Consider the following 143536-nt stretch of genomic DNA (forward strand, 5'->3'; position numbering starts at 1 on the left):
CCTTACCCATTAGCTCTCCAACTGCAGAGCTCTAAGCTTGTTCAAAACAGTTAATCAGCAGCTTGCACCATCCATCCTGTCACAAGGATCCCACACAGGGACCTCCATACCCCACCGCATAAAAAGAGAGGAAGAGACTACTCTGCTGAAACCTTGAAATTTTGTCTCTCGCACTGCTGTTTCTTTCTACCTCAGTTTCTCTTCATTTAAAAATAAAAATAAATAAATAGCTAGATAAATATAGAAATAACCAGAGCCTTTTAGCAGCACAAGTACTTTGAAACTAAAGATGATATTCCTTCTATTTGAGGGATGGATCCAATCAATAGGAATCTCATTATAGAGTTAAATCACTGCTAATTTAAGCCCATTTTTGGAAATGAGGAACAGAAAAACCATGAGGTGTGGTGAGGTGAAAGCACGGTGTTCAAGCCTTTTTCAGCTGCTCTGCCAGATGGGCTGTTCTCAGTACCAACAGCTAATGGAGGTAACACCCGCTAGGCCAGGAGTTATCAAGCTCATTTCCTTTGCTGCCACTACACAGATGCACTGAGGAAGAGTCAGCTGAGAGGAGGAAGGGCCTGATGTTTCCCCATCACACTGCAGCTGTGCAATACAAGAGGTGTGATTTTCTTCATAAAAGTAACCTAATGAAACTTTGAGTTGATTAAAGGCAACAGCAGAAAAAGAACTAGTTATAAGTCACTGCATACCTTCCAGTCCGGCAACAGATTCTTAAACAAACTACTTCATGCAGTGGTTGCTGTTAAAGGGATGTATTCATCTTGCATTATTGATTTTGTTTATTCATACAGGTCTTCACAATAGCCACCAATGTCATGGCAAAAGCAGCAATAATGGATTTCCATACCTTGAAATAGCCTATGTCTTTCTTAAAGCAGGGTATGTCTCCGCCACATTTCTGTAATGCCTAGGACATTGATATTGCACCTATTAGATCTCATAGTAAAAGAAGTAATTACTTTATAATCTTTATAGAAACAATATAACTCAATAAAATATTTCCTTCTCTCAACTTCTATATCTAGACAATGCAACAGCGTCCAGCTCTGTAGCTCTTTCGTAAAACAGGTCTGTTTGTGGTAAAGGGAAATAACTTATTCGGGGAAACTTTTATTTTTCCTATCTGTCACCAAATCTGAATCAGTCTCTCTGTCAAGACCACTAGCAACCCAGAATATTGCTGCTCTCAGTAGAGCGTGCTTTCCTCCGCACTGCAGGCCTGCCTTTGTATGGGATAAAGAACCAGCTGAGCCAGCGGACACTTGTTGAATTCTGAGCATTCTCCATCACCCACCACAAGCGGTGAGGGCAGCTCGGCTGCTGGCTGCAGCAGCAGCAACACAGAAGGCATATTGACAAAATGGACCAAAAGGCATCTTATCAGGTTACACAAACACACACACATAAGTACGCACGCCCTAACACACAAGTACACACATGCACACACACAGAAATAATAATGGCCCGAGAGAGATAAAAGCGATTTATAAGGTTTCCACCTTGCAGTGCCACAGCAAGCTAGGAGATAGACAACTCCCTAAAATGTGGCAAATGGCCATAACTGGAAGTCTCACTATTTGCAGTTTGTTCCTCTCCTAAATTTGGATTAAGGGGGGAATCACAAAATCTGTTGTTGGAAAGAGCAGAATCCCGTGTAGAGCCACTAACACTCTCAGAGCAGGTTGAGGCTCGTGGTGAATTGATGCAGCTCATGCAACATCAGGCAATATGAGATGCCATTTAAAAAAAACACAAATGAATATTTGGCAGATAACTTTGGGTCTGTTGGCTGAAGCAGAAAAAGCAATCAATACATGTTGGCAATATTTACCCACTTACAGTGCTGCCAAATGTGAATTTGCAGGAATATATTGGCTGTTTTGAACTGATCTTTGACTTTGTCTCTTCATAGACAAATGTGGACTGAAACTAGAATAATACATATTACAGAGAAAGAGATATGGCAGGAATGCACAGGGTCACCCCTATTATTTGTTCTTGCCGTAAGAGTCACTGCTGAAAAAAATTAGGTCAGATACAATTTCCAAAGGGATTAAGCGAGGTAAATCAGATTGATAACAGAATATGAGTCTGAAAAAACTCACCATGTCAGACTAGATCACCCTTCTACCTGGAATAAAACCTACTTTAAAAAAAAAAAATGGAACAAAAATTTCAGATTTTAAAAGAACAAGCCCACATCTGGTACAGTATCTGTTTCTAGCTCACTCACTCTCCTTCCTCTCTCCCTTCAGGCAGTGGCTTTTCGATGCACCCCCTCAGAAATACAGACTGAAACACCAGTAGTTATGACGTGCTGCAAGCGGACAGCAAAGAAGAACACCTACAAGATAGAAACATACCCTATGGCAATGAAAACTAGGACAAACATGACTTCTCCTTATTTAATTTGATTCATTATTGCTGTTACAATCCAAGTGAAAATTTCACTGAAAAGCAATAGTAATTTCAAATATCAGGCCCTAATTAAGAACAGCAGCAATGTCCCACTAAGTCCAACTAATGATCCATCTCATCCAGTATTCTATCTTCAATGTGGGCAGTGGAAGATGTCCATGGAGAGCACGTGAGTCTGGACCCATCCTGAAGCCCATTCTTCTCCATCTCCCAACAAGCATAATTGCTTGTTTGAGGACTGTTAGGTGGTGCGTTGCTGCCTCGTGCTGTTAGCACAACTTCTTATCTGCAAATTTGACTCATCTCTTTTTGTCCTGCTGATACCATCTGCCTCTCCAACCTCCCCTATCGCTTGTGTAACACAACACAGCCTTTCTAGTCTCCATCCTTGTCTTCACAAGGAAGGCCCAGCTGACTCAGAGAGACAGACCTTGGGCCACAAATTGCAACATGTGGGTCCCTTCCTGGAACAACATTTCCCTTCTCATTCTGCGGGGGCCAAGAAATAGTTTGAAACTGAAGAGCTGTTTTCTGTGGGAGAGCAAAGGCAGGAGAGTTAGCCATTTGCAAGCTGCCAACAGAAACAAGGCTCTCCTTGGTCATACAGAATTAAAAAAAAATAAAAATAAACAACAAGCCTGAGACATGGAATAAATCAAAGGGAAAACTAACTATTGTTCTAGGGCTTTTGCTAGTAGTTCTAATTGCGGAAAGAAACGAGAAAACTGTCAAGTGGAATCTCCTTGGTACAACTGCATTAAAGAATAATTTCCAATCCCCAGATGCATGAAAAGTGTGTCCTGAAGGACAGAATTCGGCCTTATGTGAGTCTAACGAACCCAACATCTTTAGCAGGCTTCTCAAATACTCCTTTGTTCTGCGAAGTGCTTCACTGTACTGTTTACATGAAAGAAGCTGTACAAAAAAATGAGTCAGATTAAATGCTCTAGGGACAGATTTCATCCGACCTTCCCATGATACCCTAGTAAAAAATTAAAGGAAGGTCTTGTATAGGGAGTATTTCTTTTTGCTGCATGAAGCAGCAGGTCTGCTCCTTCACTGGGAAGAAAACAAGGGCACAGGTCTAACTTCCCTCTGCTCTGGAGGAGATGATACTGAAAAGTTTAGACCACCTGCATATTTCCCCCATGTAGCCAAGCTAGGGAAGAATTGTGCCCAAGCTGTAGCCTTACCTTTCAATAATATCTAGCTCAAAAAGTGATTGTGGCTTTCCCTAAAACTGTGTCTGCAGGGTGGAGTCTGCTTGCAGACTGTGAGGTTGAAAGGTGTATAGGGAAGGTTAATATAACTGTACAAAGTTGGAAAAAAAAAAGTCAAAATAAAATGAAGCTTTAAATGAATCACAAAGCTATACTGTCTAAAGCATTAATGAATTCTGAATAACTAAGAGCTTAATTTCTCATACAATGCAGATGTATTTATTTTTAAAAACTCCTGCAGTTATGCTGATACTACCTTATACTCCATCTACTTCTTAATGACAAATCTGCTTTGGTCCCCGGAGAACTAAGTTCAAGACGAACAGAACAGCAGGCACCAGGCCTAGCAGGACCTATAATTGACATATAGCACTCTGGAAGAGCTGCTGCTAGGTATGAGCTCTGTTCAAGAGCAGTGAAAACAGACTGGGAGAATGACAATAAGACAGACTTTAAACATGCTGTATGATCCCTGCAGAATGAAAAGCATTTTGGAGGCATTTTTAATTTATTGGCAGAGCTCTTTAAATGTGCATGGTAAAGAAGGAAATAGATTTTCTGTGGCTCGGTTAATAAACTGAGGTTCTGATTTACATGGATATTCATGACGATGGACTGTTAACCTGTAGAGATGGCCAGCCTCTACTTAGTGGCAAATTTGACGGGGACTGAAGTTAGAGCGCTGTGGCCCCCACTCCTCACGATCACTAAGCCAGCTTTAAAGCAGCTTTAAAACTACTTTCTATATCTCAGCAGCAGAGCAGCACAACCACAAGGCCAGGCAGAAGGACATGCTGTTGCACAGCACACTGTGTAGCTGCTGGCTCTGATCTGGTTGGGCTACCCCAGCTGGCTCACGCCTTTGAACCTGGCTTTGGGGGCCCAGCCCAGAAAACCCACCTGCTGTGCCTTGCACTTCCCTGGGCACTGAGGAAGGCAACCAGATGCATCTCCATGGCCTCGTGGCTCTCACTGCAATGTCTCTGGACACACATCCCACACATTGCCCTGGTCCTCCCTGCAGAGGTCCTGGTGTGATCTCTAGCAGGGCAGCAGGGACGAGGCTCTCACCAGCCTGGTCTCATCGTGAGCACAATTAGTCTACAAGTGAGGGATGAATGTGTGGCACTAAATTCAGGGACCATTTCAGGCACCTGATCTGGTGCCTCCTTACTTGGGCACTGAGACTTACTAACATTTAAAGGTCCAAAAGAGACCACAGTGTCAGATGGGGATCAGTAGATTGCCTCAAAATATTGGCTTTGCCTCTCCCCATAACTCTGTATCTTATGTGGTGTTTCTACTGACAACTGTGACAGAAAAGCAAGCACCTATCTTAACTCTCCATGCCACCATGGTTTGTTCACAAAAGCTTTCCCATGCCTTTCAGTGGAGAAACCACATGAGAAGCTACATATGATACACAGTTTAAACACAAAGGGCCACAGATTTATTTTCTGGGATCTACTCTGGAAAATTTTTGTGAAATAAATGCAGTATAACTCAATGAGCTAGATGACACTAAGCTGTTTGCTTTACAAGATGGATATGCGGTATGAAATGAAACATGAGTTCAAGAACTGGAAAAGAAAAGAAAAGAAAGAGTGAAAATCTAATATGCAAAAAACACTCAGGAATTGGAAAGAAATAAATATGTACAAAGAGGTAGATTTGGAATCTTGCAGGAACCAAACAGCAACAGTAATATAATGAAGTGCTACAAATAAGAGATGGAACTAAGTAATTTAAAGGGAAAATACATAGTCCAAGAAGCAAGAGAGAGAAATTGATTTCTTTGTCTTTTCCTATGACTTGTCTTCATGCTGATAAAACTGCAATTACTTAGTGCACAGCCTTAGTGGTAAACCTTACTCTGAGCTTTCAAGTGTTTTCAGACATGTAGTCAGATGTCAGCTGAACAACAGTTGAACAATTTCCAACACATGCACAGACAACAGGCCCGTAAATGAGTATCAAAAGCACTAGGTACAGTATACACCCAGTACAACCGTTCTGGATGCTGGGGGTATACACAGGGAATGGACCACAGAGGGTGTCAGAACACCCTTGCTCTTCTACTTGTATGATGTGTCAGAGGCAGAATACAGGACGAGACAGATGGATGGTCTGAGCCCATTGGGCCTTTCTTATCTGCTTGTGCTCTTAAATCCTTTCAGAAAATGTTTTATTAGATGACAGAGTAAACTTAAATTTAAGCTCACAACCCCACTCTCTCTGCTGTAGTGCCCTAAGCTATAAAAGTACTGAGGGCATTCAGGAAAGCTTCTGTCATGCTTGGATGAAAGATTGGCAAGATGGCCACAATGGGACACATTGCCAAGTTGTCTTCTGGTCCAGAGGAATCCTTTCAGCAGATCGACATCTTAGACTGATCACGGGGGAAAACCTCATGGACACAATACAGAACACATGGACTGGAGAAACCCAGAAGAAATATTAGATTATTGTGACAGGGCAAGAAAAAGGGGTAAAGTTTTTATTACTTGAAATTCAATAGCCGGGTCCTTGCACCCCTTTTGGCTATCAGTAACAATCTGAAAATTCCTGCTCTGCTTAGAATAACTGCTGGTTAATATACATGCAGTTTTCATATAGGGCTTTTTCCTTAGAATTGCTGAGTATCTTTGATTCTCATGTTAATACTTTATCAGCCAGTAGGAAAGGAGCGACCATTTTATGCTTGGCCCACAAGTTCCAGTGTGAGTAACGAGTACTCATCATCTCTTACCATTGCACCCAGTAATTATCTTCAGGATAATTAGCATATGTATCCTGGAGATCTCCATCAAGACTCTTCTTTCTATTGTGGACTATAACTATTAGGTTGTATTTCTGACTGGTATAAACTGGCATAGCACCCTTAATTAATATCTTTTCCTCTCCCTCTGAGCTGGGAGGAAGCCTTAGGAATAGATGTTGTTAAGGGATATTCAAGGCAGCTGTGAGCTGAAGATTTGAGTCTCTTAAAATCTGATTATGCATTCCTTGTGCACTTAGAGTTCTGAAAGTTTTAGCTTGGTTGTAAATATGAGAGCAGACCCTTGACTTGTTTCAGTGGAGGAATATGTGTTGAACAGAATGCAGGTATTGTTAAACTGCTAAACTTTACACTGGTAGAAACATTTTTAAAAGACTGAACAAATGATTTTCAGACCTTAAAACCTCACAGCCAATATCTGTGATGCAAAAGTGCTTGGTGTGCCATTCTTGTTTTAATCAGTATAAATATAATGGTTCCTTCGTATCATTTAAACAAGTGCACATATCATCATCTTGCAACCAAAATACCATACAGGGATCTACCTCAGCTTGAGAACAGCTGAGATTTTTCTTATTATTCCTCTTTCTCTGTTGGTTGTAGCTATGGCCTGTTTCGTGTTTGCTGCTGAAACAGGACCACAGGCTATTGTGGCAGCGGATCTCTGCACAACCTGGGGAGCCGGCAGTGGGAACAGGGAAGCCGCGTCCCCACTTCCTTTCAGTGATAAAAGCCTCAGGATAAAATGTCTGTAAAGCCGAGTGCTTCTGAATGAGCCGTTCAGAGGAGTGGGAGCAAGCTGGGCTTGAAATCTAGCTATTTATCTCTTCCTACCACAGACTGGTGAGTGTTCGCTCTGGAAAGATGAGAGGCTTCAGAAGCCGCCAGTGTTCACAAACCACAATGTTAGAGAAGCGTTAACGCCTTTCTGTGGCAAAGCATTGTCTTTGTAAAGTACAGTAACTTCTGCCTGCAGATGAATGCTCTCAAAATGCATATCTCAACTTGTGGGGAATCTCTTACTAATAACAATGGGGTTTCTGTACCTCATAACATTTCTCTGGATTAAAGTAAGGCATGAATTTTAATTATAGCAACAGTTCCAGGACAGCTAATTTTTCAGGCACGTGTAATCTGCTACAGTTATTTTGGTTATTTTTTTCTCTGCAAACATGTACCACTAGTAATAGCCAGCATGCTGTTACAATCCTCTTACAATATTTCTCATCACATACTTTTATACACAATTATAATTATTATCATTACATAGTCCTATATAATCACTATATGTGCTATAAGTATGTGCAAGTATATGTGTTATGTCATTAAGATAACGTGTGTTGCATGAATAAATGTATAAATATATTAGTGTATATGTATGTGCTTGGATACGTAATGCACAAGTGAGTCACGGATACTTTGACACAGGGTATCATATTTTGAGTCACATACAAATAAAAAATCGAGAAATTTTAAAAAAAGGAACTATGTTAGTTCAAACTAAATTCCCTGGAGAGAAAACAAGAGAAAAGGTCTAAATGAAAGTACTGTATAAAACATAGGCTAGACGTACATTCTCATGGCAAGTCAGTGCTATAGGTATTCTATCAGTATCCAAATTATTAACGATAAACTATTTTAAACTATTTTTGAGGACAGATTAACACAAAACTACCAAAGAAGTAAAAAAAAAAAAAAAAAGTAAACAATCAAACTATATTTTAACTACATTTTCTTTTCTTTCCCTTATAGAATGACTTTGATTTTTACTGTATTCAAATAGATGCCAACACCCAGGAGCTGCCACCAGACCATTTGTTATTCATGGGGACACAGAACAGAATGGAACTTGTAATTTAGTAAATGAAAGAGGAACATCTGATATTGCCAGTATAATATCAGCACTTTCTATTTCATTTGGATTTAATTTATCTGGAAATACGGTAAGGTCCCAGGAAACCAATCTTTCCCTAGTTTTATGCAGCAGAAATAGATGTCATTTACTGGAACAGTGGCCTCACATGTGTGGGACAGACTTTCTAGTTGGAGTTTCCAAGAAAACCAACACATCTCCTTTGCCAAGCTTCCTATAGGTTATATATGTACATTTTCTGTGCTGGCAGTCAGATGAGCTGTGAACTCTGGGCGTCATGACATGGGGCACACAGCCTCTGCACTTGAGCAGAAGGGAAACTGCACAACACTTACACACAGATTTGGGTGGCATATGCAGGAGGGCAAAATGGTGCATGTGCAAAAAAAAATAGCAAACACACACGGAAGACATGAAGCTGAGAGGCAAAGAGGGTCATCTTCAAAATGCCCCTTGTCAACAACACACAGAGAGGACAATTGCAAGGTCTCCAGCTCCAGTGGAGTTATTGGCCAATTTTGAATCTGTGTGGTGGCCCTGTGAGGCTTGGAAGCTCCTCACTCCCTAGATCTGTAATGACTGCAAGCACTAGCAGCTTGTTCAAAAAGGTGCTTAATTGGGGAATGAAGATACCTACAAGGATGCCACTGTTGAGCGCTGCATCTTCCCAGCACCACCCTGAGCTGCTGGCAGCTGTTGCTGGCACGACCCAACACCCAGGCATAAATAAATGACCTTTACTGTCTCTGCATGCAGTATTCAAACACAAAGGAAGGCAGGTAACCCCCTAGCCTATAAAACCGCTATGAATATATTGACATTTAATTGTGACTTAATCAAGATTTGTAAATACGTTAGGATGAGTAAGTGATACACTCAGTGTCAATTAAAACATGAGGATGACACAGCACTGAGTTGATACCAGCCAAAGATATTTCTTGATGATCTAGAAACCGCACCTATCTACTGCTGATGCTTGCGGCAAATTATTTCTGTAGGCTCAAACAATTAGAGATACCCTTCTGAATGATGTTTATCTAACACTGCTTTCTTCACAGTAAAGACTGTTAATGCAGCAGTTGAGCAACTCCAGGAAGGCACAGTTATCCTGAGATAATCAGGAGCCTGAGGGCTCAGAGGCAGTCATCTGTGTTCTCTGCCCCAATTTCATCGGTATATTAAATTAAAAAAAAAAAAAAATCTGTATGTTAATACATCATGAAGGTCAAACATCTCTTTGCAAAGAAGTATGGAAATTCAAAAATTGCTCTGATTCCCAGAGCAACCCTAACTGCATGTTTATGTGTATATAGGTACAGTGCATTTTCCCAAATATTATTTACTTCTGTCACTCACTCAGCTCAATGTGGACAAATTATTAGGAAACTGATGTCTCAAAGATTGCTTACATGTTTATTTGCCTCCATGTATGTTTATGAAATGCATGGGTAACCAAATCACCAATTAAATCAATTTCGCTTTGGACACGTATTTAACAATATTATTTGATTAATTTTGTAATTTGTTTCTGTATTATAAGATTGCATATATAGGAGGATGGAATTAAGTTTGATCTGTCCATCTTACAGATTCCATGTAAATACATGGAATCTACTGTATGTGATACTGATACCAAAACCACAGGACACTGGATATATGACATGGTTTTAACTGTCGTTTAGAGAAATGATCATTTCCATATAGGTTCAGCTAGCAAGCTTTTCACCACTGTTATACTCTGAAAGAAAATGGGGTTGAGATTTATTAGTGGTGTTTAGGATTCCTAATTATGGGCCAAGGCACGTTGGAAATACACTAACAAACCTGAAATAAGCTGTAATGAGCTGATGGGCATCTATATGACAGAGTGGTTCATCACTCTGTTGTGAATAGGTAGCTTATGACAGAGCACTTAAAACATACATCTCCAGAGTGTAACCTGGACAAGTATACGCACAGCTTACCAACATGGGTGTCATGAATAGATCAGCATGGCAAGGAGTCATGACTGACTGTTCTCCCCGCAGTCTGAGAGAGACGTCTAATCACACTCTGGGCAGATGAGCAGGAATCCTGAGTGTGGAAAATGCTGAGAATTACTGACCCAGTGAAATGATGATACTTGGTGTTCTCTGTACATTAAATAATATGGGCAGCTCTGTTCACTTTCTGGAGTCCATGTGCCCATATATTGCAATCCCCACACATGCAGCCTTCACGAACAGCCTAAACCATGCACGGAATGTTCCTGGGAACTAAAATATGATGTAATGCCTGGAACAGGGCAGATGCAGGGAGAGCGGGACATGGGGCAACCTGGGAAAGCCCGAAGCACCTCATAACTTCTTCTATAAAAGGAAAGATTCCATCCTGATGGCTTTTCCTCCATTACTGAATGCTCAAAGACAGACAAAACAATTCACTTAAATGATAAAATGCTATTTGCCCAAACTGGCTATAAAATGACTGTTATCTCCAAGGTGCTGCTCTTCCACTGAATCCATTGTTATGTACCAAAATTGTTAAATAACATGGTGCTAATCTAAGGGTGTTTTCATGGAAAAAAAAAACATGCTACAGTCTTCTCTTCTTATGTATTGAAGCAGCATAGAGAAATAAAGTAAATCCTGATCTCTGAGCATAAATTTCAGTATTTTAATGGATGAAAGGAAATGTAAAGACTATCTTGAAGTTGATTGTATCACATAACCCCGCCCCATAACTAACTTGCAATCTTTAAACTGCTGTGTTAAAGCAAAAAGGGAGACAAGATAAAAGATAAAGAGAAGGAGAAGGGGGGAGGGGAAAAGTTGCTGTTTTGTAAAATAATCGAATGATATATATTAAAGCTTAGTTGAAATTGTGTGAGTTAGAGAAAGACAGCAAGGAATCCATTACTGCAATTCACTGCGTCCTCACTGGTATCTGAAATTCTCATAATTTTTTTCAATTTTAAGGAAAAGGAAAAATGTGGAAAACAAGAGCTAGGAAAAAGCAGGGAACAAAACTGACAACACAAGCAGCAATGCCATTTAAAAATAAACAAAAAAACAAAACACGAAAAAACCTCAAACACCTAGAATTTTTATTTTATGTTATGTCATTAAAATCATGGCCCTGTGTCTTCTTTCACTTGAACCAAACTGGGCAATGCCTCATGGCACACACAAACAGGCTGCACAACCAGCACAGCCAGTGGAGTATCACCTTAGCATGTGAAACACAGCACCAGGGCAACGGGAGTATCACCTTCATGCGAGGAAATGCAACACCAGGGCAACAGCTTCCATGCCGTCCCTAGCTCCTCCTCACTCAGACTTCCTCTGAATGTTAAAATCTTGTCTAGAGCTCAAATTAGAATACATTTTATGCTGCACAAAGTTGTAATAGAAGATTCTGTGTACTGCAGAGGCAGTTAAAAGGTTTGGGACCTTGAAGCAGTTCTGAATTCATAAGAAAGGTTTGAAGAGGACAGCATTTTCATTATAAATGCATATTTTTATTGATAAAAATTGAATATAACAACACAGACATCTCATGCGAATAGGATATTATGAAATCTTGAATTTGAAGTTCAGCAGAACTGCATAGTATAGCAGCAGTAAAATGAAAGGGTTCATGAGATAAATCTGTTACACAAATAATCTACTCGGAACCCCAGGCCAGTTAAGGAACAAGAACGGATTTGATCCCTGAGTCCCTCTGAATGTGACAGCAGAGAGCGGCAAATAGGTTGCAGGTCCTACCAGCTGATAAACCACCCTGAAACATGGGCTAGAACAAACCAAGCGAGTGCAAAGAGTGTGGCGAGAGGGGGCAAGAGGAGGCAGAGCGGGGCATCAGCACATCTCTGCACAGCTCCGATGCCATTATCAGAGCACCCATACGACACAAAAAAACGTCAAAACTTTTCCGGATCAGACTGTGAGCCACAGCCTGTGGCAGATGTAGCAACTTATTCAGAGGTGGTTTGAATATATGCACTCAACCAAAATCTGCATGCTTGTCAACATTTTCCTGTTTTTCACATTGGTTATTTAGGGGATACAAAGTTTCACTAAAATATTACCTGCCAGCTAAAATATAGAGTCAGATTAGTGATAAACACTTTAATTAAATGGCTCTTTTAGCAGTTTGCCACTTACGGACTTGTTAAGAGAAGCAAAACAAAGACATTTTTATCAGCTAAAAAACCCAGGATACACTCTTTTTGGGGGAAAATAAAATAATGGAAAAAACCTACCCTGCTTTTTTGGCTAGTTTTAAAAGGCAAGGAATATATGTATTCCTTGGTGTAGACTTTAACAATCCTCATTAAGACCTCTCTTCTGATTGTATTGTCAGCAACAGCTTCCATGGCCAGAGGAAAGATATGGCAGAACAAGGGCATATCTACTAAGAAAGCTAAGGAGAAAATTATCTAATAACATTATGAAGTAAATTCTACTTTCTGTGCTGTACATTTTGTTCTTCTAACCAAACTGAGTACCAAAACTAATGAATTGCTAATGTAACTAATGATTTCCCTATAAATGCTTTTGGCCCATTGTGTTAATTAAGGCTTGATTCTGAAGTGGACAAAAATGAAAGGAAGCAAAGAAAAATCATGTCTATATTTCAGTGTAAATTGCTATGTTAATTGGGATATAATTCTGCTGCTGGGGGAAGCAGGATAAAAAACACCAAGTATTTTTAGACCTGTCATCATTACATATACTTGGTCCTGTTTTAATATTGACATAAACCAGAAGTGAATATAGATGTTAAATGCAAGTACTGCTAAATGTTGCACATCCCTCAAGGGTTGAATTTACGTCCCAGTATAAAGCTCATTAAAATTAACAGTAACTTTTCCTCTGTCTCCAGCGGTGTCTGAATCTGGATATAAATGAGTATCCTTATAAAAAAGAGTAACAATGAAAAAGGAAAAAAATCAAAGAACCAAAGAAAGGTGATAGTTAAAATGTTGGTACTGACATTCAGTTACAAACACTCTTTTCCCAAGTTAAAATTCTGTACTCTCATGTTCTGGTAGAGCGGAGTCAGAAGTACCCACTTCCCATGTGCTTGATTGGAACTGCCACCAAGGTCCCACTGCTGTCTGTGCTCAGGCCATTCAGTTCTATTCAATGCGTTATTCTAAAATATTTGGTAAGAGGGTGAAGAAGGACGTTCTCAGGAACAGTGCAAAATGAGAAATGAGGGAAAATAAGTGTTAGTTTAGAACTTTCTACTGCCGTGGTATCTACCTTGTGAATGTGCCAGTCATCACCAGTTAACTGCCCTGCATCCAGTCCTTTCATGGATGACTTTGAAGAACCACCCAGGTATCACCAGGGCTGGTGATTCAGAAGGTACTAACCTTCTTTTTACATCACATGCCGTTAGAAGTGGAAAAGAAGGGAAATAAGTCTTCTGAAGCTTTGAAATTGTTAAAATGTGTGACTTTTTTTTCAAGAGAAGCATTTGCCCATATCCTGGACAGATTCTGCTCCAGGTAATTACATTCCTTCTCTAGTTCTGATTGGATACATTATTCTTCACTTACTCTTAAAACACTTAAGTTATTGTGGCAGTCTTGCTCCTTATCTGATCAGCTAGTTGTTCAATGCAATTTGAAAGGTATTTTCAACACAGGATAAAATAAAGTAGCCTTTTCCTTTTACCAAATTAATCCTTGTTTTTAAGACTGTACATTCTAGAGGGCAGGGCATTTTCTTGAATCTTTCTGCAATTCAGATTACAGTGCTTTCACAACAGTCATGTTGTGAAACAGCTATTCCTTGCTTTATCTGAAGTAACTGCAGTAATATAAAAAGGAGAAAATAGATTAAAAAAATAAGACCCCTGCAAGTAAATATTGACACTTACAATTCAGATTGCAGTAGTGTCCATTGCCTGTTCTTCCCCAGCTTAGAAAAACAAAGGCAAATTTTGTTCCTCAAAGAAGTTATCATGCGGTGGGGAAGGAGAAAAATCACAAGATAAAGGGAAGGCTATACTTCATGAACAAATAGTAGGATTTGGGCCAATGGGAGGGAAAATGCTTAGCCCAGTAAAAGATATTGGCAGATAAATTGGAAGAGTCATGGAACATCCCTAAGAGATAGGAAAAAGCATTAATTCAAGATAGTTTGTAGGAGGAAGAAAAGCAGAGAAGTGACTGAGGATTTTCCTCAACAGTGAGGTAAACATGGAAAGTGAAAAAGACTTGGGGAAAAAAAATCTCTCAGTCAAGCTTGTGATTAAACCCCTGTTTAAACAACTTTGATTAGTAAATGGCAACACATCAAGAAGATGCAATAAAGAGAGTTTAAGATATAGAACTGCATAATGGAAGCTATGTCAGAAATGAAGATGATGAACTGGTAGTACTGATAATTATCAGTGTAAAAATCTCAGGCTGAAGCCGTATCAGCAGATATGAAGACACAGAGAAACTGCATCGAACTGCAGGGAAAGACACATCTCTGAAACATCTCAAGGAGCTACTCAGGTAGGCAGGTATTCCCACTCTACGTGACTAAATCTTCTGAGTATTGAGAAATATCAAACGAAAATCATGCTGAAGGATAAAGAATGATAAAGATATCTCATGCATCTTTGTCTCAAAAATAACAGACATTTTTCTTAAGTGTCGGAGATGTTTCCTCCTTATTGCTCTCATGATCCAAAGCACATTCTGATCTAGTAAACACTCTGTTGCTGGAACAACCAAGTCTCTGAGCTAAGGAGCAACCCCTTTCAGTCCATTCACCAGAAAATATGAGAACTTTGCTTCCTCTCTGAAAACAAAGCACCCTCCTAGATGAACCAAATGACATTTCTTTTCCCTTCAGGACAAATTTCTAGAAAAGTTCACAGCCAGTTGGCATGCAGCCAGCACAACATTCCCTGGCACCACAGGCCCATTAAACTTCTGAGTTTGCTGGCACAAGCCAGCTCTGCATTCTGTCCCAGAGATGGCTGTATTTCAGCAGTAATGAAACTGCAATACACATAGAGCCACATTCTTCGCTCCAACACCCATGCAGCCCCAGTGAAAACAATGCAGGCAAAGTTAGAAAAATTACATGGAGGTGACCAAAGGCCACCCTGTCAAGCTTTTATTAAAACATCATTTTAAAAAATATTCCTTTGTTTCCTCCAAATAATCTATCAACTCCCCACCCCTCCACCCCCCCACCCAATAATTCCACAGAACTTTCTAACAAGTACTGTCAGTATTTTCCTCCATCCACCAGACAGGATCTTCTACGTCCCTTTGTAAGCTGTTCCTCACAACAGCCATGACTTTATCAGACAGCTCCCTGTGATAGCAATGAGCAGGCCGAATTAGCTCCAGCTAAGCATTAGTCATTGAAATAAGAGGTTTTTGAAGTACAGGCAGGCAACTGGTAAATCAGGATACAGAAGTTACAACTCAAAGGACAAGTGGTACTGTGCCTTGGAAAGGTATACTTGTCATTAAAGTTTATGGGCATAAGCAGGTCTCTTCTGGTTTTTTGTTTGGTGAGCAGGCGGCTGGGTATTTGACCTCCTTCTTTAAGAACTCCAGAGCGACGCTGAGCACAGGCAGGCCTGCTAAGAAACGCTGATGCATCTGTGTTGCTCCTATTAAATACAACAGCTCTTCATCCCTATCTCCCCCATTTCTTCCATATTCTCAGTTCTCTGAGGAGTTGCTCTGTCAAAGGGGCACCTCCGCACTGGCACAGTTGCTTGAGTGACCATCAGCGAGTGGCTCAGGCGCATGTGCGACACATAACGAGCTGAGCAGAACGAGCCGCGTGGAGAACCGGGTAAGTACACTTAACAAGCACACCGATTTCTATTCGCCAGTCACACTGATATGAGTAAAGCCGGTTTAAGAATTGTGTTGAGGATTAGCTAGATGATTCATAGGAAAATCCAAACTTAAAGGCCCGATTTACAGTCAAAGTATGTGGTTAAGACAGTTGAAAAGGCAACAGTCTGTCTCTTGCTCAGAATGGATCCTAATTGCCTATTTCTTCTAGTTACAGTGATCAATCTCCAAGCATGTCTATATTAAGTAAACCATATGTGTGTGTATGTGTATACATACTTCTTTTAAAATACTGAGTTTCATATTCCCCTGTATGAACCTCAAAGCACGAAGGTCTGGTCACGGGAGATTCACTCAGACTCCCAAAGGCCCCTTCCTGTTTCTTGTCGTTTACCAAAGAGCAGTATTTACCCCACTGCCTATAAAACACAGGGCAGTTAAAGGCACACTGTAAAATAGTACTACAGTAATGACACACATCTGTTCCCAGAACACTGTTTGTTATTTGTGATTAATCTAGTTCACTGAAGAAAGTTGGGAGGGGAGAGGACATATCTTTCTGTTTGTTCTTTTCCTCTGTACAATGAAAATTCCTGGGGGCTGATGACAATATCTACTGACAGAAAAGACTAAAGAAATGAGCCTTTTTTAATATGGTGAGTAAACACACTATACAGCTAATAATTGCATGAGATACTCTTGTGATTTTTACTTGAGAGACTGTATTTTCTTGATTTTGACATCTCTCATTATTTTTGCCCCACATAGAACACCCTACTGAGAAAGGACTGGTTTCTATGTACTTGATTTTTCACGACCTGAGCTCTCTTGCATTATCCATCATTTACAGGGATTCATTATCAAAGGACTGCACAAGGGTTTAAGCTGTAAAACACCAAGAGATGTGTCTGGACTTCAGAAGAGATTTTATATGACATTTGGGAGCAACACTCTAGAAGAAAAATGTGTTTTAAACACAGCATTTTCTGGATGCCTTGAATCTAGATGAAGCTTCTTTTACCAAGGGCAGTTCATTTCGCTGGTCATTCTTTGAGCTCTAGCATCTCCCACATATTCATTTGAAGCTGTATGGTCTCCCAACATTTCTAGCAAGGAACTCTCCATCATACAATGTAATATATATTTTTTTTAATTCCTTTTCTATCTCTGTGCTACAAACAGAAAGCCTGTGCTTCCTCCACACCCACTCTCCTTGCCAAAAGCCTCACTGCAACTTCCTGTCAGTTTTACACACTGCTGTGCACTTCCTCCCAGAAAAACTTTTATCTGAACGTACCATATTAACTATTTGCTTACTAAGTGTTTCCTAGAAACATAAACGCTCATTTAATTTTAACCTTCATCAGTTAAACGCTTTGTAACTGGAAAATATTTGTGACACTCAGAAAAACAAAAAAAAAAAAAAGAAAAAAGTTACTTATATTATTTCAGACTAAAATAACAGAAAGAGATATCCTAATTATTTACAGGCAACGCGTACCCTGCTCTATACCAGCAGGGCTAATAATAGGCTGTTTGCATCCAGAGCTGTAATAATCCACGTAAGAACAGTGGTGCGTTGCATTTCTAAAACACTGTTCACCGATGGATCTCAAAACCCTTTTAGAAATTTGAGAGATACTGCCCTGGCATTTATGTCTCCAGCTCTTGATGTTCTAAATTAACTTAAAGCAACCATGATGGGCTTTTGACATGCTTTTGAGGTCTAACTAGCCCATGGCTTCTACTTGGGGTTTACAAGATCTTGGGGAGAGATGGACCATGTTATCCCACAGAGAACCTGGGGAAAGGAGAATGGCATTATCCCAATGGACACAGCTGTGGAGAACAGGGCATCTTGGGGACTGTCTGGCAGGGCTGGTGCTTGGATACAGATCAAAGACCTGGCACCGCAAGGCAACTCTGGGCTCTGGTCCCCAGCTTTAACACACTTCTCCAGTCCCTGGCTGCTGGAACAGCACATTTTGCTCATACTCCATGCCCACCCCAAGTCCAAGAGCAGCAGCGTGAAGACAACAACGCGTCCTGCCCGTCAGTACCCAACAGCCACACCCGCGGGCCCCGGGCAGGCCTCCCTCCCTCGCTCGCTGCCCCCACGGGCGGTGGCGAGAGCCCGCGGAGGCCGCAGAGCCGCACAGCAGGCGGCCCGGCCCGCCCCAGCGGGGTTTCCAGTCGGGGCAGCGCCGCCAGAACGTGGGGACCCCTTCCTATCCGCCCTCCCCTCCGCACCGGGGGTGTGTGCGCGGGGGACGGTGTCAGCTCCCCGCGGAGACCAGGCCGCCCCAGGCCGCCCCGCCATGGGGCCCTGCGGGCAGGCGGGGAGAGGTTGGGGGAGGGGCGGCCTCGCGGCGCCGGGCGCCTGCGCAGAGAGAGCGGAGCGGCGAGGTCACCCCTCCCCTCCGCGCCGCCCCCGCCGCGCCAGAGCGAGGCTGGGCGTGCGGCGTCACGGCGACGGCCCCAAGCCGCGCCCCGGCACAGGCAGCGAGAGGGAGAGGAGCGGGCGGCGGGCGGAGCGCAGCGGGCTCGGCCGGCGAGGCGGCGGTCGGCGGGGAGCGGAGGCGCTGTCCGGTAGGTCGCGGCGGGGAGCGCGGGCCGGGCAGCCGCGGCGGTGGGGTGGGGAGCGGCGTGTCTGGTACAGGTGGCGCGGCGGGGCGGGGACGGGCCGGTGGGGGCGGCGGCGGCGGCGGGGGAGGGAGCGGCGACGGGAGCGGCGCTCTGTGAGGGAAGGGGCACGAGCCTGAAACATGGCGGAGGAGGAACTGGGAGCCGCCGCCTCGTCCGGCCTCAGGCGCGGGGGGACACGGCGGGGGGGTGAGGGAGAGAGCGGGGCGCTGAGGGGCAGCCGCTGCCAGCCGGGCCGAGGGCTCGGCCCTGCCCTTCGCCGCCACCTCCCTCCCGCTGGTCCCCGGAGCAGAAGTTGGAGCGGAAGCGGAAAGTTGTAACCCCGCGGCTCCGGGCCGCGACGTGGGGCCCGGCCGGGTGCGGGGAGGGGCGGGTGACGCCCGGCTCGGCCCCGCTGCGGGCGGGGAAGGGGACGGTCCCCGGCTGCCGTCGTCGTCGTTGTCAGCGGGAAGTCCGAGCCGGAGCCCCACCTAGTCCGGTCGTCGGAGAGAAGCTGCTCGCTCTTTCCGGCCGGTGTGTGGGGGCGAGGCGGGAGGGGCAGGTCGGGTGCGGCCGGCGGATCGCCCGGCCGGTCTGCAGCGGCAACACCCCGAGAGCGGGCGGGCAGCCCGCCCGCCGCCGGGGCTGGTGCCTGGGGTGGCCACGGAGTGGGACAAGCAGGCAGCGCCGTGGCCAGCGAGTTCCTCTCCTGCTTGTCACAAAATAAAAAGGAAAAGGGGTTGACAGGGATGTTCATCTCGCCTAAACAACCCCCACAGCCGTGTCAAAGCAAATGGAAGAATTTGACTGACGCTTCCTGCGCCAGACCGGTCTAATAACCCTGAGATACCTCATGTCCTTCTGTATGTGTTGGTGAAGAAGCGGTGGAAGGAAGGCGAAGTTTGCAAAGGGTTGAATAAAACCATATCTGAGTGTTTTTGCGTTAGCCTCAGATTACAAAAAAAAGGATAAAAAACCAAGGTTTCCTGCAGGAAAGACAAGTCTGCTTTTACCCCCTTTTCCATCTTAAAGAGATGGGTTACCTTTTTCAGGGTTTATAGAAAAAACAGTTTTTTCTATACTCCTTTGGGGTGTGATAGTAAGGTAGTACAGCTCCAAGACAGAGGGTATTTCAGAGGTGCTCAGCTTGAAAATTGCCCAGCTCCTGTATGTGTTCTTGCATTTAGATGTTTTGATTAGTTTAATGTTATTTCCAGCATATAACAGCTACATCTTACCACAATGTGAAATGTGTAGACAGTGTATGACAAGACTTTTCAGTACTCTTTCATGGTAGAATATACATTGAAATTACTCTTAAAAAAAGACAGGAAACTCTCTTCTTTGTCATAAATTACAATTAAAAGGCAAAGAAGTAATCACATTGTCTTGTATAGTGTATTTCCTTTTGAAAAGAGTTTATTTTATTTTCTATGGAAAACTTGCAAAATGAATCAAATTAGTATCTTTTGGATGTCTTGCCTCTGTGTTGAAATCACAAGCTTTTTTGAGAGAGGTGGGGGGGAAATCCACACAAAGAAAACAACTTGCTCCAGTCAAGTGTTTTCACTTTTTTTATTCATTGCATCTTTTTTTTTGCTTTTGCTTGAAGTCTACCCTGTAGACTTCATTCTAGCTAAAAATGAGCAATGTGAATAGTGGAGGTTACCCTAGCTGTTCACATCAAAAGCTTTGCAAATAAACTTTCTAACTAATTAGATGTAGAGTGGTATCTGCATATTTTCAGGGATGCTGCTTCTATGGTATGAACTACTTCAACTTGCAGCTGTAGGGTAAGGCTTTATGGCTATCTGTAGCTAAATAACTGAGTTTTGAGTTGTGCTGTATAGTATAAATGTCATGTACCTTTTTTGCAGCAAAGCTGATCATACTTGGAGCACCTGTCTGCCTGGGGGTGAAATAATATGCAAAACAGAGTTGAAAGACTATAAGTGTAAAAACAGAACTTGTATTTGGGGAAAAAAAACCCCAATAGTCTTTTTACTGTCTGTAACTATGTGTCTTGCTTGTATTACTACATACATGAACCAGCTAAGTTTCCTGAGTGGAATTAAAATTGTGCTGTTTTGTTCTGAACCTTTGCTGTAGGACAGTTCATAAAAAATAAATCTGAAGTGAACCATGACAGTTATCTTCGTGCTGTGCCAGTTTTGCAGAGTAAAACTGACTGTCTTTGTAATTGAGAGCCTTTCTGGAGCAGAGGCAAACAGATGGGAATCTAGGTGAGGGCCTACAAAAAGAGAAAGAAATAACTTGTATGGCTGAGGAAGGAAATGTGCTGAAGACTACACTCTAGCTTGTGATCTAACAGTAAATGTGACTGGGAACTAAAATAAACAGTTGTCCACCTATCATCTGGGATGTGGGAAGTGCAAGAGTCACAGAAGTACTTGAGTACTTGATGCTTAGTGCTATAGTGCCAATCCTGTCATCTGCGGAGCTCTGCTAGCTGCTTGGAGTTAGGTATGGAGAGGTGCTTTTAAGTGTAAGAATATCTTGCAGATAAAAACAAGCACTCTGTTGTCCTTGAGTGTATAGTAGGAGGGTAGGTGGGTCCTTTATGAATTGACCAGTCTGAGTAACACTTGGATGAGTTTCAGATACTTAACTGATGTTTGAAAATGTCCTTCAGGGTAAGCTTCAGTTGTTGAGTTTGAATCAAAACTGCTCTCTTAGTAAACAGATCACTAAGCATATCTTGTGCAAGAGAAGTTCATGTTTAGCTTGTAGCTGCCAGTGCTGCCACTCTTTTACCACAGAACAAACACAAACTGAAGTGCACTGTGTATGTCAGTGCGTAGAATCCCTGCTGAGTTGGGGCAGGCTTCTGCTGTGCTCTGTTGCATCTAGGTCAGGTAGAGGGATATTTTAGACAGCCTCCTTCTTCGGAGAAATTGAAGTAGTGTCTACAGTAACTGCACCTTCATATTTGAAGGCAAACTTTGTTTTATCGCTCAGATGTGGCTTAGATCGTCTGTTTCTGTGCTTCTTGTATAAAACGGGAATAGAAATGTTTTCTGTTACTGGAATGCCATTAATGGGGACCTGTTTTCAAGTCAATTGAATTATCAAAGTTGTTCAGCAGTTGGCTGCAGCAGAGCTTTAGCATTTTACTTAAAGCATCTAAAGTATTGCTCTCTCCTTAGGGCCTGTCAACCACGAGAAAACGGTGGGACAGGCATGTAGAAGCAATATTCTGATGAAGCTCTGACAGTTTGCTTGTAGTAGACAAGCACTATTTGGAGAAAGTCAAAGACCTTGGCTGCTGGCACAAACTGTTTCTTCATGGAACAGTTGAATGAGGCTACTTTCAAAAGCAACAGTAGGTTCTGGCTTGAAGCTCTCATCTCTCAAGCTCTAGAAAGCCTATAGAAACATTGGACAACTGAAAATGAAAAGGTTTTATTATTGTGTTTGCCTGTTTATTTATGTTGTTGTGAGCTCCTAACATACTATGTGTTCCTGTCCTCTAGCAGCAAGGAAAGGGAGGAGGGCTCTAAACACCAGGTTGGAAATTTGCCTGTTAGGCAACTTTTGAAATATAAAGTGATTTGCAGGCCCTCTAGCTATTCAGGATGCTCTTGTTTTCAAGAGCAGTGTTTTAGTAGTATTTTTTACTACTGAAGCAGTAAATGAAAGTTACTATAAGAACACACAGAAATATGTGTAGATGAGTTAAAGGAACATTTTTAGAGTTGAACCAGGAAGAAGAGGAGGTGTTCAATAATATCTTGTACACTGTCCCCCTCAGTTTTCTAGTTGTTAATCTAAGGACTTGATGTTAGTTGGAGTAAATCCCTGCTATGCAACTGTGATAAGAGACTGACAATTACAGTACACATGGTTTGTTCATTCCTGGCCAAGGGAGGAAGGCCAGACCATCATGCAGGAGTGGAACAGCCCAGCTCTAATGGACTGGTGTTTGCATCCTGTGGTGGAGAAGCAGCATCTCAGGTTTCTCTCCAGCCTGAGATTCTCTTCAGGGAACCCCTAGATTCTTAGATCACTTCATATCATTCCTGCAGCTGTTGCAACACAGGAAGGTGTCCTAACTCTGAATGACTTGACCAGGTCTTCTGCAAAAACGATATTGTGTGCCACTGTTACTCATTTGTGAAATAATTTTCAATATGACTCTAATTTATTTGCATAACTGAAGAAGAACTTAAAGCAAGGATCTGTGGTTATAATTTTTGCCTTTTTTTCGTAGAAACTCTGAGAATGTGCTCTTTGCATCAAAATTTGTTGACACTGAGGTACACGTTACTCATACTTGCTTTAATTAGAACAGTTTCAAAGTCTTGATTTCAGTAGGTAAAATGGATTAAAGAAAAATATGTAGTTTAACAATATTTCCTTTAGTGTGGCTTAATTGATAGCTTTATGTGAAACTAGATTTGCTCTCTATATCTCTGTCTCTATATGTGGTTAGTAGATCGAGAGAGGTCCTCCTTCCCCTCTACTCCACCCTGGTGAGACCACATCTGGAATATTGTGTCCAGTTCTGGGCCCCTCAGTTCAAGAAGGACAGGGAACTGCTGGAGAGGGTCCAGCGTAGGGCAACGAAGATGATTAAGGGAGTGGAGCACCTCCCTTATGAAGAAAGGCTGAGGGAGCTGGGTCTCTTTAGTTTGGAGAAGAGGAGACTAAGGGGGGACCTTATTAATGTTTATAAATATATAAAGGGTGAGTGCCATGAGGATGGAGCCAGGCTCTTCTCGGTGGCAAACAATGATAGGACAAGGGGTAATGGGATCAAGCTGGAACACAAGAGGTTCCACTTAAATTTGAGAAGAAACTTCTTCTCAGTAAGGGTGACAGAGCACTGGAACAGGCTGCCCAGGGAAGTTGTGGAGTCTCCTTCTCTGGAGACATTCAAAACCCGCCTGGACATGTTCCTGTGCGACCTCACCTAGGTGTTCCTGCTCCAGCAGGGGGATTGGACTAGATGATCTTTTGAGGTCCCTTCCAATCCCAAACATACTGTGATACTGTGATACTGTCTGTTAGGCAGCCCCCTCTTCAGTTAATCTAAAATACCTTGTGAACACAGATTGTCCCTGCAACTGTTTCCCTTTGTTTCTCTGTATTAGTTGTCTTTGCTTTTGAAGTCTTGTCCTATTTTTTCTGCTCATAGTCTCCGTTTCTGCAACCTAACCAGTTGTGCCTTCTTTTTTTGTGTGTTTTTCCAGTGAGGGGAAATTTCTTAAAAGCATTCTTCATATATCAAGAGGAAGCAAAAATAACACTACCACACCTCTGTTAAAGGTGAACTGCAGATATGTGTGAGTTACCTGTGTGGAGCTGGAGAGGGGAGGTAGAAGAGATGGGAGGAGGATCCGTCTGTTGCTGGTGTGGCGCTTCAGCACTACTGAAGTCAAAGTGCTTTTGGTAGTTGTAGGGCCAGACCAGCTACTTGTGTTTTTTTCTAAAGGTTTGATGTGTGGTCCATTTAAGATGAAGCTAATACGCTGTACAGTGCTTGAGCTGCATCAGAACCCAGACAATAATGATAGTTAAGTTGTACAGTTGTACAATCCTTGCTTGCAGTTAATCAAACTTCTATAACATCTCATCTGATACTTCCCATGAAAGTAATTCATTAGAAAGTTGCAATGTATTTTCTTTTTTCTGGATGTGGAGAAGAGTAAACTGGAATGTGGAATAGAAGTAATTATAAAATTGAAGTTATCTAAGAATCTTATTCTCTGTAATACAGTATTTAGGACTAGATCATTGGTTTATAATGTGACATTTACAGTTGAGACTGAGCTGTACATGGCTGTGTGTTGTGGCTTACGTTGTTAGTTAAGTGTGGGGGCAGCCCAGCAACATACAGTGCAGGAGCCTCTTTTATTAGTCTTGGAAATGTGAAGTGGTTGAGATGAATTGTCAGATATTGTAAGATGCAGTCAGTAACTCTCCTCTGATCTTTCATTGTGAAGCTACTGGCAAGATAACATTCTGAAAGCTTGATATACAAGATGACCCATAAGCATAGCCTACTTGGCTTTGTGTGATTGCTTTTTGCTCACAATATTGTTGAAAGATTTTCTTGGGGTTGGGAAAGTGTATAAATTGATACTGCATGCAGAATCTTGACTCTTAAGCTTCTGGAGTTATATAGTTAGTATGTATAAGTATATATCTTGCTGTCTTTCTGTGACCTTTCTAACTTGTATAAAAAGGAGAATTGATGGGCAATAGGCATGCTGTGAGTGTGGTGGTTTTATTGCCATTCAAGGAACAGTCCTCTTTTTATTTACTGCCTATTGTTTATATTGGTGCAAGTGTACAAAAGATGCTGGGTGCTTTCATGGATTTCATGATGAGCTGCATCAGAAATGAGTTCTTGGCAAGTGTGACTTCACCTTCAGAGTTTTTGCACAGATTATGTCAGTCCATAGATGAATTTCCAAGGTAGTTTTATATCCACAGTATTCAATGAATATAGGTTTACAATTCAAGATGCCTTGGACCTGGGTTCTTAGTGTGCTGCAAAATGCTGTGCTCCAAATCCAACTTCTGCTGACATTGGTTATTTGAGAATATGCCATGCTTCTAGAAATGGATGTCACATGGTCATTTTAGCACTTGGTGGAACATAAGAGACTTTGTAGTAGTCCTGTGGTGTCAGGGAGCACTGGAAGATGCAAGAGTAGCTGACTGTCATGCTGGAGGATTACTCTTCCATTTTTCTGATTTTTTATATATTTTTTTTTTCTTCTTCTTCTTCCTTTAGTAGCAGATTTGGTGTAGTCTCACCAAAGTAGAGACACCCTGTTACTTGATATAGATCATCCTGTGCATTGAGTAAGTTTGGAGGCAAACAGAGAGATGTCTGCGATACTATAATAAGCAGGCATTCATAACTCATTTTTTAACTGGATGCTTGGACTTCAAATGTTCTTACTTTTGGTTTACAATTTTCTGCTTGCTTTTTATATTTGAATACTAGAGAGAAACAAGCATTTCTGAATTATACCTATTTCTGCTCATTGTATGTTCTTACAGTGTGTTACCTTTTCACCTTTATGCTCAAGCAAGTCCATTTTCTTCAATGACACCTTTTTATTTTTTTTTCTCCTGATCTCCCTAAGCCTTTTATTTCAGGAAACACCACAAGCTAAATTGAGGTTCAGCCAGACATCTCGCATAGAAAACTTAAATGTGATAGCTGAGGTTCTGCAAAAACTGAGTAGCTAAAAACAAGGTTTTACAATTAAGTGCTTTATACTACAGCATGTACTACTCTTTGACATTTTTAATCTGTGTGTTGCTTTTCATCAAACTCTTAAGCGTAATCTCAGAAGAAAGGTGCTGTATCTATGTGAGTATGAGTTAGAGTGAGAAATTAAGAATATTTTATGCGAAGCCCAGACTCAAAGATCAAGTGGGCTGTACAGTTTTATTCTTGATGAACAAAGAAGTCCTGATGCTATCTCTGCCTTTTCTACTGGAAGTCTATGTCCTATCTAGCCAGGAAACTGATGAAGAAGCAACATTAGACTTACTTATAGTAACCAATATTTTGAACAATGTGCAGCGTGCCTAACTGAAGGACCATCGTGCTTCTAGCCAGAGGCAAGATCTTAAAGCATAGTTTGCAAATACATTTTTTCAAAGACGGATATATCACCTTGAAAATATTTGTATCTTCAGGTAACGTAGTTCTTCCATTACTTAATCTTATTATGGACTACTTCTTAAATGAAATTTGGTGCTGTAAGTGTCACAGAGGGAAGCTGAAGCCTCTTCTCCAAGCTGAATGCTGAATCTGCTGTGATGGTAGAAGTGAAAATAAGGAACCATTCAGAGCCTTATCTACTGAAGGCTGAAGTCATAGATCCCAAGAACCTAAATAGAGGATGCATTGGATAAACTAGGCGCACCCTAAGCAATGTGGGAGTAGAAGACTGCAGTTTCATGAATTATAAACTTGCTTCACTGGAACAGTCAAGGTGGACTGAAAAGTCATTTTTTCACTGAGGCTTTGCGCAAAATTTAGCTTGTTTTGAGGTGCACTTATTTAACTTGCTGGAAGTAAAACTCTTCTTCAGTAAAAGATCAAGGATGCAGTATTAACACTTGTTCAAATGCTGTGGTGATTGTTGTAGTCTAAATAACAGATGATTCCTAGAACACCAGACATGCCGACTTGTATTTAGAAAGGTCTTCCCATCCAGGCCTCTGGAGCCGATTTTAAATTTCAGTATCCTTTGGACATCTGCTGCTGCCTTATCAAAGCACGTGTTTGATTGGACTTAACAGCAAAGTGAGTGTTGAGGTATGATAAGTTTCTTCAGAAAATGGCAAGCTTTGAAGATACAGAGGAACCAAAAAGCATGGTCTAAACAAGAACTGGAGTGATCTTAAGAAGATTCAGATAAACTCTTGTGGAGGCTTGATTAAACAAGTGTAACCCTCTCTACTAAATATCTAGTCCATGTAATAGAAAGTGATGTGGAGATGATTGCGATTCAAATTAATTTGGGTTGTCATCTTCTAGTCAAGGTATGTTTGTGAGTTAGATGTTCCCTGAGGAGCTACCATTCCTAGGTTCAAGATGCAACTGCTTCACTGCCAGAAACAGAACAGGATGCTCTGCCCAAGTTTCAGCCACTTCAGTTCAGCATTTCAGACCTTTTACAAACCCACCTTCATCAATGGATTCAGCTAATAAACTGTGAAAAGAGACAGTCAAAGTTGCATCTCCATTATTGGAGAGGCAGCAAAACCATGTGGCAGAAGATGGTAGTTATTGCTGGCTGCTGCTATGTGATTTTTTTTTTTTTTTTTTTTTAAACTTAACCTCAGAACACGTCACAAGCTTTAACAAAATAACTGTTTTTAAAATTACGTATAATTTTGGTGAGTTTGAGTGAGGTTTGCTGCTCACGTTTAAATACGATGTTTCTATTCGGGAAGTATTGATTGAGAGGTCAAAACAGACATGAGTTAAAATTACTTGGGACTTGGCTGGTATGGTTCATTTATCCTGGAAGAACTAATTTTATCCTTGTTAATGAATGCTAGTAGTTAGTATTCTTAATTTGCATAGAATCAGTGTCCTTTCAACAGATAAAACTTCTAATCTTAATTAAAATGACGTATGGGAATTTGTAAGACAGCTCTCAGGCTACCAACCTGATTTGTAATAGAATTACTGTAAATCATACTGTGGAAGGACGCTTTGTATGTAAAGGGCCTGCATCAGCCAGTCTTGAATGGCCAGTAACAAAAGATCATATAATGAAGTGTGCCTTGTCTATGTGTTAGCAATCTAAACAAACCCAAATACAAACGAAACTTTTAATAATGAAGACAGTGCAAGTAATGATACCTTGGTATGTAAATTCTGGTGTTGCCAGGGATGTAAATGATATGTAGGTTATACAGAAAAGTAGGCAGGATGGACAAAAATTCAGGTGTTATTGGAATTGCAGTTGAACTGAGCATTGCCTTGTGTCTGTAGAAGGAAACCTGATACAGGGCTTTGCTGGTTCAGCAGCCAGTGGTACAATCACAGTAGAGCTAGGATTGCCAGATGTTAAGCAGATAACACATGGTATTGGATGCTAAGTCTTGTTTCTGCAACAGAAGTTAAGCTTTCTGTTTCCAAAGACAAGTGACTTAAGCCAACTGGCAAGTTTATTCTTGAAGTATCTTTAAAACTGCATGAGTGCATTTTTACAAGGAAAGTATCTTGACTCTGAAAAATTCCATGCCTTGCTTGTAGTCCTGCTGGTTATAACTGTTTTTGTAGCTTGAAAGATGAAATGTACCATTACAATTGTGCAGAGAAACAAATAATCATACCTGCTTTTAATCAGAAGGATGCATATCAGGTAAAGCATGTTGGGTATACCATAATGTGGCAGTCCATTAACAGATGGAAGTTTTAGAGTTAGGTACTGATGCAATGGTACTATGCAATGACTGTACAGCCAAATTCACAGCAGTAAGTTGCTGTCTTAGTTCTCAAAACTTGCTGTATGGTTGAATACTTAGCTTATGCTTAGCAAGATATAATGTGGTAATTATACATTCTCTGAATTTACTAGACTTTTTAAAAATCTGAGTGTTCTTTCTGTTTGTCTGCCTGGATTTTCTTTGCAAGCATAAAAACCATTTACACTTCGGTTTCTTCATGAATTTTGAGGTCATCATATTAGCTGCAAGTCTGTCTGGTAGAACATGCACAAACAACTTTAATGGGGGATAGTGACTGTTTTACAGAAACAGAGAGAAAATGCAAAACCATGGCAAACAGTCACAAAAAATAAGAACGTTACAAACTCCAGCTGAGCCTTAAATAGACTTCATAGCTTAGCTTTCATAAGGGACTCCAAATTTGAATTCACATATTTGAATTTTTGCACAGTGTTGAAAGTTGAACTCTGTAAGTGTTGGAACATACTGTATTTTTAATAGCTTAATGTTCATTACACCACTTGCTTTGAAATTACTTTTTATACCTTGTATGAAACTACTGCAAGTTGCACATGCTTGTTAGTCTCTCACACTAGGAAGCTTTAATCTTGAGATAGCAGTGGCTTCAAGCAGATAAGTTTTCGTCTTTAGAACCTGCATTAATTTTGTGTTCAGATTTCAGATCTAGCTGGGAGCTGACATTGACTTGGGGGGAAAGATTCCATTGAGCTATACTAATTATAGACAGTGGAACTAGTTTCACAAGGTAAGCTTGTGTTAGGTGCTTTACAGAAATTCTCTCTACATGCGGTATTAATCAAAGTAGCTCCCTTCAGTGAAAGAAGGAAAACTTAGTTGAGCTTTCTCTGGTAGGTGTCCCTGTGGGCAGTTCAAGGAGCAACTTAAGCCTCGGTGCCCTGTTTGTGTTGCAGTACCTTGTTCTCATGTCTCTGCCTTTTTCTCAGGTGGTTAGTATTTATCACACAACTTTGTTTTTGAAAGTCCTCTCAAGATTCTCTGGAATAATTTAAAATATTTGAACATAACTGAAGAAATATTTTTATCCAAGAAAAATTACTCTATTAGTGCCCAGAAGAGCTAGCTGTCCAACTGACAAAATACTCCTTTGTCAAGACAAGAAGCTATCAAAATCAGGTAAAAACTAGAAATAAAAATAGCTTCTCGCTTTGTTTACTGAACAGTTGACTTGCTTCCAAGAGCATGCATTAGTTAATGAAATAGCTCTACTTCTAGGAGTCTTGAGTATAAAAGCCTTTAATTAGACCCGATCAGCTTTTCAGTGTATCTTGTCTTCAGAATTGATTTCTGAATAATGTTTTCTATAAATAAGTGTGAAAATCAGTTCTGTAGCATTTTAATTTCTCTTTTATAAAAGATACCGCTTACCGTGTTGAGTAAGGATTATCTGAGTTGCTTTAATTCCTGAAGCATCTAAAAGTTGGTGAAAATGAACAGCTTCCACTTTGGCTTATATTGTCAAGGTGCTGCTTAGGCACTGAAATTATACTGGGGAACAAAATGAGGGAACAAAACACCACAAAACTCCTTGGAGTTGAGAGATAAGAATTTAGGACTTCCCTTTGCATACAAGCATTTGGAGAATATTAAGAACAGCACTAATCATCTGTAATTAGTTGCTTCCCTGGATAAAGGGTGCTAAATCAAGACACTCAAAACGTGGTGGAATCTGGATGGTACAGACAATTAGGAAGGTGTAGATGTGGCTGTCTGAGACTGCTCTAGTACCAGAAAGGGGAAACATCTTGTCTAGGGAGACTTAATCCTCTGACCTTGGTTGGTCCTGTGACCGAACTAGAGTTATTTTTCCAAATGTGTGACCATTGTTTTGTTCCATCTTGGGGCAGTATCCCCTCTCTGAGAAGCAGTTTTTCTTCCTTGGCTTTTTTTTACCTTCACTGCTATTGTAAGCAGGTAAACCAGTTGCTTAATTTGCTTCATCTATCATTCTAATGTTTGGGGTTTTTTTTCCCTCATGCAGAAAGTTGAGACTCATTTAGGAGTCTGTTCTCAAGGTGGTTCTAACAATGTGTCTCTTACAGAGAGGTAAATGTGCTGGAGCAGAAGCATTATGAAAATTTTAGTGAACATGCTGCAGCTTCACAATACAACCAGAATGTCAGGGTCTGAACAAGAATCATGGTGTCTGTAAAGTGCTGAATAATCATGATCCCTTCTGCAAATGATAATGCTTCTGGGAGGGACTATTAGTTTAATTCCAGACCTGAACAACTAGTTCACATAAGAAAGTCTTGGGGATATCTGTAGTGACTGTATTTAGTTCATGTCTTTAGCCTGAGGCTGAGCTCCACTTACAGCTTCATTTGATTTAGTGTCACTTGGAAAGACTGGATTATTAGCTTTCCTATTCCTCACACAGGTAACAAAGTTGAATCAGAAACCAGAATTTGAAGCTGAAGGAATTGAAAGAAAAGTAACAGAGTAAATTAAAAAAATGTGGGGGGAAGATGGGAAGATCCACAAACAAACAAAAAACCCTTTTTAAGTATAGTATCAAGCCCAACTGCCAGTGGTATTTGAACCTTGATGAATTCTTCATTATGTGGTTGCTTTTTAAGAAAGCTTTACAAGCTCTAAGTGTGCAGGTTCTTCATTCAGTGTTGAAGTTTGGGTTTCTTATTCCACAACTTTCTTAGCATCGTCACTTTGGTTTGCCTTTTTCTGGAGACATACTTCAAGAAATTATTTAATGAAATGTCCAGAAGGCACTCTCCCCTGGTTTGTCTGATAAGGGCAAAAACTGAAAGCAAGTTCCACATTTACAATCTTTGACAGATATGAAGCTTTTGAAATGCACTTCTAATGTGTTGTCTTGGTTAACCTGTCTTCCTTCTCTTCAATGGTGTTTGTTTAAAGATCTGCTCATCCTTCAAAGAGAATATTGGAAAAACTATCCATGTGCATAGAAAGCTCTTGTTCCTCTAGCTTATCAAGTACTTTAAGTGTGCCATTCAGAAGTAGAATTAAGCAGTTACTTCAATACAGTACACTAATGCATTAATACATGCATAAATTAGAAAAAGTAATATGAACAAACTGAGCAGATGCTGCACAGCTGTGATGGTTTTATGGACTGTTCCATTTCAGGAAGTCTGCAAGGCAGTTACTGAACCACTACTCACAGTTAACGGAGGTGACCTGAAAGTGAGCTCTCTGCTTCTGAGAGATTGTGTACTTGAAACAGCAGTGGAATCTGGTTTATGTGAAAACTCTTATTTCTTGAAGAAGAGTAGGTTCCCTCATTTTTCTAGTCTAATCTAATTAGACATCTCCAGAGTTCACAGTGATGTCAAGTGTCTGTGCATAAAAATACTTGACTCAGCTGTTTAAAGCCAGTACCTGGTCCAGTTAAGATGAAAAAAGCTTTACTTTTTTGATGCTTTCTATCTTCTTGTTCTTTAGTGCCTGCATAGAGACCACAGTTGACAATACTTTCCTGCCTAAAGATGGAGGAGCAGAAAAATGAAAAAGGAAAGGAAGCTGGTATTGCTCTTATTCCTTGCATGTGTGTCACCATAAAGGTAGCCAGCCTTCAAAGCAAAATTTCTCTCTTAAAATAGGCTCCACTAAATGAAGAGGGATACAGTTTATTTGGTAGGAGTAAGTTTAAACTTATTTAATCTAATTTTTGGGTGATTCAGTGGGTGCTTCTCATCAACTGTCCAATAAATCTCAGGAGGTTTTGCTTATATGTTACCCAGTTATTGTAGTCTCTTAATTTCTGTTTTGTACCTTTTGAGTATTTCTGTTTTCCAACCATGAGACTGGGTGTTCCGGGGAGTACAGACAAATATTGTTGTTGAACTTGAGCCTATCCTAGTCTAGAAATGCTGACCATGCTGTGATATAGCTGTAGCTTTAGGGTGCTAAGTTTTAGATCAGGAAAGATCTAAACCTGTCTCCTTATTTGAATGACTGCGATCATGTGATCTAATGAGCCTTTTTCCTCCTTCCCAGTTAATACAATTGCTTTCTGATAGCTTTAGAACTGAAGGTTATCACTGAAATCACTGGTTAGTGCAGACTGCTGGAAATTATTCTTAAGGTGCTACCTTGAGCTCTGTCTTGACTGTACAAATGGTTTCATAATTACGTATTCTTTCAAAAGTTCTTCCAGTAACTTTTTTTTTTCTCAGATGTGAGAGGGGATGACAATGTGTGAAATGCAAGGCACAGACTTTATAAAGAGATATTCTATGCACTAAGTCCAGTATCTGTTTTAGAATGGCTAGAGAAGTGGATTTGGGGGTGTTTTGTTTTTTAAATATATATATAAACAGAAAAGGAAATCCACCAGGAGTTTGAGTTTTCATCTCTGGTTTTATAGTTTACATCTCTTTCAACAGTTGAACTTTTCACTTTAATATCTTGCTTGGAGCTTAATGGCTGGTGTTGTTTCAAGTGCTACATGGTAACTGAAAGCCAAGGTTCTTTATGGCTTAAACCTCCTCTTTTATACTTTGTCCTCTTCCTCCTCTTCCCCCCACTGGTGTGTCATCAGTGAGTCAAAAGGAAATTGTGTTGGCAGTGGATGGAGCCAAACACAGTATTAGTTCCAGAGTCAAGCATTGTGTCAATCTGACTGGTAAAGTAAGGGCAAGGTCGAGGTTTCGGATGAAAGCGGTCTGTACAATGTGTGATATGGAAAAATAGGTTTGAGCTAGAGCAGAGTCAGGTTGGGCTGGTTGGGAATCACTGGGAAGTCAAGTTCAGGCAGGATCAGAGCCCTAACTCAGTCTGGGGCACACTTGCAGCTGATGGACATACTGGTCAGTGAAAAAGTGCTTGCTAGGCTTTTATTCCAAATAGCATGGCAGACTGTAGTGTCTACCAGCTTCATGGACTGGTGGTTTCTTAGTTGAGAAGGAGGCTAAGACCTGTAACCAGGGAAGTTTTCTTAGGAAAGTTCTCTTAGGTAGGAATTGTGTGTTTATTTTTGTTAGAAAACAGTAAGAGGAAGGTGAAGTGACATCAAGACTGCCATTCAAAGCCAGTGGGGTAATAGGTCTAAGTGAGAGTAGATGATAGATGGTGCTTCTGCCATATGCTGTGTTACAGATGTCTGAGTTAGCTTTCTTAAATTGTTTTGGAGAATACATTTGTTTGTGTTTCGTTCCAAGGCGTCATGGCCAGACTGCCTGATAATAGACAAGTGCAGAGATGCCAGGCTACCTCTATGCTGTATAGGTGAGTGTATGTATAGAGGGTTACTGTGTGCTATCTGTGACTTAAGGAGTAACTGTACAAATGACACAACAGTTGTCACGGCGAAAAAGTGAGTACTTACTTTGCTCATCGCCCAAAGGTCAGAGAATTGTTTGAGTGTACTGCAGTCTGGCTTTGTCATGCCCTCAAAGATCTTAAAAAAACTTTTTGCGTAGGTCTTTCAGAGATTAAGATTGGCCAACCAAGAGGTATATATATGCTTTAGTTATGTGCCACCACTTAAAGCAGCGAAATTGCCTCCAGCGTGTGGTACAGCAGTTGGATATTGAGGGCTGAACTTCCAAATCTGGATGCTGAAAGAAGCTTTGCCTTGTGTTAAATTCCTGAATCCCTGTTTAAGAGCCAAAATGGAATTGCTAGTCTCTCACTAAAACCAAGCTGTTAGCTTCTTATTTCAGGATTTGGAATTTTCTTAAAGAAATTGTAGATCATTCAGTAAGAAAAAGTCACAAATTACTCAAACCACTAGGTAAAGCTGGTAGCTGCTGCTTAAGTTCTGTTACTTCTAAATTACTGTCAGGCTTCATTATTAACATATCCATATTTAGTTGCTAACTTCAGACTGAAGACTGAAAAATTCGGCTTAAACTGTTCTTTTCAAGACAGTGAAATTGCTGCAGTTCACTCAGATTACAGTACTGGGATTTCCCCTACACCCACTACATTTATGTCATTCTAGTGACACCTTTCAAAAAATTAAAACAAACATTCAGTTATGCCTTTAAGAAACGACAGGTAATGTTATAGGCTTAACTTGTACAGTTAGAGACAATCCTTTTTCCTATTGTTTGTAGGAAAGCTGGACAACTTATGGGTTTATGGATCTAATTTAACATTTATAGTGGTGCCAAATAGATTAAACTTGTGTTGTGCATGGTGGTTCATGTTTGCAAAATATCCATGTAGGGAAGAGAACATATTTTTATAAAGTCAGGAGTGAAAAGGTGTTCTGTTAGGTGTGAAAATCACTGAAGAGTCTCAAAATTTATCGGTAACGAAAACCTCTGTAGAGACTTGCTTTACTGGCCATCAGGACAATAATTCCTTATGGCATTCTCCTTGTACTCTTGTTGCTTCTTAAGGTGCAAGAAATGGTTTAGGTAAGTTGAAAAGCTGCTTATTATGTGTTTGCAAGAGAAATTAAATAGGACCTGGCCTGTTTGCTTCTCATGTCTTCTGACAATGTGGAGTTAATCAGTGATAGCAAAGATGGACACTAACATGGAGGTGTTCTAATTTCTATGTAAATCACTTTACCATTTTGTGCTAAACACCTAACAGATGGTGTGACTCCCAGAGATGCTGTGAGATAACTGCTACTGAGAGAGGTCTTTCTTACCTTGCTTCTGCTGCTTGTGCAAGCACCTGTGTTGGATTCCCTGCACTTTCTCTCTCCCCCAAACCCCAAATTATTTGTCAGCTGAGGTGGGTTTAATCTTTCTGAGAGGGCAGAGAGTGGAAAAAGCAGGTAACTCAATCTGATAAGTGCTGCAGGCAGTGCAGGAAAGGAACTGAGACCTCCCAGGCAGCAGTAGCAGTCCTGTTAGCTCAGTTGCTAGAAGGACTGCAAGAGGTGTGTTTTCTTGAGCAGTATGACCCAAAGACTTGTCCCAAAATTTGTGACCTTGTTTTGTTTTTGCTCAGTTAGTTTTCGACAAAGATGAGCCAGCAGATCTGCTTGGCTGCTGCAGGCAGTGGCTGGGGAACAGCTCTAGTTTCTAGGAGAGAAATGGTCTCAAAAGAATATTTTTAGTTGCCTCTAGTTGCTCATGAAACTACAGTCATTGTAACTGTGGTTATATGTCTAGCCAAAGACTAATCAAGTTGTACACATAAGCAGGGATTTTTTTTTTTTTTAAATGTGCTTCTGAGATCCTGCTGTTCTTTTTGAGAAATGTTTGGTGGGAAGAGGTTGATTTAATATTCTTCTGCAAGTCTTTCTCTGTAACTGTTTAGCATTTAAGTGTTTCAGAATGAGAAAATGCATGCTATCTCCTCTTGGATAATTGTTTCTTATCAGTAGTAACTGTTAGCTTTACTATAGTAGGATTTGTTCAATATTTCTTTATGGGACAACAGTAGTGAGGTAGAGGAAATACCATATCTGATGGTTTGCAGCATTTTATTGTAGCTGCATTAGGAGCTGATAGTTCAAAAACAGCCACTGTATTTAAAAAAACAAACCAACCAACCAACCAAACAAAAAAATAAACAAACCAAACAAAACTTAGCTAAGCCCTTTTATCAAACCTTGCTTAGTGAACTGGATTGTGGTGTCATGGTTGTACTTGCTGCATATAGATCAAAGTTTGAGTCAGTAGATACAAACTTTGGATGTTATTTCAAGTAAATGACAATAGAAATAAAGAGATGCTGTTGCCCGGAGAAGTTTCCCATTCTGTATTTTGTCAGCATACTGATGCTTTCAGTTCTCCAGAAGAGACTGGAGACATTTAATGCATGTCAGCTCATATGAACAAAATAATTTACACCTCTATGTGTATATAGATGAAATTACAAAAACTTGTATGATATGAAATAAGTCTGGGGGATGGATGAGGAGAAGATGTAGTAGCTGTGAAATCTGAGACATGTTTTTGGAATTACTGTATCAGTACCATAGGTAGCAAACATTAGCAGCTGTTTACCCAATAAACCTATTCAGTACTGTGAATGTAGTGTTTGTAAAACTGCAAGCTCTCCAGGCATCTGTGTGGCTCTTGGGAATATTGGTTTTGATCTGTTGTTGCAAAATATATAGTCCAGGCAACTTCTCATGAGTGAACGAGAGATCTCGAGAAACCTGTGAAATACCTTAATGCTTGCTGTGACTATAGCTGACAGGTGCTGTGGACTTGTTTACATGGCTAGAAGAGATTTGGTATGTTTCTGGAAAATGTTATGAGGTGAACTTACCTCACTGGATGGTATGCCATAATCCAAGTAATTTACCTATCAATGAAGTAAATGGATTTCTATGCCTGATACCTCCTTGCTGTAAATAAAGGAGAAGAATCCATCCAGAGGCCTCTGAGGAAGTGATGTGTGCACGTGGGTTTGAGCAGTTCTTCAGTACACTTGTGCACTTTCTTTGAAACACATGATATTTTGGCAAGATTGTAATACTGAGGTCTTTATTATAGGGAGTCTTAATCTGTTCTTGCCTTTTCTCTAAATTACTGTTTCATGGGATATAAAAATCTCTATTTAAAAATCTTTCTGAGTCTGTACTATCTTGACTGTGAAATTAGGCTAGATAACACGTGAATAATGATGGTTCTTTAAGTGTTAAAATCCTGGTAACAAGAAAACCTTGGAGGTACTTTATTTGTGCTAGAAGAAAAAGTAGCATTGTTCAGCAGTTACTGCGTCTTGAATAAATATCCGTTGTTTCTGTTAAAGTGACATCCTGCCTAGGTTCTGCCTGGTTATAATAATGTATCTCCTGCATTTATCAGTTGACATCAATTGTTCATGTCGTGTTATATATGCAGTCTCGCAGTGGCTGTAGTAATGCTGAAATAGTTGTCCCGTTGATCAAAATGGTGAATAATTTATTGTGTTTTAGGTATTGAGGGTGATTTATCTCCTGCATCATGCGTGAATACAAGCTAGTGGTTCTTGGTTCTGGAGGTGTTGGAAAGTCTGCTCTGGTAAGTTCTCTGTGAGGCAGTTCAAGTACATTTTCTTAGGCTTCTCATGTCTTTTTTTTTTTTTTTTTCCTCTAATATGTTCTCTACTAACCCATATTTTGTTTATGTAAGGGTGCACAAATAAACATAAATATAAGTAATGACTGCTGAGGGTTCCTGGCTAGAATAGGTACCTCCTTCACTGGGTGTATCCACATCCGTTGGTGTGCTCTCGCATGCTAATATTTTTGTATAGGGTGGGGTGATGGTCAGATCTTTGCCTGTCTTACACAGTGAAGTGCATAGGCACAGTGTTATGAAGGTCTCTGGCTTCACTGGGTAACCCAGCCGCAGGTCTGTGAAACATCAAGCTGTGTCATGAAACTCACACAATGAACTGATTTGCCTGTGTCTGGCCTTGGTAACTCCTGTCTCTGGAAAGGTCTTCAGAGTGCTGGTTGCTTCATATTCGATAGCAGCCTCTAAAGCGTTTTTTAAATGCAAATACAAACATATATTTGCATGTTTGTAGGAAGTTCAGCATGTTTTCTACATCTTTCCCTGTGAACACATGTATAGCTGCAGCAGGTGGATGTTTGTAAAGCAAAGAACTCATGCATTTTAGTTAAATGGTTACAGAAAAGTTTAATCTGACCTAGACTAGCAGTAAAAAAGTCCACAGAATGGGATGCTCCCAGCCCAACTAAGAACTTTACAGTAAGGTACACAATTAAACTTAAAAATGTAAAGTAAGGCCTAGAGGTCTATTCTATCAGATAAGGATTATCTTACAAAGTAGTTCCTAAAGGAAAACTTGACAAATCATCTTAGATTGTGAAAGAACTTCTTCCTTTACCTCTGAATTCTTTATCTTACTGCAGCATTTCTGGATTTGAACCTGTCTGCTCTGACTTGGCCATTGAGTCTTAAAGTTCCGCTTGTGCTAAAAACATCGTACATGCTAGGTACACTGGAATATCCTACTGAGTCTAGTTAAGACTAGTAAATGCTGGCAGGCTTCTTTTTGACTAATTCCTGTGCTGGCAGTAAGTAGCAGAAGATGCAGTAGTTCTAAATGCAAATGTAAAAGCCATGCAGCTGTACAGTATTCTATTCAACTAGAAACTAATAATGATTCCAACATTTAGACAAACCTTAAATCAATGCATGCTTTAATTCTTACACTCCAAGTGAGAGTGGATAAAGGAGGGTGTAGCATTGCTTTATCTAACAGTACTTAGTTAAATAGGCATGTATGTCTAACTTCCTGTTGTTTCTTGTAGTTATGTCAATCACTTAATTTGCCTTCAAAAATGTAATGGTTAACTGAGTATACACCTAGAACAGTAATTTGTGTACAATGTTGACAAAATGTCACTATGCAAAAAGAATCTTACAGGAACTTTTGTATTGCAGACTGTACAGTTTGTTCAAGGAATATTTGTTGAAAAATACGATCCTACGATAGAAGACTCCTACAGAAAGGTACATGCAAAAGACCTCTCTAGTGTTACAGAAACTTAAAACTGAAGTACATACTGTCATATATTTGAGTCATTGCTTGAAAAAGGGTATGACTGGTCATTTGACATAATACCAGGTAACCGAACAAGTTTGAAATCCAAAGGTGCTCTTGAAATATGTCTACAGGAATAATGCAGACTAGCTTTTTAATGTTTAAGCATGATACCTTACTAGCTAGTCAGGAAAAAATGGTAATTTCATTGTCAGAATTGGAAACATTGATTTTTTTTTTTTTTTTTTAAATAAAATATACTATCACTTTTTATTTTTCATAATATTTATTATTAGTTTGCGTGTGTGTTAGTATCTGCAGGTAGATTTGGACTTGTATGTTGGAGGTTCTAAGCTTTTTTTGCTACTAGGAAAATGCTAAGAACAACTTTGCACTCACCTTCAGAACACTAGAGGCATCATACTGTATTCCTGACGATTTAACTGATAGCTTGATACACTTCCATTAGATGGGTTATTGTTTTATTAATAGGTTAACACAAACCTATCATAAATGAACAAACACTTAACAGTAGCCTGTTAGTTTCTCTTCCCCTCTTCAGCATGACAGGCTGAAAGGTCTGACTCTGCTTGCATCACCTTGAATCTCCATATTGCTCACTCTTCAGTTTCAGCTGAGACCATGATTAATATTCCAGGCTAAGATAGTTTACATCTGAACTGCTACCACGAGAGTTAACCATTTGCTGAAGCAGATTAGTCTTCAGCTATATCATTTTCTTAATATTTCTTTTTGTAGCTGAATTACTTTTCATTTGCATTGATACTCTGACATAGCTCACTGTGTGGCCGCAAAAATGCCAGTGTCTATACAAGGGAGACAAGATGTACCAAACCCTAGGGAGTGGGCAGAAAGTGCAGGACCTCCTTTTTCAGCACTTGGCTACACTTATATTGAAATAAAGAGGCTGTATTACCAGAATCTCTTCTGAACAGAAGAGGAATTAGTGAGAGCAAAACGATAATTTCACACTTGTTTTCTTTGACCTCATAGAAATCTATATGCTGGAAAAATCATAGTCTTTCTTAAGTATGTGGGCTTCCAGCCAAAGCTAGAACTCTTATTAAAGAGGCAACAACAAAACCAAAAAAATCTATAAAGCCACTTACTTTTTCTGTATTAGAGGAGCAGGAATTTTGGATCCCATCCCAATGTTTGGTGCAGGCCTTTGCTGGGTCAGGCCCAATAAATGACTTCAAAAATATTCACAAGCTGTCCTAAAGTGAAACATTTCCTTTGTTACATATTTATATTCTTCAGGTCATACTAGATGCATGATGTTTGCTGGGTGAATTATTCCAAAGACTGTTTTCATAGAGCTGAAGAAATTTGGCCTTTTGCTAATTAATTTTTTTGGTAAAGACCTTATAATGTTCCTTTCAGGTTTTGTCCTGAAATGACTAGGAATATCTCTGTGTATCCATCTTCTCAACTCAGCCAGATTGCTGAACTCTTGCTTAAGTCTGGACAATACTTTATGCAGTAATTTTCTTCCCTTTACTGCTAGTTACAATTCTAGCTTGCTGCTTGACTTGGGTGACTTTAAAATGTATTAGTTTGGCAGTTGCAATCCTGTACTATTAATCTTAGATCTTAATTTTATAATATTTGAAGTTGAAAGGATGTGGCTTGAAATATTTTGTCTGGAACTAAACAATTTGGGCATGAAGTCTTGAAACTTGATGCCTTAGTTTACTCGCCAAATATTTCTTCATAAAGATGCTGCTTAATTAGCTGAATAACTTTGTCAGCAATGCATGCTAAAATAGTGGCTATTGAAGGAATCTCCATCCCTAGGGGACATGGGGGAGCTTTGAGAGGCATGGAAATACTCCTCTTCCCCACCCGCGCCAAGCTCCAATCCAGTTACAAAATAAAAGCTCAAATCGGAGTAGGGGACACAAAGTTTTTTCTGAGTGCTGATCTGCCAACTGGGAATTTAACATGCAAAGAGGAAAAGGGAAGTATACTAATAGCTTGGAAGGGGAAAAAAAAAAAAAAACAACAAACCACAAAACAAACAATCAAAACCCAACAACAACAAAAAAAACCACAGACAAACAAAAAAACCCCACATGGGTAGCCTGCTTAAAAGTGCTTGAAGGCACTTCTGTGTCCTTTGATGCGCTCAAGGCCATCTGGGTCGTGGTTTGTTGTTTGTTTGGTTTTTTTTTTTTTGAGGTAGGAACTAGACAGAGGAACTCTAAAATAGATATAGAAACTGATCCAGCTTCTTAAACCTATTTTTTGCAAATTTTTCTAAGCTGGATCAGTTTCCTAATTAGTGTCACTAAAGGCTGTTTTTGAGGACACCACTCTTAGTGGTTTGCTTGGTTTATTGCTTGTTGTGTACTACTTATGCTCCTGTTGATCTAAACTGCTATTAAATGAACAATAGTATGCCAATCCAAGTTTCTAGCTTTCACCTGTACTGTTCGTTCATTCTGTGAATGATCCCTGAAACAAGTAGAAATTAATTGTGCTAGTTGCTGATAACCATCATTACAAATTTAGCAGCCTCCTTTTTAATAATCAAAAATCCCTAATCACTTTGCAAAGTGGCACTTGGCTGCTGACGCTTCTTTTGAAAATGTCAGTAGGGCTCTTTGAAAGGCTTCTTCCTGCTGTTTTTGAAGTGCATATCCACAAACTTTTTAAGCCATTATGTTGCTTTATGCATTATGAATTTGCTTATAAAATCACACAATTCCTGTTGTCTTTGGAGGGGAGACTTGAAAGAGGAAAAATTCTAACCACATCTTTCTCTCTTCACAGCAAGTTGAAGTAGATGCACAACAGTGTATGCTTGAAATCTTAGATACTGCAGGAACGGTATGTAAAACAAACTTTCTTAAATACCGATGTGCAGTGTTAAAACTATTAAAAGCTGTAGGGATGTAAATGATGACACGTTTCCTTCCTCATTCTCTAAAGAGTAACTGTGGTCAGTGCATTGGATTAAGGGATGTTCTTTAACATACTAGTATTCAAACAAAACTTGAATTTTGCAGCAGAAGATGAGTTGCAAGTTTCCTGTGAGGTCATCTTCGGTAACAGTGGAAACATGAGACCAAGAATTTTAAAAGAGGTTGATGTGCTGTTTTAAGTTCATATTGCCCAGAGGAAAACTTGGGCCCAATGATTACTTGTGTTTAATTTCTGTTGCTATAGAGAATGTGATTTCTTCTTCTCTCCTTTTTCTTTTGTGTGTGAGATGTACTCTGACATTGGGATAAAAATAGTCTTGCTTTAGTCAGCTTATGTGAACTCAAAGTGCAGGGTTTACGCTGACCTTTTTCATACTGGTCAGGTTTTACTCTGGCTTGTTCTAAAACCTACTGAAAGCGGTCATTTCCTTTGTTGATTCCAGTGAGCACAAGCTCAAGACCCTTGGAGTGTAGTATGTGTTCTCTGAACTATAATAGTAATCTGGTCCAATAATAATTTATTTGAATTCCATATCAAAGTAGGGCCATGTAAGACAACAGAAAGATGAGTGACTGTTGTCTCGCAATAAATTACGTTTTTCATCTGGGGATGCAAGGGATTTGGTGAGTGATTGATCAGTTCCAAGACAGCAGAGTCACCAGTGTGAGAAAGGCAAATGCTCTTCCACAGTCACACTGGTGAGAGTTTTCAAACAGAAAGAGGAGAAGTCCTAATGCTGCAGTGCAGTGCACCTGCAAGTCTTCATATGCAATATCATAGTTGTCACGGAAGTCTAGGAAATGTGACAAGTCTATTGAGTGTCTCCATCCTCTAGTCAATGTCCTTGAAAATGAAAGTAGAATTGAACATAGAAAACTGCCCAGACTACAAAATCGAGGCTGAAAAGGGATGCATTTACTTTATGATGTGTTTTAAAGGTCAGAAGATGGGAAAAAGTTGGTATGTAAGAAGGGGGCAGGGAGGGCACAAATGCATTGTACTTTTGATCCATTTGTATCCTGAAGTATATGGCTTTTTTTTTTTCTTATTAAGGAGCGTGCAAACTGAACGCAACATCTGCCTTCTTTATTTTTTTTTTAATTACAGGAACAGTTTACAGCAATGAGAGACCTATACATGAAAAATGGACAAGGTTTTGCATTAGTATATTCCATCACAGCACAGTCCACGTTTAATGATTTACAAGATCTAAGAGAACAGATTCTTCGAGTCAAAGACACTGATGATGTAAGCATCTCTAAAAATGCTTAGTGCATATATTTACAGTTTTCATTACAGATATTGTAATGTATATGCTGTGATCGGTTAGCTTCCAAGCTTTAAATTAAAAGACAAATCAACCAGTAGATGCGTAGTACAGAACTGCAACTCTTAAGGCAAACTGAAAAAATTGTAAGTTGTCATGTGGCATATAAAGATAATTCTCTTTTTCACCTCATCCTTTAAGATACTCTGTTTGAACCTGTATGTAGCCTTATTCACTAGTACTGCAGAAGACATTTCTGAAGGAACTCTATTCTCACCCAAGTTGCTATCAATGAAGATTAAAAAAAAAATACAGTTCAAATTTTCTCTTTGGTATACCTACTGCTTATGGTATGTTAAAAGCACAAAATTCTAAGTTCTTGTAGAGGACATTACTGTAAGCTTTAAACTTGCATGTTATGTAGCTTTTATATTGTGTGTGTGCTTGAAAGTAAATTTAGTCATACTATTTCCACACAATTTCACTATGTGCCTTTTAGCATGATTAAAGCTATAGAGGCTAAAACATTCCAGTTTATAATTGATTAAAAAAAACCTTACTGCATTTGTAGGAAGTGAGTAGTCTGTTAATAAAAGAAAGAAAAGTATTTCAGATGTGAAACAGCAGTAAAAGTGATTTTTTTAACAGGAAGACCTTGTAGGTTGCAGCTGTCAGAAAATCTTCCTTGAAAAAATAATATAAGGGATGAACAGTTTAAGTGTGCTCATCTCATTTAAAGTGTGCTCACGGAAACTTTGATCCCTTCCTTACTGCATGTATCCACATATGTTGCTGCTGCCAACAGAGACAGAATGTATTAAATGTTTCAGTTTCAGGGAAGTTTGTTGTGACTCTTGTGATACAAACTGCCTTGCACTTTCTTAAGTGTAAGCATTTTTAAGTCTTGCCTATGTTCAGCAGATTTCTTCTAGAAGTGATTTGTTACCCATTATCACAAATGTATCTGAAAAAAATAGTATTTAAGTAATAAAGTTTTTCCTGTGCCAAAGCTTAGGCATGACTTGCTTTCTCAGTGGGAGGAAATTAAACAATCAAAATATTGTAAGCCTTTTTTTGAGCCCTTCAGCTTTGGACAAACTTAGCTATGTCCTTTGAGTACTAAAAAGGAGAGGAGGAGGGAAGGAAAAAAAAAAGCTACGCTTTGTATGATTGCCTTTTTTTGCCATAAGGGTCAATTCAGTGTTTTCTGTAGTTATTTTGTTAAGCTATCATGTTTCTTTCCTCTGTGTGCATCAGCTTACTAATAAGAACTTTGAGCAAACTGTTGCTGAAAGGAGTGCAGATAGGCTGGAAGCAGAAGAATGGTGAAAGGCGCTTTAGTGTCCTTCATCATGCTGCCCAGTACAGCCCACTTTTTCTAGGATTGCTGAACATGTAAGGATCTTGGTAGCAGATTCTTCAGTAGACTTCTTGATACCTTAAACATCTAAAAATGAAATCTCATTAGGTCTTCTAGAAGATGTGAAATTTTCTCAGTTGGCAGTGTACTGAATCCTCAAACCATTCCTCCCACGGCCCTGCCAAACAGCAGGCAAAAAATGCAGTCACTTTGCTTTGAAGATTAAAGCCTCACACAACTGTAACCTTAAGTTTCTGTTACACCAGAGCTTGATTATTCCAGAAGGTCAGGATCCTCTAAGGATTCGGGTAGGGTTTTAGGTGTGCGTTTACATTGTGCCTTCCAAAAATGTTAATGAATTCTTTGCTGGTATTGAATTGTTTTTAGGTGCCTATGATTCTGGTTGGCAATAAGTGTGATTTGGAAGATGAAAGAGTTGTGGGAAAGGAACAAGGTCAGAACCTAGCAAGGCAATGGAATAACTGTGCATTCCTAGAGTCTTCTGCAAAATCAAAGATAAATGTTAACGAGGTAAGGCACACTACCCATGCCGGGGAGGGTGCAGGGAGAGGAGGACGGGACACTGAATTCTGTTAACGAAACATTACAGTCCATCAAGAAAAAAATAACAAAATTATTAATAGCATTCACTATAATAGACAAAACTATTGTGAGAACTTGTGAGATGCTTCTGCTAATGGATGTAATTAGCTTTGATGTAGGGCTTTAAAAATTATATTAATTTTAGTATAATTAGTTTTCAAATTGTATTAATATGAATTTTGTATAAATACTTTTTTCGTGTTACATTCCCTAGCTGATATAATCTCTGTCCACTGAGAATGCACTGCTAGACTACTTCTTTCATTTTTTAAAAAATACCTTTAAGAGAGTGAACTCCTTAAAACTGATGGATTCAAGTTATTTGGTATTCATTTATTTGAGGTGGTAAGGACAAAAACTCTTAAGGGTTTTGTCCAAATTAGTTGATTAGAGACCTAAATAGGTACTCTGTAAAGAAAAAGGAAGGCAAAAGCCTCTCTGCTATATAGCTACTTATTTATTTAGCAGGAGCTAGATGACTGATCAAAAACACATGTGTTTTTGGGACTTGCCATAGCTTGTGCAGGCTTATCCAGTGGGGGTGCCAGCATAAAGAAATGGATGCAAAAATTTTTAGAAAAAGAAGCTGTGTTAGTGTTTGCGTTTCTGGAACAGCTTGAATATTATGATAAACCCTATAATTTATTGTGTCTCCTGGAAAACATTGTTGGCAACATCAGTCAAGTTAGAAGGGCCTCTGTTGCAAGACTTGCATGTAATCAAATGCGTATGGTGGGTTTAAGCACAGCTGATTTTAAAAATCAGTGATGTGTGTTTAATTAGTTGGGAATTTCTGGAAACTATTCAGTTTTTCTTAAATACAGATTAATCAGCCTAACTGTATAAAAGTCATCTGTTTAATAAACTAGAACTTTCATCAAATACTAAAAGCCTTTGTTAGAATGTTTGCTGCTTTGCAGCCAGTGCTTAGGAAGCTGTTAGAATGGCTTTAGTATGAGGACTTCCTGGATTTAGGAGATGCAGAAATAATTGGAACAATGTCAGTTATGCATGAAACAGATGCTGTTTAATTGTGGTGTGTAGACTTGTCTTAAATTAGCCTTTCAACCAAATCATGTTCCAATTACAATTCTAGGAGATTCAAAGTGTGAGTGAGTCTCATACATGAATTACTTTTCTAGGAAATGTTACGCTTATGTCATGCTGTAGTACTAGAGAAGCTGCTGAATTACTTTAAAAGTACTGAAGTCTAGAAAATTATCTGGAAAAGCACGATCTCATTTGAATACAGAAGACTATCACAGACCATGCAGTGTACTTGAGTTAACATGAAAATGTGGAGTAAAAACTTACTAAATCTTTCTTTAAAATAATACCTTTGGAGTGATTTGAGTTAGGAGAAAGCTGTGGCCTATTTCTTGAACTTGGTGCTAAATTGCAAAGTAATAGCATATAGTAGTTGATCATTGTGACATACATCATGCATGTTCAGATAAACTTGACCCAGAGACTAAACAGCTGCAGATTATAGATGCCTTTCCAGTTTGCTTCATTGAAAGTAGAAAAGCCTTGACAGGCAATTATCTAAAACAGAAAACAAATAGGTATTAAGTGTACAATTTAACTTTCTGGCTTTGTGATAACTAAATATTTACAGGGGTTCTGGAGTATGTGAGTACATTTTGTGTGAAGATTCAAGGCTTAGAGTTATGAGAAGCCTCTTAATTCCAATAACCAACTGATTTTTATATTCACAGATCTTTTATGACCTTGTGCGACAAATTAACAGAAAAACTCCAGTGCCTGGAAAAGCACGCAAAAAGTCATCATGTCAGCTACTTTAATACATAGCTGTACTGTAGCTCTGAGCCAGGTAAACCTTTTCTCTAGAAAACAAACAAAAGAAACTAAACAACTGTAGTAGCTGTTGATGCAAACCAGCATTGAAAAGTCTTGATTTACATTATCACAGAAATTTTTATGGTCTTTATTTTGCTATTCCAAAGTCAGAACTATAAATGTATACAAGATATACTGTTCACACTAGTATAAATTTTTTTTCAAGCTTCAAGGTGTTGGTAGTGCTCAAATTAAGGATGTTTGTTCTGATACTTCAAAACTTGAGCTTTTGGAAACAAGTTGGGTTTTTTTAGATCTGATTAACTGAGCAAGAGCTCAATTATCAGGAATGCACACTGTAAAGTATCACAGTTTGCATGTTAAAATGTCACTTCTTGCTTTGAACTCCTGCATAGGAGGATGATGTCATAGGAATGTAGCTTGCTTTCTTTGGACTACATGGATATTTTAGAGGCTACATTGTAATTAGTACATTTGGAAGAGAACGGTGAAGTGATCACTGTAACACTCCAAATATTTGACCTGGAGCTATTGGTTATTAGATCAATTTTTTTACTCATTGGCAGTTGACTAATGTTCTGTGTGACTAAATCCATGCATTAAGAATTATGCTGAAGGCTCAAGCAAGCTCCAGCATGCTCCTTAGCAAGCCTTTTCAGAAGGCAGTCAGCAGGCTTGAATTTTTCTGCAACTTGTTCCTGGGCAGGTTGTTTCCCCCTTTCTACCTCTGAGCCTTAGGATGGCAGAGGTCTATCTTGATTGGCCTGACATCAGGCAAGTTGTCTGTTTTTCTCAGTTCCCTTCAGTTTTACTGGACATGTGGTGGTTCAGGTGCTTCAGTACTATGATCCATTATTTTGTCATCTGATAGACCTGTTCGCTGTACTGGAGGATCCTGGTAGAACCATAAATTGCAGGCTTTTATTAATATGTAGATAGTGCCATGCTCAACTCTTTTTAAAACTTACTTCATTTGTATCAGTTCAAAGTTAAACTTAGAGGGTTTCAAAAGCACTAACTGAGGATGGCAGAAGTGGCTGCTGCAATTCCTCATCAGGGCTTTTGATTCAGGATCTTTGATCCTCCAAATGTGTTTTTGTTTTTGAAGTTGCTGGAACTGTCATAGTGTAAGCAGAACTAGTCCCACCCATCAAATACTTACTTCCACAGTTCAGCTGGGATTACCCTATGTATCCTAATTCAGTTTTACTAATTGAGATAGTTTATTTGTGTGTACAGTAGAAATCGTATCTACTAAAAAGAAGTGCTACGGTTATGTTCTGTTTGCAAAGAACTGTGCTAGTTTTTGCTTTAGTTCTTTTAACTAAAGAGCAATGACAAATAGTTGTTATTAATACTAACCTCTTGTTTTGTTGTTACAGGTCTGAAGAACTGTTGCCCAATTCAACAGTGCCAGCATTCCAACTTTATTAAACCTACCAACATCTTAAATGGACTTTCCTGTGGTGGTACCCTTTAAGAAATGGATGAAAGCTACTACATCAGTTTGCACATTCTAATCACTTTCCAGTGTCACGAGAGATTTTTACTTATAAATATTCTAAGTGTATGCAACTGGTAAAACCAGAGCCTACATCCAGTATTACTGATAAGAGACATTGTTCATCCTCCAATGTTGTACATGTATGAAAACTGTGTACTGTATACTTCAACAATCCCCACTTTCTATTGGAGAGTACAATAATGTAAATCCTAAAAGCACCACTATTTTAGCATAATAAAAGAAAGTCCAAAGAGCTCCTATATAGACTACTCCAGATAACTTTGCTTCATCGGTATTTGTAGCTTATTGTAACTTTTTTAAAGAAATACAGGATCATCATCATCGTATTGTACAAAAGCGCTTTGATTAACACAACAGCTATATAGTTTTTTAATTTTAGGAAAAACCTGTGGAGACAGTGACCTAGTCTTTAAGAGTCCTTTCAGTATAACGTCTGACTAAAGACATGGCCTTTAATATCTGTTGGGAAGGAAATGTCCAGACTTTTCAACCTTTTATTGTATGTTTCCTTTTCCTTGTTTACATAGGGAACAATGTTTATAGTTGTGTGTACAGTGGGGGTCTACAACAAGAAGTGTATATTTTAAAACGATTTTTTAATGATTTAACAATTTTTTGTAAATCATTTTCGGGCTTCTGCAGCTGTAGATTCTCACTGTGAATTCCCTTGCTTGCTCATGCATAAGTGTATTTGCAATACCAAATATACAGGTTTAGTACTTTTGCCTGTTAGTGATTGTTTTACATGTGTAACGTTTTGGTTGAGATGTTAAATGGTGGAAGAGTACTGTGGATGTGAATGTGGGAAGTAATTTTAATCATGTGTAATTGGTCACAGGGCCTAAGTTGCAGTAATTAACTTTTGCTGATTTATTTAACAATGCCTTGTTGCTTTGTATGCATTAACGTTTGGGTGTAAAGATTGTGTGTATATCCAACAGGGAGCCACAGTATTTAAATTGACCAACCTAATGTTACAACTGCTTTGAGGTGGCCAAATGTAAACTAAAAGCCTTAATTAAAGTGGTGCAATTTTGTATGACTTAGCATCAGTAGTTCAATAAATTTGGATTGCCATGCAAGGGCTTGCATTACAGTTAAATACTACTTGAATGTTTTGTGTTTTAGTAGTGCTGGTAAATATTGATTTTTACATCTCTTACACAGTGCAGATTCATACATCTTAGGACAAAAAGGAACCATTATGATTTTGTCTTCTGACAAATGTATACCATAAACATCTCTTCTAATAGCATCCCATGTGTTAGGGTGGGTAAATTTCTGACTGAAGGAAATTCCACTTACAGTTTTGGATTTGGAATATTCCAAGTTCTAATGTAAGGCAGAGTCTAACAGAAAAATATCTCTTCAAAGGTCAGACTATCAGTGGCTGTTTTGGAAACTTAAAACAATGTTGCCTGCTATTTTCCTTCTTTCCAGGAAGAACTAATTGTTAAAATTGATGTAGTGTAGCTGAAAAAAAAAATCTTGGGAGAAAATACAATTTTTTTGCATGATTAAACCATATTTGTTTGGTTTCAAGGAAATCTGCAGAAGAGCACTCTTGCAGTATTGAGTGTAGAGTTTTGCAGACTAAATGTCTGTTAACACTGTTGGACTGTAAAGTGGAATGCATGGACTGCAGATGATTTCCTGATCTTGGCTGTGCTCCCGAAAATTAATGTCGCACCCAAATAACTTGGTACCTCCTGTTTCTCTGGCACAGAATTATCAGAGCTTGTTCTATTCCATTCCTGCAAATTCAATCAGAGAAGGTTAGCTAATACCAGTAAGCTCTGAGATGGTTTATGTTGCCCAGAGTGAATTAAGGAGCCCAGCTGATCCTTCCTACTGGTAATTTCATCAGTCATCACCATGGTTTAATAGAGGGTAATACACTCTTTCACTATGCAGAGTCAGAGTTAAGGCTGAAGTTCCTTTTCATTTAGCATTAGAAACCAGAGCATGTGGTTGATGATCCCTGTAAGCATCTCTTTTGGCACTTTCTGCATCCCGATTGGTCCACAGAGAAGATGAGACTGGAGCACTGGATGCTCTAGTTCCTTTTTCACTAGGTACCTTCCTCCTTGATGAGCTAATCAGTATTTTTCCTTCCTTTCAAGATCTGCTTATTTAGGTCTTACAACATGTCCCAATTGTCCTTTTCTCTGTGTTCTTCTTAACGTGTTTCTTTTTCCAGGCAGCTGTACAGATGGCATTGGGTAGGAGGGAAAGAAAATTCTTTGATAACAGCAGCGTGGGGACCCTGGTCTGGTCTCCATGTCCAGCCAAGGAGTATTGCTGACGGGGAACATCAGGCTGTGGCCTGACAGCTCTGTACCGAAGCATTCTTGGTTGCTCTGTGGAATAGCAAATGCACAGTTTTCCAGCACTGGAGGTAGTCAGTTTGGTCAAGCCCCAGGAACATAAAATTTTTAGGAACTCCAGGTTTTACCATCTAAAGATTGTGCTAAAAAAGTGAAATATGCTTTTGCACCCTTATAGTTGGAACTTAGGCCAGATTTGTAAAATCAACACATCACCCAGGTAATATCTAAAGACCAGTCTTTTTCTCCTTGAAAACTTAGGCAGGCTTCAAGGGAGCAGTGTCCTGTCCCAGTTGTTAGAGGGAAGATGCATGACAAAATAATGTTGATGAACATGAAGCGTAAGGAAAAACACATGAAAGAATTTTCTTCATATCCAAGTAATTGCGGCATACGGAGCTGTTCCCACTGAGGAAGTGAACATCCAGTTCCCCACAGGAACTGGAACTATGTAAGCAGTCACCACTTCTAGAAAAGAATCCTGTCTGCTGAAATTTTTGAACAAACTTTTACATATCTTCATGATAAATGCTTTGTGTACCGGCGCTTAAGAAGTTCACGCTTGAACTACTTGTACAGGAACAGAACACTTCTCATAAAGCTTCAGATGAAAACATGCATAATTGAAATTTTGAGAACTAATGCAGTAACTTTCCAAATTCAGTGTTAATACCCATGTATTACTGCTTGTAAAGTTAGCTTATGCTTACAGTGCACACAAGGGCTGTGACTGCTCTATTTCCACCCTAATCTGAAATCGGTATATGTCAGTATTTAAATATCTGAGCTTTCTACGGAAAAAGTAATGTTTATGTCCTGAAATATAGAAGTAGTATTTAATGGAATTGCACTCTTCCTATTAGGATTCTTCTTTCCTTGCAGTATAAATTTTTCTTAGACCTTACTTTGTTACTAATGCCCTATTTCATTCTCAAGTTATTCTGTGAAATGAATGTCTACTTGCATAACTTACAAAAATATTTTGAGTTTTTGCAAGATGTTTTCAGATGCCCAAACAAATGCACTGTAAACTCAAAGTAGTATTGCTCTTCTGCATAAGAGAACGTAACTTCTGGAAAAGTATTGTAGAATTTGTTTCATAATATGTACTGATGCTGTGATGCTAGAAAGCGGAGGTGGGAGAAGAATCCTGCTGGAATTTGGATTAAACTGTGCATTTTTTCTCCTTTTCTGGTGTAACGAGAGTTGCTGTTTCCTTGTGGGTGAATGCAAAAGATGAGGATTTTCTTCTTGTAAAATGCTAAACTGCGGATGAATCAAACTTGATGGGGTTTTTTTTTCAAAGTTTTCTAATCTTTGCCAGTTTGGGGAAAACTTAGATGGGGAGAAATTTTGCCACAGTACTGTACTAATTCTAGATAGACTTCGGTTTAGACATATCAGCAATAGAAAGTTATTTCTAGATGTGAATAGACCACAATAGTGGTCTATATACAGTTGTCTGCAACACTTACTTTTTGAATTGTGATATGAAGATGTAGCCAAGCATTTGCATAGACAAGTTTTTTGCCCAGTGTTAAACTGCTGTCCCAACAGCATTAGGTACTTCAATTCATAGCTTTTATTTTGCCCATGTATGGGGAGGAAAATAGAAGCAAAGAAAAAGTTGCTTAAATAAGTAACAAAATGCAGTTTTATCTAGTTCTTGCATTAGAGAAGCAGAGCACTTAAATCAGGTTCTTATTTCTGAGTCTCAAACATCTTATATTTTTCTTTGGAAGGTTTATGAACAGTTTGAAGAGTCTTAAACCCCCTAATTTAACTTATCTGTTGTAGAAAGTAAAACTTTGCAACGATACTTAAATGTATTACAAACTTTACATTCATAGTCTGGAACTATAAGCAAAGCTGTTTTGTAGTCTTGATTTTGTTCCCCGTGCTGCAATATCAGAGGTTCAAACAACAGATAAATGTGGGGTTTGCTTATTTTTTTTGCTTTTACTTTTTGAATACCCTCCAAAACTATTTATTTTCAGAATTTTGAATCATCAAGAGGGTGGCTGCTTCCTGTTTTCAATGAGATATTCTTTAGGGAGAGATTTGTGAATGGGGAAAGGAATGTCTTTGTAATTCCACTGCACTCATTTCAGCCTCGAGAAATATTAGTCCTGCTGATCAACAAGCTCTACAGGTTCATTGTTTCAAAAAAGTTCACTGCCACCAGTATTTTACTTTTTCCTTTGAGGTTGTGGCTGGGGTGAGCTACTTCATTTGAAAGACACTGTAATTTCTAATTAATTCATGTAATTTCCTTTGGCTAACGTAAACTTGCAGGGAGGGGGCATGTCTGCAATATTGGATACGGAGTTAAATTATAGTAGTAGTTATAGTCCCTTCTTTGGTCAGTATACTTTACTTTTTCATATTCTGTGGCATTTTTACCTTCTAAATCTAGCAGGGAAGAGTCAGTAACTTCACTCCTGCACTAAGTAAAAAAATCTACTTGTGAAATCCCAGCTCTCATAAACTGGGTTTACTGCTTGTGATGTCCTCAATGCAACAAAGACCCCTTGGCACTACGGTCATGATTTTCAGACACAAATAAAATTACAGCTACAAATTAATCTCTTTATTTCTCCTTTTTAATAAGAAAGGGGTTTAGCTGAGCTTCCTTAATAGGATTATGCATGGGGATCAATTTGTTCAGGGTAGGACCACCAGAAGACGTTAATTTGAGAGTCAACAGAGGTGTTTTAATACTAAGCAAGCACATAAACACTTCAGTTAAATTATTGAGATTGGTTAAAAAAAAAAATCCTTACATTTAAACTTTATAAATCACGCTCTTCCAGGAACGTGTTTCAACTAAGAGAAGATGGGCTAAAACATGAGCTTTGTTCCTTCTCTTACAAAAAGGCAACGCATAGGTTCCACTTTTTTTTTTGTACTGAATGCAGTTCTGCTGCTGTCACACTTTACCCAGGAACTTGGCCATCCTCTTGCTTTCGATAGTTCTGAATTAAGACTAGAATTTTGTATATGCAGGTGTCATGTTTGCAGCTTCACAATGCATATGGGGAATTTATTTCATTTGTGAGCTGTCTATATTTAAACATATTTTGTAAAGGGTAATTTGAGTTAATCTGTTTAATTTTAATTAATATATCCTGAACGTTAACCTAGTACATCCTGTAAACCCTGATAATTCCACAAAAAGGTAGTAAGCAGCAGAGGAATCCTGGGCATCAGCAATAAACCTGTGTGTTTGTGTTAGTCGCGCTACCTGCTGGGTTCTCTTTGCTTGTCCTGCCTCTAAGTATGGAGCGTTACTACCCCTTGTGAGATTCTGACAAAATTGCTGTAGTTTAGATCGGTGTTGATGCAAATATGTGAAACTTAAGATGGGTTTATAATTTTTAATTTAAATTCAGAGTCCTTTATGTCATGGTAAAGAAAAATTGTATGTGAGAATTGACTGAAAATTTGCATTCCCTCGTGTTTCTTGGAAATGCAAGATGCTTGCATGAGACTTCCAGTTCTGGTTTTCTCCTTTTTTCCTCCTCTTTTCCTCCTGTTGGATAAAAATGAAGTAGGATGCCAGTCAAAAAATACTGCCAGAAAACACTGTTTCCCTCTCTTGCACCATTACTGGAGAAAACTTGAAGCCTCTAAGGTGCTCTCCCAGCCTGCGTTTAAGTTGTTAATACAAGTTCTCAAGGCTCAAATATTTTTTCTTTTACAGTTTGTTTGTTTGAGTTTTTCATTAGAAAAAAAAATCACAAAGAAAAAAACACCACATACACAAAAAAATCAAACCACAAAACCCCCAACCAACATACAAACAAAAAAACCCAAACCAGTATGTTATGCTCTTAATTTCTCCTCAGCTTTATTTCTTTCGCTTTCTTCTCATGTCATTGCTTTGAATAAACTTGAGGAAGCGTTTTCTCTGTCATTCCATCTCTCATTTGTTAACACTTTTCTGCCATGAGAGGGTCAGCCTGAGAAATGAACCGGGTATTAATTTGTGCGTTACTCTGTTTGAATTTCCCACTGCACTACAGAGACAATAATGCTACACTGTTTTGTAAGGATGTGTTGACAGGTACAGTCTATTAAATATGTAGTACTGAATTAGAATAGTCCTTTCAACCTTCTTTTAGTTTTCTGCCGTAATGGAGGTTGTTGCCTTCATTGGTGTGTTCATTATCTCCTTCTATCAGGTAGAGTAACTTTTTTTATCATTTATTTTTTTTAATCTAAAACTATATTTCCTGGGTGACTAATCTACTGTCTCAGGGTCTTGCACACCCAGCTTTCATCAGGCTCCTCATCTTTCTTCTTCTGGTGAAGCCACCTGAGGTCAGGCTCTCCAGCAGCTTCACTGGGACACCCAGCTTGGGCATTTCATGGGCATCTTAAGCAACCTATGGGACTTTGTATTATCTTAGCTTTTCTGCCTTTTTTTTTTTTTCAGATGCATCCTTCTGTATGACGAATTTAAGCGCCCAATATGCGCAAAATACCCTCTGTAGCCCCAAATACACCTGAGTACTCGCCAGTTTTTCAGAACTTGTCAGTCTACTGAAAGCGCAGTTTGGGCCGTTTTCATTGTACCAGAGTGCAAGTAAATGAACTGTCAGTAGCACCCACTCACTTCCACTGCTGCAGCAGTAACGATGAAAAGCACAGGATCCATTCTGGGGAGGAACGGGAGCAGCAGTTTGGGAACTTTCTCACTTTGTCCAGCCAGAAAAGGGCCAAGGGGCCACACATGGCGGTTACAGCTTCACGTCTCGGCGCCTGTATCCGAGTCACGCTGGGGGGGACGGGAAGAGAAACAGAACGAGTTTGTGAACCGGTGAGAACGGCCTCGTTTTGACAAAGCGAAGGCCAGGACGGAGGTTGCTGCAGCTGAACGTTTAAGAAAACATTTTCGGCACGAGATTCGTCTTTCTCTGTGGAACGGCATAACCTGAACAGCATCTGAAACGTTTCAATTTTTTTTTTTTTTTTTTTTTTTGGTTTTGTCGCTTAACCCGGGATCCCACTGCCCGGGCACCAACAGAGCAGAGCGACATTTTCCCGGGCAGCGAAGGCAGCTCTGCCCGTCACCCCCTCACCTCCCCCGCGGGCCGGCTCTGCCTGCCCGGCTGCCCGACGGGGCTCCCCGGCCGCCGCTCCCCAGTCCCAGGCTGCCGGCCGTGCCCGCTCGCAGCTGCCCGTCCCTGCGCATCGCCGGCTGCGGGGGCGCAGCGCCCGGAGCGGCGCAGGCGCAGTGCGGGGCCCCGCCCGGCGCGGGCGGAAGCTCGCCCGTCTCCTTCCGGGCCGGCGCAAGCGGAGGCGGGAAGGCTGGATCTCGGCAGGCTGGAGGCCGGGTCGGAGGCCGCTATGGAGCGGTGAGAGGCGGGGGAGCGGCCGGCGGCGCGTCCCGGGGGAGCGCGGGCCCCCGCGGGTGTGGTGTGCGCTGACCCGACCCGACCCGGCGCATCCCCCGGCGCTGCGCTCGCACTGCGGGCTGGAAACCGCAGCGACGCCGGAGGAGTTTCTGAGGGGTATCGCGGGCTTTTGTGTCACCGGGAGCTTTAACTCTGCTTGATCTTTTCTGGAATATACCCATAGATTAAACTGACGTTGTTAATTACGCAGGACTCATTGAGCCGGGCCTCTGTAGGGTGCTCTGCAGACAGACCTGCTGGGGCAGGCACAGCTGCGGCCTTCACAGGCCACCTGTGGCTCTTCCTTTGCCTTTTAGTGATTAGTAACCGTATTTTCCTTTTATGTGAGACAGGTGAAGTTTCTCAGTCTGTGGTTATTTTGTATACCTGAAGAAAAAAAAATAGTAAAACCATGTCATTCTTTCAGTTGATTTTTTCAGTTCACAATTGAATTTCATACTGTTGCATCTCTTACTAGCTTTTTTTTTTTTTTTAATAAGAAAAAGTCTCTTGTGGTGTAGAAGGAACAAAGTGTGGGTTCTCAGAAATACTAATTTTCCCAAGCTGATGAACAATACTAGATGTTCTGTAGAGGAAACTGGACATCAACACTAGAGTTAGAGGTGACTTAGACTTCATTTAAGTTTCCCAGTTGTGGAGTTACTTGAAGCAACAAAAAAAAATCTTGTATGTTCTCCTTGGATTCACTTGCTTATGTTGTTTCTGTGTTGCTGTTCTCTAGAAATGTTTTTGAAGATGTGTCATCCCCCCATGATGCAGAGATGGCCAGACCTGGATGGAAGCAAAGCTCTCAGAAAAGAGTTTCTAGTATCCTTCTTCTGTAAAGATTTTTTTATCTTCTTTTTAATCATTGCTTGGTGTGCTCATGAAGTGTGTGTAATTTTACCACTGCTTTGATTTTGAGCATGTTGAGAATGGTTTTCAAATATACAGTAAGTTACTCTTTGTTTTATACCTGTTTAAAGTGAGACGTGTGAATACAATGTGAAATTGTTATCTGGTTTGTGAGGTATTCTGCAGTCAAAATTCTGCTATTGAACTGTCTCTCATTTTCCCCTTCTTTAGCCTGTATTTTGTATGCTATTTTCATGCATTAAGAAGGAGGAAAAACTCAAAACCAAAGTTGTGATTGCAGTATCTAAAAACTAGTAGAGAGGGCTATTAGTGAATGACTGAAAATACGACTAGGAAATCTGGATGAGTTTCATTTAGAAAAATATTCTGTTTTCAGCAACATTGTGCATTACTTGGCCTTTACAGCAGAACTTAGGAGCCAAAAGATGCAATTCTTTGCCTTTTCACAGAATAGTATTTCCTCTAAATGGAGTTTTCTCCCCCGCTCCTTTTCCCCCCATTGTCATCTCAAACTATGTCAAAGCTGATGTAGTGATGGTTCAGAACAGGTTATTCAATGGACTTCAGGGAAAGTAAGAGATTGTTAAAATGCTTTTATCATCAGTTCTTGACTACAGTTAGATTGATTATTTTGGTTGTGGGCTAAATATATTTGCAGGGATGTTGCATCACCTACCTCCTAAACTTGTGCCACCACATTTGTGTAGTGTGGGTTTTTTGACAGTTTTTGTGGGCTTATGAACTCAGGTTGAGATCAGCTCAGAGAACTGTTTCAGCCATAGCTAACTCCATCTCTCTGAGTTTTTGAAAAATAGAAGTTTTATTCACTTCATTTTATGGTTTTATGCTCTTTTGCATGTATTATGTTATCCAGAGTATTGTGATTATTCAGTTTATCTTAACTTTGCATCCACAGTAATAGGAAGAGGAGTGCACGGACATAGATTTGTATTTCCACAGAATTTTTTCTCGCCACTTATTTACAATAAGAAAAGAATAGTGTGTAATTTGACAGCTAATATAATGGCATTTTTCTGGTTATGATAGCAAAGGAATCCAGTACATTTGCTTGTCCTGCTGCTTTTTGCAAGCAGAATAAAACTAGGGAGATATTTGCCCTGATTATATTGCCCCTAAGAATCGTGATCTTGGACACTGACATAATGTAGGATACTGATGTAACGTAGGATACTGAAACATTTACACCACTGCTTCTTAGTAAACCATACCTACAGCACTGACCCTAGTTGCTTCCAGGAAGAAGCAAAGTAGAGAAACAGAGGCTTTTTTGTTAAAGCCATCAGCATCCTGGAACTGAGAGAGGATTCAGTCTCAGATTTTCTTTTTGTGGTTTATGTAGTATAAAGAAGTTCCTCATGGGCAGAAGTATTCTCTTTAATCTGAGCAGTTATGAGCAATGAGGAGTCCCAGACCTGTTGTGCTCATATTTCTGAACTTTACTTTGCAGCATCCCTTTTAGCCCTCTAGCTTTTAAGCTTTTGGTGAAACATTTTGTGACATAATTCAGATTTATGAATGGGACTTTCTGCTTTAGTCTGAAAGACAATATGTGTAATCTTCGTAATATTTGAGCTACAGCAAATTATTTTGCCTTTCCAAGTATTCACAATCATCTTGCATAGACCCGAAAGCATGTTTAGGATACTGTTTCTTAACTTGTTTATTAATCAGTTCTTACATCACTGGATGACACTATTGGAAACATGACGCCCAGAGGACAGCTGATTTCCCGAACTCCTAATTCATTACTTCGCCAGCCAGGTAAGACTATTTTCTGTAGTATTTAGTTAAAGGAATATTATGCTTGGACTGCATAATTTATAACAATTCATAAGGAGAAAGACATGGATGCACTGTAGTGGGTCCAATGAAGGGCAAGAAAGTTGATGAGGGAATTGGAGCATTTGACATAACAGGAAAGGCTGAGAAGAGCTGGGATTGTGTTTAGCCTGGGAAAGAGAAGGCTTGAGGGGGTCTTGTCAATGTATATAAATACCTGATGGGAGAGAATGAAAATACAGCCAGGCTCTTCTTGGTGATGCCAAGTGAAAAGACAAAGGCAGAACAGGATATACATGGAATTCTGTTTAAACATAATAAAAGACTTTTTTTTACTGTAAGGGTGGTTGAATACTAGAACTGATTTCCCAGATGGTCTTTGGAGTCTTTGGAGATAACCAAAGCTGACTGGATGAGGTCCTGAGCAACCTTTTCTAGTTGACACTACTTTGGGCAGGGTGGGTTGGAGCAGATGATCATCCAAAGGTTCCTTCCAACCTCAATTACTTGGTGATTCTGTGATTCTGAAGTTAAATACATTTATAAATATTAAAAAAAAAAAAGTAGCAGTCAACATATGTTCATATGTTGTATATTTTATATATTTACGCTGTTGCTGAATGTCAGTGGATTTTCGCCTTTCAGTTTTTTGGAGGGTGTTTGAGCTTCATTTTCTTTGTTTGGCATAAGAGTATGTCCAATATCATTTCAGTTTCTCCGATGTAACATGTTGAAACTGATTCTAGCTTTACTAGTCAGCAGTCTAGGTTGTTGTTTCCTTTTTTTCTGCAGCCTTCTTTTGGTTTTGCAGGAGGTTTTAATTCTTCAAGATTGTCTGTTGTATAGTGTCTGTCATGTAAAGTCTCTTCAGGTATTTTTTCCATCCTTTTTCTTCATGGTAGGTTAAATCTGATGCTGACCTTTCTACCAGGTGTACTTACTATTTGCCTCAGTAAATTATTTCCCTCTCTGCTAGCAGGAGAAATTAGACAGTACATCTCGCAGAAAGGCTGTGGAACCACACATGGTGGCTAGGGGCAGGTTGCCCTGAAACATCCCAATCTCATCCCCTCTGTTCTCCATCACCTGACCTGTACTACGTGTGTTGGGGATTATTCCCAAACTGGCACTGGTGCAAAGATACAAAGTTCCAGAGAGGGTTCCTGGCAAGTTCTGTGTAGCCTCTGCTTCATCTCACTTAGGGTAATATCTTAGTGGCTTCTCTTTTGGCAGCCAGCAGCAAAGATAAATGCTGATAGCATCAACCTTCTTCTCAAGCATGAGCTACTCGTGTGTCAGCACTGACAGCTCTCACAATGAACCGGCAAGTTGTTCTTAGTGTTGACTTGACACTAAACATACTGTGAAGAGGTCTGTAATCCTCTTAGAGCCACCCTCGCTAGTTGTGGCTGAAGTGAAGAAACATGCCCATTCCTCACATTTCCATGTCATCACTAGGGTTTATCTCCCTTTTCTTTGTCAGTCTCTTCTTGTAGTCTTTATTTTGTTGTCATTCAGACAGTTGTATAAGGGATTCCTGTTTTTTGTCATCATCTAGTCAGTGTGCTTTCCAGCAAGTTCCAAGAAGATAGTTGTACCTTCTGCTGCTCCACATCCTCCTTTCAGGACTGCTTCTAGATGGGTGATGTGTTAGTTCTTTTTAAGAGAGAAGCATTGTGTGTCATACTGTCATGGTAAGAGAGCACTTCAAAATCAAGTAGCTTTTTTCTCACATTTATCTTCAAATTGGAACATGTGCATACCATCTTGACCATTATCTCTCATCAGTGAAGATCTTTATTTCCGTTAGCATGTTGATCCAGCAGCTTGCCATGATATTGTCACTGTGAAGTTTCTATCCGTTTTCAGAAAGTTCAACAGTACAAAATTCCAGTAAGAGGTAGCATACAGTTTGTTTGTACAGCAGCTGCTCCCAAAAATATAGAGTCAGTTGAAAGTAGAGGTCACAGATGCAAAATACTCTGATCAAGAAGGTTTAATGTTGAGCAGTTCTGTTCGTTTGCCTGGCTGGTCATCATAGAGATGTTACATCAGGAGATGTTACTAGACAGCATATATTCTGTAAACCTGCCATCTGTTTTTTAACAGACTTCAGAAGGATGATTTCTCATTTCTTAATAATGATTCTCTCTGCAAGCTTCCCTAAACACAGCTGACAATTATCCACGTGTGGCTATGATTTGTGATACACTTTATTCAAGCAGCATTAGTAGTGGGCAGGCACTCCTTTCAAAAGGTTTACTGTTTGACATACCTGCATGTCCAAAGGCTGCCACGCTTCTCCCTTACAACCCTGAATTTCTCCTTGGATTCCTGGCTTGCTTCTGTTTTACCTCTGCCACTGCTTTGTACAGATTTTCTGAGTCACAAGTGTCATCTGCTACATAGGCCAGAGCTGCTCCTCTTTCAAACTGTCTGAATATTATGCAACAAACAACACATTGGCGTTTTCACTTCTGTTTCTGTTCCTCTTGTACAGTCCTCTTCCTACAGTGGAACATTTAAAGTGTTCAGATGAACCACATCCATTATCTCCCTTCTTGAGGACAAGATTTTTTGCTCCTAACTGTGGATTTGGGGATATTAGAAACTGTATTTGAGGATTATAGAACATAGTGATTTTCTGCCATCCCATAAATTCCTAATCCTGGAGTGTTTTGTGTCATATGTGTAGGGGGGGTTATAGCAGTTACTTTCTGCTGCCATGGAGAGGAGAAGTATGACCTATTAACATTTAAATGCTTTGATCTACAACTTCAGAGTCACACTGTTAATGTTAGCAGCCATAATTCTGTCACTACAGATTGGAAATTGATTTATCTCTTTGATCTTCCATATGCCTGACTTTCACGTCTCAAGAGTTTAGGGAAAATTTGTGGTGATTCAAGATACGTGCTAATACAAGGACAGAAACCTTTAGTTCTTCAGCTTTCTCCATCTGTGTGAAAGTTATGCATGGAAAACCAAATTTACCTATTGATATGAAGCCTTCCACTTTTTCTGTGCCTGTTTGCAATAATCTTGCCCCCTTCTAATTTGAAGGTCTCAGAGATTTGATGAGATACTGGTGATTTTTAGGACCGGGGGAATTCCAAGAAAGTTCTGTTTACCTCAGTCACTGAAAAAAAAGTGCCATAGACATTTGATCTTCTTCTGAACTGGATAGTGTCTGGCATCCTGGACGTGCTCTGTATTTTGTGGTTGTATATGCTGTTGTAGGTAGGAATCTTTGCCTCTGATTCTAACAGTCCTCAAGTCTAATAGGAAAAATAAGTTATCTCAACGCTGACTGAACCTGTCTTGTTATCAAGAACTGTTGTTGAGGGTTATACAACTCCTTCACTCTGCAAATTTGTAAACAAAACCTTGGGACTATGTGTCATTCCCTCTTTACCACTGTTGACAAAGCTCCTGGTTTGGCTGTCACAGTCTTGATGCAACCAATGTTTTTAGATGGCTTCACAGGCTGTTTGTTTTTGATAAGGGGACCAAAGCAGCCACTGTCTTGATGCGAATTCTGTGGTGTTTGGGCTGTCTGAAGGTCTGTTGTGGTGGGGCTCCCTGTTGTCATAGGATATGGCATTTATTGTCTTGCAAAGCAATGTCACTGTTTTTAACATGGGTCAGATATTCCTGGGAATGCTGGCCACCGATGTGCAGGAGTATCCAGAGCAGATGTAGTGCTTGGTAAAGCAGACTTGTGGTTGCCTTTTGCTTCAAGGGTTTGGAGACCAATTTCCAAAAAAGAGCAACTGCAGATGTATTGCTGTTTGTGGTCATGGTGTGTGTTTACCAGTGAACTCTAGTGAAGATGTGTCACATATTTGGTGCACATATACACTCAGCTTCAGCCTGGTTTCATACTTCTGTCAGGAGTGCTGCTGGTCTTGAGGAATTGAAATGACAATAGGCTTTGTCTTTATGTTTATATATGCTCTGCTTGAAAAACTAGGGCTTGAGTATGCTCCAGACTTGGTCAATGGGGTGTTTATATAACTCGAGTGTAATCAGATGTGAAGATTATGAAGTTCCATTATTGGTAATTAACCTCCTTATTTCTAAGTGTTGTTTGGCCTAAGACTTGTTTTTCTTTTATAATTGGCATTTGTGGGTTTGGTACAAGCCTTCTGATGAAAGGAAAATGAAGATGGACAGGAGCAAGTTACTTCTCCATCAGGTTGTTTTTCTGTTTCTTCTGTGACTGAGCAGGATTTCATGAATACTTCAATATCTGTTGTAAGAGTTCCTTTGGAGCTCCTTGATAAATGAGCTTTACTTTTTCTTTTCAGAAAAGGCTCTCTCTTTCAGGTACTGCACTAACTCGAAGCTCAATGAAGTCATCAGATATGTCTGCCATCCTGGGAACAGGAGGGAAATTGCCGCTGATTCTACCATCTCCTGGACTTTACAGCAATCTGTCAATGGTAAGGTGGTTAGAGCACCTTTTTCTCCTTTTGTTCCTGTGAAACTGATAAGAAACTACAAGTTTACAGTGTTTCAGTGCTGTTTGCACTAAGGACAAACTGTGGGTGGTACAAGCTTGCTAGTACTACTTTTGGTGCTTGCTAATAGCATTACTTACTACTGTGGTGTTCTTTGAGATGTGGCAGTGAGGAATAATAGAGGCATTTAAGAACTTGTTAAATACAACATATGTGTTAAGCTAGTCCTTATAACATCAGCTTGTGACTACAAAAATCTTGACTTTCCTTGTTTACAAATTCTTCAAAGACAATTGTTTGATGTCAGCAAGTTAAATCTTCAGAATTTTTCTTATTTTAGCACTCTCCAGTGTTAGGCTTCACTTGGTTGTTAAAGTTTGGACTTCAAAGAACAACATCTTCTGATGACTTTTCAGATGACATTGATTATCTTCTACTATGATGTCTTTGGAAAAACACTAATTAACAAAGTTATCAGTAGGAATGTCTGAAGTATTTTATCGCCATTTATTTTTAAATTAACTCAAAACAAGTTAAGATGTCTTTCTGTGTGTGCATTTTAATTCATTCTCCCTTCCGGTTGTTTCTTTAAATTAATCAGGTTCTGGGGCCTAGCTGATCAACATGTATACAGCTCTTGGCAGTGGCATTTTTCCATTCCTTCAGAGCCTCTTGTCATTCTGTAACGGGTGTTTTGTGAGTGGAGTACATTTTAGGTTAGCATTTAGTGCTCTGATTTGAATCCAGTTTAGATTAGGAGGGGGAAAATTGAGACTAGACAAAGGCTTTCACAGGAGGGTGATGGAAAAAGGACTTAAAATTGTGTCTCGTGGAAATATACTTGCTGGTAGATAAGAACACTTATCAGCCCTTCTCGTATTTTCCTCAGAGACCTGACATGATTTTACTGGAACAGAGTTTCTCATTATTTTTACTCTACCGTCGGAATGCTGTAGCATTCTGTTACAGTTGGATTAGAGGGTAATAATGGCAGAGGAACACTGTGGGTAGAAACAGGGGTGTGAAAGGAAGACTAACAGGTATATGTTCACAGTTTTCGGAAAGAAACCTCTGCAGCAATGTTATCTGGTTCCCTGTTCATACTTGTTTGGATGGGACCATTTTAAGAGTCTGGAAAAAGAATCAACCAGTACTACATCTCTAGGTCTCTGTGTAGTATTAATTACTGCTGAGAAAGGAATTGCTGTCATGGAAACAGCTATAGGAGGCTGTCCTGTCAGTGCAGTGTATGTACAGTCTGTCTTCTGTTTTGGCCATTTTGCTACTCTGATGTCTAATATCAAATACCTCCCCTGAAATAGCCCCAGAAAGATATAGGTATGTCTTTATTTCCCCCTTTAATATTCTGATACCTGCTATTATTTTAAAAATATATTGCTTCATTCGATCAAATGGTTTTGGGCAATGCACAAAGAAGGTTGAAAGGCTGGTAAATGTTTCTAATCCAAATTTTAACTATTTTGTTTAACTGACAGCTGCTTTACAACCTAGTCAATGTTATTGTGTCTCTTTTTACTTTGAATGGCAGAATACCTAGTAAACATTTAGCATAAAGCATAATAGAAATGAAAGTTTAGAGTGATTATTTGTTTTAATATGAAAAATGATACAGTGTTCTGAAGTAGGTCATCTTTTAGATTAGCTTCTACTTTAGTCGTTTCCTGAAAAAAACATTCAGAATTTCTTTTTTCCAGGTTATATCTTTTCAGAGCCATTTCTTAAAAGCATAGTTGCACCTTACCTAATGGCAGTTATTTCACCATAAATTTTTAGAATTGCTCTGTTTATACCACTCACAGAGAATGAAAATCTTGGAGCTAGGCTTATAATAGTCTGAGATAGCTATTTATTTTCCTTATGTTGTTGTTATGATTTTAGTTGGATGAAAGTAGCTGGACAATGGCACTTTCACCTCAGCAGACAGGAATGTTTGCCAATCTAGACATGTCCAATATGACAGAAGATGTCACAATGAGTGCTGTACTGTTGCGTGAGGATGATCCTGGGGAAGCTGGTGAGACAATATGAAGTTTTCATAATAATTTACTGTATTTTTTATTTGCGGGATATCAATATATGGTTGCTTTGGGTTTTTTTTCTGTGTTAAAAAGTTCAGAAAGTTAATCTCTTCCAGTTTTTGGTGTTTTGAGAGTTTGTGTCTTCTGTGGAACCTGATGGCACAAATAGGATGCTTTGGTGATGTAAGACACAAACTGGATTAATGAGTTTGTTGTTAAAACTTTCTCAGGTGACATGTTTACAGCAAAAGTTTTAGAATTATTTGACTTACCTCATAGCTTTTGTGTATCTTACTGTCTTAGCTGATAAGTTCCTCTGACTTATGGGATATAAATAGTTCATATCATCATTGTCCTCATTTAGATTTATAAAAGACAAGATGCCTTCTTATCAGAAGGGCTTTTTTTGTAGCATATTGGGGCTTTTTTTACCAAGTTGTGTCTGACTAATGTGTCTGTTTCTTCTTTAATCTGTTCCAGCTACTATGAGCATGTACTCAGATTTTCTGCATTCCTTCCTGAAACATACATCAACTACCATTTTCGATCTTGTGGATGAGTATGAAAGTATTTGTAGCAGTCAGGTAAGTAGTTCGCTTGTTTTTTTAATTTATTTTAGAATAGAATCGTAGAATCATTTTAGTTGGAAGAGACCCTCAGAATTGAGTCCAACCATAACCTAACCTAGCTCTAGCACTAAACTGTGTCCCTAAGAACGTTGTCTAAATGTCTTTTAAACACCCCCAGGGATGGTGACTCCACCACTTCCCCGGGCAGCCTGTTCCAATGCCTGACAACCCTTTCCGTGAATAATTTTTTCCTAATATCCAATCTAAACCTCTCCTGGCACAACTTGAGGCTATTTCCTCTTGTCCTATCACTTGCTACTTGAGAGAAGAGACCAACCCTCTCCATGCTACAACCTCCTTTCAGGTAGCTGTAGACAGTGATAAGGTCTCCCCTCAGTCTCCTTTTCTCCAGGCTAAACAGCCCCAGTTCCCTCAGCTGCTCCTCATCAGACTTTGGTGCCCCAGGCCCCTCACCAGCTTCATCGCCCTCCTCTGCACTCTCTCTAGTATTTCAATGTCCTTCTTATGATGAGGGGCCCAAAACTGAACACAGGATTCAAGGTGCAGCCTCACCAGCACCGAGTACAGTGGGACAGTCACTTCTGTAGTCCTGCTGGCCACACTATTCTTGATACAAGCCAGGGTGTTGTTGGCCTAAACTGTTTTACAGTCTCTTCCCTAAGTACTGTAGCTGTTTTTCTTTAAGCTGAGAAGTCACAGTGCTTAACATAGATAATTTAAATCTTCCAGCTGGTTGCAGTCTTATGAGTCACTGAACACTGGCATTGAATAGCATCTCTCTCCTCATACACTACTTTGGCACAGGAATACCCATTGTGTAGCTTGCTGAATGCTAAAAATGTCAGCTGGATGCCATTCCACTGCAAGTGTCAAGAGACAATAAACATGAGCAGATGTATAGATTTTTTGTTAATGATAATAAACTGGATTTAAAAGTACTTACTTCTCTTGGATATAAGTAAATAAAATCATTATATTATGATGTTTTAGGAGTTTTCTGCTACATTACTAACAAGCTGGCAGTAGAGGACTCAATGTTATATCTAAGGTGTCTCTTCTTTTAGACAGTTTTTATTTCATTAGCTGTTGACTGATAGTTTGGGATCAGCAGGGATTGGCAATTTGAAAGAAAGAAATTGTGATTTTTCTGTCAATATGTGTTGATCACAACAGAGGGAGGTGGGCAGAATATTTTTTTTAAGAGACTTCATACCTGTGCCTATGTTAACAAAATACATTTTTGGTAGAGGGTTGCTAGCCCTGTTTTGTGCAGATCTGTTGTTGTGGCTGAGTTGGACAACGTCGAAATCTTTAATGAGGTGTGTCTCACAATTATGTGCCCAAGTGGGCAGCAGATGAGTGGTCTGTCTTGATTTGGTGAGAGACTTCCTTTTCCATTTCAGCTCAGAAGTTCCACCATCTCACAGAATGATCAAGTTCACATTTAGTTTCCTTCTCAGAATCACAGAATGTTAGGAATTGGAAGGGACCTCAAAAGATCATCTAGTCCAGTCCCCCTGCCGTAGCAGGAACACCTAGATGAGGTTACAGAGGAAGACGTCCAGGCAGGTTTTGAATGTCTCCAGAGAAGGAGATATTAATGTACATGGAAGAAAGTTGGTTATTTTAGTGTTTTGGTTTTTGTTTGTTTTCCAGTGGTTGCCTTTGCTTCCTCACAGTCTTTTGGTGCCTTTTAATTGATCAACATAAGCTATTTTTATCCTGGATTTGTACAGTACCTTGCAAAACAAAGCTGTTCTCTTGGTTTATGGCCTCTAGGCTGTTTTAGTATTATTTTTATTAATAAGGGAATTTATGGTGTGGAGTATCATCTACCTATTTCGAAGAGATGGTAATCAAAGTTGTTGTTGAAAGCATTCAGGATAATGAAAAGATTGCTGTAATGGCGTAGGAAAAAACTACAATGATGGGGAATATTAACCGTGTATCTATTTATTTACCTCAGGTGAATATACTAGGGAAAATAGTTTATCGAGCAACTCCTGGACAGCAAAAGTTTTCAAAAACTGCCAGTGTCTTGTGGCTTCTCAAGCAGGAGATGGTAACTTGGAGACTGTTGTCCTCGCTTTATAGGTAATTCATTTGAAAAGCACGTTATGTTTTTGCACTGAGCTTGCTTTCTTGGATATATTTTTTATGAATATCTAAATATGTAGTAAAGCAATCAAGTACCTATTAACAATCTGCTTATGAAACTAGGTGCTGATACATGTGCCTTATCTATTTATGGAAATGGAAGTTGTAAACATGCATATTCTTTTTACCTTTGCAACTTCTAGTATTTTTTAAAAGAACATTTTTCTAAAGGTATTTTTAAATGCTTTCACTTATTATGCGTTCTGCTGAATTTTCTAAGCTTTATTTTAATCATTAACCTTTTGCACTTTTATTTCTAGAGATAGAATACAGTCTGCACTGGAAGATGAAACTGCATTTGATATCACAGTAAGCTTAGACTTTTGGGTTTTGGGGTTTTTAAGCAATATGATAAGCTAAATGCTTGTATTTTATTTTTACAGTGCCAATATTGCAGCCACTCAAAATTCAAAGATGAAAAAATGAGATTGATTTTATTTTTATCACGACAAATATATTATTTAATGTATCGTGAAAACCGAATTTCAATATTCAGTTGTGATGAGAAAATGTTAGTGTAAAAATATTATAAACTATACTTTGTTTTATTTCCTGAAGTATTCCACATACACTTGGAAGATTCACTAGACATAACTAACTTATTTACTTTAAAAAGTTGCATCAGTAGTGGTAATGTTCCCATAGGTCAGAGACAGTTTTGCTTTGCCTAACAGAAGAACATGTGGTCTTAAGCTGTCTAGCCTTCACAGTTCCAATTTTTTTAGCATTCTTGTTTCAGCTGTAGTTGTCTATGTCAATACAGTAGTTCTGGCCTTTGCTGCCAGAATATGCTTATGAAGACAAAACAATAAGTGACTCTGCCTTTCCAAAATTTATTATCACAGTTGCTCTTTTCTCAGTCATAAAATAGCTTCCTCTAGGATTCCTGCTGCAAAGTTGTCACTATTAAATTAAACACTGTTGTGCCAAAAAACAAGCTCCTTTTACCTGTGTTTTTTAGGAAAATGCATCTTCTGTTCTCTTTTTGTTGCAAGTCTAACGAAAGCTAAATTAATGCAGGAGAGCAGATGAAAAGATCAGGGTTCTGGTGTTGAGTTTTTTGGGTTTTGAGTTCTTTTTTATTTGTTCATGTTAAATGTGCATATGGTCTTGGAAAACGTAATATTTTTCTGTGTACAGTAATAAATCAGACTTAGGATAATATGAGTGAAGCTAGTGGAATCAGTGGTTCTACTATGTAGAATCTTTGTGTTCATATGTTTGGGAATTATATTCTGAACCTAATTTTTACAGTTTTTAATGTGAGTGGATGTAAAAGATCATCCGAATAAAACACATGTATAGTGTTGTCTGCTCCTAAAAAACTAGTAGAGAAGAGGCAGCATACAGAACTTGTAGAAAGTTTATGAGTTAGTATGTGTTCAGTTTAGTATTCGTGGTTTTATGGCAATTTTTCTATGAGGTAATGATCAGCTTTTTCTTAAATAGGTTTTAACTGCTAGTGAAAAGACGACTGTGGACAACTTGTTTCAGAAAGATTCACTTGTTCGCCAAAGCCAGGTATGATGGAACGTTTTTAAGATGAGAATAGAAATAGCTCAGCAGACACCTAAATGTTTATAACACTAATGCTTTATGCACTTTATAAGCTCTTTCTAATACTTTATATATATATTCACTGAAGTGTGATATTCTCTGTATGTGTAAAAATGGTGCTTTTTAGCCTCTAAAGATCAGAAATGTTTCTCAGGCTGGCTTGGAGAGAATGGAAGGCTGAGAGCTATTCACATTTGGAGCATCTGTTACATATCACTGGTGATTAATAAACCATTAAGTAGCACTGTAGTAACTGCAGCATCTAGTGAGAAATATAGATCAGGTGGCTAAAGAACCTTCGTATTGGACACTTAAAATGAGAGTGGAATAGTCTTCAGGATGCGTATACACCTTTTGTTACCATGTAGACAATTAGTAGATCTAGAGATGAGAGGAAGGCGGTTAAAATATTATTTGTTACATGTTTGTTTTAAAAATATGGCTTAATTTTATTCCAGCTGGTGGTAGATTGGCTAGAGAGCATTGCCAAGGATGAAATTGGGGACTTCTCCGATAATATTGAGTTTTATGCAAAATCTGTATATTGGTGAGTTCAGACTTTCTTTGATTGTATACATGCTGCCATGAAGTATAAGATGCACAGACACAGAATCCCTCTTATAAATAAGTCAATTTTTAAAAGTTGTTCAGTTCATTTACTTATTTTCTTTAAATTCTTAGATGTAAAAATTGAGACTTCATACCCATCTGCTGAAGTATATCTTCTCAAAAGTCGGCTACTGCTTTTGGGAGGAAAAGATGGAGGGGAAACTATCAAAGCAATTTAATTTAATCTTAACTTTGATGCAGATTTGATTTTTTTCATCATAATGCACCATAGGAGATGGTCAGCTGCTGATGAGCCTGTTATTTATATTGGATGAAACAATTTTTATTATGTGTTTCTCTGGCTCTAATTTTTGCCTGTTTTAAGTGCTTGTCATCACTTCGTGCCATTGACCCTTCACCAGAAGCCATTATTGTTGTCTGTATTACCAGTGATGGATTTTATGGCAGAAAAGACCAAAGACTATCTTTCATGCTAGATGCCTAGCATACACCTGCCAGTGAATACAGGCTTTTGGAATCATGTGTTCATCCTAAGTTAAATTTCTGTCCTAGACTAACTTTAGAATGAATGCTAATGGGAAATTTTGCTCAAGCAGAAATCAATTCATAGTTAATAGATTAATGATTGAAATAATGGATGCTTCTGAAATAAATATATGTGAATTGATTCTAATATTGTACCTCTTGAGAAATGTTGTATTTTCACAACAGTAATGCAGTCCATTGACAAACCAACGAAACCAAGTGTGTCCCTTCTGTAACCATATTCCATGTAACAAAAAATATTTTTCAATATTTGTGTCTTATTAAAAGATGCTTGCTAAAAAAAACATTTTTCATTTTTCTGAAGACCATTTCACTACTTTCAGGGAGAACACATTACATATCCTGAAGCAGCGACAGTTAAGTACATACATCGGAAGTTCTCGAGCTCTGGTAACAGAATTAGTAAGTATTATTTAAAAATAAGTTTTGGTTTCAAAATGTATTGGAGAGAACATATATGCTATTTTCACAGGCTTCCACCAATTTTTAGATAGTTGTACTCTCCAAAAGTAGTTGTACTATCTGAAAATTTAGTACAGAAATTGTGAGGCAGGGCACCTCTGAAGTTCCTTTTGGGATACATGGACTTCTCTTTCAGCAGTCACTTCCATAACCCCACCCCTCATCACAAGTACTTGTGGTCTATTTGGTGAAGTAAATGGCTTTATTAGTACTTTTTACATCTGAAACAAACTCATGTTTCTAACCAGAAAAGCTTATAAAACTGGAAGCCCTTGCGGATAAGGGTGTGCTGGTTTTGTACAGTAACTAGCAAAATGAAACCAAGTCCTGATGAGATTCCGTGAGAGCTACTATAGTAAAAGCTAATAGGAGGGAAGTCAAGGAAAGCACTGTCCAGCAGAAGGAGGTAATGAACTGTCTCAGTGACAGTGGAGCATAGCAGATTAATTCAATTGGGGACTGAAATGAGGTATTGATTGGCTTGAGAAAAAATCGTTTGGATTAAATAGAAGCGAGTACAGCTGTTATGAAATGCCTTCTTGGTTAGAAGGTGGAGGAAGAAAAAGTCTGGTAGGTAGAGAGGCAGAAGGGGAAAGTATGTTTGAGGGTGAGAAGAGCTGGAAGATGAGAAGTTTAGGGCAAAAACCAAGGTGCTGGAGTAAATAGGAAATTTCAACGGCTCCTTCTGATAGGAACGGTGACAGAAGAGGTATAAAAGAAATGAGAGAGGAAAACAGGGAAGTATCATGCTAGATATTACATGGGTTGTATAGATTGTTGTGCCAACATAAAAAGTGACTCCAAATTATAAAACAGGGCAGGAAATCGTCAGAAGAGGCATATAGGTATTGTGTGGATGGATGGTGACTTTTTGCCTTCCAGGATCCGGATGCCCCTATAAGACAGAAACTGCCACTTGATGATTTGGATCGAGAAGATGATGCGCGGTTACTGAAGTATCTCTTCACTCTCATCAGAGCAGGAATGACAGATGAGGTAAGCTGCAGAAAGTTACAGTATCTTCTTGGCTAACTAGTGTAACTTATTTTAAATTTTACTGTTAAAGCTAATGGAAAGCTGTGTACTAAAATGTCTGTTTGAATTTGACTTACAGTGATCTAATTTTCAGTATATTATCAATACTGACAGTGATGGACTGCTAAATTAGTATTTTAATAAAATCTTGCCTTTAGTTAGGTAATTTTGGGTGTAGAATAGATATTAAGGAAAAAAATGTAGAATAGATATTAAGGAAAAAAATGTATCTTTGGGCTTTTTTTGTTTTTTGACAATATTTTTTTCATTTAGTGGCTTGATACTAAATACAGCCAGACAAACACACAGGATGTTTCAAAAGAATTTTTAACTGCATCTCTAATAATCAGTGGATTATCATACAGGTGTCCTTCTCCATATACTAGTGTGGAACACACTCACAATTTTAACCAGACAGAGGGGTTTGATATATGCTTTTCTTAGAAACAGCATTAAATTAAACACACTCTACTTGCTCTACTCCTTTAGTGTTCCCTTGGGTATGTGATCTGAGTGGAGATGAGAGAGAGTCGGGTTTGTTTTTATCACTTTGTTGTATGAACAGTTGCAACTGTACATTTGGAGCTGTGTCCCAGGACTGAGAACTGGGGACCAGCGCACAAATTCCATAAGCTAATACTGCCATAGAAGAAACCTAGTAATTTATGGCGCTTACTGTTATTAGTTAAAATAACTTATTTGTCTTGCTGTCTACCTTTAGTTTTCTTACCTTTGTTGTTTGGCAGGGGTCTTCAGCAGTGAAAACTCTGATAGACTTTATCTAGAAAGCATGTTGTTATCCTCCATTTGCCCTTTCACTGTCAGTCTGCTTGTTCTCCCACCTTAGAGAATATATGGTGTGTACCTTGTATTAATACTTAGTTGAGTAAAATCCAGGCAATTTCAGCCTTAAAGCTGTTCTGAATAACGATTCCCAGTTGCGAAGTGACTTTCATGGTTTAATCATGTAAATACTTGTGTTGTGATGTTGTTTAAAGGCCGCAGCTGGAAACTGATTCCCTTACACTAGGCTCTGTGTGTATACGATAGCCTTCGAGTAATGGGGCAGAAAAAAGGGGCTTGAGGTTCTTGTGCCCAAGACCTTAGACATAGGAATGTGGTTACTTGTTAGTATTCTGTTCCAATATGGTGTGCATCTGTTCATTTTCTGAAACTATGGGCACATGAGCATGTTGCTGCTGGGCAATGTAAGTATAAATTTGCACCACCAGTTGTTCTGCAGTTGCTACTGTCGTGTCCCTACTGTCTAAGCCTAAAGTGGGTTATTCACTACTGAAAGAGTTAACATCTTTCGAGTTTACTCTGAACTAAGAATGAACCCCTGTTCATTTACCATACAATAGGTAATATACAGGAGGTAAGGTAGAACAACTTATCTATTCTTTAAGTTTACTGTTTGTCCCCATTCCCAAAATGGCTGAATGTCAGCAGCCTTCCAGTGTGAAAACAACAGAATTTGGCTGAACCAACTAAGACTGCATATTGCAGTTTCCCTCACTGTTCATACTGTTTTGTCCTGGAACAGTACCAGTCAGACTAATTAGATAATCTTTAGCTGACTTTTTTACAGGGTGTAGGATTAGAAGAATTGTAGGCAAGCTTTTTTTGCACAGTTTCTGTTCTACCTTCCTTGCTATTCAAAATAGCTTTGAATTAAACCTGTTTGTGCTAGTGCATAGATTGTAGAATATAATTATGGGAAAGGTGAGATTGCTATTTTTAGAAGTGCTTGAGGGGTTTGGAAGGCTGAGTCAGCTGGAAGAGTACATAACTGCATGGAGAGATGGATTATACATCTAAGCAACAAAGTGACACCTTAAACCAAACTTCTCAGAAGGATGCCTAACAGCTGTTTAAATAAGCAAAGATGAAACTGTAGCATATTTCTCGCATTGCCGTAAATACTGACTGAAAACCTAAAATGTTTAGTGGGAAAAAACTGACATTTTATTAGCTTTGAAATCTTTCAGTTATTTTGAATTTAAGATCCTTTGTGCTTATTTTTTGCATAGTAGAATCTCTACACGAATTAACTATTTTATTAATGTTGAGATTCTTAAAGGAGAAGCTGGTTGTTTTCCTACCTTGAAGTCTGTTGCTGAGAATATCCATTATTTTTCAGGCACAGCGTTTATGCAAACGATGTGGTCAGGCCTGGAGAGCTGCAACTTTGGAAGGATGGAAGTTGTATCATGATCCTAACATAAATGGAGGTATCTACTTCGAAGGGCATTTGAGACAAATGTAAAAATAGGGCAGAGAGCATTTTCTTTAACTGTCTGTGGCAAAGAGAAATAGCTCTTTTCACCTTAAGAGCCTTTTCTGTATCTAAAATATGTTACCGTGTCTGAACATGTGAAAACTAATTATGAAATTATTTTAGTTGAAAGGTTTACTGGTTCCATTTAACATGCTAAAGTCACTTTCTTTTTGAAAATTGAGCATAATCATTAGGAAATCTATGTCTCAGAGTTCTGGACAGATTTTCTCCACCTCTGTATAATATTTCACTCTGTATTTTCTCAACATCTGACTTGTGCTGCCTAGCAAACATGTTGTTTCTTACAGACTCAGTTGGACTCTATGTCCAGCTTCAGAAAGGTATAGTAGGACTATAGTTCAGCAAATATAAATGTAGGAAAAAGATGCTTTTAAAATATTTGAAAATTGCTAAATTACCTTTTTCCTTGTTTCTGGGGTTCCTTGCTTCTCTTTACGCTCAGGACATTGCAGGATTTAGCAAAGAATTTAAGAGCATTTCTAAGTGGTGTGTGTAGCTGGGTCTGGAAGGTGCAATGCTTTCCTACTTTTTCAAGCCCTGTTACTTTTATCTGAATACCTCACTGATATTCTGGTCTTGTTTTGAGTGTACCTACCTACATTGCTGTCACATGGGTTTTAATTCCATGATGCATGCCCTTGTGCAAGTGAGTGCAGAATACCAGCACTGAAGCAGTGACATTTTTTAGAAGTTTGTCTTCCTTAAGATATAAAAATTCCTTTTCTCCTTGTGTTTTCCAAATGTAAACATTGTAGATATGCTATGGACAAAACCACTATTTTCTTTGAAGCTGGGTAGCAGCTAAGCTTTCCAAATACTGTAAACAAGATAAGCGTGTACCAAGCTTCCAGAAAAGCCACCTTCTGGTCCAGATGAATACATCAAAGTGCTTTGGGAAGAGTTCCAAAGGGATTTAAATTGGGTTAATAACAGAAAATTTGCTTTACCTTGTTACTGGTTTCTCTTATTTTAATAGCACCTTTTTCTTTTTATTTTTTTATCTTTTGCATATAGGAAAAGAGCTGGAGCCTGTTCAAGGGAATCCATACAGGTGCATTTGGAAAATAAGTTGTTGGCGTATGGCTGAAGAGGTAAGATAATGCTGATGTACTTGATAATAACACAGAGATTGGAACTTTTCTGAAATCTGTAACATGATTTTAAGTAAACCTATCCACTTTATGTTTGCTGCTTATAGGATTTGCAATTAATGTTTCCAAGAGATCTTATGAAATAACATATTTGTGTCTTGTAGTGAGAAATCTACATAATCAGAACCAATTTTTCCAGCTTAGGAAATGCCTGACTTTTTTTATTTGATTGAAACTGCTTACATTCACTTATACTTTCATCTTGACTTATTTGAATGGAAAAGGAAAAACATTACTTTCTTTCCAGGTCAATATAAATTTTTCAAAGAGGTTACACGGGGATACCAGTGAAGGGGGAGTCACTTGCTGTTCTTATTTTGTGTCCTGACGTGTCCTGTGATTTTCCAGCTTTTCTTGTAAACTGTTAGACGGAACATTTTGTGATGGATTAATCTCAAAATGTAAGATGACTAGAAAACATATATGCTTTCTAATTAAAAGTTACATTTTTTTCTGTTTATTTTAGGAGCAGTTTAATAGATATGAGAGAGCAATCTATGCAGCACTCAGTGGAAACCTCAAACAGGTATGTCAAACCTCCTAGTTAAATGGTGTTTGGTAGTTGTACATTTTCTTTCTCATATGTGACAGTGATATCAGAAATACTGCAATTAGTAGTTATTGTACTTTTAAAGATCTAGTAAACAGGACAGTAGCAAATATTGCTGCTTCAGTAGACGTGTTTTTTGTAGGTTTGACATGCCTTAATATCCTTGATAGACTTTTCCTAGTATATGCTAACCTACAGTACAAACAGTTCTAATGTTGTTTTAGTTCTAGTTTAGTATTATTTAAGAGCTTATATGATGTCACCATTCTTGTAGATGAGTTGGAGTATTCAAAGATTATTCTGTACCTGAATTTCATTATCGATACATTTTATACTATGTACAAGGCTCACTTTTAAGTATTTCTCTCTTTTTATTAGTTTTAATCCTCCAGATGTTTTTTGTGATTTCCCACTCCTAACCGGTGATTTTTTTTTAATTATTTGTAAGAGCAATGAGGAACATTGCAGGCTATTGGAGAAGATTCCTTGCTGTTTTAGTAATTGGTGGTAAGCTCCTATTTGAGGAGCTTGATTTGAGCCCCACACCCCCAATCTTGGTATGATCTAGTAAAGATAATTCAGAAAATAAAAAGAGGGGGGGGGAATGGGGATTGTTTTCAGTTTTTATTCATTGAAATTTAAAATTAATTCTTTTACATGAAAAAAGGCATTGCAGAATTGTACAGACTTATAGAACAGAAGATATTTACTTTCTTGTGACAGAGCAGGAAGTCATTTAATAAAATTAAATTTCAGTAATTTTTAAATTACTGTAAGAGAGAAACATTTAATGAAATGCAATGTTTTCTCTGGAACTTGTCCCAGGGTTTCACTTGCCTGCAAGAGCCTAGCATGATTCAGAGAACTGGGTATAAAGTTCTTTAAATCACCATAGTGGTGGCACTCCCTTCCTCCTACCTTCCATCGCTCGCTGCTGCACTGAGACTTGTTCAGCCCTGACATAAACCAATAAGGCAAAGTGATCCTGCTGAAAAATGATGGGGCAGAACCGTGGATGGTCTTCATCTGGATTCCTTGGTACACAAGACAGGGAATGGTGTCGGAGTGGTGCTGCTGCTGGGAGGAGAACAGGACCATTTATTTTGACTACCTTTGATACAAGATAATCAGGGAACTAGAGCATTATTCAGTGAAACTATTTTTTGTGTCTTGCTTTGAGGGAAAGGCTGCTGTTTAAGATGGTTATTAGTCTGCTTTGGTGCCCAGAAATATGATCCTAAATTACAGTTGCTTTGTTTGGATTTTGATAGTTCTCCATCTCAGATAATTTTTGTTCTGTTTTTTTGTTTTTTTGTTTTTTTTTTTAATATGTAGCTTCTTCCAGTTTGTGATACCTGGGAAGATACTGTTTGGGCATATTTCAGGGTCATGGTGGACACTCTTGTTGAGCAGGAAATACGGACCTCAGTAATAACTGCAGAGGAGACGGAAGAGCTCCCTAAGGATTATTTAGAAACAAAGTAAGTTTTAGGTAAAATTATGCTTCTGCACTCAACAAAGGGTCTTGTATGATCTGTTTGGAATATTCAAGGTAACATTTTTTGCCTTTTCTCTCCTACTTTGAAGCTGGACTTCAGAAAAAGTTTTTGAAGAACTTCAGGCAACAGACAAAAAGGTACATATTAATTACAGTGTTTCTCCTCGCTGTTTACCATTTTAAACTATTTGCTAGGATGTACTTTTACTCCACTATTAAACAAAATGCTCAAATATGTGCAGTAGCTGATTAATTTCAGGTTTTCTACCTTTGTGATGTGTAATTTCTCAGTTCAAATAGATTTTTGTATATGCTGCCACCTGTTAATGATGAAAAAGTTACAGGTTCTGTCTTGCCCCCTATCTGCCAAACTAGCTGGGTGTGATAGAGGAACAGCTGACTGTCAAGTACTGTCAGACATACAAAGCAGACAAACTAAATCAACTATTTAATACTTTGATAAAAAGTGCAAAGATTGATTACATGTCATTTTCTTTATGGGAAGTTTGTGTGCATATTCCAAAACGGGCCTTTCAAAATTTAAAAGCGTATGTGCTTAGACTGTATTTCTTTGTTACTTTTAACAACCAGGATACTTACTTAATTTAAGATGGAATACATAACTTATATGTTAATTTTGTAAAGATTAAATTGAAGCTACACTTATTTGTATTTGATGGAATAGATGTATTTCTTATATTGCTAAGACAAAGACATGTTGAAAGACAGCTTACAGATTGGTGCAGTCAGCCACATATACCCAGCTGCCTTTGCCTTTCTAGTGCAATCCTCACCACAGAGCAGCTTTACAGGTGCATTTGAATTGTATTTCATGCATTAGTTCCTCTAGCAAAAGAAAAAAAAATCTCTTCCTCCTCAAGTAAGTTTCTTTAGGCCCTTTGTTTAAGGATTTATGCATATTGTTGGTTCTTCTGTGACTGCAGAATCTTTTCTCTGTAACGTTGCTATTTATTCTCCTCTTTAGAGAAAAAAGTCCTTGGTCTTGGATGTCTTCCATGAAAGTATTAACTCCACAGATCTATATTCTGGTTATTTCTTTCAGTTTGTCAATATTCTTGTAATTTGACACTGAGATACCAAGTGCCTTTTCTCCTGCTTTTTGTGCAGAATATCCTTTGAAATAGGATAGATTTTTTTCCCAAAGGAACTTTTGCTTTATTTATAAGTTTGATTTCTTTATACATTATGCTATAAGATTTTACTCAAAGTTTGAACTTTCTTTTTCTGTCCCCAGAGGGTTATAGAGGAGAATCAAGAACATTATCATGTGATTCAGAAATTCATTATACTGGGAGATGTGGATGGTGAGCTTCTCTCTAAGTGATTTTTAAATGTCAACTGACTACATTATTTCTAGTGACCTTTCCAGAAACTTATATGTGAATGGATTTTAGAAGCACAGAGTAGGTAAACTCCACCTAAAAGCTAAGCTGCTTCATTAGTCAAGAACTGTAAGGACTTTTTGCAGTTTGACGTACAAGGTAGTTTTCAAAGAGGATTTGAAATCATGTAAACATGTCAGAATATGTGTGAGACTACAGTGTTTTCTGAGAAATTACAAAATACCTATAGCAGATATTTAAGCCAAACAGCTAAATCTTTCCAAACCATTGCTGTTCTGTTTTGTTGGGCTTTTGAGGCTAAATTATATTTGTTAAATAAATGCATAATTTTGAAATATTTATTAGGCGTTTTTTTTTCCTTGTGATATGGCTAATATTGACGTTTCCTTTGTGGCTATAGGCTTGATGGAAGAATTCAGCAGATGGCTTTCCAAAGACAGAAGCGTGCTCCCAGGACACCTCCTTCGTTTCATGACGCATCTTATTCTGTTTTTCCGCACTTTGGGTCTGCAGACTAAGGTGAGCTCGCTTCTATTTGATTTGGTGTCATAGCAATAGCTAGTCTGTCAAGTAGAAAGGGTTACGTGTAAATATATCAGCTACCTGCAATGATGGTAAATTATTACCAGGCTGATGAAGAGCTGCTCGCTTAAATAGTGTATTTGTTGGTCTTAGAGTGTAAGTACAACAGTGAAAATTAGAAAAGAACATCCTCCTCACCTCCAGTTCAGCTTGAAAATTATTTTTTGAGGATCTACTCAGAAGCCCCTTATTGAGAAGGACCTGACTCACACTTCAATGTCACGCTTATTCATAGCAGCAAAGATGCTTCGAATATAACCTGATCTTATACACAGTCCTTGAAATTGTACCTGTTGCTCTAAACTCATAAACGTTTTTGCTTTAGGTAACTGGTACTAGCTGAAACTTTATTTTCCCCAAATATATACTAAGTGTAGCGTACTAGCTACCTAGCTTGTTCATGCTAAATAGACAGGTAGGTTGCATAGGCTGCAATTAGTCTTTTCTGAGGCAATCACAAGGATTAGAAGCTCTCCTTTTCTACTGTTTTAAAAATTAGAAGCAGTTATATATTGAATGAGTTCCGGAATGTAACCTGTTTTGGCAAAAGACAAATCTGTGTTTTCATTAGATGATTTGAATACAGCTCTGAGTTATTATGTTTTTCCATGCCTCTAATCACTGCTTCATTCCCCTGTTGAAATTTATTCTGAAGTCCGTTAACATTTAGCTAATTAAGGGGAACCTGTGTGTGTGTATACACATACATTTTTTTAGCAAGACTGAAAATTTGATAGAGTAGGTCTTTAAACTAAAGTATGTTAGAACATAAAATAGAACCATAGAACGGTTTTGCTTGGTCATGAGCATATGTTTAACAGAGGGGACAAAAAAGGTGCAATTTCCTACATAAATTCCATTGCGAGATTGTGAGTTGATTACTGTTTCTACAATTTTGGAGTAGGTGAATTAATGATTGCTTGATCCAACTCTCAGCAGATGTCAGAGGAAAGAGGTAGTAGTGCAAGCTTTTATGATACTGATTATTTGATTGCAGAATCATTTTGGTTGGAAAAGACCTTTAAGATCATAGAGTCCAACTACTAACCTAGCACTGCCAAATCCACCACTAAACCATGTCCCAAAGTGCCACATCTATATATCTTTTAAACACCTCCAGGGATGGTAACTCCACCACTTCCCTGGGCAGCCTGTTCCAGTGCTGGACAAGCCTGCCTGTGAATAAATTTTTCCTAATATCCAATCTGAACTTCCCCTGGTGCAACCTGAGGCCATTTCCTCTTGTCCTGTCTCTTCTTACTTGGAAGAAGACACCAACACCCTCCATGCTACAATCTCCTTTCAGGTATTCATAGATAACAATAAGGTCTCTCCTCAGCTTCATTTCCTCCAGGCTAAACAGCCCCAGTTCCCTCAGATGTTCCTCATACAAAAACAATTTTAAAAATAGCTTTCCAGTTAGACCAAACACTTTATGATGCAGTTGCTGAAAAAGAAAATCCTTGGAACACTAAGTCTTTGAATCACAAGTTGTACTTTTTTTTAATCGTTCTCCAAGAAAAACAGTTCTTCCAGATGAGCCTGTTTGAATGTGTAGATTACTGAAGGCGGGGGGGATAAGCAAATAACCTTGCGTCTGTGTAAAAATGGTAGCCTGTAAAGTTTGTGGGGGGGTGGTGGTGGTGTTTGGTTGTTTTTTTCTGCATTATCTTATTTAAAATTGAATTTGTATTTGTTTGCAATAAGGAGGAAGTTTCTGTTGAAATCCTGAAGACATACATTCAGGTAAGCTTAAAGATAGTTTGCTTTCTCTGGTGTAATTTAGACATAAAGGAGGAAGAAAAGGAGACTTAAGGTTACAGAAGGAAAGAGCTATGATGCAGTTAATGCTCTCTTATCAAGTGATGCATGGAAGCTTGCCTAATAAGCAGAGTTTCTGTCTGCAGTGCTTAAATAAGAGATGGTTTTATTGATCCTTGTTTAGAAACTGAGGAGTGGAATCTTACTATATCGGACCAAAACAAATATTTGTTACACATTTATGTTTTTAAATGAAACATCTTTTTTACATAAGTAGATGTAAGTAACGTACATTAAAAACAGATGAATATAGTATGTTTTTCTAAATATTTGCTTCTTATTCTGCAGCGCATGATATCTGAGAAACACACAGATTTAATAGCATTCTATGTTAGCCACTTGCCCCCAGAGCTGGCTGTTGCTCAGTATGCTTTATTTCTCGAAGATGTTACTGAAAGTGATCAGCGCCACCACTGCCTTGAATTAGCAAAAGATGCAGGTGAGATATGCTGATATTTGAATTATCATTTTATACTCTGGGTTATTTTGTATTTCAGTAGTTTTTAATGCAAGACCTAGCTATGAAGATGATGTTATTTCCTTCCTGTGTCTCTTCATTTTTCAGTTAAATAAAATTATTTGCTGATCACTTCTTCAAGTAGGTATATATCAAATACATGCTTTGGAGCTTGACGTGATCATATTATTTCAGAAAATTAATTAAAATATGTACCTTTTTGTGGATTTAGGAAGGTTATGAGTATCTTAATGTTTTTGTCCTATTAGTAGTACTCTTTCCTAGCTGTGGTGGGTTGCTTGCAATAACTGTAAGATTCCTTCCAAGCCTATACATCAAAGTAAAGGGATTACAGTGAAGCAGCACACTTACCATTGTCTGACAATGCTTCTGTGCCACTCGAAAGTCACAAAGAAATAGATTTACTGCAGACTTCAGCGTCTAACTTTTCTGCAATCCTTTTTTAGTCATTTTATTTTAAAAACTCGGCGCAGGTTTCAAAAATAAAACATTCTGCTTCACCATCTCTAAAAGAACTATTCTGAGCTTTTCCTGGTACGTTCCTGTCAAATCATAGTCTTGCCATCAGAATTGTAGGAATCAGTGGTCTTAGCAAATATACCTGCATGCTGGTCCCCAGCACAGACCAAAAAATTTGGTACTTCTGTTATTCTTTTTCCCATGTTTGATATTTTCTGTTACCTCAAATATCATTCTTCTAAAATACCTGCAATAAATCACATATCTCAAAAGCTTATAATTTATTCTGACAATGTGAGTGTGAGCAGACTGATAAAAACTACTAGTAGTAAGGAACAAGATCAACAGCTGGAGTGTTTTGTGGTGTTTGAATTCATGGTCGGTCTTACACAGTTCTCTCTTACCCTAGGTTTGGATGTTGCAACCATAACAAAAACTGTTGTTGAAAACATCCGCAAGAAGGATGCTGGTGAATTTAGTCACCATGACCAAATGTTAGATACAGGCACAACTGAGGTGAGTATTCTTTGTAGCGCAGATACTCCAGTTTGCAATCAAATACAGAGTCTTTTACCCCATATGATCCATATTTCTCATTCAATTATGGTGGAAATTCCCTTGAAAAAGCCTGTGAGGGAAATGCACTTTCCATGTGCCCAAGTGAGGAGTAATTGCACAAATTCATCACTTCTGTTTCTACATCTCCTTGATTCTTCTGGGCTGTGGTGTATGTTGCTCAGCAGCAGGTCTGTATGCAAACCATAAGTGGAGATAAAGCCCTTGAAAAGACTGTAACAAAGTACATTGTAGCTGAGAGTAGGATATTATTGTAGCTTCTCAGAATTATGAGGATTAACACTTTGGATCTCAGATGTAAGGTGTGACTTGCTCAAGTGTCATATTCCAGCTATAACAGGCGTTGCCTTCACAACAGTTTCCTTGCTGTCACTATTGAGTGTTGGTTGGATCCAACTCAGTACTTCAGTGACAGTGAGATACTGCTGATAGTTTGCGTTCAAAGTAGTGTTTAGAAAGCAACTCATAGTTTGGAAACTTGTGGGAATTTTTTTGCTGTTCGGTACAAAGTTTAGACTCTCTAAGCCAAATAGGTAGTTTATCTAACGCAAGAGTTGTAAGACGGTGATTGCAGGCTGATGGCACCTCTGAAAGTTGTAGCAAGGGCTCCATAAACAATGTTTGTACAGTGTATTCTTATTAAAGTTTGAGGAAGATGTATGGTAATCCATGAAGCTTTTTTGAGAGCTGTTGCTCATCCATTGGTCTATCTTGGGAATATTTAGAAATGAATTTTTGAATTATTATAGATTGCAGAGTGTTTTCTAAACTTTTGATGCTAAAGTTGTGAATAAAGCAATCCTTGTTAGTCTGTCATAATGCTATCCAAAGATCTCTAGAAACTTGTGTATTTCATTGACCAGATTTGATGTGTCTAACATCAGCTGCATGCTTGAAATGTTAGTGAATCTATATGTTGTTTTTTACAGGCGGATCAGCTGAAAATAGATGTGATTGACTGGCTCGTATTTGATCCTGCACAGAGGGCAGAAGCACTTAAGCAAAGCAATGCAATCATGAGGAAATTCTTGGGTACTAAACTTCACAAATATTGTAGAGATTTAAAATGTTGGTTTTATTCTCATTGGCTTTTGGCACTACTTTTCATATAGCTTTGAATCTAGTCTATTAAAAAGCATGAGTTTGTCAGTTTATAAAAATGAAGTATGGAAATTGCAAAGCTGTTGATACTCAGCTTGCATTCTCACAGCATCCAAGAAACATGAAGCTGCAAAAGATGTGTTTGTGAAGATTCCCCAAGACTCTATAGCAGAAATATATAACCAATGGGAAGAACAGGGAATGGATACTCCGCTTCCAGCTGAAGATGACAATGCCATACGGGAACATTTATGTATTCGGGCATATTTGGTGAGTTTCAGACATGCTATATTCCAAGGTATTACTGATAAATAACGCTGGCTTTGCCTTGGTGGTGAAACTTTAAGCTTTATTAATTTGATTTAACTTTTGATTCCTGGATGCACTATAGCTGTGCAATTAATGACATTCTTGTAATTATATGAGTCAAAAATGTCCAAACACTGTTTCCAATGCAATCCAGGAAGCCCACGAAACCTTTAACGAATGGTTTAAACACATGAACTCAGCTCCACAGAAGCCTTCTTTGTTACCACAAGCAAGTTTCACTGAAAAGGTGGCCCATGAACATAAGCAAAAGAAGTACGAGGTAGGTCAAAGTTCAAGTTGTTATTTACTATAAACATTTACATTCTTGCTTAGCAGGCAATCTTAGCTTAATGAAACAGAGTAGAAGACTGCTAATTCATATTGCTTGAGAACTCTATTATAAATTATTCTATTTTTATGTTGAAAAGGGAGTATGAGGATAGTAATGCCACTGCACAATAAGCTCTTTTTTTCTTCTGTGACTCAGCTTTACATATAGTATTTTATGCTGTAATAGTAATTATTCATTAGAATGTGTTGATTGTCAGTGTTATTAATAAATCTGAGTACTTGATTCACTTTTCCCTGGAGATGGAGGATGAAGGCTATCCTGTGTTCTTGCATGTGTCACGATTTCTCCTCTAAAAGGTGCTGCAGTTCTCTTTGTTCTGCCAAAAGTTATTTTTGCCTGTCTGCCCAGTGTGAACACACTGTATTCAGTTTATACATGTATTTGTTATATAAGCATGGCAGAATAAGTTCTTTAAAATTATCTTTCTTTAGTGGCTTCTAGTGCTTCTGAACAACCGGTCAAGACTTTCTGGACAGGGAATTAAGCAAGAATGGAAATAGCTGTTAGCAGCAGGCTTTTAGGTTTTGGCATTTGGCTAAAGACCCTAATTTGAATTAGAGCTGCACTGGCTGCTGCATGCTAGGTACAGAATATGTGTTAAAATAGCCTTGGAAATTATCCTGTTCTGCAGTAGTTTATTTTTCATTTCTTTGCCAGATGGACTATGGTATTTGGAAAGGCCTCTTGGACGCTCTTACAGCTGATGTGAAAGAGAAAATGTACAATGTCTTGCTGTTTGTTGATGGAGGATGGATGGTTGATGTTAGAGAGGTAAAATTAATTTTTATATCATGGCATAGACCACAAAGTGTAGATTTTACCCAGTTGTACCCTTGTCATCTTTAGTTTGATGTGTTTCTGTTTACTCCGGTATAATTCACTCTGGCCTTGCTGTGACCAGTTACAAATTGCTTCTCCTTCAGTTACCACATAAATCAGATCTGGCAGTCCAGTCTAGGCTGGTTAGTCCAGTTTTGTGCCTCTGACTCTACTAGTTATGTGGTTATGCTGAGTTGCCTTTTAAAGGTAAATTTTCATAATACTAATACATTATTTCGCTGTGGTAAGGATGCCGAGGATGACCCAGAACGAACACACCAGATGATTTTGCTGCGAAAGCTGTGCCTGCCCATGATGTGTTTTTTACTGCACACGGTGTTACATAGTACTGGACAATATCAGGAGTGCCTGCGACTGGCTGACATGGTCGCTTCTGAGCGACACAAGCTTTATACGGTGAGTTACTTACTGAGAGCTGCAGACAGCTTAGCTGCCATGTAAAAGATCTGTGGGTTGACTGTGGAAAAAGCTTCTATAGAGAGAGGAAGATGCCATATGTTCCTTAACAGCATAAGTTTCTTCATCTCTTCCCATTCACTGCAGTAGTAAAGGGTTTCCTTGTATGCTGACTTAAGGAATCAAAGATTCAACTTTGAAACACTGAAGATGATGACAATGTTTTGACAAGCATTTCTTCAGGGTAGTGCAGTTACTAATTTTTGGATGAGGGCTATTGAATTGAAAGAAGTCGAACTGCAGAATTGTAATAGATTTCAGAGCACTAAACAAGCAGGTTTTGATTTGGGGCACTTGATCTACCTAACTAACTCGTCCTGCAAAAGCCTGAAAAACAACCCCGAAAAACCTTATCACTTAACAAAAAAAACAACTAAACCACAAAACTCTCTCTCTCCCACCCCCCCTGCCCCAGTCCCCCAAAAAACAAGGATTAGAAATCTGAAAAGAAACATCAAGGCTAAGAAAAAAACTGTGATGCATTCACCTGCATTGGCTTAAGATCTCTGCCAGCAAAACCAGGAAAATTAAATTTGGCTGTTTCCCAGTAATCTCTGTAGTAGTTACGAGACAGAGCTATCTTGAGACTACCTTCAGGTTTTGGATACCGCTACTACTGGTTTTCCAGTCCTTTACTAAAGGCCGTTCTGAAACGTCTGATGTTCACACTGTCTTAAATAGAAAGCAAAATAGTACACTAACCACCATTTACTTTTATATCATGCTATTTATTGCAAATAAATATAACATCATTATGCTTTTTTAAAAATTATTATTCTTAGGTATTTTCAAAAGAAGAACTTCAAAAGCTTCTACAGAAGCTGCGGGAATCTTCTCTGATGCTTCTGGACCAGGATCTTGACCCTTTGGGATATGAAATTCAGTCATAGGATTTGATGTAGATACTTGCAAAAACTTCTGAACATGGACATTCTGCTTATAAAAAAGAACCAAACCATGACTCGGATAAGCTGTTCTGATTGCTGGGGAAAAAACCTAGCCCTCAGATTTCAATTTGAACTTGAAAAATTCTGACCAACTTCAGAGACAATATTTGTTATACAGCCTTTTTCATCTTTTTTTTTTCTAATAAAAGTGCTTCACAAACAGAAAATGTTTTGTCATTTTAATCTAAAATGTTATTATGCCTATATGGTGATTGTATGAATGCCCTTAATCTCTTTGCTATGGGCCAAGTTGCTGCCTGCAGACTGGCAGCATTACTCAGGAAAAGAATGTGCAGGTGTACGGTGGAGAGAAGAATGAGACTGCAGGAGGATATAAGCGGAAAGCAGAGCAGAAGGCAGCAGATACAGAGGGCTGGAGGAAAGGAATGTCCAAGGAAGAGAGCCAGTGGAGGGCTACCACCAGCCTGTCAGAAGAAAAGGGCTTGTACTGCTCTCACCTACATTGTGTAGTTGCTAAATCTCAGTCACAGAATGGTTGGGGTTGGAAGGGACCTCTGGAGATCATCTAGTCCAACCCACCCGCTAGAGCAGGTTCACCCAGAGCAGATCGCACAGGAATGTGTCCAGGTGCATCTTGAATGTCTCTAGAGAAGGAAACTCCACAACCTCTCTGGGCAGCCTGTTCCAGTGCTCTGGCACCCTCCAAGTAAAGAAGTTTCTCTTCATATTCAGATGGAACCTCCTGTGCTTCAGTCTGTGCTCGTTGCCCCTCACCCTGTCATTGAGCACCACTGAAAGAGGATGCTAATGTAATCCTGAACTTGAGGGAAGGTATCATAGCTTGAAACTCCCAAGTTTGAGATTTTTCAATTTATTTAGAAACCTTATTTCTGGCCCTGTTTATGTGTGTAAAAACACATTCAGATGCTTTTCTTTAAACTGAAGAGTGCAGAGGCCAAAGCTGTAGTGCTGAGTACCCAAGGGCTTTGGTGCCTTCGCCCTGTCAGTGTCTTCTGACACTTGACAGAGAGCTTTCTGTAATATGTGCTGTATGTATATATGTGTATGTATTTTCCTGTGTGCGTAGAAATACACATTGCCGTTCTGAAAGGTACTTGTAGCCTGGGGAGAGGGTGCCTTCCTGCCCGTCGCTGGGCTGTTGGACAGCAGGGCAGCAGGTAGGGGGTTTGCCTGCGGGGGTGGGCTACCTGGAGGTGTTTAAAAGACGTTTAGACGAGGTTCTTAGGCACATGGTTTAGTGCTAGTGTTAGGTTATGGTTCCACTCGATGATCCTGGGGGTCTCTCCCAACCGAAACGATTCGATGACTCTATGGTACTCGGGAGGGGCGGGGACCTGTACCTTTGCGGGGGTGTCCACGGGGCCGCTTTCTGCTGCGCGTCCGGGCCCCTGCCGGGGCGGCTGCAGCTCCCGCCTCCCCGGCAGCGCCGGGCGGCGCTGCCGGGGAGGCGGGAGCTGCAGCCGCCCCGGCGCCGCAGCTCCGCCTGCGGGGCCGGGGCGGGCGGGGCCACCGGAAGGCGCCAGCCCACGTGTCGCGGCGGGGGCGGTGGCAGCGGCAGGCGGGGGCGGCCCGGCCGGTTCGCTGGCGGCCGGCGTGGCTGCCGGAGCCGCTGCTGCCCGGCGCCGCGGGACGCCATGGGCTGGCTGCCGGCGCAGGGGCGGCTGGCGGCGGGGCTGCTGGTGAACTTGGCCGCCTCCATCTGCATCGTCTTCCTGAACAAGTGGCTGTACGTGCGGCTGGGCTTCCCCAACCTCAGCCTCACCCTGGTGCACTTCGCCATCACCTGGCTGGGCCTCTACCTGTGCCAGGCGCTCGGCGCCTTCTCCCCCAAGAGCCTGCAGCCCGCGCAGGTGCTGCCCTTGGCCCTCAGCTTCTGCGGCTTCGTCGTCTTCACCAACCTCTCCCTGCAGAGCAACACCATCGGTACCTACCAGCTGGCCAAAGCCATGACCACGCCGGTCATCGTGGTCATCCAGAGCCTGGCTTACGGGAAGACCTTCCCACTCCGTATCAAGCTCACCCTGGTGAGGAGGCGGCCGGGCGGGAAGGGGGGGCGCGGGGGTTCCCGCCCGCCCTGAGGCGACGCCCGAGGGCAGCGGCCCGGCCTAAACCCCCCTCTCTGTTCCACAGGTCCCCATCACGCTCGGCGTTTTCCTCAACTCCTACTACGACGTGAAGTTCAGCGTCCTCGGGATGGCGTTTGCCACCCTGGGTGTCCTGGTGACCTCCCTCTACCAAGTGGTGGGTTTTGGGGGGGTGGGGAGGGTGAAGGCGGGTGGGAGTGTTATGGTGGTTGGTCTTCAAGCTGCTGCTCCTCGGTTAGATGGGCTTGGAACAGCACCCCTGTCTTCCAGGAAGCCTTCTGTACTCCATTATTTATTTTAAAAGCACTTTAAAAATGTGATAATACACTATAACCCCTGGTAAGCTGTTTAAGGAGTTGGTTGTCCTTGCTGCTAAAAGTTGGGGTGTCATTTTTAACATTATCATGAGCATATTTTCAAGGGGTGAGGATCGCTTTCTTGGTAAAACTCCGTTTTTGTAGGGATCACAGATTTTCTCATTGCTGAAGCAAGTGCCTTGTGTTTGAGCCCTTTCCTATAGTCCAGTCCTTCAGTTAATCCCATGGTTTATCCTTGAGCTATTTACATTTTACCATCATTCTACAATTTTGACTATACGCAGTCTTAAGGATGCATTAATATATGTATGTGCAATATAACCTTTCTGGATGATTGTGGTTGAAAAAATAGATACATCCAAGGACTGCCTTAGCCTTCTCTGCTGTAACGTTTTACTAACAGCTCGTGACCAGTTAATTATCGGCCTTGATTGTAAAAGCCTCCCTGATTAAGTGTCCCCTGTCATGTTGATGTGATAGTCATAATCAATTTAAATGTGAACTTCCTTGTAACAAGTGTATTGTGTGTCCAAAAGAAGTTTTTTTGATCTGTAGTGTGCAAGATGATAAATAATGGTCTCTTGACCTGTTTTGGGGCAGGAGGAGGACAGAGATGTTGCATCATAACTTTAAGTGATGATGTGTGTACTGGAGAAATGATAGTGAAAGTGAGTGAAATTATTCTGTAATTAAAAAAAAATAGCAAGTTTGTGTGCTGGAATCCATGTAACCAATTAATGTGATTTATGAAGTATTACACTAAATGTCATTCTTCAATACGATATAAAGATGTATCTTTTTGCCGCTAACATCTGTCTTCATAACCATAGATAACTAATGTTGTCTCTTAAAGCACATGACATTGAAAATCCAAGTTAGAGTCAATTGTAGTCAATATTGAAATGAAATCCAGTAAATTAGGAATAAACTGGCAAAAGAAAGCCAAACATTTCCTGATTTTATTAGCTTGTGCCTGGAGGAAAATGAGAAAGAGAAAAAGCAGATCTCTGCTTAGGCAAATGTGCTCAGCCCCATCATAGACGGGATCTGGAATTTGTCCTTAGAATAAAAGGGAGCTGGCATTTTCTTCCCAGCTCTGCTACTTTTTGTTCTCCAGGCTCTGGGAAAAGGCAGCTTTAGGCACTCAAGGGTTTTTCACTGCCCCTGCATATGATTTTATCCTCACAGGGCTCATGTGCTCACAAGAGACAAACACATGGGCCTCCAGTTACACAAAAGTAGAAGGTGATGCTCAGCAGTCTGTTTATGCGCTATTGTCCACAGGGCTGTGTTAGTAGCCAGGTTGCTTTTGCTCAAGTTTTCAATTTTATATATTTTTTTTCCTCATGTTTAACAGCTTTCTCTTTTGCTTTTAGTGGGTAGGAGCCAAGCAGCATGAGTTGCAGGTAAACTCTATGCAGTTGCTGTACTATCAGGCACCAATGTCCTCGGCTATGTTGTTGTTCATCATACCCTTTTTTGAGCCGGTCTTTGGAGAAGGGGGAATATTTGGGCCCTGGACGCTTTCTGCTGTGGTAAGGCTTTTATTGACTTTATTTAAATAAATAATCATTGACGTTGTTAAATTTGAGAGCAGGATCTGTTTCTTTGTGAACAGATTTTTGTACAGTCCTTGACTATGATGAGATGAGAGGGGCACGTGCAAGAGAAAAAAAGCCCTTATGTCTGCCCAACTTCCTCCCGGAGGAGTCTGTCAATCGATTTACCTCCTTATTCTTCTTTCTGTTTAGAGGACATCTGAACAACAGGAAAATCTGACAAAATCCAGAAGCTTCCCCTAGTGTATTAAATTAAAAATGTGTAAGTGCCCTAGTTCCAGCTCTTACTGTCCACTCAGAAAAGAGAAAAGCATGTTCACTTTTGACACCCTCCTTTTCTGTGGAAGGATGCCAATGTTGGTTGTTCTCTAGAATTGCTAGTTTTTTTTCACCAAGAAGACTAATTTCTCTCTTTAACCTTCTGTCCAAAAAAGAGCCAATGGCATATTCTTACCACTGCTGATCTGCTGATCGATGGGTCATTTCTCGTAGCTTGGCAGTTGATGAATGGGGTAGCAGTATCCCCAACAATGAAATCAGATATTTTTCCTAAATAGTTTTTGTGTGACCGTAAGTAAGACTTTGTCTCAAAGGTAAAGAATATCACCTCTTTGGTATGAGTGGCCAGATTTTCCAAATCACTCTTAAATGTTCACTGAGAGTGAAGGAGAAAAGGCTTGTGGTTATATCGGTGTATATTTATGGACATCATACCCGGAGCTACTTATACACATTGCTAGTGTCTGTACTGATTTGAGGCTGTTTCTATTTTTGTTCTCCATATGTTTTTCTTGCCTGATATTTTACATTTTAAAGTAAAGGAAGCTAACTAAATAACCTGAAATGTATCTACAGATGGCCAAAAGCATGTCAAGTTATTGACTGTATCTGTTAATCCGCAGATAATGGTACTGCTGTCTGGAATAATAGCCTTTATGGTAAACTTGTCCATTTACTGGATCATTGGAAATACGTCACCTGTCACGTATCCTTTGTAACATCAGTTGTTTCTCCTGTTTCCAGGTGAATTATATTAACATTAATTTGGGCTGTTTCACTGTGGGAAAATTGTTTGGTAACCTTCCTGCTTTATCTTAAATGATGAAGCAGGAAAAGCATGTTCATTTTTTAGTGTAGTTTGTTTCTTTGTTTGGGGTTTGTCTAGATAATGGCGTTTAACTCACTGATGTGCCCTTCGAACCTACAAAGGGTATTCACCCAGGCTTTGGCTACCTTCCGGAAGCGTTGTCATGTCAGTTAGTTTGTCATGTGTGGTGGGTGAAGGGCTCTGCATGGAGCCTAATTTTCATAGCTACAGAGATGCAGGAAAGTCACGTGAGTTGAAGTGGAAGTGACACACCACTGCATGCTTTGGGTGTAATTAACGAAGTTCCCAAATGTGTGTTTTTACAACAAACAATACTGATATTTGCCATTATCCTTAACAGGTGTCTAGGTATAACATGTTTGGACATTTCAAGTTCTGCATCACACTCCTGGGAGGGTGCCTCTTATTTAAGGATCCACTGTCTGTTAATCAAGGCCTAGGGATTCTGTGCACATTGTTTGGCATTTTAGCTTACACCCACTTCAAGCTTAGCGAACAGGAAAGCAATAAGAGTAAATTGGTTCAGCGTCCATGAAGCAAGGGGTTCTGGAGATTAATAATATTGTGAAGGAAAGCAAGTATTTAAATATGCATTGATTCTAGAATGCACAAAATTGCCTTGTTCATTTAGATCTATGGTTTTAGTTTAACTGCCAGGATCATTATTCTGTAACTAAACTGAAGGAACTGAATTATGTAAGACGCTGGATTTTTGCCATCTCAGTCCATCCTCTCGTTTTCATTAAATTTAAATGGTAACTTAAAAGAGAAAAAGGCACACTTCAAATTGCTGTGGAAATTGTACTGGAGTAATTATATTTTTTTGCATACCAAATGAGATCATGATGGCTACAGTTATAATACAGAGAGAGAAAGAAAAGGGATCTTGTCTTTGTGATCATGCCAGTATTACTGTTGTGAAGAAACTTGGAGGCACTTTTTTGCAGATGTTCTGGCATGTAATGATGCTTCCTCCTTTTTGTCTGGTGAACGATGAAGAGGAAACGTACTTTGTTCAGTAGTTTTAAAAAGGGCCGCCAAGCTTAATCCTATTTCTTGTACGGTTTCTTATGTATGTTTGGCTTCAACACATTGATTAGATTTTGGCTGAACAAAGTAGATAAAATTACAGGTGAAGAGAGACTAGAAGGGAGACACTGGAAAACCTGAAGCCACAGGCCAAGCTAAAGAAAAGTAGGAAATCAGATCTAAACAGTTAATCTTAATTTTTTCTTTTGATCCATCAGGACATGAATGAAGTAATTTGTGGTTTAGAAAATTCTGTTACTGGTTTATAATTTTCTCCATGCCAAAACCAAGGCTTTATGTGACATCTTGTAAATACTAGTGAGCCTAACAATGCCTCTGATTTTGTGGTAATAGCCAAATATTTTGCAGCCCATGCACGCAGACACCCGTGCTAAATATCTCCTTGGATAAATCTTTGGAAAGGTCACCATCTGTAATGGATGTGAAGGTTTCCTGGTTCTCCCTCCTGCCTTCAGCCCCACCTCCCTCGCTCCTGCACCTTTCCCCGAGAGTTACGTTCAGTGGGATCCGCAGATCTGTCTGTTGGTGTTTCGGAGGGGAGGCCCGAGGGCTGTCCGGGCAGTGCTGGGATGGCAGCATTTCCTCAACAGTCGGTCAACTGGAAAATACCGAAGTGAGAGAAGAGCATGAGGTGGGACCTGCTTCTGCTTTAATTTGGGAAGGCTTTGAAAATTATTTTATGCCGGTATCAAGCTCTGATTTTGACAACATGGAAGGAAGGAGAAGTTGAGTACTCTTCTATTTTTAAAAAGGAAGAAAAAATAACTGCTTTCAGTAAATCTGGTGAGAACATATGTTCACTAGATTTTCAGGGTTAGAATTTATTTGCAGGTCTTAATCTTTACATTTTGGGGTTTAATTTATCTTCATCTACCTCTGGCAGATTTAAAGAGGGGAATTACATGAACAAAACTAGCTAGCTAAGTTTTACAGCCACCAACAGAAATGATATTTAATTCCTCTGAGCTTTTTTACAATAGAGGCAACAAGTCTTTGTGTAAGAAATGATGCAGATCTTCTCAAGTTTGTAAATTATTTATCTGTTACAGAGTTCTTGATTTAAGAAAAACTAATTTCTCTGTGTAACCTAAGTTTACACCATAATACTCTATATCATTCCAGAATTAGAAATACCTGAATCATTTTGCATCTTTACCAACTGTGTCTTAGACATTGTACTGGTCCAAGGATAATTTTTTGTATACATTTTTATAAGTCTAATTAGTTTAAAAATACAGCTTGAAGTACTGAAAGATGTGTTCGGACAGGACAATCTCTGGTTGCATATCCTTCAGTACGTACACTGAGAAAGCCATTTGCATTAATTTGTGCTGTGCACAAGTTCTTCTAAAATGTAGATAGACTGCAAAGACTCTTACGGTTAGAAAACAACAAATGAATTTGAAGCCTATATGACAACAATATTAGGGATGAAACTGATGTAAATATAAAGCAGTAGAATTAACAAAACAACCGTGTCTGAAAATACGAAGGACTCCTTAAGGAGAGGAGCGGATCTGCAAGAGAAAGTTAACAGTATCATGTAAAACAATACGTTATGAATACAGTCTTGCTGGAATGTGTAAGTCGTGGAGGTCACTTAAGTGACATGATTTTTTTCATGTGTTCAAGAGCTCTCCTTTGAGATTTAGCTGTTGTATCTAACAAATAAAGTATCTCGAACTTGGTCATATGGTTCAAAATACTAAATCCAGGAGGCTTGTGAAATTGTGGGATAAATAGATCTTTGTATGTATTGTATCTCTGGATACCATGTGTAGAGTGGGAATAAATTTTTAATTACTTGACAGATACCTGCTTATTGCAAGGAAGAACAGTTCTTGATTTTTTTTCCATCTTCTGTTTGAATCGCATACACTGTGTGGCTCTCGGTGTGTATAAAACAAAATGATGCCACTTGGATTTATGTCTGTATAAATATTTCAAGGTGTTTCCATGTTTTGGGGCTGAACTCACGACACAAAGCAGGGAGGCTGCATGCCTCTCCTCCCCGAGCGAATACAGGCACCCACATGTGTGCACACACGTGCTTGCCCACTGAAAAGCCACCTGGGAGGTTTTCACCATTATCTTTTGCCCACCTGAGTCCTCCCTGAATGCTCCAGCCTCTTTGTGGTCTCCATTTCCTTCTCTGTCCCGGGCAAAGTCCCCAGTGCGAGGTTCCTTGGTCTGGCTTTGTCCCTGTGCCGACGCAGAGCTCACCCCCACCCTTGGCAGGGAAGTCCCAATGATCTCCCAGTGGTACAGCACAGGAACAAAACGAAGTTAACTGTTATGATGCCAGTACAGTAACTGGTACCAGCCAACTCCTTCCTTCACAGACAAGTATCTGTTGAGTTATATGTTAGGGGGACTTACTCTTCAGCAGGTTGTAAAACAACAAAGAAAAGGACAGGGTATAAGAGACTTTCAGTTTGCATGGATTTACTGCAAGCGCTGTGATAGTGTACTTGGCCAAGCTTTTAAATTCTGAGATAGAAGTGGAGTCTTATAAAAATTACTGATGCTTACCTGGTGGGAAACTTGCTTATTCTAGTTTTTACTATATCACTTTAATGTGTTTTCCTGCTAATTATTTGTATTTAATTCAGTTTTGGCTTTCCTGACAGAGAAATCAGAGACTTGGCATCTTTAACAATATGTAGTCATCACCCTGTATGTGACGTTGCAATTGGAACCGTGAGTGTACAAACCCCAGTATTTACTTAATTTTTTTTTTTAATTCATCTTCTACATATGACTGAACTGTGGTAACAAGATGGATCTTAGTCCTTTTCTGCCATCAAGTGCTTATATTGGCATTCTTTAAAATGCTGCCATTAGTGTAGTTCCAGTGGAAAAGCTATCGTAGGTACCAGGGCGGCATTTAAAAGTGAGAGCAGATCCAGATGATTCTGATTACAATGAGTGACTGGTGGTAAGTTATCTCCGCTAGTGCTGGCCCTGCAAACACTTTAGAACAACATATGTGAGGTTTTCTCATCTTCCCCCAAGGAATAAGTAGTATGCTTTACAGATACTCAGTTCAAAGCTTCGTGTTACCTTTAACTTGGGTAACTCTGCACTCATTTGACAGACTTTGCAGCTGGTTTTGTACGACTTGCTGAGTTCTTAGAGGCTCGGGGAGAGCCATGCCAGAGGAGTTTTCCTGGTGCCGGGTGAACAGCTGCTCTCTCAGGCTTCAGGTTGAAGGAGAGTGTTTTGCTGCTGCTGTTGGATGTATGAAAAGGAGGTTTGTCTTGCAGGAGTTCTACCTTCAAGACAGAGCTGCAATTCAGCAGGAGTGTATCTTCCGTCTCATTTCATGAAATGAATGCTCAGTGATGGCCTGGGGCTAAAGCAACATTAAAGCCTTGTTTGGGCTACCCATGGTTTTTATTAAACTTCTTAAAAAATACTAGTGGTAGTCAATGCTGCCTGATTATTAAGGTAAAAATCTCATTTTTATAATGTCTTACATAATAGGAGCTTTGGAAGAGTGTTTCATAACATTTTGGAGTACAGCTGATGTCTAATCTGTGTCTAGTTTGTCACATCTTCTGCAAAATCTGTCAAAGGGTAATGATGGATTTTGTAACTGGCTGTACATGTTTACAGGGACGGGATGCTGAGAAGGGTCTTGCTCTTGAGCAATGCTGTGCTCCTGAACACTGGCATACTGTTCACCTGGATTTAGTGGTGATTTAGAAACATCTAGCCTGAAATTAACCAGCATGCTTAGGAAAGGAAAAAGAAGGCTCACTGATAGGTGAGAGCACTTTTTATCTTCTTGCTTTTAGTAACAAGCATGAGGCTTTTTGTTTAAGGGAATTCAGAGAGCAGGCCTCAAATCACCTTTCAGAATAAGATTTTTCTTCCAAGATGTGTGTTTTGCTCCTGGATTTGAAAAGAAGCAGAATTTGGATTGCAGACTTGCAGGCCAGCTTCTGTGCTAGCCATTTACAACCCAACTTCCCTGCTTGGTGAGAAAACAAAAAAGAAAAGAATGTTGAATACATGAAAGGTAGACTGGCTATATAGCGAAGCTTTGATTTGCACAATAATTTCGGTCTTCCAGTTGTAAAGATGCAACTCTTTCTGTTTGTTTCTCTACTGTTACAATCTGGTAGATGCACAAAAGCACCAGCTTTCTGCTCCACACATCTTGCTGGTGCTCTCTGGTTGCAGTCTCATCTTTTCATTTGACAGCTTGGTTGCTGCACAGGTGATTGGGATGTCAGCTGAGAACTGGTTAAGAACATGAAGTGAAAAAACTATCAGCAGGAGCTGATAGAAACTTGGGTAATGAAAAATCGTAAGGCACAGAGGCTAAGACATAGAGACATCTTACCAAAAAGATCTGTGCTAAGCAGCAGGGAGAGGTGTGGATTTATCTCCAGGCAGATATTGCAAAGGATGCAAGAGCTGAATTGCATGAATTCTTGCTGTTCTGCAGTAGTTGACAAATTTAGTTTCAACTAGCTTTTAATGTAAACATTCAGACAGTGTAAAACCTTTCCCAGACTCGTCCCACAGCGACAGTTAACCTTCCTGAAAGAAGGGAGCTATTGTTCTGCCTCCCCTTCGCCCAGCAATGCTGGTGAAGGAGGGTTTGTGTTCCTGAAAGCTGGGCGGCTTTTTTTCAGATATATCAGTTGGTCCAATGAAAACATTTCACCTCTCCCTACAGAGCCTGTCTCGCTGAAGTTGCTGTTCCTGCTTTCATCTAACTCATTTGGGTGGTGCTCCTGTCTTCTGTAACTCCAAAGGACCTTGGGGAGCAGAACACGCTGCATCGCCTCATGTAACTGCAGTCCACCCTGCTGTAGTGAATCCAACCCAGCCCAAAGACTCGTGGTTGCAATCCGTGGTACAGCAAGAGCTAAAGAAAGGGGAAATGCAATCAATTTTCATTGGTTTAGTTGCAAAGCAGTTACTCATCCTTTCAAATTTTAATCTGTCATTTCCCTTTAGTAGCTGTGCAAGAAAACTCCCTTTCCTGTTTAAGTCTGCTCTTTCTGTATAAAGTATAATTATACTATATTTTCTGGAATTGAGGCAGAAATTGTACTCACTGCTCACATAAATATATTGACTACACCCAGCATTGCTACTTTTACCTAAGGCCCCTTAACTGCCTTAGAATCCAGAAAAAAAAAAAAAAAAGGGTTTAAAATAAAGGAGTCGAGTTAACCTGAATTAAGAGGTAATTTGCCAGCTCAGGAGTTCCATGTGCCTTCCCAGCTGCTGCAGCTCAGTACATAATAGGTGCAATATGGTGCCTTTATAATGGAAACACAGGGGCAGACGTGGACAAATTAAACACAATGTTATGAAAGTAAATTACGTATTTAGAAGCAAGTAGTGGGTATGGTCCAAAGGTTGCTTGAGGATTAATATTGCAAAGATATATGATGATTTGTTAGTGGCTTCACAGGAATATGAATACAAGCCTTTCATTTGAAGGCACATGGTAATATTTTTCATAAGCTCCAAGAAGTCCAGCACAGCCATGTGGGTAGCTGGCACATGCAGGGCGCACATGCAGGCTAGCAGTGTGTCACAAAACAGCAGGATTATTTTTAGAACTGTAGATGGCTGTGTCATGTCCAGGAAGTACAGGGAGGAGATCTCTGGTTGAAGGACAGCGCAAGGATGTAATTTTTAATGACTATGGCACAGAAAACAGTTGTATTTTTTTACTTCCTTAGCAAAGCAGAGACTGAGAAGCAAACTTGTTTAAAGGAGATGTGTTCTGATTGGGCAAAGCACATGGAGTAATCACGGCTACTGGGACCACAGAACAAGGGTGGCTGTAATTAAAAAAAGAGGAAAGAAAAAGGGAAAAAAAGTGATACAGAGACAACCGAGAGGAGTATACAGCCTGTATACATCTAGGCAGGTTTTAGAATATAACGTCTAAGTTTAGATGCTTAACTCTATGATTAGGCGTCTGAATAGCAGGACCAGATTTGTCAGTGTGAACTTCTTCCCTTTCAATTGTACTTAATGGAGAATGACGTGTGCTCAACATTTCCAGAAATGAAGCTGCATAGTTGACAAGTTTGACATTTTCTTGGTCTCCAACTAAATTAGGTATGCTATTTAGCAAAGAAACTGAGTCCTTGTTCTGCTTCCTTACCCTCTCCATAATGTTTTTAATCCTCCTTACTTTTTGGGGAAAAAAAACATATGCACACTTTTATTTTTCTGTTGTATAACTAACTACAGTGACTGAATAGGTTTTTTTTTTACAATACACTGGCTTTACATATTTATCTGCATGTGTGCATGTTGATTCCACTCAGGTTTCTGTCTCTGAGCTGAATGGAAGAAGCTGCTGCTATTATACAGCATCAACTGTTGTGAATTAAAGCGCTTTTCTCCACGGAGTGGAAAGGCAACATTAAGGTCTTCAGGGATCCAAAGTGGTTTGCTTGCTAAATGCATTTCTTGTGGTGGTTACTTAAAACCTGGTTTCCTATTTGTTAATCCAGTTAAGAGAAGAAACCGACAGTGGTGGTCATACATCCTTCAAGCAATTATGATACATTTCTGAAAACACACAATCTCACCCTTCCGAGTGGTAAAATGATTCTTCTGATCAATATGAATAATGTGCCAATGCTTTTTAGCTAGTATTATTCCCCAGAAAAACACTTCTTCAGCTTTTGTTCAGGCACAGTTTGCATGAGACTTTGGTCTTACAGGTAAAAAAAAAAGAGGGAGAGAGATGTGGTAGATTTGTTTCCCAAAGAACACCCAAGGGAACTTTTCCTATAAAGGCTGTTTTGATTTATGGATATCTTTGTCTTTATCAGGGGTGGACACATAAACCTTAATTCTGTAGCCCTAAACCTACAGTTTCAACAGGGTCCAGCCAACAGCAGACAACGTGGACACATGGGAGGATGGCACTGAGCTGGGGTTGTGCAGCACCTACAGGCAGTTGTTTTTATACAACTAGATGCAAGATTACGGAACCAGCTGTACTTGGGTGTCGTTCAAGCCTCATCTTGGATGCCAAAGAGAGAAATTAAAATAGGGGTAGTTTGGAAATCAGAGACTTTGCAAAAGCAGCAGATTTCGTGAAAGACATACTCTTAGCACACATTATATGAGATGGCAGAGTCGGTGGAACAGCATGTTACTGCTTTCAGGCACATTTGCTCCTCCCCATGGACACAGCTTGAGCACTTGCTTCTGTGCGGACAGGCAAGTTCCAGTGCTGGGACAAGGGGGACGAGGGACCCCACACAGCCAGGAATGGGGCTGAAGGGAGTGGGGTGGAGAGGAGGCACCTCCTTCAGTCACAATGTCCACATGCCCTGCCTCGGGAGGCAGGTTTTGAGAGAGAAGGTTTCACACCTAAACAAACTAGCAAGAAAGTCCTGTTTTCATGCACAGCTACCAACCCCTCAGGCAGAAGACCTCACAGATTTTCTGAGGTGGTCCACGAGTTATTTATGTGCCTATCAGTGGTCTTGAAGCCTCTGGGAGACTGGCTGGCTCTGAGCCTCAGTGGCTCATTACCCACCTCTGCAGCCTCCTGTGGACTCACAATTTTCTATTCTCCCCTCTTTAAAGGGAAGATCTTTGGAAGGTTAGTATGTTGGTCCTGTTTTTCAGTGTGCTCCATTTAGCTGAACCAGTCTCTGCTGCCTCAGCTGTTTCTGCTACTATGAAGGCAGCTTTTCTCATTTGAGAGCCTATGATAATTCACAGGGTGCAATACAAATCAGAAATCATTGGGATATTATGTTTAAAGGCTGGTTAATTATCTAATTGGTTACTTGTCCCTAAGCAAGCCAGGATTTAAGTATCTTGTAGTTAAGTATTCTTAGTGTTTTCATTGAGGATAAAAAATAAACAGTCCCCTGATCTCCTGAGTTTCCTTTTAAAAGTTGATGTAAGTTAATGCATACAGAGATATCTAAATAAATTATTTTAGGTTATGACATCCTTTTTGACTAATGAGATGTAACATTTTGGGACTAGGAATGACTGAAACAAACTTCTGGAAAGAATTTTCTGCAGAGGTGGCTTGACAGGGTTGTGTTGTAGCAGAAGAAGCCAGAGACATTGGGCTCTAAAGGGGCATTTCTTGCATTGAAAACTGGAACCAAAACTTACTGAAAATGGAGAGCTGATATGCATATATAAAGCATAGATAAAACCATAAAGTTTCTTTAGTTTTACTGCAGTCATCTCTTTCGTCTTGCATAAAACAATTCTCTCCCTGAATGGACCAAAAAGACACTCTTGTATCAGGAATAGTGTGGCCAGCAGGGCTAGGGAAGTGATCGTCCCCCTGTATTGGTGTTGGTGAGGCTGCACCTCAAATCCTGTGTTCAGTTTTGGGCCCCTCACTACAAGAAAGACACTGAGGTGCTGGAGACAGTTCAGAGAAGGGCAATGAACCTGGTGAGGGGTCTGGAGCACAAGTCTGATGAGGAGCAGCTGAGGGAACTGGGGCTGTTCAGCCTGGAGAAAAGGAGGCTGAGGGGAGACCTTATTGCTGTCTACAGCTACCTGAAAGGAGGTTGTAGCATGGAGGGGGTCAGTCTTTTCTCCCAAGTAGTAAGTGGTAGGATGAGAGGAAATGGCCTCAAGTTGTGCCAGGGGAGGTTTAGATTGGATATTAGGAAAAAATTCTTCACGGAAATGGTTGTCAGGCATTGGAACAGCCTGCCTGGGAAAGTGGTTGAGTCACCATCCCTGGGGGTGTTTACAAGACGTGTAGATGAGGATCTTCAGGACACTGTTTAGTGCCAGTGCCAGGTTAGCAGTTGGACTTGGTAATGTTGAAGGTCTTTTCCTACCAAAATGATTCTATGATTCCTTGACTCGTATTCTATGTGCACACGCTGACAATGATGTGAGACAGTACTGCTCCCCAGCTACTTGCAGCTTCTCGTCCTCCAGACATGATTGTCCTTTCCCATATTTTTCTGCAAAGAGCAATGTGTGCCCATGCTGTGGTCTCCCCTGGATACAATCATATGAATAACAGTTTAACATTCCGGACTGTGAACTGAACCCGCTAAAATGTGGGTTGTAATCCCTCCAATTTATTGTGTTGCAAGGGCAGTAACTTTTGCTAAGAAAGTACCATCAACAGCAGAGGGAAGTGATGTCTTGAGCTGCAGCAGCTTTACTTGCTAGAGCTGATTGATCAAAGCTGTCATAACAACAGCAAATCATGCCTGCTAATAGGCAAAGAAATATCAAGATCATAATTTTGGAACTGTGTGGGGAAAAAGCTTTGAAAGTGGTGGAAAGATTAGCCATAAGATGAAAGAGTGTCTCACTTCTCAGTCGTTTATCAAAAATAAAAAGTTGCCACAGTAAAAAAATGTATTTGCTATCACAAAGGAAATTCCCTTGATTATCTGCACAAGTGGAATGCAAAATACACAGCTGAAATATGCTCTCTGCAGACATCAAGATGTACATTTCCAAAGAAGCTTTCACAGAAGAGAACAGGTTCAGCTTGAAGAACACAGCAAATGAGCTATAAAACAGAACAGCTTGCAAATTATCATCAGAAGTGTCTTCAATAGTACAATCAACCCAACTCATCTGCAAACAGGAAAAGCTGGCTAGGACTAGCTAAAGTAATTATCAGTGGTAACATGTCCTGTTTACTTCTCCCTAAGTGACACCTGAGGGAAACTTCCGTGAATTTGGATCCCAGTTCTATCACAGGAGATACTGCAGGGGTTTAGCCACCCAAGTGACTGATACCTCAGGTAACAGTAGGACATTCAAGGTGCAGTTAGATGATAAAAGACCACTGAATGGTTCCTTGCCTTCAGAAGGGGTTATTTCCCCTTTTCCATCTCCAGTTCTCTGCTTCCAGCTGTGTGTTCTTCCTGCTTTCCTTGTGATGTCTCGTGTTATGTGAATGCATGATAAAGCAAGCTGTCATACTAGCAGCAGATAAAAGTATCTGCTGTTGAATCAGCTAAATCTGTTGTCAAATGAGCCAAAGCCAGCTCAAAGAAATACTCGGCTGGGAATGCACAGCTCCTGGGAAGGCTGTTGTTTCAAAAGGACATTAGATTGGCTCAGTACATTCTTTCAGTTAGATATTTGATGGGCTCAGCTGTATTACCTAGCTGTTCAAGGTGGCTGGGTCACTCCAACACCACACTGCTTCCAAAAAAGGTCTCACCGTTAGAGCTTAGAGCCAGCAGTGAGGAGATGATGAGGGGAATGGGACACCTTTTGCAGATAGCTGAGGCAGATCCCGCCTTTTCCCCTGCCTACCCACTACCACCATTCCACCATTCCTGTGCAGCTACTCAGGATTAGCTCAGGGAACAGATCTGTCTGAAAAGAAACCTTCAGAAAAAAAAAAAAAAGCTTTATTTCTCATGTGTGCCACATCACTTTATACGCTTTCTGCTGCAGATGCACAAATACATCTGCCAGTATAACAGAAGAGGCAGCAGGAGGATGCAAGAGGTGGCTGGAAACAGATCTCTGTGAAGCAGCATGTCGACCAGAGAAATGCATACTGAATCTTCACTATCTCACCATTAAAACCAACCATCTTATTGTGGCTGCGCAGCTAGGGGAGCCCCACAACTGGTAGGTTTCTGTGAACAGAGCATGTATAATAGGTAATGGGGCTGATTAGGGAACAAGAAGAGGGTAAGACAACCCCAAGTTAATGATTCTCTGTGGCTTTACCTACATCCCACTTGGTGAGAAAGAATAAATTAGATATTGTGGCATCTCCTGCATCAAATGAGTTAAAGATCAGGATAGGCAATTATCTGCCAAAGGGGATGGGTTTGGATTCTACCAGACCTTCTTCAGTAGATATTGGGGAAAATAAGTGTTCTCATGAGTCTTCTTGAAAATCTGTGTTTGGGTGAGGAAAGCCAGAAGACCTATGCTTTCAAATATCTCACTGCAGGGCATTTCAGCATATGTGTTTGTGAGACTTGTTTTGCTTGTATGAGGAGACTGCAGCCTGTCTCCTGACAGCCAAACCAAGATGCAGCAATATCTTGCAGACCCTCAGCTATGGATTTGGGATTCTTCCCTTGTGAGTAACACCATCATGTTGTATTTCTCTCAAAGTGTCCTACCATGCTGTGTCCCCTCTGGTCTTGGCTCATATCTGAGTAACATGGTGTTGAGATAAGTGATGTAAATCGGAAGACAAAGACTAGTGCCTTCATGTTGCTCCATGGAAAAAGAAAAGCAGAAGAATCTGCCAAGAAAAATGCACAAAATCAAACTACCACAGCTAAAAATATTATTTTTAAATGACAGAAGTGATCTAAATTGAGTGCTAAGATGGGTCCTGTGAAATCAGCTGAATGAAGGCATGCCAAAAAGTCCAAGTGCTTGCTTTCTCTGACAGCAACAGAAAAACAAGATATTAATACTTCAATGGAACCAACCAAAGCACAGAACAATATTTTTCATGGCTTCTTCATCTGCAGTCAGAGTTTAGTTTGTGTCCTGCTTTTCCAGTGGCATCGATTGGTTTATGCAAGTTTTCTCTATTTATTTCCAAGAGCCTTTCATGCTGTAGAAAAACCCTTTTCTCCAGCAGATGGCGCAAGTGCCAACAAAACGCCGGAAAGAGCATCGTGTGCTTCACTTTGTATACTTTTTATCTCCTCTCTCATGAGATCGAGAACACCTACTCCTAATATCCGAAATATTGATTTGTACACTTGATGACTGAAACCTGTCCTCTCTGAGTGCTTTGATTTCCAGTAACAGCTTTCCAAACTGGTCTTTGGATTTTTCAGGCGGTCTCTCCACAGCTGAGACACAGGCCCGTAGAGATTGTCCTTGAAGTCACGAAACTGGTCAGCCACATCATTCACCTTTTGTACACCTTTACTTGTCCAGCTCATTCCTGCCAACAACCCAGCTTATCCTGGTGGTGCACTTTGTACAAACTTCCACCACACAGGTTATTTACAATTGATTCCTTCCGGGCCTGTCCCCTCCTGATTATTTGGGCCAAAATAAATGATCTTCTGCATAGCTAATTCTCTCAGGTACGAGTTACCTCTCTCCACAGTGTTCCGCTTCCCTGGATGATATAGAACATTGTTGTTGGAGGGATACCTTGGCTTCATGGCTGTCAGAGGTCACCTCCAGAGGCTGCAGGATTCTTTTTGAAATTGCCCTGTCAATGGCCACATCCTCAACAGAGATCCCAGCTGCCTGGCTTCCTTACCCTCTAGTTCCAGACCACTGTCTTCACTGTTCCAGCAGCAGAGCAGCCATGTTACAATGTTCTCAACCTTCATGACAACTGAAGTATTTTCACACATCTTGCAGCTCACCTTGGGAGAAGGATCGAGTGATTATCTCTTGCTCTTCACCTTGTGATGATGATAATGCCCCCTTGTCCTTGTCCGTTGCACAAGCTTTTCTTGTGACTCTTATACACGGGCAACCGATTCTGACATGGGATTGTCATCTGCTTGACTTATGGCCATAGTCCGGGTGGTCACAGTGCGTCACAGGGTTTTGAGTGGCTGAAGTGACTGTCACTGGAATTGACGTAGCTGCCATGCCCGTTGCTGGGTCTGCAGTGGCTGCAGTGGCTGCCTTGGGAGCTGCAGCAGCTGCTGTGCATGTTACTGAGGCTCCAGCAGATGCAACGTCTGTCACAGGAGCTGGAGTAGTTGCAGTCCTCCTAATTAACATTATCTCCCTAAATAATCCTGTCACTAGCAAGAAATGACACCAATGCAGCAGACCTGACAATACCAACAGGGTACAATCAACTCCCTAAGGATATTAAAAATTCTAAAAAACATATTTAATCTGTCCTAACGGAAAAAGGAAGGTGTTGTTAGATAGCTTTTCTATAGTTTGGCTCGTGCAGTTGAAAAAAACATAGGCGCAATTCCCTCTCTCAAGGTACAACAATAAGGAATATAAATTCACTGTCAACTGAAGGTTGTAAAGTAGAATCAGTACTAAGCCACAGCAAAACCATCACTATAGACCAATTTCCAGAGATGACAGATCACACAGAAGTATTGGTAAAGTATGCCCAGATCTAATAAGGTACCGCTGAACACAATTTGGAGAGCAGATGATCCAACTTTTGCCACAGCATTTTTAAACCCATATAATAAGTGCAATCTGCTTTAACACCGCTAGATGACGTCCAAAGCACACAGATCTGCGGTTATCTCAAACCTATGGTCTGGCACCTTTCCAAGAAAACTGAATTGGAGTCATGGCAGTAAACCCACCAAAATCTCCAAATTTTAGCCCTTCTCTGGTGCTGAATTTTAGCCCCTTTCACCCCACATTGGGCGCCTTTTTGCTGTCATGGTTTAACCTGAGCTAGCAATTCAAAGCCACGATAGCCACTCACTCACACCCCACTCCCCACCCCCAAATGGGAGAGAATTGAACGGGAAGGGAGAAGCTCATAGACTGAGATAAAACCAGTTTAATAAAATAACACTAATACTAATATACTATTAGTAGCAGTACTATATATTAAATCAAAAATAGAATATAAAATAAAAGATACTCAATGCTAACTCTGTCCCAGGAAGCGAGCAGCCTGATCCCAAACAGCTGATCCCAGAGGAAGAGGGAAAAAGGCAGAAGGGCCCAGAGGCCGCTGCAAATGGTAGGATGGCAAAAGGCTGAACTAAAGGAACTCCCAAATGTAACTCAACGGGGAAGAAGCAGAACGAGAAGAGGCTCTGGTCCCTAGTCAGAAAAACCCGACTCTCCTTAAAGATGAAGCATGATGCCAATGGCATGGAATAATCTCACTGATCAGCCCAGATGCCAGTCAGGGTCTACCCCATCCATGCCGCCCTTCCCAGCTGCCTCATAGTTGCAGATAGAGAGCCCAGAAAGACCTTGGCTCCCAGACAGCAACTAAGATTGCTTTCAAGTTCTTGCTTGTAAGTTCTTGCATTCTCTTTGTTCCAACTCAAAACCACTGGAAAGTTACTTGGAGAAAAACATCAATTCTGTCCTGGGTGTTATCTTCTTGTTCTCAAACTGAATCTAAGCTATGACTGCTAGCTATGAAGAAGAAAAGTTTCTAACTGCATGAAGAAAATTAATTCACTTTCAGTCAAACCGGCACACAGGGTCAACATGGCCCCAAAGCCGCAACATGGTGTCATGGCTGTTTTCCTTCCACATGCTGTGGCCCACTTAGTGCTGTGGTAATGGGTCCTACAGATCTCAGTCCCTGCCACCTTTCCATGGTACCTCTGTCTTTGCTTTGGAGATGTAGACAGTACCTGTCTATGGTCCTTCTTCCAGAGGTCCAGCAAGAGCAAGGTAAACAGAGATGAGCATGGGATTGGTACCCACAGTTTGCTGTTAATGCTGCCTCTGGAAGAGGCTGTGAGCCTCCGTTCCCAGGCTTGGAAAGAGCACCCTGTGATGGAGAAAGCCAGGGAGGGCAGAGAGTGTCCTGGGAAGGGGACTGGGGAGGGGAACACAGTGCAAATGGCTTCGTTTCTATCACACGTCTTGTTTTTCTCGTTTCCTTCTTTTCTTCCATCCGCAGACCTTCCCCCTGGCCTTTGCCCATGATCTTTGTTCTGTGCTGACGCAGTAGCACATGGGTGGATTTCAGCTGCCGACTGCCAGTGGTGGTGATGTGGTGCCCACAGGTTTTAAAAGAGTCAGCATCTCGAGGTACATCAAGCTAGGCTGGGCGTTAGCAGATACGGAGGTTGGAAATTCTTTTTGTTAATTTTTTTGTTGTTATTTCCATGACATGATAGGGAGCAGGGGTATATTTCTGTGATGAGGATCAGAATGATTGATCTCTTCATGCTGTGAAATGTGTTGATTATATGGTATGAGGTTATGTAAATGTACGTACGGCTTGAAACAACATTGTTTAGCAACTAATGTATGCAGCTCTATCACAAGAAGCAAAGCTGGGATGTGCATAACTCTGGTATTATCTTGGAACTCGGGATCATTGATTAGTAATGGCTGATTTTGAACACTGCACTGCAGATGGAAATTTTGTAAGGAATAGCAGTTCTCAGCTGGGTAGATGCTTGGCAATATCTACTTGATTAGTGGGATTAGTGGGTCCTTCTGGTGAAGATGACCATATTTTCCCTCAAATGATACCTACTTGATCAACTTCCTGGTGAAGGTGGCTTTTTGGATATCCCTGAGGTTCTGGCATGTTGAGACTTGGGACTGAGTCCCTGTCTAAGTGTCCTTAGATGACCAAAAATACTGCTGAGTCCAATGCTAACACAGAAAGTAAAACCAGGCAGACTTAGCCACTTCACAGCTGAGCAGCACAGAGTTCTCTTACCTGGCCTAAAGACCTGACCTTGTCCCTTCCTTATCTCGTTGCTATGCCACTGGCACAGGAGGCTTCTTCCCCACCCTTGGCTTGTCTCCTTGGGAAGTACAGTTGGATGCGTGTAACTACCCCAAACCAAGCAGCCACCAGGGATGCTCAGGTGCCTTTGATTTAAAGCTTGGGCTGGTGTCGGAGCCATGAAGAACTTGCAGATTGCATGTCATTCCGCATGAGATGTGTCAATCTGCATGAACGGAGGAGAGTTTCTCACTCCAAACAGGTCCATCACACTGGGCTCTTGCCAGCCTTTTTGGTTCTCCATGGGAGGGCCGTGTTGGGATTCATCTGGCCAGACATCAAGAGCTGTGTCCGAGCAAGGCCTCTCTGTGTCAGTGCAAGGCAGCGAGCACTTCTAGCGTGTTCTTTTATCCAAAGTAAATGTTTAAAAGAAACCAGAGAAGCTGTGCCCTGATTGCATTGGTTTTCTCCTGTTGACTACAAAAGGAGGTCAGGGCAACTAGATCAGGTAGGTATGTTTGCATCATAGGCATCTCAAAGTGGGGAGATGTGCACGTCCTTCCTCTCTATATGCTGCACTGCTGTATTGGAGAAGGGCTTTGGTGAAGGCTTGCTTTGGGTGGCTAACTTTGGGGCAGCTTCACTAGGTTTGATTCTCTTTCCTCTTACACCAACCTGATAAGAATATCTCTGTGGAAACGTCAGTGGAGCTTCACTACTGTAAAATCCAGCAAAGCTGAGTCATCACATCTGCACCGCTCGGATCTTTTCCATCTCCATGTAGGATGAGAGCTGTTGCAATGCAGCAACATAACCTCTGAGCGTGTTGAGAGTGTCACTTCCTCCATAAAATAAAACAAAACTGAACTACAGAGTCCTGAGGGCTATTGCTCAAGGATGTGAGACAAACACTGGCAGGTGGAATATGCCGATATAGGCAACGTGAGAAACAATCTGAGCTGGTCCACCAAGCACCCACCTCAAGTGAAGAAAGCTGGGGCTCCTTTCACCTTTCTGCTACTGACTTACTGGGCCAGTTAAGCAAGTGACTTCATCTCCTTGCCTGTCCTCAGTATTAACCTGTTTGAAGCACAGACCACCTCTTACCATGATTTTAGCCCAGTCTCAGTGGCAGAGTCTACCTGCTGACATAAATAACATTGACACATTCTAGTGCCTATCCAATCCTCCCCAGGCTGAGAACTGAAATTCCTGTGCTTTGCTCCGGATGGTGCCAGCAAACAGTAGGAGACAAAAGGAGAAGTCTCTGGGAGGGAGACCGTGGTGCAGCAATGCCATGCTGCCATGACATTACCCTGCAGAATGGCTCACGTGTCATGGGTCTGGGTGCCTGTGACGTGGTCTGCTGGGGGGATGTCTCATGCTGAGTTTCAGTTCCTTCAGGAAGTTTGACTAATGGCCTGTATTCCCTAATTCTGGGATAAGTTCCTTCAAAATCCCGAACCACTCATTCTCCCACAACTGAAATGTACAAATGCCTGCTACTGCTCTTTGTCTCATTTTGCCCATCCTTTTGCAACATCCTTCTCTCCTTCCTGCACACTCTGCTCCAGGTCTCTTCCAGCAATGCCAGCCAGTCCATTTTCTCCTCCTCCACTCCACTGCATGCTCTATGCCTACTCTCTCTCCTCCTATGCATGCTCATCCCCTCCTAGTCACCTGCCTGGCCATCACAGTCAGTTCTTGGCCACCTTGCAGAGTGCCCAGCACAAGCCTCCCACTTCTGTTTTCAAGCCTGCTGGCTTCATGGGCAGGAAGGACATAGGGGTATAACATGCTGGATCTGCTCTCAGGGCTGCCCATTAGGAATAGGACACCAAAGGACATGCATCAGAGAACATCCCCTGGACCATCCACTGCTTCCTCTTCTCCCTGCCCTTCGGCTTTCATCCAGCCAAGATGGCCCACCTCTTCTCCCTGTTCTTGATCTTTACCTCATCTCACTGCCTCTTTTGTTTCTAATACTTTTTTTCCCTTTTTGTGGACTCCTCTGTGGGCAATTTGGCCAGAAAGCACACAGATATCTGGCCAGAAAAGCCAGGCAACACTGGTTTATATGCTCTTGCACCACACACTTTTGGACCCTTGGAAAGAAAGCAGGAACATTATCCTGCCTGCCTTGATCAAAGGACCCATGAACTGCTTGCTGAGTGGAAAGCAGGTCTATCCACAGCTGGCCACATGCTGTGTGCTCATCAGCATCCAGCACCTTGGTGGTATAAATAGGCATCTATAAATAGATACATAGGCATCTTTTCTTTCTGGAAAGCCTTCACCTGATGGGATCTGTCAGGTCTCAGCCTGCACCTGGTACTTTGTAGACTCTGTCGCAAGTGATCATAAAGATTAATGTCGGTATATCACTAGGACTACGGAGTTAAACACACAGTGCTCGAGATATTTATAAGGTTTTTAGAGAGACAGCTGACAGGTCATCTGTCTTACAGGTAATATCACTATCCTAGACCCTCACACCAGAATATGGTACATATTCAATATTATCAGTTATCTTCAGTTTGTGTATTGTAATGAGAAGATGTTTGGTGGTCTGACCAGGAGTGCAGAGACTGTCACCAGTCTGGGAAGTTCGTCGTCCGTGTGGGTCCAGCAAGTGAAGGGTGAGGGCCTGGGTTGGGGAGAACCAAAGGACATAAAGAGGGGAACATGGTGCTCACAAACTGCTCAGTGGTAGAGCCTTGTGTACCTGATATTCAGTCCAGATCTCTCAGCATCACAGTTTCTGCAATGGGTGAACTACAATGTGCTGATTTACCTGGCTTCTCCTGAGCCAGGCAATTAAGATATCCTGGTTTCCACAGTAACATCACTACTGGCACGCTGCACCAACATCACTTTACTGTATCCTATTAACAAGCAGGTGCAACTTACAGTAATAGACACATCAGGTGGAAAGGGTGAAGCTTCCCCAGTCTTGAGTTGAACAGAAGCTTGAGTTGTTGAGGCCAGAATGCCCCTTTTGGCACAGCTCACCTGACCTCCTGCATGACACAAGCCCTAGAGGTCTGGCCAAGGAGCTCAGCAATCAAAGCACTCCATGGGCAAAAGCAAATTCTCACTGATGTAAAACTGATTTGCTTTCCAAGAGGCTGGAAAAGTAAGGACTCTAAAATAGCCATGAAATGTCGATCCCGAAGGGGCTCAAAGTTTTCCCCGACAGACACTAACAACTAGTAGGAAGGCAAAGCACAGAAGCACAGGTATTCATAGCCAGGACTACACAAAACAGACAAGTGTGGTCATGAAGAATCAGGCAAGATAGATCCATGTCTGTTTTTCACATGACCCGGCGGGCTTATTGCCGCAGTGCCTCCCCATGCCATGCTATATGACTGTTTTCCAAAACCTCAGGGGAGAAACTAGGACTTCTGCTGTTTTGTCTCTTGTACTAAAGAAAAGGGTAACGTTAGGTCAGAGAACCAGCTCAGAAGGAGAAGCCTAGCATCTGAGTCCTTGCTCTATGAGAAAAAACAGAAGACCTATTTGTTTGTGGCTCATGCTGCATGCCCCAAACCCAGAGACACACAATTTACAGTCATGACCCCTTCACCTTTCTTGCTCCTCAGAGGATAAAATGGTTTCCTGTTTATTCCAATGGGCAGCTGTTGTATCCACAGGGGAGAGCAGCACTCATGGTTAATATGGCTGATGTCCAGATAGAGTTTGCAGTTGCTCGTTTGTTTGCTGAGCCATCCAGCAGCTGCCCTTGGGAGTCAGAGACTCCCAGGCAATTCTCAGATGCTTGAGCATGGGAGAGAACTCACTTCCCCCACACTAGAATCATCAGGCAGGAAAGAGGTCCTGAGGGCTTCTTCAAACTCTGCCATGTGCTGGAATATACCAGGAGCTATAGGGCCTCCTTCAGCTTTTCCACCTGGTTCATCTGCACCCCAGAGATGTTTTGCATCACCCATGGGAGAGCGGAGGCAGTGCACTGCCTTGCAGTCTCATAACCTCAGCAAACGCTGCTAGACGCCAAGTGGCGTTGCCAAAGCTCTGAGACATCCAGGACCAGTGAGGGAAACTCCCTGTAGTCAGTGCCCAGGCAAGAGAAGTCTGGGGACATGGGCAATCCCTGGAAATCACCAGAGAAGTGTTTTCAACATGGGAGCCACTCCTTGGGCTGCTTTTGTGATCATTTGGACAGAAGAAAGTGTTCCAGGATGCAGAGGATGCAGCCCCTGAGGGGTTCCCTGCCAGATGTGCAATCACCATAGGCCATTTTTAGACTCCTCCGTCAACACGGAAGAGGCAGTTGAAATTTAACACCCTTGGGAAGGAACTATCAAAGACAATTAAATGCAGGAGAAAGACAAATCCAGTTGCCTCCTGTCTGTATTTTTCTCTTTCGATATCAAGAGCACTTCTCATGTTTGGTTTCCTTCTTTGCTTCTGCCTGGCAGGGCTGTATTGGCTGTTCGTGCTTTTAAATGCCACAGTGACCCAGATTTGGAACAGGCAGGTGGTGATCCAGGCAGTGGGTTTGTGTCTGTCTCTGCTTATGCAGTCAGCTACAAATTGCTGAAATGGAAAGAAATCAAAGCCTAATCTCCAGTGACCTGTACACGGGCATCAGAGTCACCATCAGTCTGGAACTGGGATGCTGAAACACAGGCTGCAAAGTGGAGATGTGGAGCTAGCCTAATGAATCAGCCGTGCCCTCTGGTCAAGCGATAGCTGGTACCAACCCTGTATCTGCTTATTGGCTTTGCTTTTCAGCAGCACCTACTGTGCACATCTCCAGGCTGTGAAAGATGCTGGCTTACAGGCATTGCAATAGCCGAGGGCTTTTGAGAACCCCTGTTGAAGTGATAATTTGTTTTAAGCATGTAAACCACCTGCTTATTACATAAGAAAGCATGTAAGTGGCTCTGTTCTGCATCCCTCAGTGAGCAGTAAGGCGTAGGTGAAATGTGTACAGCCCCGAATTTAGAGCTCAAATTGCTCTAAATGAGCTAGCTTCTCTGATTTTTCTGGCCGCTTTTGTGGGCTTCCTCAAGTGAAGGTGACAGCAAAGCAAAGGGCTATTGGTGCAGTTGAAGCCTAACTGGACAGTGTGTGTATGTTAGAATATCAATGGGTGCTGGTGGAGACAAGGGAAATACAAGGCTAGCAGGGCTGCTGAGAGGCAGGAGGGGAGATGTTGTGTAAAACATGCCTGTGCAACCTCACTCCTCAGATCTAAACTGGTTCCTAGTCCCAGCAGTGACTTGGCACCTTGCAATCAGTAACACATCTATCATTTCAAACCCTTTGGTGGCAGACAAACCTGGTCATCCCTCCTACAGAGAACAGAGTTGGAGCACAGGAAAACAGCATGTCTTAGCCCAAGGTGCACAAGACTTAACAGCGAAGAAGGACGAATGAAATACAGCTTCTTTAATCCCAGGCTCTGCTCATGGGGATTTCCTTCATCCTATAGATGCCACACATCCACAGCATTTTTTAATCCTCCTGAACTCTCCCCTGGTCTTTAAGAGGCAGAGAAATGTGAGCCCTGACTTTTCACCTCTGTAATATCCCCCTCCTTCTGTTGTTAGCTCTTGTTTTCCCACCTTTCTACCATCTCAAGCCTTCCTCTCCTCACGGGCTGAATCACAGCCCCCTGTGTGGAACACTCTGCTCCACGAGAGGCCAGTGACATGGTGAATAAATCCCCTCTGAAGCGTTTTGCCTGGCTGATCTATATTTGCTGTTGCTTCAATTATGTCTCCTCAGTGACTTTAATGAAATGAAGGCTAATTTTCACTCTCATGCTGATTTGTGGCAGGATAGTCTTCCCAGTACTGATTTCCCAGGTTTCACTCTCAGTCCCTGCATTAGCAGCAGCGGTGAGCCATGCTCACCTCCATGGTATTGTCCTCTCCATCCCTTGCCTGTTCTCATCCTGCCCTGTGTGCTCCTAGCCCTGTGCCCATTCCTGTGGTGCGTACATGGCCTCATATTGTGCATTTCCTCAGAGCCACCAGCTTCTGCTCAACATTCACTCAGCCACCCTGCTGGGTCCTCCTCCCAAAGCCGCTCGCTGTGGTTTTGAGTTGGCTGGAGCCCGCAGGCAACCAAGTGGTGCTGTGTCCCCTTCTGTGTTTCCAGTCAAGAGGGAGGGAGGAATGACCCCAGTTAAAGAGCTGCTCAGAGCTGTTATGATTGTTGGTGGCTAACATGTTTATTGCAGCAGGATTTCAGGAAGAACGTGGATCCGGACCTCAGTGTCTGGAAGGAAAGGAGTGCCTGCTTCAGGGCATTTCAGCCAAAATACATTGACAAATAACAGAGGTGAGGACTGTAATATGTTAGTGAGAGAAAAAGTGATTGCAGTGCTTCTCTGCAGAAAGTAAATGGGTTTCTGTTTAAGCCTAAGTTAAATATCAGAGGAATGATGATCTTACGAATGAAACACAACACCTCCGGGGAATTATTCCCATATCAGCCACTAATTTACTGTGTGACCTTTGGTAGTTCATTCAAGCTCTCTCTGCTTTGGTTACTTCTTGCATCAAACAAGCCCAGTGACAAATTCCTTTCTTGTAGAGGTCTTGTGAGGACCCACGCACCTCTACGAGAACCTCACAGGATGCATTGAATACAAAGCTTTTTTTTTTTTTTTTTTTTTTCTTTTTTTTTTTTTTTTTGCTGAGATCACTTTTAATATCCCTAGTGATGTGATGTGGCACATTAGCTCACCGGTGCTAAGCCTGGAGCCTCCCACTCGGAGCCGGTCCCACCTGCCTCAGGCGAAGGCGTGTGTTGCCCCTCCACAGCCTCTTCTCAGCACAGTTCCTTCCTCTCCCCCTGCTTCCCCAGCTATCTTTTTAGCCTCCCTAACACCTCCCCCCTTGCCATAGCATGTCAGTCTTCAAAGAAGAGCCCTTGCCTTGGCACAGATGGGCACAGCCAATCGCTTCCCTTTAAAGGGACATGTTGCCTCAGCAACCGAAGTTTTGAAGTCAGGCAAAGTTCTGAAAAAAAAAAACCAAACAAACAACAATTGTGATGGAAAATGACACTCAGGAACAAATGTACCATGTTGCCATGGCAGCCTCAATACTTGCATGGAACTTGGTGTTTTGAAAATATAAAAAGACTGTGCTTCAAGTGAGTCCAACCAACTTAATGCCTTTGTCAGGTAGCTGTACAATGCCAAGTGTCTGGTGTTCATATTTTATACCTGGCATGTGAATGACTCTATCATTTCTGAAATTGAAGTAGCTTCTGCTCTTAATGCAACAGAAGACTATTTGAGACTGCAGGTTTTTCTGGGTTGCCTGGTCTGGTATTGATCTGTTGGGGTTATTTCTGTCATTTGAAGTCTATCAGTTCTTGGTTGTCTTGGTTTCCACATGTGTGTTTTATCTGTTATTTCGTTTAGTGGACTTTTATGCCACGGTGTCTGGGCTAAAAACAGCAGGTGATTTGTTCAAAAACATAGATCCTCTTCTGAGTCCTACAATAATCTGTGCCTTTCCTTTGAGCCATGAGGTACGTGAGTGGCTTTGAGGGGGCACAGTCTGCTTCATTCAGTTCTGCGAGCTGAACCAAAAGTGATTTTTCTCCATCAAGTAGGTGCCTTCTCCTAATTATAGTGAGGAAGAGAAATAACCAGCCTGAGGGTATTCTTGTGCCTGTTGGCTGGACTCTCTTTGCAAACTCAAAGGTGAACTGAATTCCTGTGAGAAACTGTAAGACCATCCAGTGCATCACTGTTTGCACTTGAAAGGCCTGGTTCTCATTTGTCTTATGCTTGGTAGGGTTCCCTGTGGCCCGGGAAGCTGGGAAGAGCAGAAGGAAAGAGAGAAACTGGATTTCAGTAACCTGTTGTTGTTATTCTTCACTGTCTCAGGCAGCCAGCCCCCTGGTAAAAGCTGTGTGGCTCTCCGGAGGTGGAGAAGCGAAACATCCACTGGTCCAGTCCTGAGAAGATGAAATCCCAAATGGCTCACAGGTTTGGGGGGATTATCTGTATTTAACTAAGAAATAATCTGGGGCCCTGATAGCATGGGCCTCATTTTGTTCCTTGCTGGTGAATCCTTAATGAGAGCTGAGCACAGGGACAGCTCTCTCAGCTGGGCAGAACCAAGCAATGCCTTTGGCAGAGTGAATCCTCCTCTGTTGGCAGAAAAACACCCTTGCTGAGGACTAACTGTGCTGCAAGTGCAGCGAGACTGGTGATGGACCCCCATGTACCAGCCTGGGGTGGGTACCTGCACAGAGCACTGTGCTGGGAGGACTTCCCACCCTAGGCTGGGCCACAGCTTGGAGATCACATTTCACCATCATCTATGAAGACCTTTTGTTTTCCCTTGTCCACTGTTGTGTATGTTTCTATTGCCCAATCCCCCTTTGCATAATATCATCTGTGGTTTTGCTTCATCTTTGCTAGCCTCCTCCCCATTGTCCTGGGTGGTCCAGTGTTGGCAGCTGTTACTTGTAGGCTGGGTGGGAGTGACCTAATTTGGAGAGACTGTAAAAGGAGCATTGGGAAGCCCGAAGGGGAGCAGGGATTTCTATGCTCCTTGGCAGGAGCTCAAGCCATGCACCCGACCCCTGCAGCTCCTGGGTTTTCTTCACTGGGTTTCCTGCTCCCCTGGTCCACATGTACATCTCACACCAAACCACTCCCTTCTAATTAGAGTATTAAGGAGATGGTTTATCTCAACTGCTTTGGAGAGATGTCACTGATCTTTACTTAATTACTTGACATTGCAAAGGTTTCCAGCCTCTCATTTCCCCTTGACAGTTTTATTACGGAAATATTTTTGACTCTGGGCCTTCTTCTTTGTGTTTTTGTGTGGTGTTTACAATAGGGGCTCCTCAGCGCTTGCTCTCAAGCAGCTCAAATGAGAGATTTGCTTTAGAAAAAACGCACAGCTGGTTCCAAGGAGGCAAGCAGAGAAATACCAACTGTTTCATAAGGACTCACTCTGCTCAGCCCCAGCTCTCCAGCCTCCCATCCCCACACCTGTGTTTTCTTCTCTTGGCCTCCATGTCTGCAGAAGAGTCAAGGAAGCGGACCGGTCCTGTGCCCGGTGCCCCGTTCCTCTTTGCAGCAGTACTCTCCTCATGCTATTTAGGACAGCAGGGCTATGAGCTCCATCCCTCATGGGAGTGCCCTCTGCCACTCTGCCTAACTTCTGCTTCTTACCTACTGTTTGTACAGAACTCTGCTGAATGGATGGAAAGGTATGGTACTTACCAGGTAGACGGATGCCAGAAGAAATTCAAAGGGTGTGAAGTCACTTTAAAAATTCACTTGAAATTGAGCCCTTGATCTGAGCTCATTTGATGGCCATGGCAGTTTTCTTGGAGACTAATTCCACAATTAGACAATAAAAAAAAAAAAAAAAAACTGTATAAAATCCATAATCATCAGTACAGCTGGGATTGTTCCAGTTTACTGGAAGAGCGCTCACTTGTGCTTAAGCCTACAGCAATCCTATTCAGGAGGTTTTCTTTGAGCCATGAGGGTTAAATATGTTTCTGAGACCCATAGTCTATACCCAAGGATAGAGTTAGAAGGACAGAAACCTCTTCTCAGTCTCTAGAAGAAAAAAGGAAAAGCCCATTTCTGTCAAGGATCATTTACCAAAATTGAAGTATCCCCCTGCCCATGATCCTGCCCAGTGCATTTTCTTATTTTATGTGGAGCAGGTCTGATTTCTGACTGCGTATGTGCTATAAGGGCATCACAGTCACCATATGAGGGACACGGCATTTAAAGTAGATGGTGTATACCCCAGTCTGAGCTGGTCACACTGCCCCGGTGGTGGAGGCTTTCAGGGAGTGGGATCTGTGTAGGGTGTTCAGATAAGGAGCCCAGTTCCATTTCATGTTATGTTAGCATTTGCCCTGAGGTTGTAGTTTGTATTAGTAAGGATGACTAAAGCTGGATCAGTGGGAATGAAGCTTTGCTAATACTTTATTGCCCAGAGTTGACTCACTCTGTCTGGAGCAGACCTGATCAGCAGTGGCAGAGTCTGCCTTGCAGGATAGAGCCTGGTGATGTGGACTTTTTCTGGGATGGTGAAGATGGCCACATGCCATTCCCTCTGACAGTTCCTCACAGGACCTGTAAGTAAGGTATCACACAGTATCACAGTATGTTTGGGATTGGAAGGGACCTCAAAAGATCATCTAGTCCAATCCCCCTGCTGGAGCAGGAACACCTAGGTGAGGTCGCACAGGAACATGTCCAGGCGGGTTTTGAATGTCTCCAGAGAAGGAGACTCCACCACTTCCCTGGGCAGCCTGTTCCAGTGCTCTGTTTCTGAAGGTAGGAAGTGTTGTGGGACTGTGCAGTTGCGTGCAGTTTTGGTGCATTGCTTGGGCTTTGCCACTTTTGATATGTGCATGAGTTTGTGTGTGTGTGTGCACGCACTCATCTATAAGTCATAAATCACCAAGCCCCTCAGCCAGAAGAGACTGTAGCTGCTTGTTCCCAAAGACCCCTGAGAACTGCCAGCTGAAAACACTACTAGCATAAATAACCAGTGAGACTTGCAATTTCCCACAACCCAAAATAGGAAAATGGCTGTAAGTTCTCACCATCCTTTTTTTTCTTTTTTATTTTAAAAAGGACTTATGGCTGAGTGAACCCCTGCTTTCTGGTCTCAGCATCTGGCACAAGCCTCTGTTTATAGTACGTGTACAGGCGTGCAGAACCAGCCCCTATCCTGGGGCCGGATCTATCCAAAGGCTCCTGCCACCCCTGGACTGCTGCTGAGCTGAAACTGCAGGAATTAATTATAAAGTCAGGGAAGGAGGTGAGGGAAGAGGGAGCTGAAGGTCACACTGGTTTTTGGCACCTATAGGACAGAGGGGAGGGTGGCATCGCTGACAGTGCCAGAAAGAAGGAAGGGCAGATGAGGTAGGAGAGATTAGGTGTTTGATGTTGGTGGTTGCCACAGATTATGCAGAAGGAAATATGAGAAAGGTCATGGGGAACCTGCGTCAAAAAGGAAGATCGGGGAAGGGACATTGCGGAGATGCCAGAGGATAAGACAGTAGCTAAGGAGACAAGAGTGGGGTTGCTGTGGGGAGAAGCAGAGGAGACCTCAGTGAGGCTGAAGAAAGGGGATCAGAAAAGAGGTGCTTAGGGAGGGACTGGGGACTCTGCAGCCAGTGCAGGTTCTTGATGGGGGCTGAGGCAGGTCCAGCACACCATGGCCAGGGTCATTAGCACGTGCCACAGGGCCACCTACACCTGTGCTGGTGTAAGGTTGCCCCAAGCAGTGGACAGTCCGGCAGTCCTAGGAGTGACAGCAGCACACAGGGCCAGTGCAGGCAGCCAGCTTTGGAGCTATGGATCACAGGCCACCCTGGTGCAGCAGGAGATAGGTGGTGGGGCTTGGTGCCCTGACTGGGAAAAAAAACCCAGGAGACACAAACAGTGACAAAGCAGCAGCAAACAGGGTTGGGCTGTGGCCAAATACAGCTTGCAGCCACTACTAAAAATGTCACTGCTTGTTCACAGTAAGAAGATGCCAGCTGTTGTCCAGCTACACGTTTGCCAAAGTAGGAAAAAGGGACCGCATCTGCCAAGATAAGCACACCCTGCCATTGAACAGTGTATTTCTCTCTGGCCTCCTCTACATCAAAGGGACTTCTAGTCCTTAAACACATGGACATTGGTTTCCAGTAGATATGGGCTCCTGAGGACAATTGCTCTTCATGTAAATGCTATTTGTTTCCTGGCAAGGCATGCTGCAACATCCCTGAAGTAGCAGGGCTAGGTACAGCTCAGCTCCTTGCAACCAGGGCAGAGCCTTTATTGGGCCGCAGGAGAGCCAGGGCTGCACCCCTGCTTCTTGTGTGCATCCCTGAGGGCCTCTAGTTTGGCCCTGTATTGATCTGGGCTTCATTTGTGACCATTTGCTAACAGCCAAAGTGAGGTGCCATGAGAAAATGGGTTTTCCAGCAACTGTTTCATCAAAAGAGCTCTCATCCTTAAAGAGAGGAGGGCCAGAATCTCCTCTTGGGACATGTTTGCACCCAGCCCCAAGCCCAAAAGCATTGCTGCTGTGCAGGAGCGAGAGCAGCACAGCTCTCATGTCCAAGGGAATGTGCAGAACACAGCGGAAAGAGATGCAAACGTGCTGATTAAGTTAACACCCAGGAGCACCTGAAATCAGAAAGGAGGAGGGAAGCATTATCTTTAAGTATCAAGGCCCTCAGGACAGACATGGAGTACAGCAGAGTGGAACAAGCAATGACAAGTATACTAAAAATACATGGCTCACTCAGAAGAAGGTTGGTCATACTTGATTTGCCAGACCCAATTTGTGGTAAGCATGTGGGTTGTGACATGCACCAGTAGCCACTTTGAGATAGTTCATTTTGAGGCAACTGTGAATCCATAATCTTGGGAATCATTGCCCTGAGAGCCTTCAGGCAGTGACGTCTAATCCTGAGGAGGGTGGATTTTGGCAGAAATAGGGTGGAGAGGGGCACAGACAAGGGTCTTTGCATTGTTGATGGGTAAACCTGATCAGCAAATAAAAAATCTTAGTGAAATTTAAAAATTATGTTGGTCGGTTTGTTTGTTTGTTTGTTTCAAATCTTCATATTCCTAATGTTTGCTTTGTCGTAAAGGAAAGGAAAGGTTGGGATTTCAAAAGAAAAAAAATCCTTTTTCATTTGCAATACTACATCTTCCACCAAATCCAGGAATGAAAATTGGTGAAGTTGGTGTTCATCTTGGAAGAAATAAAACAGATCATCTCTAAACACATTAAATAAAAGTCAGATGACTTTCCACAACAGTGTTTTGACATGCCATGTCCCAGATCTCCCACAGTTTGGGCAGGGGTTCAGTCCATGAGTACCCACTTATGACACCCTTTGGTAACAACATCTTCTCAGCAGGGTCTTCCTGGGACAGTCCAGACAACAGAACAAAACATTTATTCTAGAAACAGCTCCCAGTCTCTGAGCACTCTCAGCGTGGTTATATAAGTGGCTTTTGAGTACAAAATGTGGTTTGGTCATTACAAACACGCATCCTTAGACAAATTTACATTGGTGCTTCGTGGGGATTGTTTACTTCTGTTCCAGCTGTCAAACAAATGGGTTTTGCTTAATGAAAAGCACTCCACAGGAGTGCTCCCTTACCTGGGAGATGGGAGGTCAGGAAGGAAATAAATAGGTAAACTTGAGATGTGTTTCTTCTTCTCTTTGAACTGCAGATTTGTGGCAGGTTCACTCATTCTGCAAATTTGTTTCACATAGGGTTGTTTGACTTAAGAGTTAAAAATCCATAAAGTAAACTAAATAATTTTAAGTTTCCCTCATGGATCTCAAAAAGAACAAGATATTCCTTTGAATTGCAGCACAATTGGGAGTCTTTCATTATTTCTTTTTATTTTTTTTCTTTCCCTACCCTGGCATGTGTTTTTGAAGGCTACTATATCTCCTTCTTGCTTGAGAAGGACTCCCAAGGCCAACTGAGAGGAGTCAAGAGTGAAAAGGGTAGTATCACCACTGCAGAAAACATGGACTTAGCAGAGGGATGGCTATCATCACATCTGAACCTGTGAGTGAATGTTCTCAACCATAAATCTCAAAGGTTTAAAATATGCTGGTATTAGCTGTTAAAGGGAGTCATACGGTTTGAAAAACACTCTAAAGATTAATGCTGGTGTTACAGCAGCCTCCAGATAGCAGTTCTCAGCCCTTTCCACCAGTGTGTTGTGGTTGCTCTGGCTCTAAGAACAGTGTTGCTCCTCATTCCAGCACGGCCGTGTTCACAGCAGAGTGCTCTCGGGGATCCTGGATCCTGAAGGCACGACAGCAATTACATCTACATAGTCTGTTAAAGAGTGGTTGCATTCACAGCAGTGAGCTGCAAGATGAAAGGGGCACCCGTTAGCAGGTGCGTACTTCTCTGCCTGTGCCCCAATGCAGTGACAGAAATGAGAGCCAGGATTTCCAAAGTCGGTTCATGTGATTTGTGTCAGCAGAGCTGGTGCAAATGTAAGGTAAAAACAGCCATGGTGGTGCAAACCCAGCTTGTCTTTGCCTCTTCCAGCAAAGAGTGTTGCATGCGTGAGAGTACAGCATGCAGGGTAACTCTTGAGTGGTCTTGCCTCAGGAAAACCCTTCCACAAATCAGTGGTTACAGGAACTCCGGAGCTGTGTCTAATAATCACTTGAAAACCCAGTTACATCTACCATAGCACCTGGGCAAGAAGTTCCACAGTAAAATAATGAGCATTTTTTGCCTAGATTCAGAGTTCTTACTGCTGTCATTTTAACTACATTTTTATATTTGGCATCTTTGAAAACATTGTGAAGTTATAGGAGAGTGAACTGGATGCAGTTCTGTATGTGTCAGATTGTGAGCTAAATTCGATGTTTCAGGTTAGACTCTGTCGTTAGAGAGAAAAACGCTCCCAGCAGCCTGGTGATGAGCAAAAAATCCTCCCAGTCACAAAGGAGACAGAGGAAACAAATAGCTCAGAACTCTGTTCTTATTATTTATAAGACAAGAATATTTTCTATTCCTAAGAAATAATGTGCAATGTTATTTCCATAGAAAGTTTTTGCAGGACACCCCAGTGCTGAATTCTATAACCAAAAAATAGTTTCTTGGTGTTTCTGAACTGCTTTTCACAAATTCAGGTAGCATATAGGATTTTCCAGTGATCTTAAACACTTATTTGGCCAGTGAATACCTGGGATGTCAGAATGTTCTGGAGCCAAACGATGTTCCTACAGCACTGCCTAGTACTGAGCTTAGCCATGCATGCAGGTGAAGGCTGCTGTACAGCTTTTACCTTATGAAAGTGTTCCTAGAACAATAGAAGATGGAGAGTTTTAAACAGCTGTTAAGAAAAGGGGCTTATGTAGGAGTGAAATGTTTCACATAACAAGCGAAATTTTAAAAGTAAACCAAACATTAGAAATTAACAAACCAACAGAAAAGAAAGCAGAAATATTTTGAAATGTATCAGTGCATCCTCATGGAGATGCCCTTAATACAACCTAGTACTGTTGGGTTTGCTCTTTACTCCCCATTTAAGGAGCTCTGCGCATTATCTGTATATCATTGCAACATTGACCCTAGTATGCAATGAGTAATTGTGTTTGCTTTCAGTGAAAAGCACCAGCCCTCTAGCTTGGTTTCTATAGCCATATTCTTGAAATCATTCTTGAGATGGTGCCTGATATTGTTCCACTTACTCATTATTAACATGTGTTGTGGCTTCTTATGATGTAAACATTACCCAGACTTTCACAAAGTTTTTAACAAACTTCTCCACCATCACATACATGAAAATAAAAAAGTATCTACGACCCCTTTTGCAAGCCATTAATGGTGACTCTCAGTTTGACCGATGAATCACAAGTTTGCTGTAGATTTAGGCTAAGCTTGTGTCCGTCTCAGTGGAGTCTGTCCCCTTCTTCTCCATGGTAACTGTTCTGCCTCTGACATCACTAGCCAAAATAGAGCAAGGATGTTATAAAGTCCTGAGGGGGTGTGGGATGGGGAATCGTGGAGACAGAATGAAAATATCATTCAATAAAGGAAACTTCCTTAACGCTGAAGTCACTGGACAGTGTCCAGTGCATCGATCAAGCAAAGGACATCTGAAATCTGATAAACAGAGATATCAGCATTTTGGGGCTGGAAATTTGGGTAAGGTTATTGAAACAACTCAGAAAGCAGAATAATCTGTTACTTCTTTTTGGACTGAGTCATGATGCACTCGATCCATATGATTGTCTTTCTTGGCACTAGAAATCCTCTTCATCACAATGAGGGTGAAGAGCCCCATGTTGGGAGTCAAGAAAATTCTTTGGCAACTACTGAAGACAACAAGATGAGAGCAGAAATATCAAAGTGTACTAAAGCAGATGCCAGTACTGCTTAATGTCTCTCACAGTCTTTAACTGTGATCTGGAGTGCTGCTTTTCTAAAGGCCAGATCCCAGAAACCATGAGCTACATGGCCATATCAACTTCAGTTAACAAAAACAAACCAAACCAAACAAAAAACCACAGACAAACTAAAAAACCCAAACCAAAACCAACAGGCTTTTTGTTTTAGGAGAGACAAATCTGACAAAAAAAAGACCAACATACCTTGGAAGTTCAGTATCAGAAGGGAAAAACAATGAAGCCAAAGTTTCTCAGCCACTAGCATTTCACAGTTCAAAGTACAATTGGGAATTTCCTGGACTCCAGTTTAATGGTCTGGAGCCATCAGTACTGCAGATGCTACCGGAGGACAGGAGAGCTTAGAAGTTATAACACACGGTAGAGAGAGAGAGCAGGTGCAGAGAAAGGTAGAGAGGAAAGGAGGATGTTTAGGTTCAGCTCTGTTAATTTCAACAAGGTTGTCAGTCTTGGAAGGGTTAATTGTTTCCAGGCGAATGGAAACTCAGCTCCAGCCTTGTCAGAGCTCTGACACGACAACACATATAAAATAAACAGAAGTGAAGCGTTAAGATAGTGCACATACACCAGGTCTGTGCAATGTCGGGGTCATTGTGGTTCACTTCACAAAGCTATTATCCCTTTTTCACTTGTATGGCTAGCCAATTTTAAACATCTTGTGGATGTTTAGGAGAAAAAAAGCTAGTAACGGAGACCTGTATTTCCTTACTGCAGTCCTGCTGTATTTATGAAGAAGGTACACAAAACCCTCTTTCCTTGGACAAAACAGGAATGAAACAGCAGGAAACAGTTTCTTTGTTCACAATTCTGAGCCAGCATTTAGTTACAAAATCTTTTTCTCTATGTTCTTTCATTGCTGTGTTTTCCCTTTCTCAGAGCTATCTTCCCCTCCTCCCCCCCACCATGTATGTAGCGGTTTAGTTTATTTTTACTGAAATAAAATGTCTTCTAGGAAATTTAGAAAGCAAGTTGTCCAATGAACAGCAGAAAGAATGTGATGTGAGTTCCTATAAATCAGTACCCACTGTCCTTGTCTCTATTTCCACTCAGAGCCCAAACACCACAGACAGTGATCATCTGGCTGATACCCATTTGCAGTTTGTCTTGACAGCATACCAAACTGCAAAAATGACTTAAAATGTACACTGCGGCCTTTGCCTCAGCGGGTTCCTAGCTTGGATATCTTCACTTGGTCATTGATTTGCATGCAACTTGTAAGAGTTTGTTATTTTTATAACTTTCACTGTAGAAACTAGGGAGACTGATGGCCAGACAGTGTTCTCTCATGTACTATTTCCTTAGGACAGACAGTTGGAAAAAAAATAAATCCACTTTCTGTTTGTTTGTTTTAATGAACTAAAGAAAGAAATAAACAAACAAAAAGAGGGAGGAAGAAAGGAAGGGAGGGAAGGAGGAAGGAAAGGAGGTAGAAATGCAGGGAACCTTGGTGAGGTGAGCTTTAAACTGAAGGACTCAGAGAGTGGGGTTCAAAGTGGTAAAGCTCACGGCATTGCAACCAACTGAGGAATCAGCCAGGACAACCAGAGCAGTGACAAATGTTCCTTAGCTGCCTCCCAAGAAGATAACATGAAGACTAACCATCCTAAATGTGTGTATACCAATGCACACAGCCTGGGGAGCAAACAGGAGGAACTGGAGCTCTCTGTGCAGTCAGAAAATTATGGTTTCATAGGAATAACTGAAACATTGTGGGACGACTCACATAACTGGAGGATCATGATGTTGCCTGTTTTGTAAGGACGGGCAGGCAAGAATAGGAAGAGGAACCTTGCTTTATGTTAAGGAGAACCTGGAATGTATAGAAGCTGAGTATGACAATTATGGAAGGCCTATTGAATATCTCTGGGTCAAGATCCAAGGGGTCATCTCCAAGGGGATCTTACAGTATGCATCTGCTACCGACCTCCAAACCAAGACAATAAGGCTGATGAAGCAATATTTGAGTCCCTTAAGCAAGCTTCAGGGCAACTATACAAAAAAGTTGTGGACAGGCTGGAGAAGGTCCAGAGAAGGGTGACAGAGAAGACCAAAGGATTGGGAAGTCTGACATATGAGGAAAGGCTGAGATAGCTGGGCTTGTTCAGCCTTGAGAACAGAAGGCTTAGGGGAGACTTCATCACCATGTTCCAGTCTTTAAAGGGTGGCTACAAAGAAGATGAAGACTCCCTTTTTACAAGGAGTCACGTGGCAAAGACAAGGAGTAATGGGTATAAGTTACTCCTGGGAGATTCCGATTGGACACAAGAGGGAAATTATTCACTATGAGAACAATCAGCCATTGGAATAATCTCCCCTGGGAAGTGATGGGTTCCCAACACTGGACACTTTCAAGATTCAGCTGGGCAGGGTGCTGGGACGTCTTGTCTAGACTGTGCTTTTGACAAGAAAGGTTGGACCATATGATCCTTGTGGTGCCTTCCAACCTGGTATGCTATCTTTCTATGAAAAATGTATTTTAAGCCAACATGAGAGGAGAAATCAAGAAGGGAATAAGCAATTGAGGAGAAATAGAGATCAAGAATCAAAAGCAATCAACACATAATTTAAGTAAAGGAATTCTATTCTGATTATTTTATAAAATGAATTAAAGCTGCCTCGCGAATACTGGTGCAATTATGTCACCTTTTTCTATTGAAGTCAAGTGTGAAACAACAATAAAATTTAGTTATGCCATCTGCAGAAACAGCTGTCAAATGTCTGCTGTTTATTTTGGTGAATCTGAGTGAGTTGGGGCCATTGCATATATGCACAGCAAATATATTCTTATTATGTATTAAGAGGGCAGGTGACGTGATGTGGTCCTGTCTCAAACTGGTTTTAGCCAGCTACATGTGCCAAAATGCTTTCGGCTGAAAGGATTGATATTACACTGTGATCAAAGACCCAGTGTTGAGCTTCAGACTGGTGTCCAGCAATACCGAGGGCAGTGATGGGGAGCTGTTGAAGAGAAGCAGCAGGTTCTGGCCCAGGTCCCTGGCTCAGCTCCAGCTCCATGGACTGCAGGGTCCAGGGACCTCCAACCACCTCCTTGGCCTCTCTTGTCTCTTCAGAACCAGGTTCTCCCAGGTCCTGCAGAGCATCTGCTGCCACATGGTTTCATACTCAAGAGAGAGACATATGGTGTAGTCCATCACCCTCCAAGCTTCCTGCCTATTTTGTGCAGCAAGCAGCTTCCCTTCGTGCCTCTGCCCATCGCCATCTGTGGCTGGCCCCAGTGAGTGGAGAGACCGTACTACCCCCCGATGGAAACGTTCTGCCCCCAGCCTTCACAGCCGTGCGCCTGTAAGACGAAGGCTGCGTTGGTTTTTAGCAAGCACACCGCAATGGCAGAAGTTTCTTATGGGGTCACTGGTGTGCAGCTGCACAGGATGACACCTTCACTTGTTTTCATGACCAGACAAGAAACTGGCACAGAGTAAGAAGGGGAATGCAAACACATTATGACAGAGTGATTCAGATGTGAGCAAGGCAAGCCCAGAGGCACAGACGTTAGCTCAGGGGTGACGAAGAAATGTCACCATCCCTTTACAGGTCACTGTGTTTCACAGGTGGGCATCTGTAAATCCCAAGCATTAGACTCCCATCTCACCTTCTCCCCCATCTCACGCTTTTGCCACACTGTGAGGTGTGGCCTGAGATGTGCAATTCGTCACCATGCCACAACTGCTCCCTGGGGTCACAGGAAGCTGCACCTAGCAAAGGGTAACGGGATGTATAGATATTTTTAAATCAGTGAGGAGACAAAGCACAGATGACAAGAATCTGCCCAAGAGCCTAAACCCCAGCTAACACTGCAGCTGGGATCCAACTAAAGGAGCAGAGAGGGTTTATGGGCACACTTCCAGGGGTGAGCAGGCAGGTTGGCTACTCTTTCAAGGTAAAGATCGAACTGCTTTTTCTAGACTGATTGAAGAGCATTTCTGCCCATCTCAAAAGTGGGATAAAGGTATTTTGCTTTTTGGGCTCAGCTGTCCTGTTCCTATTCTGTGTGGGCTTGACATAAAGCTTTTTTGAGGACACTTGGTTTTGTGCTGACGTGGCTGGTGCATTCATTGGTACAGAGTTGCCTGGAGGCCTGATCAGCTTCATCAGGTCCCTATGTCTCATGAGAGACTCAGGAGAAGGAGCTTCTAGCTGCTGCTTGACATGGCGGTCTCTCCCTTGTGCTGGGTTAAGCTGAAGATATGTCAGGTGACAAATGTGGGTTTGCTCCAGCCATGTGACAATGAATAAACCCTGACTGTATGATTCAGATCATGCAGGTGCTGTATGATCTGAGAAAGGATGCAAGGGCTGACACGTAGGTAGGAGGAAAGTGGAAGAACCTGCAAACTGGTGTCCTCCTTATCAGTCAGGGAGGCAGGTGCCAATTAAAAACACATTTGGCTTCTCCAGCAGTGGTTTCCCTGCTTTTTCATGCCTGTACCCTCAAGTTTGCGATCTGCTTCAGGAGACATACAGTGATCCAGGTTTCACAGCATTCACATTTGATTTCACCGGGGTGTGCCAGGGAGAAAGATGGGGTGGGTCTTGACTAAATCCTACAAGAATAGCAGATTTAGATTTTAAACGGAAATGACAAGGAAGGCAGTGACATGATTTTAACTGTGGATTTTATGGATTCCCTGGTGATTTTTGACAGCTGTACTCAACAGCCCCCAATAGCAAAAGACACACTTCAGAGCGTCGGGTGGAAATGTTCCTGCTGCCTGGTTGGGATGAGCACTCTTCTGCTGCAGAGGGCCAGGTGCTACAGCTTGGTTGCAGAGAAGGTGCTTTGGGAGGCAGAGGATGTCTGCCTGCTGATAGGCAGAGGATGTGATATGATAACGTGGCTGGCTGCCATTGGACCCAAGTTGTAGCTATTACTGCAGATAATTACAGGTGTTGCTATTTCACCAGTGTGCTTTTCCCAGAACTGTGTACCTTAGCACATTTCAAAGGAAGTAGGCAACCCACAATAAGCATACTAATTAGCAAGTGGGGTTGATGGGAGACCAAAGAGATACTGGAGGAAAAAATACCACGAATCTTTCACAGGATTCAACATTGCGGCTCTCAGCCAAACTCAGATCCTGCAGCCAGTCTCCTTGCTTTGTGGGGTGACATTTCTAGCCTTTGAAGTCACATTTTCTTTTGACACCTTTGTGTGCGGAAGATGAGCCTGCGCTGCACTCCCTGATGTAGCAGAGAGGGATGCAGATGTGCTGGTACAGATAATACCTGCAGCAGAGCAGAGCCAAGCACAGGCTGCAAGCCCTGCGGCGGGCAGGCACCGGCTGGGGACGCGTCGGTCTGGCTGTGCTGCTGTGGCTGTGCCGCTGGCCAGGCTTGGGCAGGCTTGTTTTTGAGCGAGGATGTCCTTGGGCAAGCCAGGCCAGGCACATGCTCTGCACAGCAGGTCCCAGTTGGAAACCTGACTCTCGGGAATGCCAGGAGGCTGCTAGGATTGCGCCTGGCTGGAAGAAGTGGCACCTTGCTTCAGAAACAAATCACAAAGTCTTCTCTTTCACATTCCCATAAACCACACAAATTTTGTCCCTTTTTTCCCTTCTTCTTTTTCTGGGCTCTCTCCCAAGTGGTTTCTCAGAATTTCCATGAAAACTCTCACAGCATAATGGAAATAGAATTTTAAAATGTGTTTTATCTTTTTTTCTTGTTGGTCTCAGCTTTTTTAAGGTCAGAATGTCACGATGGATGAATAGGGAAGTTTATTTCCATTTGAATTTTAAACTGCAATAGAGTGGGTCATCCACTTAGTTCTCTGAATGAGGCTCCGTGTGCTGAAAGCTGTTATCTCTAGGCTTGGCTGTATTAAGAAGCACATTATGTTAACTTTAAATCTCTTCATGTTATAATAAAACTCTAAGTGTGCCTACTGCAAAGGCAGTCTCTCCCAAGGAGCTGCCCTTGTAGCCAAAAGTTCAAAGTTCTGTTCAAAATTCTGTTTAAAATAATGGAAATCAAGGCCCTGACTTGGACTGGGTGCAAGAGGGTCCTTCTTAGTGTGGGGTAAATATCGGGAGAGGTAGAGGGGATCGTTTGGGTCCAACTGACAGAGAAACTTTTACCGGTAGATTTTTCTCAACAAAAAAAAAATGTAAAAACATGAAAAACAGAGTTTCAGATCATCCTGAAGCTTTTTTTCACATCACTGTTGTCTTGCAAATCTCCTGCAAATATTACCTTTTTTTTTTAATCAAAAATACTAGTCAGCTATTCAATCAAAAGCCATCATTTTGAAATTCAATGGTTGGAATGCTGTTTGAAAGTCTGAAGTCACTCTGAAAAACTTTGATCCAAAATGGAACATCTCATTTTTCACATGTCTATGTGACATGGTGTGGCATTTTCAAAATTCTTCCTTCTCTTCACACTTTTTCTTTTCCAGCCAAAATTATTTGCTGATTTTGGCCCAATTTTGCAAGTAGCTACATTTAGTGTTCATATAAAAAAAATCCAGATGATCTAGTTGCCCTGGGGTGAGAGGCTGGAAGAAGACACAGGCAGCAGCAACAAGGGCTATGTGAGGAAGGAACGGAAGAGCAGGGATGTGGATGGTTGGGCAGGGGCACATCTGCTAAGGGTCCTGGCCACCATCCTCACTGGGGATGCTTAAATTCAGTAAATGGGGTGTCACAACAAGGGCACTGCTCAGGGAACAGAAGTGGGAGGAAAACCTGGTGTGCAAAAGGCACCAGGAGAAGAACTGAGAGGAAACAGGGTAAACTGAAACAACCAAAATAAACCATGAGTGTATTCCTTGGTGACAGTAAAGCCGCACTAATTCATCCCAGCTCAGTAAGGAACTGAATGCAATGAAATTGACTTAAAGCAGACTTAGAGTCTGTTAAGATGGTCGTGCAGAAGGTTAAGCTCAGCCAGCTGAGCAACATATCTTTGTTTGAGCTGGCCCAAAGGGGAATGGGGATAGGGCAAAGTCCGAATTGTGGGCTCAGGGATGCTTCACAGGTAGGAGGCAAAGCTGGCAAACGAATTTGTTGCCCATTAGCCTGCCAGTCTTAAGACCGTGAGCTCTCAACCCCACTTGCAATATGTCAGGCTCTGTTCACATCTCCATCCCAATGCTGGCTGCAGAAGACAAAACCCTCATTGCCCAGACACACCCTGGAGAGGGCAAGGAGAAGAACTGAGCTCTCTGTACAGTCCCAGGTGAAAAACACACAGAAAGCGTGGATGATATCCCCCAAATCCACCCCACCTTGGATAACGCTGTGCTTCTTGAAGGTCAAGACTCTGTGTTCAGACACTGGCTGGGTTTCTTCTTGGTCCAGGGCCTCAGCCAGCCTCCTGGGGCAAGGTGGCAGGGCCAGACCCATGGCATGCAGCAGAGCAGACCCGTGGAGAACAATAGGGGCTGCCTCTGTGGGCAGTAAAGGAAAGCAGAGGCAGGAGCACGCTAACACATGGAGATCAGAAAATCTAGGAAAGGATTCCAGGAAAAGGTGTCTTAAAAAAATAGCTGTCAGTTTTCCCCTCTTCTCTTTTTTTCTGGACACCCATCCTTCTATGCTGGCCGAGGATGGGAGCATCTGCTGGGGCTACACAGCGCTGAATGCCACAGCAGTTAGAGCCAAGCAGATCTTCCAGGTCCATGGGGACCTGGTCCTCCCTCCTGTTATTTATGCATTTGGCCCGCTTCCATGGTGAACGGCTGTAGATCTGTTTCTCTTCATGTCTGTGTTGTTTTGTGATATTTAAGCAGAAGGAACATCCATGGGAAAGAGGACTCGCCCACAGGGCTGGGAGAAGCCCACATATTTTATGTATTCCTCAAGGATACAGAAGATAGACCGGGAAAGAAAGCCTCACAGCTTTGGACTTGTGCAAGCAATGGTGGAGACAGACAGGACAATAGAGCCTGGTGATTGAAATGTGAAACTCACAGTTGCCTCACTTTCCCTTGCTGCAGGCCAGGTATCCCATGTCTTGTGTGTATGACATAATATTCTGTCTCCTTTGCCACAGCCAGATGGAGCTGGACATCCTGGGTGTCTTCTGGTCCATGGTGCCTGGGTGGGAGAGACACTGCACTGCTGCTGGGAGCACACCAGTCTCCACAGCTGCTGCTTTCCAATATAAACCCTTCCCCATTCTCCCTGATACGCTGGAAATGCCTCTCATCACATAACATGATCCCTCAAGCATTACACAGGAGAATGCTTGAGAAATCTGGGTAAGCAAGATAGGGCCTTTTAGATAAAGGAGGGGAAAAACTGGTACTTGTCTCTCCAGGGTTAATTGGAGAGAGTTATTGCAAGCTCTAGTTTCTTCTCTGCATAGAGCAATAACAGGGTATATGCTCAGCTGGAGTAAATCAGCATTGCTGCACAGCCAAATGAGTGTCCCTCAGCATGCACAGCAAGTTGTTCTCGTGCAGTCTCCTCTGCCAGAAAATCAAGATCATCCTTCTCAGTTCAATATGGAACCAAAATCTTTAAATCCCTGATGGTGCCTTTACTCCAGTACCTCTCTCTGGCTTTGGCTATATCCTCTGTACTCTGTTTTTAGTTATCTCTGTCTCACTTTTCGTTTTATGAACGCTTTTCCAGTGAAAACGAGAAAACAGGTAAACAAAGAGCTCTCTATTGTGTCCAGAAAGGATGAATGACTCCATAGTGAGGGCCACAGCTTGGCCACACCATGATCAAGTCTCTGCTCTAGCTTCCCTAGACAAGTCCTCTAGCTTTTAATCCATTAAAATAATCTCATGTAAAAATAGCAGCTGGAAGTACAAAAGCCCAATGCTATGCTATGTTGGAGAGTCTCAACACCTTCACTCAATTTCCACCTCATCCTACAAGTATTTAAGTGCAGTTCTGCCCTGCTTGCATGGTGCCTCACATGTAAGTAAAGTATTTTTAGGAACCTCTCACAAGCATCAGCTGGAACAAGGAGCCAAGCTGTGCAGAGCTTGGTGTTGTACAAGGTGGATCTCTGAAGGGAGAGGAAGCAGCACCTGGCCGGTTTTCTTGGATTAGGGTGATCACAGAAGAACACTGCTTCAGTAGGAGAAGGGAACTATATAGACCCCAACCTGACCTGCCATTGCTTGGACATGTACAATTGAAGAAAGATTAAGTTGCACCATATTCTGTATTTACAAGCAGGGGATGCCAGCAAAATAATAATAATAATAATAATAATAATAATAATAATAATAATAATAATAATAATAATAATAATAATAATAATAATAATAATAATAATAAAAGGCTGATATAAACATGTCAAGGTTAAAATGGAATATCTGAGCAATGTGTTGGTGAACAAAATACGAAGATCTGGTGAAAATGGTAGAAAAGTTTTCATTCTAAAAAATACCCAATACTACAATATAGGTTAGCTGATTCCTTGGTCTAATCCCTTAGTTTAAATTCATAAAAGCACTTTCTGTCATGACAGCAGCTGCAGGCATACACACCCAACGCTTCTATCCAGTGGATCCAGGGTATCCCTTTCGCTGAAGGGGGAAAAGTCATATGCCCCTGTAGCCTCTCATGCGTACTCCTGACACATATTGGGTTCCTTGATCTGCTGATATGACTCACTAAATCAGCAGAAAATTAGTTCAACGGCAAAATAAAAATGGTTAGGCTGCTGCTAAGCTACTGAGCTGAACTGATCTCTATCATGGGAAAGACAAGAACTTGTGGATAGGCTGGGTTTTGGTTCAGAAGAGGATGGGACAAGTGCACTAAGGAGAACAGGTTGCTCTGGGATATATGGCTTAGGGGAAGGATGAGTGATCAGAACTCTCTTGCACAAAAGCACACAGTACAGGGTGTTTGATTCCACCCAAACAGCACAAATACCTTCATGTGTATGAAGGACATACATCAAAAGCAACCTTCGCATCTTCATACAGGACTTCTACTCTCCTTCACGAATGCCTTCCCCCTCCAGCTATAGTACGTGGCTTCAAGCTATTCTGTCTGACTTGATCTTATCCCCCCCAGAAATATCCCCTGCCATCCTGCGATATTTCTGCCAATGCTGTAATCAGTGAGTATTAAGCTCTGTTTTCAATGGCAGACTTAAGGGATTTTTCTATCAGCCCCAGACTCTCTGTTGTTGACTCAAGATCTTGACATAGTGCTTTCCATTCCTCTTGCCCATGCATCTCCTTGACAGTCTCACTTCCCTCAGAGTAACAAAGAAATGCCTCTCCCCGACCTATTGTGTAGAGCTGCTAGGGCTAAACTTCTCACACAGAAGTGCCCTTAGAGCAGTTTCACAAGCTTTTAAAATCCAAGCACCACCTTGCCTTTCTGAAATGGGTCCACAGACATCCTATACCGTGTGTCACCACAGAGGTTCTCATTCATAATCAAGTAGCAATTAATCCGTTGGAAATGCATCTATTAGTTTTGTTTATTACATCTACATATTTTCCAGTTCCTACATCAGGAGACTGGTGAGTGGGAGCAGGTTAGGATAGAAGGGGTTTTGCAGTTATTTTCCTGGTCACAATCTTACGTTTCTCATCTGAGGATACAATGCTGTAAGGGATATTTCTATCTTTCACTGTACCGACAGCTACTATCTCCCCTCCTCTCCTTCCTGACAGGGCTGGTGCTCATTTGACCCCTCAGTACACTGGTTTACAGGTAAAAACCAGTCAAGAACTAAAAATTTACTTTTTCCCTTTACCTAACCCTGTGTTCTGGATCACTCTGGGAATAGAGGATCACCAGTGTCAGGACAAGGGAAGGCTGAGGGCACCTGACTGGGGACAGGGTGCAGGACAAGCTTGCCAGAGACAGGTGGCCAGTGGATTTGAAACCACACATCAGACAATACTGATCCAGTGGATGGGATCACTGCCAAAGGACCTTAATGCTGGCCTAGGACTGCTAGTATCTTCCATTTGCCTCAAACTGCTGAGCCTCCCTGACATATTTCTTCCCACACTATAGATAGTCACTAAAAATAGTCATATTAAAACTGAAGTTTTGTCTTTAGAAAAGAGTAATAATCAGACTCTCAGCAATGCAAGAGATTACAGGTTTAAGAGAGTCCTTACAAAAAAGAATGAAATTAGGAAGCGCTAATACTTTCTTATGCCAGCCACTCATTCAATCCCAGCCTTGGTCATTAGTAACTGGAAGTGGTTCCTGCCTGCTGGATTTTCATTTAGCTGCATACAAAGCAGTGAAATAGAGAGGATCCTTAACGCAATGGCCAGATGCCAACATCACAGCCCTCCGATATCTTTTTCAATGGAACTGAATAGATGAAATTAATTGTAAACAACACCTTTTTCACTTGGTCTAAGTACTTTCATCCAGGGTCCTTTCCTGGTGGTGAGTAGCTTTTTTTTTTTTTTTCCTGTGGATAAGTGGAAGATTTCACTCTTCTGGGCTGCTGATTAAGTGTGTTTCACTACCAGCTAGAGCCAGAGGGACGATTAAAATAAAGTGGATCCTTTTGTCTTGCCCTTTGCAAAAGGAACTGTCGGCCACTGTGGATGAGAATAGGCACTTCTCCCACCTCTTGCAGTCCAAAGGATGGAACCGAATAACTTTCAGAATGTTAGAAATGTACATTGATTTATCACAATTATTGTTGCCCATTTAAAGAAACAGCTTGTCTTTTTTTTGTATGAATCCTGGCATTTCATTTTAGTGTTTTGGCTTTTTCCTGGACCCCCATTCTGAGTGTTAGTGGAAGTGAGTGACCAGTTTTAGCCTAGCTCTTACTCACAAAATGGACACGTCGTTTCCTGCTACTTGGCATAACTGTACAACTTTCTGTTCTCAGAAACATAATAATGTCTTTAAGGGGAGACTGACATTCAGATATCAAAAGACACTCTACATTCTGGTCAGACAAAAACCCAGGCTACTCACCATTTACGGTCATTTACAAACAAAAAACACCTTCTGAAAGACCAGCAGTCAGACTGCTCATGTCCTGGCCAGATCTCAGTCTGGCAAAATTTAATTGCAGTTTGGGTTGGAATATTTTTTTTTGCTCCCAACCCTAAAGCTTTCTGCAAGCTGTTAAACAGATGCCACATTTCATACCAGATGTGAATTTCTTAAAGTAATTCCTGCTGTATATAGAGAGGAGTAATCTAAAGCCTTTGAAGTGAGTAGTAAGACCTGCTGTTGACTTTGGATCGCATATGTATGGGTTGTAAAGTTATTTGCAAGTTCTTTGGGATAAGAAGACCACATAGACACAGAACATCACTACAGGCCAGTAGAGGAGTCTGTGATTCATTTAAGATGAGAATTTGCCTGCTGTCTTCAATGAGAGATGTATTTCAGACTAAATATGGGTAGTAAATGTATTTTTCCATCCTTAAAAGTTTTTTGGAACAGCAAATATTCTTCTATTCTGGCACTGATATGAATGTACTGGGGGGGTCTTTCTCAGTTTCAACAACCGCAAAAAACACACAGCGAGGTGCTGAACGATGACTAACCTCCCCCAAGGACAGTTTCATCCCAAATGGTATATTCCCGAAAAAAATCCTCAGTTTCAGTGGATGGACATTTCTACATTAAAAAGAAAATAAATAAATGCTTATTTGGAAAATTCCTGACAGGGAATTTTGTTACAGAGAGTTCTAAGAGAAGCTGCTACTGAGAAGGAGACTCGAAGGTATTTGGCTCCTACCAGGCATCGTTTCTCAGTTTGATTAAGCTCTTAATCTTGTGTTTCCTCTGTGGGTATCAAGCTCCAGGAAACTGCCTTATTCAGATGCCTAAAGGGAAATAAGATTCAACTTCAAACAAACAACAATGACCACTCCATTTTTGAGCATAATCTGGGGGGAAATGTATCATGAAGCACTGCGACTCGATACCTCTAAAAATCAACTTTGGGAGTCAGAATTTAAGAATCTGTCAGAGCTAATCACTTCAAATAATGCTGCAATAGAAGATTGAACTTGCCACAAGAAGCAATTGCAGCAGGAGATAAAAAGATTACATGCTGAATGATCTGATGTGAATAGGAAAGATGCTATTCTTAAAGCCCTGAGCTCCCATGATGCAGTATTTCAGCTTTGGGCTGAAATGGTAAAGCTAAACTAGAATTGTGCACTGATAACGTCAGAGCAATCAGCCACTGGAATGGGAGGAGAATTCCTACTTCAAAAACATTTTTTTTTGTTCAGTTGCAATCATTAGTATTTAAAACAGCAGCAACTGGAGTCTCTGAATCTGAGCCACGCCATCATAGGCTTTATTCCATACATTATGATACACAGCCTTTGCCTCAAGGACTGTAAATGTGTAAACAGACAGAACAGACATATGGTTGAAAGGGATATAAGGAAGAAATGATCTGCCTAACACTTAATATCAAATCACTGTCAGAGCCAAAAATACAATACAGGGTCTTAGTGTGCTAGCTGCTTCAGCCAAACATCTCCCAAAACTGCCTTCCTCCCATCCCCCTGAGGATTCACATGTTCACAGTAAAGGAATCTCAGTCTCAGTGAGACTTTATGCTAGTGGAAATGGGGAGGGAAATGACAGAAGCTGTCATAAGGTATGCCCCATGAGTTATTGTAGTTACCTGTTCTGCTTTCACCTCTGAAATGAAAAGCCTTTTGGAACAAAGCATTCTGTTTTGGAAAGAGACACTCCTAAGGGAAGAGGGATTGAGTCCAGGTCTTCCTAGGATATATGTGGGCACCTTTTCAGGGAATTAAAAAATGCTCTGCAGATGCTTAGACATCTGAAGAACAGTGGGTATCAGCTGCAGTGAAACCTGGCAGGCTGCAATCAACCCTAGTCGAGCCGTGTTCAGGAAAGGTGAATTCAACAAACAGAGAAAGGAGTTTCTTGGGAAGATTAAGGAAACGCTGTCATAGGAGGAGAAACTACAAGAGCCTGTCTGTTGAATCTGTCTCCAGCTAAACACAGCAGGAGGAAAATATCAGTTTGGGAGAATATAGCTGTTAAAGCTACAAGATAATGCTAAAAAAACAGCAAATGAGCAAAAGTTTTCTACAAATGCATTTAACCTTAGTGAAACCACCACTGGTAGGACTAGTGAGGCAAAAACTAGTGGTGCTTTTAAAATGGAGCTAGGACAGCTTGTGAACTGGATATTACGATGTGCTTCTCTATGGAGATGGGAATGGAGTTAACTGGCCCTCACAGGCCTTTGTTCCTAAGAAGATGCTGCTGTTCTTCAAAAGATACTTTTCTAGAACAAAAAAATAACCAAAACCTCTGCTTTTCTCAGAAATCTTTTAAGTCTCCTATTGCAACATCATGAAATATTTTATAAATCTGGGAATATCTGATAATGTCTTGGAGAGGCTCTTGTGATCATTGAGTCATTTAGTCTCCTTTTTTTTTTCAGCTGGCCCTTTCACATTTTTAAGAATTATACTTCTAAAACCTGAATCCTGTTGGCCAAAAACCACCAAACTCCCCCGAAAATGCAGGAAACTGAAAGAACAACTATCCTAATCTGAAAAGCAAGCCAGTGAACTGCAGTTATCCTAGAGTTCATAACAGACATAGCGATCATTCGACCCCCCCTCAAGATGATTCATTTTACAAGAAAGTTTGAAGTCTGCCTTTAAAGGATATTTTCACTACCACATACACCCATATCTGTTGCCTCTGGGGAAAAAAATATAACACACTGCGTTGGCATTGGTATCTTAATCAGGCATATGTCATGATTATTCTTGATAGTGCAGCATAACAATACAATATAGCATTAAGGTAGAGGTCTGATTACATGTCATTCAGCAAGGGTTGAGCCACTATATTTAGATGCTGACTAATTTCGGAGAGCACCGATCCGTATTCCCGAGGGATTTCTGCAGCTCCCCTTCCTGAGGTTTCTGAAGACTTCACAGCCACTTGGGAGTTTTGCTCCCAGGGTTCCTGCAAGGTTGAAGAATGCTGCCCCACATCTGTCTCTCGGAGCTCCCTGCCGGTGCTTGCCATGGCAGCTTGCAGGTTCTCCTGTCTCTCGCAAGGGTGGCAAGGCCCTGACTGCTTTACCTTTAGTCCTGGTGTCACCTAGACTGGGCTGAACTGGAGGACGCATTCCAAGAAAACTGCATCTGTAATGATGGAGATCTGATTTCTCTGATACAATGTCACCCAGATGTACACTTGCACCATAGGCTTGAAAATATTGGTTTAATTGAGTCTTATTCTTAAGTAAAACATGAGTGAGCACTTTACTTTTTGCCCAAAGTGTATATAGGAGGGGAGGAGTAGAGAGTTGTTGAGTAGGTGTAAATGCTCCCCTTCAAATTCCCCTGAACAGTGCCGCAATGTGTATCTCCAGTTCAGGCCACTGTGTTCACCTGCAAGGTAGCTCTAAGGAAGCATCCTTACCTGGGGGACATGAGGTCCCCATGTCCACACTGCTACTGAGACACATTTGCTGGGAGCTAGAAAAAACCCCTGCTCATATCTGAGGAGCTACAGCTACAAAGCCCTCAGGGACAGCAGAAGTCAACTCAGCAGTGACTTTCTCAGATTGAAAAAGCTCCATGTCTGGGAGAATTTTCAGGAGCCTATGAACAGACTGTGCAGGCAGACCCATCAGTGGCAAAAGCTGAAGGAGGCAGCAAAAGCCTGGCAGAGAGGTTGGCAAGGAGAGGCTGTGAGAGTGAAACTAGCCCAGGAGAGCCAGGAATTGCCCACCACTCAGCCCAGAGCTATAGCAACACAAAAAGACAAGACGATCAATCTTTCTAACTTACTTGGCTACATGATTGAGGAACTTTAAGCACTGCATCATAAGGTTGCTGTACTTGGAAAGGTATTTCGAGTCCACAGTGTACTGAACCGGAGCACACTGAGTAAGGCTGGATGGGAGGTTATTGACTGATTCTTACAGAGACAAGTAACTCCTCGGCATAGCAAGAAAGGACCACACATAAAGATTGTGCACATGAGCTACACAACTCTTACATTCCTTTAATCGGGTCCCTGATCCAGGCAATAAAGCACATCTGAATGTCTTTGGCAGGAGCGCAATCCCACAGAGGACAAAGGCAGCGTGGTGCCTGCAGGGTGAGAGATGGCTGAGCCAAAGGACACGGGAACTCAATCTCGCTTCGGCACAGGGACCCATCTATCCCTGCTTTGTAACAGGTGGACGGCCAAATAACAGGATCATATTTGATTACCCCCTCAGAAATGTCAGGTCACCATTGGCAAGGGCAGCTAGGTGAAATTAATGGGATTTAAAAATCTCCACGTTTCGCTGTGATTAAAGCTAGCAAACAGGAAAATTTACTATTATTATTATTATTATTATTATTATTGGGGGGGGCAGAGGGGAAGGGGTTGCATTTTTGCTTTTAAATTGCTCCTGTGGAAAATAAAATGTTTTTTTTATTTGGCTACTTGACAATCATATTTGCAACTAGTTACAACCTGAAGAATAAATCAAGTATTTATTCTTTTTAATCAAGAGAATAACTTAGGCACATTTAAACATGTTGGTATATTCAAGCAGTCATTCACAGTTCTCTAAATGGTTACATTATTTTTTTAATTACTAATCTATGTAAAGATCATTTTGGACAAAGATTAGGAAACAGCTGAGAATCAAGAAAGCTAACATTTAAACTGATATTATTAGCTAAGTCAAATGACATTACACTGCTGGATAGAAGTCACTTATCAAAATATTTTACATTAAGACATATTGTTTGTTCTGCAAAGAAAACATGTTAATAGAAATTATTTTCCTTTTGGAGTTCATCAGGATTGTAGAACTAGTAGATCTCAGCCTAATTGTTAGTCCTGGCTTCAAAGAGAAAAACAAACATCCCTTTTCTAACGTCTACGGGTGGGTTAACTGTTGGACTGGTGTAAACTGGAAAGAAAAACAGAAAACTTTATTCAGCTGCAAAAAGGATCTCAGTTGTCAAAGTGATCCACCACTTCAGTAAACTCTCAGTCCTGGAAATTAGCCAGTTCAGGCAGTTTTAAAAATTTAAAGCAGTTAATCTCTCTTGACAACTGTTATTTTTAAACCTTGGACCTTCACCTTTCTATCCCCCAGAGGAAACAGGTCAGACCTTTAGGGCTAACAGCAGCCTCTGCAGCACATCCCATTTGTGTCCCCCTGTTCCCCCCAGCTGTGGAAGCAGCTGGCTCAGGTACAGCCAGGTACAGCTGGCACCTCCTGTATGGGGAGAGGGAAGGGGAAGAGGCAGAAGATGCCCCAGGCAGATGCTATAGGAGGGGAGGAGATAACTGCCCAGCTGGCCTGCCCTGAGTTAGATGCCTAGGCAACTCATTGGGAGAATGAGGGTTTGCAATTGGTTTCCTCCTGGACTAAGACAGAGCCTAAACTGTCCAATACATGCCTGAAAAGACAGTTGTGGTTAAATCCCACCCCTCTCAGGTGCTTTGCTAACTGAGTTGCTGGGTAAACACTGCAAAAGATCAAGGTGCTCAAATACCGCTGCAAGAAGCAGATAGGGATAGGCTGCATTTTAAAGCATGTACGTAACCATGACTTATTTTTGTTCTGAAAGCAACTTATGTTCTTCACATATGGGTGTTTTTGAATGCAGCCCCAAAATAACAACCTCCAGTTGGCTGGGAGTGAGAGTACAGAAGAATGAGCAAAGCTGTAAACAGCCAAATTCTCCAGGGAAATAAGTCGCAGTTAGGAGGTCTTAATCAAAGGCTATTTCATATATTTATGGGCTTTATTAGGCTTTTAAAGGAGGAAGTTTGACTTGGGAACTCTGCATCCCTGTGATTTCCTCTGGCAAGTAAGTCTTACACAAAAGTTATGTGGTGTTTCACCACCAAGTTTCAGATGCTGGAAGGGCACTGTTGCTGAGGACATAATCTCTAAAGCAGTTCCCACAGATTTGGAAGGCACACAACAGTACTGCAGGAGCTGGGGGGAGTGCCCAGGGATCAGCCTGAGGCTCACACCAGACCGTCAGTGCTCTGGGCCAGATAAAGGAACAGAAAAGGGCCCCTGGCAGAAGATGGCTATGGTTGCAATGTGAAGTTATCCACTCCAGAGAGACCTCCCCATCCCTCGGCCATGCAGTACAGCATTGTATCTGTCCTGCTGAGAGCTACCCACATGACAGTGTCCAGGCTGTATCTACATTGCATAGTGCTTGGCCTGGAGCGTGCTTGGCCTGGATCATCCTTGGCACTCATGTGCACTAAAGATACATTTATTATTCCTCTTGTGTTCCTCTTCCACACCCCTGAGCTTTGGGTTTTGAAATTATGAGAGCTGTGCTGCAGCCCAACAGAGAGTTTTTTATAGCTCCATGCTGGGTGCATATGTGGCATGCTTTGGAAAGTAGGATAAGGGATGTATGAACATGCAGTGTCTGGGGGGACAATAGTGGAGGGCTGTATATGGTTGAGGAAGCCGAGTCTGGTGCAGACTCCACCATGCTGCCTGAAAGGCAGAGCCAAATGTCCATAGAAGGACACTCAGATTTTTGCCTCAGAAGCAGCTGGTTTATCCATTCCAAAAGAGGCCAGGAGTGAGCTAACGTACGTGCAGTTTGGATGATTCCACAACAAGGACTCGAGAGAAAAGCTGGGAGCTAAGTTATTGGCAGTATAGACATGCTCTCCAATGTCCTGTCCTGTGGAGTGGAGAGAGCTGACCTAGAATCACACCAGCCCTGTCCTACAGCTGGGATGTAGGACACACTGAGTTCACAGCCAAAGCTGCAGGCTCTTTTCCTCTCCAAGCCTTGGAGTCTCTTGAAATGCCTCTTAATATTAAAAACTGTTGGTTTTTTTTCCACTCCCCTTTCTCTGATGTTGCCTTGAGTCCTGTTAGTGCAGGGCCTCAGTCCGTTCCCAGCACAGGGTGGCTATACCAGTGCAGACTGGCTGAGTGAACATCATTCCACTGTCCAGGTGGTATCTACAACAT

General features: G+C 41.1%; 4 protein-coding genes across 6 annotated transcripts; 3 read left to right on the forward strand and 1 right to left on the reverse strand.

The window, feature by feature from the left end:
• The first annotated feature begins 18554 nt into the window (after positions 1-18554).
• Positions 18555-49752, forward strand: RAP1B (RAP1B, member of RAS oncogene family). The gene is made up of 8 exons (XM_082054866.1): positions 18555-18710; positions 37552-37636; positions 39032-39100; positions 41928-41984; positions 43188-43328; positions 45095-45238; positions 47029-47144; positions 48514-49752. Exons 2-7 carry the CDS (start codon positions 37580-37582, stop codon positions 47113-47115), a joined length of 555 nt encoding a protein of 184 aa, XP_081910992.1. The 5' UTR covers positions 18555-18710; positions 37552-37579; the 3' UTR covers positions 47116-47144; positions 48514-49752.
• A 1659-nt stretch (positions 49753-51411) lies between these two features.
• Positions 51412-56316, reverse strand: LOC309440836 (uncharacterized protein). Its single transcript, XM_082055000.1, has 3 exons — positions 56068-56316; positions 55602-55763; positions 51412-54515 (listed from the first exon to the last, which is right to left on the reverse strand). Exons 1-3 carry the CDS (start codon positions 56178-56180, stop codon positions 54341-54343), a joined length of 450 nt encoding a protein of 149 aa, XP_081911126.1. The 5' UTR covers positions 56181-56316; the 3' UTR covers positions 51412-54340.
• NUP107 (nucleoporin 107) lies at positions 56283-87430 on the forward strand. 2 transcript variants are annotated; one of them, XM_082054644.1, is made up of 28 exons: positions 56283-56343; positions 57125-57210; positions 58951-59040; positions 63388-63503; positions 65421-65556; positions 66041-66144; positions 68117-68244; positions 68568-68616; positions 69757-69828; positions 70323-70411; positions 71304-71382; positions 72325-72438; positions 74621-74711; positions 75794-75870; positions 76397-76456; positions 77816-77961; positions 78068-78116; positions 79234-79303; positions 79743-79861; positions 81632-81670; positions 82034-82184; positions 83092-83198; positions 84188-84290; positions 84469-84629; positions 84823-84948; positions 85678-85791; positions 86089-86256; positions 87099-87430. In XM_082054644.1, exons 1-28 carry the CDS (start codon positions 56336-56338, stop codon positions 87204-87206), a joined length of 2760 nt encoding a protein of 919 aa, XP_081910770.1. In that variant the 5' UTR covers positions 56283-56335; the 3' UTR covers positions 87207-87430. The 2 variants fall into 2 exon arrangements, with proteins under 2 accessions (XP_081910770.1, XP_081910771.1); XM_082054645.1 differs by lacking the exon at positions 56283-56343 and adding an exon at positions 56377-56499.
• A 1346-nt stretch (positions 87431-88776) lies between these two features.
• SLC35E3 (solute carrier family 35 member E3) lies at positions 88777-100079 on the forward strand. Of its 2 annotated transcripts, none has more exons than XM_082043474.1 (5): positions 88777-89269; positions 89376-89486; positions 91023-91181; positions 92108-92228; positions 98054-100079. In XM_082043474.1, the coding sequence occupies exons 1-4, from the start codon at positions 88880-88882 to the stop codon at positions 92201-92203; spliced, it is 756 nt and encodes a 251-aa protein (XP_081899600.1). In that variant the 5' UTR covers positions 88777-88879; the 3' UTR covers positions 92204-92228; positions 98054-100079. The 2 variants fall into 2 exon arrangements, with proteins under 2 accessions (XP_081899600.1, XP_081899599.1); XM_082043473.1 differs by lacking the exon at positions 98054-100079 and adding an exon at positions 92662-95171 and having other exon boundaries at positions 92108-92190.
• The last annotated feature ends 43457 nt before the right edge of the window (positions 100080-143536 follow it).

This window comes from Streptopelia decaocto (genome assembly GCF_964273445.1).
Source record: "Streptopelia decaocto genome assembly, chromosome: 1".
Classification (NCBI taxonomy): Eukaryota; Metazoa; Chordata; class Aves; order Columbiformes; family Columbidae; genus Streptopelia; species Streptopelia decaocto.

What these genes read in the sequence shown, in the direction of transcription:
- NUP107 (XM_082054644.1), top strand. An exon ending in GAGCTCTGGTAACAGAATTA is followed by an intron (nt 71,383 to 72,324) that starts GTAAGTATTATT and finishes TTTGCCTTCCAG; the next exon opens with GATCCGGATGCCCCTATAAG. An exon ending in AGCGACACAAGCTTTATACG is followed by an intron (nt 86,257 to 87,098) that starts GTGAGTTACTTA and finishes TATTATTCTTAG; the next exon opens with GTATTTTCAAAAGAAGAACT.
- RAP1B (XM_082054866.1), top strand. Translation starts at nt 37,580, where the DNA reads ATGCGTGAATACAAGCTAGTGGTTCTTGGTTCTGGAGGTGTTGGAAAG. An exon ending in TAGAAGACTCCTACAGAAAG is followed by an intron (nt 39,101 to 41,927) that starts GTACATGCAAAA and finishes CTCTCTTCACAG; the next exon opens with CAAGTTGAAGTAGATGCACA. An exon ending in GAGTCAAAGACACTGATGAT is followed by an intron (nt 43,329 to 45,094) that starts GTAAGCATCTCT and finishes AATTGTTTTTAG; the next exon opens with GTGCCTATGATTCTGGTTGG.
- LOC309440836 (XM_082055000.1), bottom strand. Translation starts at nt 56,180, where the DNA reads ATGCGCAGGGACGGGCAGCTGCGAGCGGGCACGGCCGGCAGCCTGGGA. An exon ending in AGAGCCGGCCCGCGGGGGAG is followed by an intron (nt 55,764 to 56,067) that starts GTGAGGGGGTGA and finishes CGTCCCCCCCAG; the next exon opens with CGTGACTCGGATACAGGCGC. An exon ending in TTACTGCTGCAGCAGTGGAA is followed by an intron (nt 54,516 to 55,601) that starts GTGAGTGGGTGC and finishes TTTATCCAACAG; the next exon opens with GAGGAAAAGAGGAGGAAAAA.
- SLC35E3 (XM_082043473.1), top strand. Translation starts at nt 88,880, where the DNA reads ATGGGCTGGCTGCCGGCGCAGGGGCGGCTGGCGGCGGGGCTGCTGGTG. An exon ending in TCCGTATCAAGCTCACCCTG is followed by an intron (nt 89,270 to 89,375) that starts GTGAGGAGGCGG and finishes TCTGTTCCACAG; the next exon opens with GTCCCCATCACGCTCGGCGT. An exon ending in TGACCTCCCTCTACCAAGTG is followed by an intron (nt 89,487 to 91,022) that starts GTGGGTTTTGGG and finishes TTTTGCTTTTAG; the next exon opens with TGGGTAGGAGCCAAGCAGCA.